The sequence below is a fragment of the Lepidochelys kempii genome, chromosome 2 (genome assembly GCF_965140265.1).
Source record: "Lepidochelys kempii isolate rLepKem1 chromosome 2, rLepKem1.hap2, whole genome shotgun sequence".
NCBI lineage: Eukaryota > Metazoa > Chordata > Testudines > Cheloniidae > Lepidochelys > Lepidochelys kempii.
This window is the reverse complement of record NC_133257.1, coordinates 99,180,284-99,324,462: the sequence shown is the minus strand read 5'-3', so window position 1 is coordinate 99,324,462 and position 144,179 is coordinate 99,180,284. Positions and strand designations below refer to the sequence as shown.

The window sequence follows — 144,179 nt, the reverse complement described above, 5'->3', positions numbered from 1 at the left end:
TGAAATAGAGCTCTATACTTTGTTTTCTTTCTTTGGGATTGTGGCTTCAGTTTTGTAACTTGTTTGTGTGTGTAACATCTCTACATTTAAATAAGTAGGCACTAGCAATTTTGTAACCACATGATTAGAATCTAGCTTAATAAATTTTGGTAACCATTTGTGCATAAGCCTGACTTGTTTTCTCTGGTTTACTGTAAAGCAGCCAACACAATTAAAGAACCTCAGCCGTTTTGGCTCTAAAGCCTGGCCATTAGGTGAGAGTACTAAGAGCCTAGCGTTGAGTTGTGCCGCCTCCATGGGGCAAACTCTTGGGGCACCTGTCAGTCAATCCTGGCTGCGAAGGAGCTCTGAGCTCTAGCAGTTAAAGTCACGGGTGTGGAGAGGCTCTTAGTGCTGCCATTGGGGCACCTATCAGTCAGTATTGACTGCCCGCTGCGAAGGAGCTCTGAGCTCTAGCAGTTAAAGTCACGGGTGGTTAGGACCTTGGGGCATCCGTCAGCCTAGCCCGGGCTGCCCGCCGCGAAGGGACAGTGCGTCCTAGCGGTTAAAGTCACGGATGGTATAAACGGGCATAGCTGGCACCTCACCAAACATCCTTGCCCGTCGGCTAACACTAAGAGGTACAAATCCAGATATAAGAGAAGAGCCCCTTAGCTAGGAAGGCTGATAGTGGGGTGGTAACATAGCACTGACCAGTAACAGTAGGTGTAGGCAGCACATCTACTTTAAATCTAAATCACTGGGTCATGAGACTCATCACTTCAGACACTACAAGAAGCAGTTGGAGAGGGACCAGGGAACCCCGGGGCAAGCTACAGTTCTGTTGGGGAAGGGAAAATGAAGGTATCATAGAGGTGACTCCGCCTGCTGTAAAGAACAGATGCTGGCAGTCAGTCTTTGGACCAGTCTACAGGACCCTGTGGGGTGGGAGGGCTCCACAGCTCTGGCTCCAGCCTGAGCCCAGACATCTACACAGGAATGAAACAGCCTCACAGCCTGAGCCCCGTGAGCCCTTGTCGGCTGGCATGGGACAGTTGTGGGGTTTTCTCTGCTGTGTAGACATATCCTTTGTGGCTGGAGGGCCAGGAATGAGTGGGATCTGTGGCATGTGAAGGGTGAGTGGTCAATATGCAGTGAGGATAGCAAGCACAATGGAATGGTCTCCCCTGTCTCACACAATTCTACATGTGCTTCAAAAATGTCCTTGACTTAGCCCAGGGCATTAAAGCAAGGTGCCTAATCACTTTGAGGCTCTGAGCCATTGAGTCTGAGCTTACCTCTTGCCAACAGGGAATCCATACACGTCTGGGTAAGACATTTGAACAGGGCAGGATCTGATCAAACCTCAGAAGTTCTCGCTCACAGGAAACAGACATTTTGAAAATCAAAATTAGGTTGAAGTGGAATGAAAAGAAATTTCCCAACTTTCCTCTGAATCAGAATTTCTGAAAGAGAAATTGATTTTGATAATAAATCATTTTGAGATACTCAATTCTTGTTTCAACATTCATTTTGTCCCCCCCCTCACATTTTATATTATTTTTTCATTATTTCATAAGATGCCAGTAATAGAGTCAGATCTACAATTACTACTGACATGTCATAATATGACCGAGTATAATAATTTAAATAGTCATTGATTTTAAACATAAAATAAACTATAAATTATAAAGGTAAGCTGCTTCTTAATACTGACTGAAACATTTGTATTGTCTTTTCTAGACCACAGTGTCTCCTGAATGTGTCAAACTGTTTTATTACAGCACAAACAGGGGCTACTTTAGCTGGAAAAAAAAGACAAAAATGTTTATCAATACTAAGTAGCAGCTGATCTTAGTTATTTTACACATAAAATAAAAATTAGATTTTCCACTACATTATGTCATGTTATAACATGCCAGTAATAGTCAAAATGAAAATGTAGAATCTCATAAAATAAAAGTTTTCTGAAAATAATTTTTGATTTGGTTGGAATTTGTCTGCTGGAATGGTCATCAAAATTGACATTTTTTATTTCAACTAACATGATAGCTGTCATCAAAAAAAGTGTTTTGAGAAAAAAAATCGGACCAACTCTAGTTAGAACTGCTACTGCATATCCTGTAACTGCTTTGTAGTGTCCAGTCTCCAGCAGTGTTAATAAGCAAAGCCTCATAAAAAATTATTTCTCCCCGGATATATTTGCTTGCTTTGATCCAGGTTGAGCGCCATTTTATTTCCTGTCTGTATTATTAACATCTGTAAGTTCCTTTATATTACTTTTTCTACTGGCATGGAAGACTGCAAAAAGGGAATTATTCCCTCTAAAATAGTCTGTTTGTTTCGTTAGATCTGGATCCTACCCATTGAAATCAGTGGGGAATTTGCCATTAATTTTAATGGCAGTAGGACCAGACCCTTAATGTGTAATTTCATCTTTCTTTCAGATAACTGATTAATATATTAACTAAAACCAGAATGAGTGCTACACCCCCAAGATTTGTATGGTTGTCATCCTTCCATCATTGCCTTTCCTTCTACCCTTCATCCAGCTTTCAGTCCCAGTAACAATGATTGCACCCAGTCCAATGAATTAATTCATTTTAAGTAAATTCTTGCTGAATATTGTTTCAATATTTTTTACTATAGTACAGATATATTAGGAATTCTCAGCATTCATTTTGTCCAATAAGGGCCTGAATCCTGAAGCCATATTCACCTGAGCAGTGCTGTTGATTTGTAAGAGAACTTGGGCTCTTATTGAATCACAGAAATGTAGGGCTGGAAGGGACCTCAAAGTGGTCATCTAGTCCAATGGTTCTCCACTAGGAGTCTGGGGTTTCCTGGGTGGGGCACAAACAAATTTCAGAGGTCTTTCAAAATAAATCAGAGAGCAGGGTGGGTGTTAGACTTACTGGGACCCAGGGCAGAAAGCTGAAGCCTGAGCCCCGCTGCCCAGGGATGAATCTAAAGCCTGAGGAACTTAGTGTTGTGGGGCCCCATGTGTCATGAGGCCCCAGGCAAGTGCCCTGCTTGCTACCTCCTAATATTGAAACTGTTTTTTTATGTACTGGATATGCAGAAAAACAGTGAGTGTGGCACAGTTGGGTTGTGGAATTTTTATAGTGTGGGGGCGCTCAGAAAGAAAAAGAATTCTTGACCTAGTCCAGCCTCCTGTGCCATGTTATTTAATATTTAGGTAAAGTAACTATGACTTTTACCATGTATGATAGACTGAAGATAGGCTAAATCTTTCAAACCCTAAGCCCATTAGCAAAAATTCTTAATGAATCTGTAAACTCAGGGGTTTTACAATATGACTGGAGAATTGCTAACATAGTTCCCATTTTTAAGAAAGGAAGAAAAAAAGTTATCCGGGTAACTACAGGCCTGTTAGTTTGACATCTGTAGTATGCAAGATCTTGGAAAAAATTTTGAAGGAGAAAGTAGTTAAGGACATTGAGGTCAATGGTAATTGGGACAAAATACAACATGGTTTTACAAAAGGTAGATTGTGTCAGACCAACCTGATCTCCTTCTTTGAGAAGGTAACAGATTTTTTAGACAAAGGGAACACAGTGGATCTAATTTACCTCCATTTCAGTAAGGCATTTGATACAGTTCCACATGGGGAATTATTAGCTAAATTGGAAAAGATGGGGGTCAATATGAAAACTGAAAGGTGGATAAGGAACTGGTTAAAAGGGAGACTACAATGGGTCATGCTGAAAGGTGAACAGTCAGGCTGGAAGGAGTTTACTAGTGGAGTTCCTCGGGGATCAGTTTTGGGACCAATCTTATTTAATCTTTTTATTACTGACCTTGGCACAAAAAGGGGGAATGTGCTAATAAAGTTTCTGGATGGCACAAAGCTGGGAGGTATTGCCAATGCAGAGAAGGACCGGGATATCATACAGGAAGATCTGGATGACCTTGTAAACTGGAGTAATAGTAATAGGATGAAATTTAATAGTGAAAAGTACAAGGTCATGCATCTAGGGATTAATAACAAGAATTTTTGTTATAAACTGGGGATGCATCACTTGGAAGTAGCAGAGGAAGAGAAGGATCTCGGAGTATTGGTTGATCACAGGATGACTATGAGCCGCCAATGTGATATGGCAGTGAAAAAAGGTAATGTGGTCTTGGGATGCATCAGGCGAGGTATTTCCAGTGGAGATAAGGAGATGTTAGTACTGTTATACAAGGCACTGGTGAGACCTCATCTGGAATATTGTGTGAAGTTCTGATCTCCCATGTTTAAGAAAGATGAATTCAAACTGGAACAAGTACAGAGAAGGGCTACTAGGATGGTCTGAGGAATGGAAAACCTGTCTTATGAAAGGAGACTCAATGAACTTGGCTTGTTTAGCCTAACTAAAAGAAGGCTGAGGAGAGAGATGATTGCTCTCTATAAATATATCAGAGAGATAAATACCACGGAGGGAGAAGAATTATTTAAGCTCAGTACCAATGTGGACACAAGAACAAATGGATATAAACTGGCCATCAAGAAGTTTAGACTTGAAATTAAATGAAGGTTTCTAACCATCAGAGGAGTAAAAAGAAAAGGAGTACTTGTGGCACCTTAGAGACTAACCAATTTATTTGAGTATAAGCTTTTGTGAGCTACAGCTCACTTCATCGGATGCATACTGTGGAAAGTGTAGAAGATCTTTTTATACACACAAAGCATGAAAAAAATACCTCCCCCCACCCCACTCTCCAGCTGGTAATAGCTTATCTAAAGTGATCACTCTCCTTACAATGTGTATGATAATCAAGTTGGGCCATTTCCAGCACAAATCCAGGTTTTCTGTTAGCTAACACGGCTGTTACTCTGAAACTCATCAGAGGAGTGAAGTTCTGGAACAGCCTTCCAAGGGAAGCAGTGGGGGCAAACAACATCTCTGGCTTCAAGACAAAACTTGATAAGTTTATGGAAAGGATTATATGATGGGCTAACCTAATTTTGGCAATTAATTGATCTTCAACTATTAGCGGTAGATATGCCCAATGGCCTGTGATGGGATGTTAGATGGGGTGGGATCTGAGTTACTACAGAGAATTTTTTCCTGGGTATCTGGCTGGTGAGTCTTGCCCACATGCTCAGGGTTTAGCTGATCGCCATATTTGGGGTCGGGAAGGAATTTTCCTCCAGGGCAGATTGGCAGAGGCCCTGGGGGGTTTTCACCTTCCTCTGCAGCGTGGGGCATGGGTCACTTGCTGGAGGATTCTCTGCACCTCAAAGTATTTAAACCATGATTTGAGGACTTCAGAGACAGGTTAGAGGTTTGTTACAGGAGTGAGTGGGTGAGATTCTGTGGCCTGCGTTGTATAGGAGGTCAGACTAGACGATCATAATGGTCCCTTCTGACTTTAAAGTCTATGATTCTATGAAATTATAGAGTGCAAATTAATGTTAACTGTCTATTTCCCCCCCCAGACAGTATTTCATTTTCTCTCAGACAAAACTTCTATTTTGCAAATGATATGATTACATTTTTGTCAACCTTGAATTTCTTTTTAAAAAAAGTTTTCAAAACGTTGTTTAATTAAACTCACTCATTTGTTTCTGAAAACCCTTCAGACCAGAGATTATTACTCCAAATTGGTGCCAGCCAAGATAAATGCATTTTGAGCCAGATTGTGGTGTTAGTAGCAACTGCTGTGGGAGACGGCACTGCACTGGGGACAATGGCTTCAGATGAAACTACAGAGGGAGAGATGCAGGAAGAATGTTGCTGTGACCTATTGGGAAGCAAATATAAGAGCATCAACTACTACATCCTGGAACTCTTATGCTCCCTCTTATGCACTAGCTCTTGATACCCTAGCCCCAGAGATGCTGGGATTCTGGTTGCCATAGGTATGTCAGTACGGGGTGTGGGTTAACCCCCTTGTAGAACAAGTGTGAATTCTTTTGAGTTTCACTTAGTCCTTATTAACTCTACAGATTTGCTCTGGTTACAGGCATTGGTGACAAAACATGGGTACAGCTGCATTGGTGCAAACTTGAGATAGGCAATGCCACTATAAACTGAGATATACACTTCTGCATAGAGCTGGGTGAATTGTTGATTTTTTAAAAAATTGATTGACCAGCAAATCCCTGCCTGCCCCCCTCCCCATCAGAAAAAAAATATTCAGTTCAGTTCAGAAAAAGTTTTGAATTTTTTGGCAAATTGGAAAAGTGTGGTTAGAGTTGGAGAAGTGTGTATTCCCATGTAACCTTTTGCCTAGATGACAGGATATTTGCCTAGCATGTGGAAGATCCAGGTCTGAATCAAGCAGGGACTGGAACTCAGCTCTCTCCCCTCTTAGGTGCATATCCTAAACCCCAGGCTACCAGGTGTTGTAGGTTCAGTTACTCTCAGTCACTTCTTTTGAAGCCAAAGCATATTTAAATATTTATACAATGTGAAAGAGAATGAGAGCATCTGTATGGACTTTGATTAAGGCACTCATCTGAAAATTGGAATTTGAATTTGAACCCTACCTCCCAGGTGAGTGCCTTAATCACCAGGCTATAACTCACTCTCATTCTCTCTCTTTGGCCTAATTAATATTACTGTACTTATGGGAAGCGGAACAGCTTCAACAGAAGAGATTAAGAGCAGAATGTTCACCGGGGTGGGGAGTTGCGGTCAAGTTCCTGCACTGGGGTGGAGATTCAACCATGTGGCTCTCTCACTTAATCACTGGGCTAAAGGTTACAAGGACTGTGTGTGTGTGTGTGTGTGTGTGTGTGTGTGTGTGTGCATGCTCATGCATACAGAGACACACACCCTTCTGAAGCTGGCCCTGAAAAACTTTTTCCCATCCAAAATTAATTGGGTTAGATTCACAAATCATGTCAAAACTTTATTTTTCAGATAACATATTTGAGTGAAAAAATTCAACCAGCTCTACTTGTGTATCTTACCCCATTTCAAGCAGGGGTGAGCTACACTTATGCAAATCATGACTTTGTCTGACTACCCTGGTGCTGAGTGACCATGACTGAAATCTAGGAACTCCTTCTTTCTTGTGCAGCCAGGTGTATTATTAGTGTAAGTAAGGACCAGCACTAAGGACCATCAGAAATCTTACTACTTTCTGCTCTAATTGCAGGTACATTTCTTCTACTTTGCCTTCTCTATCATAAATATATAGCAACAGGTGTGTGTGTGTATATATATATATATATATATAAAGACACACTACCAAAAAAGACACTCCACCCCACCGCACTGCACATGCAGCTACTTCTGTGGAGAGGATGAGAGAACAAATAACGTGACAGATATGCAATCACATTGCTGAATGCATTACTGGACGGTGCACAGATACTACTGTGAGAAGCATGGTATATTAAAACCTATATAGAACAGAATAGATCGTCAGTGGTCCCTGCACCAGGACACAGCCCGGGTACTGACTCTGCAGTTTCATTTGTTACCCCCCCCCGCCCCCCGATATTTATTCTGGACATTCCCTCATTTGAAATTTGTTTTGTAACCAGTTCTTAATCATCTACTGGTGAAGCACAGTTCAACTGCTTTTTATCTTATGTGAAATGTCTGTCACATGTATAAACGGGAAATCCAGGTTAGTGGTATTGGAACATCAATGTCACTGGAGTAATTTTTTATAGTAAATTACATAGTGTGATTTGTTTGTTAGTTTAACTCTTTTCTTGCAAATAAGTGGTGAAGTGGTTATTGTCTATTCACCTTTTGCGCATACAGACCACTGCAATTTTAACTCAAAGAACCTCAGAAAATGTAGGTTTCAGAGTAGCAGCCGTGTTAGTCTGTATTCACAAAAAGAAAAGGAGGACTTGTGGCACCTTAGAGACTAACCAATTTATTTGAGCATGAGCTTTCGTGAGCTACAGCTCACTTCATCAGACGCATTCCGATGAAGTGAGCTGTAGCTCAGGAAAGCTTATGCTCAGATAAATTGATTAGTCTCTAAGGTGCCACTAGTACTCCTTTTCTTTTTTCAGAAAATGTAAGCATTCAAATCAAATCTACCCATCTTCTGTAATAAATGTTTGAGGATATTGATGAAGAATTTCTCCTCTCATGTACTGATCCCAGAAATGGTTTTGAAACCTGATAAAATGTGACCCACAAATCTGTTGTACATCCAGCCATGTTAAATGAATTTGTCTTGCTCTGGTATGGGCAGGAAAAAACAAACAAAATGTTATGCTACCTTAGTGGTATAAACTGTAACAACATTGCATCATTTCATCCATCTACAACTCCAGGCTGTAGTATGATATATTTTCATTCCAAGAGTGAATATTAACCTATGTGATGTACATGATAGCAACACCAGTTCTTTATAAGAATGTAATTACTGAATTCTTTCAAAGTGCCTAATTGTATTGCTGTATTTGAATTTGTTGTGGCCTTGTTCATTGACCTCTCTAGGTCCTTGGGAGACACTAATTGTTGCTCTGAAAGTGTCAAGTTTATTATTAACATTGAATGTTTTAGAACTGCTGCAGCTGATACCTTGGTTTAAGTGTTAAGAATTTTGAAATTAGCCTAAAATAAGATTGAGACAGATCATCTATACTTTGCAGTTGTGGAGGCATTGGTACTTCAGTATGATCCTTCAGGGATAATGCAGTAATTAAAATTAATTATGGCATGACAAGCGTTTAAAATCCTATGCTGTTAGTTTTCTTAACCTCTGCCACACCATCTAGTTCTCAACCACAACAATGTGTATGTGAAGTCCTGCCAGCAGAACTGTTCCAGGCAGCTGACAACTTGGTAATTTTTTACTGTTTCCACTTGGAAAAAATATTGGACTATTCTGATTGGGAGAAGTTTTCTATTTATTGTGCTACATGGACAAACCTGACTGGATTAGGTCTGGACTGGCTGAATTTAAAGCAGTGTCACTCATTGAGGTTCTAGATTTCTGGGGAACCTTGTGACATGGGAATTGGAATCTTACAATTCTTGACTAGTAGAAAGAAGTGGGGTTGGTAGACGAAGGTCTCCCAATAAGCCCAATAACTCTACATTATTTTACTAGTCAAGCTAGATCAGAGGTGGGCAAACTACAGCCCGCGGGCCACATCCAGCCTGCGGGACCCTCCTGCCCGGCACCTCCCCTGCTGTTCCCTCTCCCCCCCAGACTCAGCTCACTGCATCACAGGCTCAATGCTCTGGGGGGTGAGGCTGCAAGCTCCTGGGGCAGTGCAGCTGCAGAGCCCGGCCTGACCCGGTGCCCTGTGCCGCGCAGTAAGGGGGCAGGGAGGGTTGGATAGAGGGCAGGGGAGTTCGGGGGGTTGGTCGGGGGCGGATAGGGGTTGGGGTGGTCAGAGGGTGGGGAACAGGGGGGTTGAATGGGGGCAGGGGTCCCATGGGGGCAGTCAGGAAGGAGGGGGGTTGGATGGGGTGGTGGGGGGCAGTCAGGGGCCAGGGTTCTGGGGGCAGTCAGGGACAGGGAGAAGGGGGGTTGAATGGGTGCAGGGGCCCCGGGGGCAGTAAGGAAGGAAAGGGGGGGTTGGATGGGGGCTGTAATGACAGAAAAACCTCCAGGGGTTCCGGGGGCGGAACGGGAGGGGGTTGGATGGGGCAGGAGTCCCGGGGGGGGCTTTCAGGGGGCGAGAAGCAGGGGGGCGGCAGATAGGGTTTGGGGGCTGGGCCATGCCCCCTTCCTCTAACCGGCCCTCCATACAATTTTTGAAACCAGATGTGGCCCAAAGGCCAAAAAATTTGCCCGCCCTGAGCTAGATAGTCTTCAAGCCAGCAGTTGTTACATCCTTGCTCAGTGAGCAGTTTCTTGAATCTAGTGATCTCACCAATCATTGCTATGTCCTTAATCTGTAAATTGAAAAAATCTGTAAGCAACAGCAAAACAAATTAATGGCTTTTATTCTAGCAAATATATGTGAACCCTCTATCTATTCCAGTGATCAGTATGCAAACTACATGCAGATCAGTCTTGTTTTCATCAGATCCAGATGGTGTGAGATTTTTTTTGTTTTCCCGCTGCTTTGCAAGGACTTGAATTTGGATGAGACAGAGGTGGTGAGATCTTAATCTAGACAAGAATGAGGTGATGCTGGCATGTTAAGGGAAGGGTCTTAAAATTTTTTTCGCACCCTTCATTTGTGCAGCAGTTTTGCAGTTTGGGATGGGTGTGGTATTTTCATATACTACAGGAAGCTAAAATGGCATTAGTGACCAAGAATGCCTTTTTTCATTTGCATGTGGTAAGACCATGCAAATGAGGCCATGTGTCTCTGATCTGGGCCTCAAAACAGTTATTCATGCCTATGTGGCCTGTGGATTGAATTATGTGGTATTCTCTGTGATGCTGTGTTTCAGCTGGTGCAGCATAGATCTGTTGGCCTGCTTGGATGAATTAGCCTCACCGAGCACGTTACAGCAATTTGTCACCATCTGCACTAGCATGTGTGTATGGGGGAGGGCGGGTATTTTGCTTCTGGGAGCAAGATAACTGTGTAGCCTTCATATTTTCTCTCTCTCACACACACACACACACAAAATCTATGTGAGAGAAAAACGTAGGAAAGGTATCTTGATCCAAAACCACTCCTGATTTATCCCAAGATAATCCCAAATGACAACAGATGCAAACTTTGCAATGCCACACCCTTTTGTATTGTGTGTAATAACATCATATACGTAAAAGTAATATATTAAAATGAAATCCTGCTATGAAATGACGTCTGTGTTTGCGTGTGTACATCCAGACACAATTATAGTTTGTCCATTTTAATTCCTTTTTGGAAGTTCTTAAAACAAGGTTGGGTTTTTACATTAAAAATAGTCATTTTCTTTTTTAAACAGAATGTCTCATTGTTGCATGTGGGCTTGTCACAGGGTGGCTGACCCTTTAAGGGAAGTTGGGCCTTTCCTCACCAGGGCAGATCAGCTCCTGCCCAGCTGAGACTGATTAGCTGGAGATCAGGTGATTATAAAAGCCTGAAAGTGGCTTAGTTAAAGTGGAGAGCTGCAGGAAGGAGGCTGGCTCTTTTGTCTGGCCCTAGAGCAGAGTGACTTTCAGGGAAATGGCCTATAGGAGGAATGGTGAAGAGCTGTTAGAAGCAAAGAAGTTCTGGCAGGAAGCCAGGGGAAGAAACACGGTACAAGGTGGCATTTCTTACCAGTTTTATGTTGCAGACATACAACTGAATCCCTGAGAAAAAGGGCCTCACCAGACTTTCTCACATCAATCCTTCCTGGACTCTGGAGAAAGGCTGGCAGCCTATAGCACTTCCACTTAAAAAAAGCAAAACATGGTATGTCATGGTGACTAAAATCTTAATTGCAAAGTGATTCCTAGCGCTCACTCTCTGAAGGAGAGTACATTTCTTGTCTTCTCTTTCTTTTATTCTTGAAAGGTACAGGTAAAGCATGAACTGCAGTAATGCAGTCTTTTCCACCACGGTGTCTCCATGCTGCCTAACTAAAATTTGCATAACTAAAGGATCATAGCTGCAGTTCGAGTGCTGTTCAGTCTTGGATGAGACAGTCCACACAGTTTTAGGTAAAAAAATATAAATAGATTTATTAACTACAGAAAGATAGATTTTAAGTGATTATAAGTAATAGCATACAGACCAAAGAAGATTACCTAAGAATTAAGCAAAATTACAATTTAATCTCATACACTAGATTGGATTTGAATCAAGCCATGTCTCACCTTGTTAGATAGTACAAGTAGTTTGCTGATGTTTCATACACAGGCAGGACATTCTTCTTTCCTGCCTGGGACCAGCACTTTCCCCCCGTTCAGTCTTTGTTCCTAAGGTATTTCCAGGTGTTGAGTTGTAGAGGGAGTGAGGCCCCTTGGTGATGTCACTTCCCGCTTTTATAGTTTCTTTCATAGGATGGGAACCCCTTTGTTCCAAGCTAAGTTTCCAGCCTAGTTTGTGGAAAAATACAGGTACCAAAATGGAGTTCAGTATCATGTAGTCTAGTCACATGCCTTGCATGCTCTGCTGATTTCTAGCAGGGGCCAATACCCATATTCTAGCTAGAACAGCCTCAGGAAGGTCATCAGGTGTGGATAGGCTTCTTCCATGATCCATTGGGAGGTAAGTGTTCTTTGATGGGCCATTCAACTTGAATAGTTCCTTCACAATGTGCTGGCCAGATTAGAAGTAAAGCTTTGTGGGTGTTACCCAGAGCAAGCACATTTGAAATACAGATGCATAGTCAATATTCATATACCAAATATCCAGATACCAAAATGAAACATGCATACAAATAGGATAATCATAGTCAGCAAATCATAACTTTTCCATTGACAACTTACATGACACATTTTGTATAATGTGCATCATAATTATGTCATAAGCATATAAAATTAATACCCCTATGGTGAATATGGGGTTCAGAGAGTCACGGGGTATAATAAATTCATATCCTTTGTACACTGGGCACAGAGGGGACTTTAACCCACTAGCAAGTGTGTGTTATATAAGTATGAGATCTAATATAATGCATTTACCTTCCAGAAGCCCTACTGTGTGTGTATGAGAGAGATGTATGGAAGATAAAAGATGTAACGTTCCAACCTGATTTTGCCAGGTAAATGTGTGTTTATTGAGTAGCTGTTCATGTTGAACAATCTTTTATAGTTTGATGTGAGCATGTATCAATACTTTTCATTTGTTTCTTTTCCTTGAGAGGCCCAGTGAACTTGCAGCAGGATGCAGTTAATTTTGTATATTAATTGTCAGAGCCTTAATATATAGGCATAGGTGTTTTTATTGTTGTAACTGAAAAACACATCCTTCTAGCCTGTGTATATCTTGGAAGTATTATATTATTTCATGAACCCAGGTGGCTTCTAATTAGCATCATAGTTGCTTGCGAGAACATTTTTCGTCTCTGACAAACAACTCAAGTCCTATTTGCACTTACATGGCTCTCAGAAGTACCTAACGCTGTTATAACAGAGATGAAATTCTCTACCTTTATTCTACACAACAAAAAGAAATAATAAAGTAATTACCAATTTGTCTCCCATTTAGAAAATAAATGAACATTTATCCCGATTCACATCTATATATGGCTTTATACTATACACATTAGTTATTTAATACTGTAATCTTTTTATTATTTGGTCACCACTACCATGTATTTTGATTTTCCTCCATCTTTCAAATAAACCCTTAATCTGGAGACCTGAGAACTTGTGATGATTATATCTTACATTATGCTTTTCCCAAGAGTGAGAGGTTTTTTATCCTGAATAACTTCCAAGTATTAAATCTATTGTACTGTATCTAAAAGTCTCCTTTATAGTTTCAACAGGAGAATTTATTCTTCACTTTGTTTTGCAAAACCATGGGTATAATATTGCAGAATATTACTATATTTCACCTAAAAGTTGACTGAATTTGAAGTGATCCCTTTATTGTTCAGGGTACCTCCAATGACTTGCATCTCAAGTGAATTTGGACTCAAAGGCAGCGAGTTTAGTATGTTATGCTACCTGAAATCCAAGATTGGCAAATGATATTTCTGAGGCACGATCAGTGACCCAGAAGTCTGGAATGTGAGCTACAAATGTATGATTGGGGTATTTTATACGGGTGATCACTGGTAAGCTGAAGTTTTGTATTTAGCATGGATAAGGTTGTCTCAAAGCTTCTGTTTCCAAATCTGGTAACTGCAAGTATAAATGGCTAATTAGGTGCATTTGGTATCTGGCTTGTTTATGTAATAAAGGTAATTGTGCATCAAACATGCATGAAAATTGGGCCACATATCTATAATACATGTTCAGACAGAACCCTCATACTCATTACAAATATTGTAGATTCATTCAGTCTAAATTTAACATTGCTCTATTATGACCATTTTTATTTTAGTTAATCAGTAAAACTCAAAGGATGAGTAGAACTGCAACACTTAATTGATGGTCCTCTGATCATCTTTGTTAATCATGTCAGACCATTAATTTATGTGTCAACTCCATTGCTGGCCCAATGTAATTTGCAATCACTAGTAAACTGAGATTGTCTTCGTATAGTACCATGGCTGCTTACATTTTAATCAATTGTTGCCTATATTGTGATATATACCTTACACTGAATGTCATATGAATTGTAAATTGTATAATTTATCTTGTGAAATGTACAGTCTTTTCTTCAAATTTCCCATACACAACCGGAATTTTGGCTTTAATGAAGTCAATGAGAGTTTTGCCATTAATTTCAGTAGGGCCCAGATGTCACACCTGGTGTCTAAACCAGCTGCAGGCAGCAGCATATCAATTTATATTTGCAACTTGCACAATACTGGGTCTTGGTTTGGGGGGTGGGGGTTTAAAATTCTGCTCCTCGTTCTGAGAGTAATAGATCCAAAATAAACTTTTAAATATATGGCTAAATTGTGTCCATCTGCTCAGACAGAGAGCATGGGGGAGTAGGGTGCATGAAGAGTTTTCCCACAACTACTGCAAACTTGCAGCCATTGGGCACAATATGTTTCTAGTGCTCCCCGGAATGCAGGACTTGCTCCATTCTTGTAACGCTTTGAGAGCCAGCCATCTTAAAGAGAACTGTGTGTAGACAGGGCCATAGATCCACAGCTGATAAGTATCATGTTTTCTTTACACCAGTTGAAATTTAGATCTGGTAACATCCCTTTAACTGGTAGCACTTCTCTTTTTACAGGACCATCTTAGATTGTGTTTCTTTATACAGTTCCTTAGTTATCCAGAAAATTGTTCACTATAACAAGAGCAGTGTTGTTTTTTAAATTGTGACTTCCACTCTGCTTATTAAGTTTATATTAAGTTTATAGATCCTCAGCATCAGTTAGCCAAGCTGGCCAGGCGCACAGGGAGAAGTATGTTGTGCTGGCTGGAGGGATGCCAAGAACTCCTTGAGCTGAGAGCATGTTGACTGAATGTGGAAGTTTACTTACTGAATAGGTTAATAAGATTGGTTTAGTTCCACAGAAAAATGATTACAAAAATAATAGCATGATGATTGCCTCCTGTGGTGGAGCTAATTACGTAGGTCAGCATTTGGGCCAGGTCTGTGTCATGTCCTATTTGCTCTATAAAGGATCTAGCTTGTATTTGGGTACTGTCTAAATTGCTATAGAAATAATATTTATAAAGTGAAGGTGATTGGAACCAATGAGATATTAAAGGAGGCAAATTCTTTTAAGTGGGTTTTGCTACTATTAAAAAGATAAGCAAATAAAAAATAGTTGACTGCAATTTTAAAAGCACTTCCAATAAATATAAACCAAATGACTGATTTCTGAGACAATCTTTCTCCATTAACATTATTTTTCTGGCTTTTTATTTTCTTCCTCCCTTCTGGCCATTCCTTTGCGGTCCAACATATCCTTATTATCAGCATGAATGCAATTTTGTAGGACACACCAATGTTTTTGCACTAAGCTTAGAAATATCATTTGCAGAAGGCACTTTAGGAATTAGGTTTTATGGGCCAGTCATTATTGCCCTTTGCTGTGATATCATCTCTAAATATAGTATACACTTCCCATTGCTTTTGACCCTCTTTGCCTCCCTGCACTCACTTCCTCTTCTCCGTCATAGCAAACATAAGTTACTTGTCATCGCTTTGAAGGCCCTTCACAGCCTGTCTCTCCCTATCTATCATCTCTCATTCAGTACGGAAAGGGTGACTTCCACCTTCCATCTGCCCATGATGTCACTTGTTAAACTTTCAAACAAGCACCTTTGCACAATTTTTCCCATGCCGCTCCTCACTTTTGGAGGTACACCCCTTATATATTTGCAAAACCACTTAATTGTTTTCCTTCAATTCCCTCCTTAAAACTCTCCTTTGCCAAGAAACATATAAAAAAACTTCAGAATGGTTTGGTAGCTGGTGTGCTGAGACCACTGCCTCTCATGCTGAGCAATACTGTCTCATTGTTTCCCTGTGCTTCCCTGTAGGTCTCTTTGAATCCATATGTTGTCTTTTGTCTTATACTTTGATTTTAAGCTCTTCGGGCCAGGGCCTCTCTCTTTGTTCTGTGATTACGCAGCACCTACACAACTGCATCCTGGGCCGTGACTGTGGTCCTAGGGGCTGTGATGATACATAATAACATGCTGTTTGGTTTTTTTATTTTTTTATTTTTGTTTTATTTCCAATGAACCATCATCTTCAGCACGTTAGGGAATTATATGTGCAAATGAAATGTGATGATTAACTTGTCTGATGTGGAATTTCATTTCTTTGTGAACCGAAAAATTATTTTAAATTATTATTTTTTCTAAGTCTTTTTTAATACATGTGATGCTCTCTCAGGGGACCCAGCACCATTAAGTCACTGTGTTACCCCTCTGTTTCAGCAAGAGAGAGCTCTTCTAGAGCTTCACCAGTGTCTCAGCTCCCTGTCATGACAGTCTCTCTGCCTCTGACCAGCAAACTCCTCAAGACCTCTATCCTGCTGCTTGTTCTTCAGTGTGCACGCACTGAGCCCCTTATTCACCCTCCGGTAAATTTGCTTTCTCAATTGGCTTGATCACTTTGTTTACTTTAGATGCAAACAAGGTCCCATGCTTGTAATCAAGCCATGCTGTTTTCTCCTCTCCTTCCTTTTTAGCTTAATCACCAGAGACCAGGTAAATTCATATTCCTTTGTCTATGGCAGACTTTCACTGTCCCATGCTTGTAATCAAGCCATGCTGTTTTCTCCTCTCTTTCCTTTTGAGCTTGATTGCCGGAGACCAGGTAAATTCATATTCCTTTGTCTATGGCAGACTTTTTTTATCAGCTGCCTCCAAAGCATTTTAAGAACATATTTCCAGCACACATACATAACTCTTTATACACAACCCATACATATACCACAAAATGATATCTGTGACCAGCGTGCCACCATTTAACCTGTGATACCTTACAACACAGTGTCTGGCTAAATATTCTGACAGCAGTTTCTTGGGCGTAGTGAGTTTTTCAGACTTGCTGGCATGTATTGTTACATAACAACAGTGTGCCCTTCTCCAGTTGGCATAAATGAACACTTAGGGTCACAATACAGTATAAAGAAAGAAGAATGTACCTGTTCTAAGCATTTTAAAGTTTGCTAATTCTAAGTGAAACCAGTAAAGAAAAGCTTCTGCTGTCAGATATACCTATTCATTTAAGGTATGTAAGCTTTCACATCCACTAAATGAGAATACGGATGTTATTTAACCTGAAATCTGATTTGATGGATAATCTGCTAGAACCTACACCTAAGGATCAGTTAGTGCTTTCTAATTTTTCACAATTTCATCTAATTAATGGAACAATACAGCAACCATCTTTCCCTTAATAAAGGAAGAATTATAGTTTTATGCTGAGGATATGGGGGCGGGGGGGGGACACAGAGTACGAATAGTATGCAAATCAACCAAAGAGGAGCCCACAGGCAATTCATTAATCTATTCAAGCGCCATTTACTTCTGTGAGGATTTTTTTGCACCAAAACAATTACCATTTTATTTAATTAAAAAGCATACATCTTTTGATCTTGGAATCTTGTTTGCTAAATTTACAGCTCCTAGCCAAGTTGAAATAAGTTTTCTGCTGCTTTAAATAGTCAAATGTCTCCCAGCAGAAGTTAACCATTTTTTTTTTGTGGTGGATATAGCCACAAAATACCTTAATTATTTAGAGTGTTTTTTGTCATGGTTACTTACTGCTTTAGTGAGAAACAAACATAAAACTTAACAGTTTAGTCCAGACCTGTAAATTCTGGAAAAATGGTCAAGAAAAGTTGCATATCAATATATGTAATATTTATATATTTGGGGAATGGCTCTGATTTGGCCGTATTGTCCAAAGGCAAGAGAAAATGATCAAAGATGTGCTTAATGTTAGTCAACAAAATCATCCTTGCATATAATCAAATTCTTTTAAAGGAAATGGATTGATCATGGCATTTTTGGACACTCCTGAGTAGAAGCTGGTACTTATAAGGAAACAAGATCATAAAAACATAGTGATGCTTGGACATTTTCATTCTCTTCCTAAAAGGATAGTGCTGTATTGCCAGAATTTTAGTATGGGGCTCCATACAACTTTTCTACCTTATATGGCCATACTTTCTTTTTTTGTCATCCTTCCCCAAAATCCATTAATTCCATACCTTGGTTCCCCTTAGGTTTTAAACAATGGATCGAAAAACACAGATCAAACTCACTGTGTGGTGTATGCTTTTAAACTTAATAAGCAGAGTGGAAGTCACAATTTAAAAAACAACACTGCTCTTGTTATAGTGAACAATTTTCTGGATAACTAAGGAACTGTATAAAGAAACACAATCTAAGATGGTCCTGTAAAAAGAGAAGTGCTACCAGTTAAAGGGATGTTACCAGATCTAAATTTCAACTGGTGTAAAGAAAACATGATACTTATCAGCTAAAGCACTAGACTTCCAAAGGGATGCACCTGCATGGACTCTTACACATGCATAGAGTCCAAGTGACATCAGTGGAACTCCAGGCAGATGGATTCTTTTGCAGAATTGTCAGCTGAAAACAGTTCAGTTGCCATGGCACAGTTGACTGGGTGACTGTTGAACTTAGCCTGATTGGCTTAGTTCCATAAAGCTCTACAAATAACAGCATTGCCCTGACTGGTTTCCTTTTGTTGTTGTTGTTTTTGTTTGGCTATGGCTAAAGGCTGTAATTTAATTTCAATACCTGGCAATGGCAAATTCTGGAAAAGTAGTGGCTTCTCAGTGTTCCTACTGGAATGTAATTGGCAAACAAGGTAAAATGGCAGGATTTGTGTTAAGGCCGTAGAATACAAAATATAATATCCTGGCTGCGTCATGGGTTTTCATCACTGAGTTGTCCTGTGTTTGGAAGCATGCTGTGTATTCAAGAATTACATATACCATAACAACTGCACTATGTTGAAAGCACTTTTTTCTTTGGCCTCCTTAAGTCTATTTTGTTGTAAGAATTGTTTTTGCTAGCTCTCATAATCATAAAAGGAACAAATAAATCTAAGGAGGAACTATCTAAAATCTTTTATGGTTTATTTTCTCCTCCTGTCCCTGTGTTTCTTTTAGGGATCTATAGGCTCATCTCACTTCATTGTCAATGGAACTATGCATATGTATAAAAAGATTTGAGCTCTTGGCCAGTAATGATCAAGATTTTGGAGTTCATAGCTATCAGTTATTGAAATGGCTGAAGGCAGGAACCTGAAGACGTACTACGGGAAATAAATGTAACCAAAACTTCAGAAACAAATGTCTTGGGCCATAGGTCTATTTCTGTGTAGTTTAAGATTTAGTTAGTGGGCCAAAGAGAAAAGTGGGGAGTAGGGTATAAATTAGACCACTCTGCAGAGGTATAAAAGAGGTTAACTGGGTGTAACATAATCCCCCACTTTAAAGTACACCTCTTTAAATCTCCTACCATTTGCATGATTTACACTCACATTGACAGAGAGAATCTAAGGGTAGCTGGACATAACGGGGTCTAATATAAGGGATCTAATATACATCATCTTATACAGCACTTCTAAATTACACCCAGTATCTTCAATTTCAGTTGGAATGCACTACCTCAGTAACTTCAAAGTTACTTTGTTTCTGGCAATTCTGGCAGCAATTTTGATTCTAAGCGATCTTATCCTTTGATTTATACCTATACTTGGCTTCAGGGGGGTTGCAAAGGAATAATTGAGACCATAATTTAGCCATCTGTCTTCTGATTAGGGCTGTAATGAATGGTGAATACTATAGCGCAATGAGCAAAATCCTGTGCTGGCTTATTCCTTGTGCATTTCCACTGAAATCTACACAGGGTGAAACAACAGACTATAAACTTTCTATACTTTATTATTTCAAATTATACAACAAATAAAGTATCAAGGTTCTGGGTATTTTTGATAAATGTTAAAAAATAAATAATACAAATAAACACATGCAGCTATCTTTCCCCACCTACATGATCAAAATATCATTAACAATAATTAATAAAAACATCCAACCCTCTTTATGATATTGTTCATAAGCAAGGACATTTTATAGATGATAATAGGCAAGAACAGAAGCTAGAGATTTCTCAAGAAGAAAAAACAATGAAACAAGCTCCCTAAACTATGCCTTTACTATGCAAAGACTTATGAACATGCTTAAATGTGCATACTATGAGTACTCCCATTGACTTAATCACAGGATATAAATGTAGGCATGTATCTCTGCAGGATTATGGCCTATAATAATTTAAATCCTCTTCCCTCTTGAGGACTCCTGAACAATGTAAAACAGCACAATGCATATGCTAACAAACTTAAACAAAGCCTTGTATTGTACTGTTAAAGCCATAAAGAATGAATGAATGCCCTCCCTAGCCATGTTCTACTCCTTTAAGGAGCAGAGCGCAGCGTCGCACCCCCTCTCCACACACATGTGCTTTGGCCGGCGGAGGGCGGCGGGATGGAGGAGGCTGGCCCCATGTCTTTCTGGTACCCTATATCAGCTAGAAATATCTTGCAGGTACAAGATACTAGAAGGTACCACCCTACTTGCACTCCTGTTCATGCCAGTAATTAATAGGACTAGTTGCTTGAGTAAAGTTAGGCATATGCATGAGTGTTTGCAGGACAGGTGCCTAAGTTATGAATAGTCTCAAAACAGAACAAGCCTGAAACTTTAATAAATACTTTTTTCTTCCAGAACATCTTTGTGATCAAGAAAAGATTTTAACAGCATTGCTATCTTTTCTATAGATATATACTTCAGTGATGACAATTTCATCCCTATTGTCAGATTGTGATATGCGTCACAATTCAATGCCAAAAAAACCCGACCAACCAAAAAAAAAAAATCCATCATTTTCTCTGTAAGATATTATGGTAAGGATTAAATGGGTGTGTCACTGTTTGTTTACCATAGGTAGGAAACGTGTCGCAGCTCAACGTGTGGGTCAGGAGGGTGAGCCTGCATTCCTCTGGCACGTGTTTTGTTAAAATTCTGCAGTTCTCTTATCGTTCAAGAACAGCTGGCTGTTAAAAGTTGCACATTGTGTCAATTGAGCTCATTCATATTTTGAAGTGTGTTTATATCTATCAGTATGGAGTTTTAGAACTTTCCCCTTTTGCTTTTACATCAACAGTATTAACTACAACTCATGTTGCTCATTTGCTATTAAAAGTAACAGATGGTATGTTAAGCTGTTCTTTTTCAACATAAAAATGCACTTGATTGACATTAAAGTGTGGTCTGGAAAGTGACTCTCTAAAATGCCTTTGAGTTCCATGTTTGTTGTTTCTCAATGATTTTCAGCTAAAATCTGCTCTATTTATAATTTAAAGGATGATTTTTCTAACTGCCAATGCTTGCAAACTCAGTTTGAGTTGTGGAAATCAAGCTGAGTTTTTATGGCTTCTGCATCACTAAGAATAAGGACTTTGCAATCAGAACACAATTAAAAATTCTGTTGATGTTATGTAAGCCAGATACGGAATCTAGCTCAGTCCCGAAGATGTGTGTCAGCCCTGCAGCACTAGCAAAGTTTTACAAATAAAAATAAAAAGCAAACAATTATTTTAGTCAGGAAAGTAGCAAGATGCAATTACATGCTTCACCCTTCTCCTCTAGTCTCATGAGGGCCAATCAGAGACAAGGGCAGAGAAAGAGGCAGCCTTCCCCTCCACATCCACCCATCCATTACTTATATTAGAGGATTAGTGGCCTCCACAGTCACATGCAGCTGGATCTGTGGATTTGACCACTGATGCCATTCAGTAGTAAGTTAGGAACCTATTAGATGTTTGGTGATATTTGTTTTGCGAGTAGCTGTTGTTCAGGCGGGGAGCTGTTTTCGGGTGACAGGCTTGCAACTGTGCGTCATTGGCTACTGTTATGCATGGTGTTCCAGTACCTCCCATACACTGCAGGCTATGTGGACATCTTCAGTAACCAGTTGCTGTCCTGTGCCAGGGCTAAGGCTCCTCATTCCGTTGTGTAGTTCTGTGTATTCAAGTTGTCGAAACATGTTGACATGCCTGTGAAACAGGGGTTTGGAACAAAGCTTTGCATATGCTGCAATCATGTCTTTGTGTAGGATAGTAGGGGAAGCCACTATGTTGTAGTACAAGATGAAGCATAGTAATAGTTAAAGCAGAGAGCTAGGAGTTAGGTGATCTGGATTCTGTGTTCTGCATGGTTTAAATAATTGTGTGTACCCTGAGACCATTTGGAGGATAAATGCTATAAAGAACTATATTATCATTCCTATAGTGGGAGTCACTGTCATCCAACTCGCTACGCTCAAAAAAGTGCTGCCCACCAAGGGATGCTGTGGTCACACTGATTCACAGCAGCACTGGGGTATTCTACTATGGATAGGCATCCATGTATCTATCAACTAGTAGTCGTTTTGATTAATCCTGTGATATCGCTAATCAACATGCTTCATGGCTCACACAAAGCTGAATTCTCATAAGCTCAGTACCTGCTGTCACTGAGTAGACACAAGCTCTGATTTTACCATCTTACTTCCTGGTTTGAACATACAATTTAGGCAACCATGTCCACTTTGCTGATACTACGGTGATGGCCACAATATAAGAACATAAGGTGAACAGAACAGAATGGACTACAGCTTCTGCACAAGGACCATTGAACATAGACTTACAGACTCACACAAGGATGATTATGAGCCTCCAGTGTGATGCAGCCATGAAAAAGGCTAATGCAATGCCGAGGATGCATCAGGCCAGGTATTTCCAGTAGAGCTAGAGAAGTGTTATTACCATTATACAAGGTACTGGAGATACCTCATCTGGAATACTGTTGGTATTCTGTTTAAGAAAGATTAATTCAAAAAGGTACAGAGAAGAGCTACTGGGATTAACAGAGGAATGGAGTACCTGCCCAATTAAAGGAGTCTTCAGAAGCTTGGCTTGTTTTAGCCTAACAAAATGAAGGATGAGGGGCAATATGGTTGATCTTTATATATACATCACAGGGATAAACACCAGGGAAGGACAGGAATTATTTAAGTTATGGGCCAATGTTGGCACAAGAACAAATGGATATAAATTGTCTATCAATAAATTTAGACTTGATGAAGGTTTCTAACCATCACAGGAGTCAAGTAGTCGAACAGCCTTCTATGGGGAGTAGTGGGAGCAAAACACCTAACTTGTTTTAAGACTGAGCTTGATAAGTGTATGGAGGGGATGACATGATGATGTTCATCTTTAATTAGTATGAAAAGTGAAAGTCTCAAAATATTTCTCAGAATGGGAATTCTGAAATATTTTGATTTGTGAACACTGAAATGACCTTATCAAAATATTTCATTTTGATGCTGTGGGAATATTACAATATAAAATCTTATGTATGTATAAACATAAAATATATTAACATTAATTATAAGTTACAGTAAATATTAAAAATGAGCACAAAATAAAATGAAAAAGTTGAAACTAAATACTCTATTTTGATTTCAATTCACTCTGTCCTCTGGCGAGGCTGTACAGACCCCAGACAGGAGATTAGGGAGGTGAACAGTTGTTCTGGTTCTGCTCCACAAACATGCTGCTTTTATGAGGAGGTGCATGCAATTCTTGGCCGCGACCCCAAAATGCTCCGTGGAGACCTCCCAGGAGCCCAAGGCAACCTTGCGCAACAACAAGGAGGACATTGTTGACGAGGAAGACGAGGAGGAGGAGAATGTGAGGCAGGCAAGCGGCGGATCCATTCTCCCTGACAGCCAAGGACTATTTAACCCTGGAGCCCATCCCTTCACAGGATCACTTGGCAGTGGAGTGTGATGCTGTGGAAGGCACCTCTGGTGAGTGCACATTTCCAGTCAAACATGTAGGGGTTACATGCTATTATTTTTTATGTTTTAATATGAACAAAAAAATAGGTGTAGTGGGTATTGGTGACCATTCCAGCTACAAGGAGGGTGCTCTCCGTAAAAGACTGTTTATGTGCACAGGGATGGCCCAGGAATCCTCCATGGAGATCTCTAGGAAACTTTCATGGAGGTACTCTGCAATCCTTTGCAGGAGGTTTCTGGGAAGAGCTGCCTTATTTCATCCACCAAGGTAAGATACTTTCCTGCGCCACTCCAGTATTAACTCTGCTGGCATCATTGCAGCATACAGCATTGCAGCATAAGGACCAGGTCTGTACCCAGATGCTTGCAGCATCTGCTCGCTTGCTGCCTCTGTTAACTGCTAGCCTGAACACTGGCTAATCAGAAGCCTCCCCCCTACCCCTGCTATCTGTTCAGCGGTGTTTAAATTAGTGAAAGAAAACTTACCAGTGGACAGGGTGCAAACAAATAAGATTTATTAAACAAACAGAGAACAGGTAAAATACTAAGCAAGGACACCAACCAAGATATAAACAATTACTACGGAGCTACTCGGTTGTTAACATATATAACTGTGGGCATAAAGCCCAGAGCCCCCAAACCCTTTACATACACTAAGGAAAATGGCTAAACAATAAAGGGTTATTACAGTACCATTTCTTGTAGGACGAGAAGACATAGCCACTGAAGGGAATGAGGAGCAGGACCACAGAGCGTGGGATCAGGAACACAGGACACTGGAATAGGCGAGGATGTCACACAGGTAAGTGGCCAATCTTCTTATCTTCATTCTTCAATACTTGACATGCCACATCCTGAGTGTGGTGTGTGGGCTGGTGACTGGGGGAATCACAGATGTGTGCAAGGAAGCACAAATAGGAAACCAGGTGGAATAAGATGGAATACCACGAGTTTGGATCTGACGTGAGGCTCGTATCTGTGCATATGGGCACCTGACTGTCACTCTGATGGACAGCCCTGAGGGATGGGTGAACTCCCTTTAAGTTATCTCCTGTTGCCAGGCAGATTATTGGTCACCTGACCCTCTCCTTTCCCACTCTTTGGGGGAAAAGGGTGCCAAATGCTCCATGAAGGAGGGTCCCAATATGGAGGCCAACAACAACCTAGTGAAAACAAAATGGCCAAAGGGGAGATAACATGGTAAAATAAACATCTCTGTAATAATCCTCAGGAGGGTCTGGGGCATATCTGGGGGAAACGGGAAGTTTTCAATGCTAGCCCTTAAACCGCAAACAGTTCAAAAAGTAATCCGTTCCACCATCCCCCTTTTGGGTGACATTTGGATCCCACAACCATGCTTTCCCACACATGCCGTGGTTGTGGTTGGAAGGGATCACTGTGTATTGCAAGTAGCATTAAAAAAAAAAGGACATGTGTGGTGGCTTCCTGTTTGTCTCCTTCCCCCTCTCCCCTCCCCCCCCACCCCACCCCCCTGCCAACCTGGTGTCGCTTTTGTAAAAAAGCCAGACTGTCTCGGGGGCTTTACACTGGTACCTGTCTGCAAGCACCATCCAGATTGCTAGGGGAAAGGGCTACTTGCGTGGCATCATATTGTTCCGCACTGCAGCTCCTGTATCATCTGTATAAATACTGCAGGATAAGGCGCGAGGTGTTTGTACTGCTCACAACAACAGTGTACATCTGAGCAGGGTCCATGCTTATGGTTCTATGCTGTCTGTGCAGGTAACCCAGGCTTGTGAGAAAGGCTTGGTTTGTTTGCCTTTTGATTTCAGGGAGGAAGGGAGGGAGGTAAGTGCATCATGGAAGGCTAACACCATGTTCCCATAACCACCCGCACCAATGTTTTGGTCCCATAAGGCATTGCAACCCAAAATTCCACTCAGCTAATACACTTTGGGATAGCTACCCACAGTGCAGCACTGTGTGTGTCGATGCAAGCCCTGCTAGTAAGGATGCACTCCACCTACACAATGAGCATAGTGTGGACATGCAAGATAGACTTGCTTAAATTGGAGGCTTGATGTCAACTTACATGAAGTTGACCTAACTTTGTAGTGTAGACATAGCCTGTGATAGTATGATTCTAAGAGCTCCCCTTAAAATTGCAAGAGTTCATTCCTTCAAACTACTTTTGTAAGGGAGGACAATGGCTTTAAGCAGAATTTTGTAAAAATTGAAAAATCATGTAATGACTCTGCTTTACAAAGTATAACAGAGACATCTATTGGCAAGGAATGGGAACTTTTTATAGGAAAGATCTGTAGTCCTTTGAATAAATATTCCTTTCAGAGAAATGTCAGGCTAGATGTCCTCTCATGGAGAGGATCTCATGTCAAATCCTGTTTCTGTCCGACTACCCTGTCGGAGTGTGATGTATTTGGGCGTGGAAAGGATTTGCATACCCTCATTTCCCCACCACTTGGCCAGTGTTTAGTGATAATTATTGACTGGTCTCTTTTCTTTTTCTCCTGCTCTGGCTAGCTAACATTAACTTCCCAATTGCCTTTACTCATATGTACACACATCACCACAAGAGGGCTCATATAATGTGTAACTGTGGGTGAAATAAATATCTTCTTCCCCTTTTGGACTGCTGTATCTCACATGGATTATTTCAGTATAATAAAGCCAACTATATACCCCATTAAATCAAAACCAGAATCAACATATGGCAGCATTGGATGTGAAAGTCATTGATGTGATGGGTCACTTGCTAGTTTAAACTAGTGTAAATGGTGAATTCTTTGTAAGTCTTCAAACCCTGATTTGAGGACTTAGGTAACTCAGTCAGAGGTTATGGGTCTATTACAGGAGTGGGTGGGTGAGATTCTGTGGCCTGTGGTGTGCAGGAGGCCAGACTAGATGATCACAATGATCCCTTCTGATGTTAAAATAAATAAGTCTGAGTCTATGTGGTGGTGTGCCCTGGCTTATTGTGCCGTAATGGTATTTTCCAGGAAGCATTCATCCACCTCTCTGAACAATCTCAAATGCTCTATCAAGGCTTTTGATACTGTTTAGCATGACCTTCTCATAAACAAACTAGGTAAATACAGCTTAGATGGAGCTACTGTAAGGTGAGTGCATAACTGGTTGGAAAACTATTCCCAGAGAGTAGTTATCAGTGGTTCACAGTCAAGCTGAAAGGGAAAATCAATTGGGGTCTTGCAGGGATCAGTTCTGGGTCCAGTTCTGTTCAGTATTTTCATCAATGATTTAGATAATGTCATAGAGAGTACTTTTTAAAAGTGTGTGTATGATACCAAGATGGGAGGGTTACAAGTGCTTTGGAGGATAGAATTAATATTCAAAATGATCTGGACAAACTGCAGAAATGGTCTAAAGTACATAGGATGAAATTCAATAAAGGCAAATTCAAAATACTCCACTTAGAAAGGAACAATCCGTTGCACACATACAAAATGGGAAATGACTGCCTAGGAAGGAGTATTGCAGAGAGGGATCTGGGGGTCATAGTGGATCCCAAGCCAAATATGAGTCAACAGTGTAACACTGTTGCAAGAAAAGCAAACGTCATTCTGGGATGTATTAGCAGGAGAGTTGTAAGCAGGACACGAGAAGTAATTTTTCCTCTCTACTCCACGCTGAAGTATTCTGTCCAGTTCTGGGTGCCACATTTCAGGAAAGATGTAGAAAAATTGGAGACCGTCCAGAGAAGAGCAACAAAAATGATTAAAGTTTAGAAAACATGACCTATGAGGGAAGATTGAAAAAAATTGGGCTTGTTTAGTCTGGAGAAGAGAAGACTGAGTGGGGGACATAACAATTTTCAAATACATAAAAGGTTGTTACAAGGAGGAAGGAGAAAAAAATGTTCTCATTAACCTCTGAGGATGGGACAAGAATCAATGAGCTTAAATTGTAGCAAGAGCAGTTTAGGTTGAACATTAGGAACTAATGTACTTCCTAACTATCAGAGTAGTTAAGCACTGGAATAAATTGCCCAGGGCATTGTGGAATCTCCGTCATTGGATATTTTTAAGAGCAGGTTAGACAAACATCTATCCAGGATGGTCTAGATAAAACTTTGTCCTGCCATGAATGCAGGGGACTGGACTAGATGACCTCTTGAGAAGAGAGGTAGTTCTTTGGTTGTTTGTGATAAGGTTACTTGTTCACACAGTTGTTTCTGTATGAAGGAATGGGTTTTTAATTACATTGCTTTTATTATTTATAACAGTATGTACACATTGTAATAGGTGTGGATGGTACTATAGGCAACTTAAGAGGACAGGTACTTACATCTCATTTGTATCTTAATTGCTTTCAGTGCAATTGAGATACAATGACATACAATAAACATACCTTAAAATATAGTCAAGCACTCAAAAGCACATTTTAAGATGCAATAATAGTTTATAGCAGAGATGGTACAAGTGACAACATTAGAGCAACCTAATTAAAACTTCACAAATTTCAGTATAGAGTAAGCTGGAATCCATATGAAACTTTAGATGCAAATGCAAAATTGATTTGAATCTCCAAACCTAGTTCTTCCATATCATCTTTCTCTGCAACATTTCCTCTCTTTCCTACATTTGACACTCTGCAGAAAGCCATCTTTGACAGGTGGCTGGCTTCCTACTTCTCCCAGCAGATGATTTCTTCTGGGAGCAGCAGTACATCTCTAGATGATCCTTTAGTGGAAGGTTGATCTCTGTGGAGGTCATCCTCTTCCCAGTAGGTGGTGCTCTTGATGGTGGTGGCTGGGAGGCTCACTGTTCTGCTCTAGTCATAATAGCAACAGTTAGATGGTGTTAGGATCCAGTAACCACTCTACTTGTCTTCTGCATTGTAGTTCCTTTATCAGAGTCTGCCCCAATATTTACACCCTAGATGACATTTTCCCTCTGAAACCCCAGTGGCAAATCACCTGAGCTGCCGAATTTTTGAAGCATGGTGAAAATACAGGGGCAGCCCCAGATTTCATGGAAGCATTTCACTACTCACGAGTAACGTATTGGGCAGGCAGAGTTATAGGAAAGTGATCTTTATTAAGGATCCTGAGTGACCAATGCTATACGCTGAGGTCTTTACAGTGTGAGAGGGAGAGCAGCTTGTCCTCTCCCTGCTGGCTTTCTTGAGCCCCTAGTGCCTCACTGAATGAGGTCTCTCCTGAAACCTGACCCAGTTTCTCCAATTCCACTCCTCATACTTCAGGAAGGGTGAATTTGAGTTGCAGTACTGTTGTCCAGTTGTGGGTTTACTAGGCACAGTCACTCAATTAAAACTACTTCTTCTGCCATCCTGGCTCTGGGTAGGGGAAGTGGGCTGCCTGACCTTGCCCCAAACAGGACCTCCAAGAAGAATGATTCCGAGAGGTTTGGGAATAGTCCTACCCCACTCCCCGCCTTCTTGCTCCTCCCCCCAAATCCTTTTATGAGTGGGAAATGGTTTCACTGGATACTTACCTGAGTACATGTTCATATTTGGAAAATGAGGCAAATGGTTACAGGGCTGCAGGGAAGAGAGACTTACCAAGCCTTGTACAAAGGTCTATTTCTGCTGAGGGGATGGTTCAACGTTTGTGTTTGTCCTTATTTTACCTAGATTGGTTCACTGACTCATCTCAATTTAAAATGGAGCAAATGGCTACTTTTCTTACACCCGTTTAGAAAGGATTTAGCAATTTCATACACATTGTGTGTCATATTTTGTGCATGTTATGTGTGTATATTGTAATGTAACACAGACATTAGTTCATATATGAGTCTGTCAGTAAGTACACTGTGTCTTATGCTAACAGACACATAATGGGCCATATCCTCAACTAGTGTAAATTAGCACTAGATAACGCTTTGGTTTCGATATACTGTCTCACAGTAGCTGAGACTCTGACCCATAAATTACATGCATTTTTCTTCCATGTGGTAAGAAAATAGTTTTAAATGTACAGTTGACTTGATTTATTGTCTTATGGTAGAACATCTTTCCATATCAATTTTTTATGAAACCTTAACCAAAAAAGCATTTACATTTTAAAGACCAATCACTTTATTTAGAGAGAGAGAGAGGACATGTGCTGTTAGCAAACAGTCACATGTATACTCAGAGTAGTGGCTGAGACTTTCATAACAATTTTGGACCACTGGAGGTCTCCATTGAGCTATAGCACTGTACATGGGAAAGTCTCTCAACTTGAAGAATTTTTATTTAGCTCTAAAATTAATATTACTACCAACTCCATTACAGCATTATTTTCCTACTGTTCCTGTGAGGAAATCATGTGTATTTACAGGAAAGGATGTTTCTGTTTTGTAACTGACCAGAGTATACTGTCATCCTACGTTAGAGTTCTGGTACGTGCATGGCATTGTTAGCACTACTATCAGCCGCTAACTGTATATCAGATGGTTAAATAAATCGACTCTAACAAACAGTTGTCCCCACTGTTCTCCACTTCCTTCTCCTATTGAGGAAAAAGACTGACAAGTTTTGAATTTATTTCAGCCATAAATAGAGCTTCTATATTTCTGAGCATTAGGGGTTCTCAGAAGTGAATTTCTGTAAGTAAAACTTTGGAGAGCTTTGCTGAAGGCAGACAGAGTTCAACAGAAGCCCACGCAGAGACCAAAAGTTCATGCAGCTCCAGCAGTTATTCGTATTCTATAATTATTCAAGGAAGAGAATTTTTTTTTGCTCCAGTTAAAACGATTTATGAAGCATGATCAAATGCATTTGGCAGGAAAGTAGTGATGTGATCTCATTAAAGATTGGCAAGGCTCATGCTTGCTTGTTTCTGTTCATTTGCTGGACAGGCTGCAGTTTGATTTGAATCTTCAACTTCATGTCACTTTGTGGCTGAGCAGGTGTCAAACTGCGAAGAGATGAAACCTCGAGGAAATTTACAATTGTCTTTTGCAGCAGAAAAAATAGTGTGTTAAAAGACAGTTAGGTATGACAGCCCTTCAGATCTGGGTCACATAAAGCACTTTCTCCAGGAAAGAGGATTATTGGTGATGAAAGATTAGCTGCTGTGAAATCGTTCATTTCTCCTGCAAACACACTAAGAATATATTGCTGAGTGGGGAATGATATGAAGTAAAAAGCAGGAGAGTATATAAATATCTAGAAGATAGTGATCTTCGTGCTTCCCAGATAAATACTTTATAGTAAGAGAGAGGGTCTAAAATTTGAGCAAAAAGATGGTCTTGTAGTTAAGATGCAGAATCCTGCCACAGACTTCTGATGTGACTTGGGGCAAGTCACTTCACTGCTCCATGCCTCAGTCTCCCCATCTGTGAAGCAGAGATGACAAATCCAGTAGGTGCTCACATACCATGGTGATAAGTGACTGTAAGAATCTGAATAAAGTGTTAAAAATACCAAACTGTTGCTAATACTGGACTGTTAACAGGAAAAGTAAGTACAGGACAAAGGACAAGGTAAAATATTTTTGAACAAAGAACACTGCTCCTACATTATATAATCTATCACATCCTCTTATTGGATCTCTAAATACCTTTCCAGTATTAATAAAACCAGCTAACACTGCTATAAGGTGTGCATTGAATGAACAATCACCACACCTGTATTTTACAAATATGAAATGCTGGTTGTGAAATATGCAATTCCACAAACTCAAATAATCTCTGCTTCTCCAGTCCTTGTGCTGTCAGAGTACTAGCCACGATATTCTCAATATTGCCAGTCATAAGCCTCCACTGACAAATGGAAAAGAATGAGAGCACATGTGCCCCCCCCCCCCGTCTGATAATATTTACCCTGCTGCCCTTCATAACATGACATGTGATATGTGCTGTTGTTACATGCCCTTCTTATGAGCAAGCGCTTAGGGTAGTTTATATAATCTTCTGCACGAATGGACAGGCATCAGGATTCTTTGTTCCTACATGACAATCAAGTCAAACTGATATTTGAAATAGATTATGCCTGTCATTCTAATTTTGCCTTATTATAAAACTTTATATATATAAATATTCTTAGTTTGTAATCCAGTGTATGGTCTCTGCAGAAAGAGCTGGATCGATGAGAAAACAATTCTGCCACAGTTATAGTCATAAATATCCAGCCATGCTTTTTTACCCAGGGAAAGGTGCAAATCTAGGCTGGGAGTTTTCCAAATGTCTTGTGCCCAAATACTAATATAATTTCCCTTGTGCGGACTTTCAGTGCATTGGAAGATGGGAATTTTCAATAGACAGAAGCACTTTGGCAAAAATGAGGGGGTTCTGGCATTTCTGCTTCCAAACACAAATCTGCTCCTGTGACTTTACTGTAATTTCTTTACCCCACAAAATTGCTGCTATTTCTGTCATGGTGTTTGATAGTTCTTCAGGGAGATTGCTTACCAGCAATGGTAACAATAACCCACCAGAGGGTGCCAGTTACTTTCTCAACCAGGGTCTTTAATGAAATTCTGGAGAAAAATTCTGGTTTAGTTACAGCTTGAACATTTCCAAGAGGTTATTTTGGGGCACAGTTTAATCATCAGTGATCTGAAGATGATGATTCTGATGAGCATACACCTGTACCCTTTCCAATGAACCAGAAGGGTGCAGATAATATATGGTTGCAGACAGTACAATGATAGTTCTGTGTTTCTGATTGCAGGGAGAATTTGAGCCATTTGTTTTGAATAAGTCTCTCTTTCTCTTTCTCTATGCATGTGAACCTCTATGCACGTGAGCCTCTGCACCTAAGTGTAACAGGTGAAATGATTAATGAGCTATAAAGTTGTACGACTGGGTTGGCGGTGTTCTCTCTCCGCAGTGCAGCAGTGAGATTCTCGGAGTGAATTTCTGCAGTAAAATGTGTTAGGATCCTGTTTCGCCTTAGGTCACTGCCGATCCATTGGTGAATTTTATCTCTGTACTTATTCGTTCAAAAGGGGTTTGATAGCTCAGGAGGCTTCCCTGTAGGAAGAAGAGGCAGATCAGGATTCTTTTCTTGTGCTACCTCTCTGCTTCCAGAAACCGGACTCCCTGCATATAAGAAGCCCTATGCAAACTGCCTCTCTGCTGCTACCAATCTCCAAACCAAAGATTAGGTTGAGAATGTGGAGGCAGGTTGGCTGGGAGTGTACATGTGAATTGAGGAGGGAACGGGCAGTATGCAAGAATGGGGACATAGCCAAGTTTAGTTTGGGAGCCAGCTGCAAGGACATCAGTTGCTTTATTGGGATAAGGAAGTATTCTAATGTGGAGCGGGGGTAGGGATGATGTAAAAAGGGAGGAATGGGATACATAGAAAGAGAGAGGGATAGACAGGGATTCTCAGTGGCTCGTAATATACTTGTTTCCAGAAAGAGCAATTAAGGCAGACAGTTACTTGCTCGAGGAAAATGATGGAGTCAATTTCAGAGGTGAGATTAGAACTCCAGCCTCCTTTAATGTATATCACAGTCAACAAGGCCATTGTCTCAGGAACTTACTAGTCAGTCACTATAAGGAGTCAATCTCAAACAGTACCTTAGTCTTTTATCAATGTGTATATTAATTAATTTATGCATTTTTGCCATATCCTACACCAAACAGTTGTCTGATCTGGGGTAATGTTGCTGATATCTTTTCCACTTTCCAGAAATAAAGATTTTCCCAGACATTAATAAATCAATTAATTGTCGGTGTGATTTAGTTATGCAAGTGCCAAGAGGATCTGCAAGTAAAGAAAAAAAAACATAAAATAAAAATCTGTGGAGAATAGGGAATTGAGCTCATGGTCATTGCAACTACGTGCTCCTGCACCTTTGTCCATAAGTCGATTACCCCAATATACTTGATCATAAACCGGTTCGTTTATAAGCTGACCCCCTCCAAGATGGATAAGTAAAAATGACACATTTTTTTATGACACATTCATAAGATGACCCTATAATTCAGGGGTCAGCAAACTTTGGCTCCTGGGCCATCCGGATAAGCCGCTGGCAGGCCGAAATGGTTTGTCTACCTCGAGCGTCCACAGGCATGGAGGTAAACCTAAGTAAACAAAGTGTCCCGATGCACCAGCTGCTTACCCTGACAGGCTGGGACAGCAGCTGGTGGGGACATTTTTTTGGGGGGAGAAGTTGGGGGTCAGGGGAGTAATCGCTGTGACCACCCCCCACATGACCCCACCCCTAGCCCAGGACCCCCACACTCTTCCCATCCTATCCCTTTCCACCTTAATCTGGGGAGGCCTGGCTAGAGCTAATCCAGCAGGCTGGGCAGCGCAGCCATAGCCTGCCCAGGCGGGCCAGACTGGGCAGCGCGGCCACAGCCCGCTCTGGGGGGCGGGGCCGCGCGGCACGGTTGCAGCCTGCCAGCCCCAGAGCTGCAGCTGCTTCGGAGGCTGGGGGGAGAGCAGCATGGCCAGAAGCGGAGAGACTGTGGCCCCGCCTCTTCCCTTCTGTCTGTGCTGCCTCTCCTTGCCCCCTCTGTTGAGGGGAGGGGATGTGTCCCACCTCTCCCTCTCTATACCCATTCATAAGCTGACCCATTTCTCTGATGCTTCCCATTTTTATTAAAAAAAATTAGGCTTAAGAACGAGTATATGTGGTAGTTTTCAACATCACCAAAATACACGTATTGAGAGTGTGCTGTTCATGAAGGCCCTGATCCAGCAAGGAACAGAGGAGCCTAAATTTAAGGTTATGTTTAGTATCTTTGACTACAGTGGGACTACTCACCTGCTTAAAGTTAGGCCCTTGCTTAAGTATCTTGCTGAACTGTTAGTCAAAATGAAGATCTAGAGTAGAATGTGCCACCGATTCATTTTTATTAAACTTTCCTTCCTCATTCCATTTATGAAAGGTGTTAGGGATTTCCATATAGCTGACTCCTTTCTGAATCGGTCAAGCACAGAGAAGAAATACGTTAGAAACTAATTGTCCATATGTGAGGAAATATTAACTCCTGAGCATCTTTAAAATTTTGTAAGTGTCCATTAGCGAGGAAGTGAAGGAGTCAGTTGCTCTCAGGGGAATCCATCAGCATCCAGTATAGAGCTTGTATTTTAGCAGGGCTAATCTTGTAACTTGATCCCTCCCTAAATTCTTTAAGAATCAGTAGCAGATGTGGAATTGAGATGATCAGAAATTACATGGAAATAAAGCACATTGTCAACACAAAGGGGGCGTGTTCTCCTCATGCACTGTGCCCATGTGCCTTGCATAGAACAATGCGGTACTGGTCTATGACTAGGGCTCCTAGGTACTACAATAATACAAATAATAAATAATGGGAATATTCAATAAATCCTTAATTAATGGCCTGATCTTGCATTATTCTGAATGCCTCCTGACATCATGGGGTGTTGAAGATGCACTTCACAGATTGAGCCCTAAATGGGCCACAGATTCCATGATATTTTCCTGTTAGTAGAGAGTAATTACTATTATTTATATTGTGGTAGCACTGAGAGACTTGGAGGAAAACTGCATTTTGAGGGAAGTGGAACAGGCTTTTTTGGCTTGCTCCTCTTGTGTGCCTGACTCCCTAGGCAGTTGCCTTCTGAGCCTGTCCATTCTTCAGGGAGCTAGAAGCCTGGGGAGTGAATCAGCCCCAGAAGGCAGCTGTCTATGGAGTCAGGAAACTGAGGGAGGCTGGGCTGGTAGTAAAGTTTTGACAAAATAGACACATTCCTGTGGAATGTGTCAATTCTGGTGAATCAGCATTTTTTCTTTGGAAAACTTTCAGCCAGCTCTACAGACATCATCTTTGCTTCATACAAATCTAAACATTTTTAACGATCAGTTGTGGACTCAGTAGTAGTAGTAATTTATTATTTATTTGAAAACTCAAGAATGTTCTAAAGACTTCAGAGGAAGTAGACATGAAATATCTTCAAAAGTGATTAGAGATTTTGGGTTGTCTCCATTTTTGGGTGCCCAGCTGGAAACACCATAAAGTGGCCTGGTTTACAGAAAGTACTAATTATCCACTCAGGACTCTCAAGCCCATTTCAGGTGTTTCAAGTCAGAAACCCAGAAATGGAGGTGTCCAAAATCACTAGTCACACTTAAAAGCCTTAGCTCATATGGGTTCTGCTCTGAAGAGCTTATGATTTAATTTCAAACACAACAAACAAAACAGGCAGAAGAGAAAGTAGGGTGAGGCAGGTTACAATACAATCAAACAGTAGGTTACTCTGGAAGGCATGTACAAATCATGATGGTTCTATGAACGATTTATCAACTTGCTTATTTTAGGTGATACAACAGAAGTGAGCCTTTCTGGAGGAATGAGGAGAGGGAAAATATCCTTGGCAAATTGGATTTGATAGGGTATTTCAAGCCCAAAGGCTTGACATGGGAGAAGGAATTGCAGGTGATGCTGATATTGGCATTGTTGGTGGAACAGAGGAGTTGGGCAGGGATGCAAAAAGCCATAAATACACAGACAGACTATCATACAGTACCAGTTTCAGGCTGATATTTTGCTCTTCGTAGAACTGAGATTTGTTCCCTGGCATACCTTTCTAGCATAGTGTGAGTTATTAAGAAGTTCACAGACACTTAGAAAATACTGAACAATATATACAATATGTTTTCGGTAGTTATCATGGGGCCTTAGATACACAAGGAAAGTACTGAGCTCTGTAGCTGTAAGAAGACTGGAGAGAAATATTAGTGACGAGGTATATGAGTAAACATTCATTGTTTGCTGTTATCCTTTCCTTGGAAACATCACTCAAGATGTTCAATACGTAAGCTGGTTACAATTTTTCATATCTCGAACTTTTGATGAAATTTCATTATTCACAAAAGAATTGGGAAAAATGATAATACAATTTTTGTGACTTTCTTTTTCCATTTTTCATTCAGCTAAAGAGCTCACTGCAATTTTTCAAATTTCCAAAATTCAAATTTTTGGGGAAAAAATTGTGAAATGTTATCCTTTTCCACTGACACCCAACCAGCTCTATCAATAAGTTTTAGGCAAAGAGTATATGACCAAATTTCAGGCATGATCTAACACCCTTTGAAAATCAGGGGCAGTCTTTCAGTTGATTTATTGGGCCTATGTATCAGACTCATTGTTCCATCCTGAACAAATGCCCAAGTACCTTTAATCACATGAGTAGTCGTACTAAGTGTAGTGTTTGCAGGATTAGGATTTCAATTATGTATTGTCCTGCAAATTATCTTGTGAATAGAAAAGACAATTCATAAGTTAATTGTGACAACAATTTTTTCAAATTATTTTTAAAAGGTCATCATCTATCTTTCAGCATAATATCTGAATGTCTCCCACATGAAGGTGGACTGCCTGGATTCTCTGCTCTTTTACCTTCTTTACCATGATTTAAGGATACATCATAATGTAATTAAAAACTACAACAACAACAACAACAAGCAAGAGTTTTTCTTTTTAAAAAAAATTACTTGATATGGTTTCAGATTGAGTTTGTCTCTCAAAGTCTTAATTAATGAACTGTCTAGTGGAAGAGTAGCTGAGGAACATTTACTTGAATATCATACAGTTGGCCCTTTATTTTTTTCCATTTATCTTTTAACAAAATAGTGTTGCAGATAGCTTAGCACTGAATGGGTTGCAGAGTACTGACTGGCTTTCATAGAATCATAGAATATCAAGGTTGGAAGGGACCTCAAGGAGGTCATCTAGTCCAACCCCCTGCTCAAAGCAGGACCAATTCCCAGTTAAATCATCCCAGCCAGGGCTTTGTCAAGCCTGACCTTAAAAACCTCTAAGGAAGGAGATTCTACCACCTCCCTAGGTAACGCATTCCAGTGTTTCACCACCCTCTTAGTGAAAAAGTTTTTCCTAATATCCAATCTAAACCTCCCCCACTGCAACTTGAGACCATTACTCCTCGTTCTGTCATCTGCTACCATTGAGAACAGTCTAGAGCCATCCTCTTTGGAACCCCCTTTCAGGTAGTTGAAAACAGCTATCAAATCCCCCCTCATTCTTCTCTTCTGCAGGCTAAACAATCCCAGCTCCCTCAGCCTCTCCTCATAACTCATGTGTTCCAGTCCCCTAATCATTTTTGTTGCTCTTCGCTGGACTCTCTCCAATTTATCCACATCCTTCTTGAAGTGTGGGGCCCAAAACTGGACACAGTACTCCAGATGAGGCCTCACCAATGTCGAATAGAGGGGAACGATCACGTCCCTCGATCTGCTCGCTATGCCCCTACTTATACATCCCAAAATGCCATTGGCCTTCTTGGCAACAAGGGCACACTGCTGACTCATATCCACCTTCTCGTCCACTGTCACCCCTAGGTCCTTTTCCGCAGAACTGCTGCCTAGCCATTCGGTCCCTAGTCTGTAGCTGTGCATTGGGTTCTTCCGTCCTAAGTGCAGGACCCTGCACTTATCCTTATTGAACCTCATCAGATTCCTTTTGGCCCAATCTTCCAATTGGTCTAGGTCCTTCTGTATCCTATCCCTCCCCTCCAGCATATCTACCACTCCTCCCAGTTTAGTATCATCCGCAAATTTGCTGAGAGTGCAATCCACACCATCCTCCAGATCATTTATGAAGATATTGAATAAAACCAGCCCCAGGACCGACCCTTGGGGCACTCCACTTGATACCGGCTGCCAACTAGACATGGAGCCATTGATCACTACCCTTTGAGCCTGACAATCTAGCCAGCTTTCTACCCACCTTATAGTGCATTCATCCAGCCCATACTTCCTTAACTTGCTGACAAGAATACTATGGGAGACCGTGTCAAAAGCTTTGCTAAAGTCAAGAAACAATACATCCACTGCTTTCCCTTCATCCACAGAACCAGTAATCTCATCATAAAAGGCGATTAGATTAGTCAGGCATGACCTTCCCTTGGTGAATCCATGCTGGCTGTTCCTGATCACTTTCCTCTCATGCAAGTGCTTCAGGATTGATTCTTTGAGGACCTGCTCCATGATTTTTCGAGGCACTGAGGTGAGGCTGACTGGCCTGTAGTTCCCAGGATCTTCCTTCTTCCCTTTTTTAAAGATTGGCACTACATTAGCCTTTTTCCAGTCATCCGGGACTTCCCTGGTTCGCCACGAGTTTTCAAAGATAATGGCCAGTGGCTCTGCAATCACAGCCGCCAATTCCTTCAGCACTCTCGGATGCAACTCGTCCGGCCCCATGGACTTGTGCACGTCCAGCTTTTCTAAATAGTCCCTAACCGCCTCTATCTCCACAGACGGCTGGCCATCTCTTCCGCATTTTGTGATGCCCAGCGCAGCAGTCTGGGAGCTGACCTTGTTAGTGAAAACAGAGGCAAAAAAAGCATTGAGTACATTAGCTTTTTCCACATCCTCTGTCACTAGGTTGCCTACCTCAGTCATTTCACATGCGTCTGATGAGCAAGAACTCTTTCATCTGAAAAAATAGTTTGGAACTTTGTGCCATGTTATTTTGCGGCTATTAAAATTCAAATTGTTGATAAGAAAGCAAGACATCTGTTTAAAATCTTGTTGTGTTGTGGGCTGTGCTAGGGAAGCATCGGCAATTGGGTGTATTGGCACTGATTCTACTTTCAGCAGTGCCATGACAGAAGCAAAGTTGTTTATCTTCCACACCACTGATCTTGCAGGGATGGATTTTAGGAACTTTGAATCAGGAAAGTCATCTCTGTCCTTCTGTCTGCAGCAACTCCCCTGTCCCGCCCATGTGGGTTTCATTCCCACCTCTTTCCAGCCACTAAAGTGATCACAAAATAGTTAATGATGATATTACAAAATCATTATTAGGCTTTCACTCCCTATGACAGTCTGTATCCTTAAATTCACCCTTTTTATAAGACTATGATACATTCTGTACAAAGTATTCCTTGTGAGGTATCATTTGAAAACTCATAATGTGCTGGTCTTTATTGTCCTGGTAAAATAGGTGTGGCAATATTGTATGTAAAGTTATGAGATTCTACTGTATGACTTTACTGAGGCATTCTCCAAAATTAAAAAAGAAGACAGGCTCAAACCAATTCCTCAGAGACAAAAGGCAAACTGATGCCTCAGTCAGGTGTCAACCAAATCAAATGGACTATCACCTGGTTAAGCAGCCATTCTTTGACAGGAAGAAGAGTGTGAGTAAGAAATGTACGTGTTGGCAATGGAACATCTGGAAATTCCCATGCAAACAGACTTGCTGTCACTTGAAGCCCAGCTAGAGATGATTCTCAGAAGAGGAAAATATATAAAAATGAGGAACAAAGGCCACAGATCACCTTTCTCTCTGTCTGTGACATCCACAATGCCTGAAGAACAAGGAAAGGATCATTGTACTGGGGGAGGGAAAGTAAGACTGTGAAAGAACATGTGGTGAGAGAGACCCTTTCTCTTTAACTTCAATTAGTTTCTTAAATCAGGTATTAATTTGCATTTTACCTTTTATTTCTTTGTTACCTTTTCTGAATTTTATGCCCCATTATTTGTAATCACTTAAAATCTTTCTGTAGTTTAATAAACTTGTTTTATTGTTTTATCTAAGCCAGTGTGTTTGGATTGAAGTGTTTGGGAAATTCTACTTTACATAACAAGATTTGTGTATATAATTTTCTATTAATAACATGACATACTTTATATGAGCTTGTATTGTCCAGGAGGGTATAGGACACTACAAGATGCACATTTCTGGGAGGAAAGTTTGGGACTGGGAATTTGCTGGTGTCACCCTGCAGTGTGATTCAAGGGTGGCTGGCTGGCTGGCCAGTGGAAGCACTCTTGCAGTATAGCGAGGAGTAATTTACATGCTGGAGGCTGTGTGTGAGCTGGCCTGTAGTGGTTTCTTTCACAGCACAGCAGTGTACAAGGCACCCTAGGTTGTCTGGAGACGCCATTTGGAAGGCTTTGTATGATGAGGGCTAGAAATTTGCCTTCTTAAAAACAAACAAAAATACAAAAAAACCCAAAAGAACAACAACAAAAACATAGATTTTGCAGAATATGCTATGTGTCCATATCAATACATTGAGTAAGGTAGGTATTTAGCTGCCTTGCTATACCTGTGTGAAAAGGACTGAGTAAAATTTTCAAAAGTGCCTAAGTGACTTATAAGCCAAACTCCATTTTCAGAAGTGATTTAGGCACTGAAGAGTCTAAGACAGGGGTGGGCAAACTTTTTGGCCCAAGGGACCACATCTGGGAATAGAAATTGTATGGCGGGCCGTGAATGTTCACAAAATTGGGGTTGGGATGTGGGAGGGGGGTGAGGGCTTGCGTTGGGGGTGCAGGCTCTGGGGTGGGGCCAGAAATGAGGAGTCCAGGGTGCGGGAGGGGGATCTGGGCTGCGTCGGGTGAGTGGAGTGCGAGGGGGATGAGGGCTCCAGCTGGGGGTGCGGGCTCTAGGGTGGGGCTGGGAATGAGGAGGTTGGGGTGTAGGAGGTTGCTCCAGGCTGGGACTGAGAGGTCTGGAGGGCAGGAGGGGGATTAGGGATGGGGCAGGGGATTGGGGTGCGGGGAGAGTCTCGGGGTGCAGGCTATGGGTGGCGCTTACCTCAAGTGGCTCCCGGCAGCAGTGGCTATGTTCCCCCTTCGGCTCCTACACGGAGCCGTGGCCAGGCAACTCTGCATCCTGACCCATCTGCAAGTGCTGCCCCTGCACTGTGGATGAAGGGAAAGCAGTGGATGTATTGTTTCTTGACTTTAGCAAAGCTTTTGACACGGTCTCCCATAGTATTCTTGTCAGCAAGTTAAGGAAGTATGGGCTGGATAAATGCACTATAAGGTGGGTAGAAAGCTGGCTAGATTGTCGGGCTCAACGGGTAGTGATCAATGGCTCCATGTCTAGTTGGCAGCCGGTATCAAGTGGAGTGCCCCAAGGGTCGGTCCTGGGGCTGGTTTTATTCAATATCTTCATAAATGATCTGGAGGATGGTGTGGATTGCACTCTCAGCAAATTTGCGGATGATACTAAACTGGGAGGAGTGGTAGATACGCTGGAGGGGAGGGATAGGATACAGAAGGACCTAGACCAATTGGAAGATTGGGCCAAAAGGAATCTGATGAGGTTCAATAAGGATAAGTGCAGGGTCCTGCACTTAGGACGGAAGAACCCAATGCACAGCTACAGACTAGGGACCGAATGGCTAGGCAGCAGTTCTGTGGAAAAGGACCTAGGGGTGACAGTGGACGAGAAGCTGGATATGAGTCAGCAGTGTGCCCTTGTTGCCAAGAAGGCCAATGGCATTTTGGGATGTATAAGTAGGGGCATAGCGAGCAGATCAAGGGACGTGATCGTTCCCCTCTATTCGACATTGGTGAGGCCTCATCTGGAGTACTGTGTCCAGTTTTGGGCCCCACACTTCAAGAAGGATGTGGATAAATTGGAAGGAGTCCAGCGAAGGGCAACAAAAATGATTAGGGGACTGGAACACATGAGTTATGAGGAGAGGCTGAGGGAGCTGGGATTGTTTAGCCTGCAGAAGAGAAGAATGAGGGGGGATTTGATAGCTGTTTTCAACTACCTGAAAGGGGGTTCCAAAGAGGATGGCTCTAGACTGTTCTCAATGGTAGCAGATGACAGAACGAGGAGTAATGGTCTCAAGTTGCAGTGGGGGAGGTTTAGATTGGATATTAGGAAAAACTTTTTCACTAGGAGGGTGGTGAAACACTGGAATGCGTTACCTAGGGAGGTGGTAGAATCTCCTTCCTTAGAGGTTTTTAAGGTCAGGCTTGACAAAGCCCTGTCAGGGATGATTTAACTGGGAATTGGTCCTGCTTTGAGCAGGGGGTTGGACTAGATGACCTTCTGGGGTCCCTTCCAACCCTGATATTCTATGATTCTATGATTGGCAACAGTTCCCAGCCAATGGGAGCTGCAGGGGTGGTGCTTGGGGAGGGGTAAGTGAGCGGAGACCCCTGGCTGCCCCTATGCATACGAGCCAGAGCAGGGCCATGCTGCTGCATCTGGGAGCCATGTGGAGTGGCCCCAGACCCTGCTCCCCAGCTGGAGTACCGGAGCGGGGCAAGCCCCAGACCCCACTCCCCAGCGGGAGCTCATGGGCTGGATTAAAATGGCTGTCATTCTGGATCCGGGCCATGGGCGTAGTTTGCCCATCCCTGGTCTAAGGTGTACTGAAATTCAATGAGACTTAAGCTCACGTTTGAAAATGGATTTAAAGTCATAAATATCTGAAGCATTTTTTTTAATTACCCACCATAACACTTTCTGTGTTCCTCAGGAGGTGCTAACATAGTTCTGAGTAAAACATACTGACTTGGAATTTTGGAAATTGTACCTATGTTCAGATAATTATCTAAAAAGAACATAATTGTTTTCTTTCTAAGTAGCAAGATTATATTCTATTATTTGATGTATATTTTCTGCAATATACTAAAAAAAGACTCTATTTTTATGCTTTACAATGTACATTATATTTAGAAACTATAATTTTCACGGTGACAGTTTAATTTTCATTCTCTGCAAAATAAATAAATAAATAAATAAAATGTTAATGTTCTTAAAGCATTGAGGAGGGGATATTTTAAAGAGAAACTCCAGAACCAAATTTTAAGCTACTTGTTTAAAATATAGCACAAAATGTAAATATGTTTATGTAACCCAATCATAAATTATTCAGTGTTCAGACACCAATCTAATTTTGCATTAAGGTGCATCAATGTACCGTTGCCTATATGATTCTCAAGTGTTGATTTATCTTCAGGACAATGTATACATTATGATTAGTGGTCTTACTAATTTTCACTTTTCATTTTAGGGGAACCCCAGCTTTTTGTGGACAGGTGTAGAAAAGGGGGCATGAAAAGAGAGGAAACAGGATGATATGTTTCAGGGCCAGCCCTCCAAGAATTGGGGACAGGATCAATAATTGTTCACTAGAAGTGTTTCCTTCACTTCTTTCTGCAGACGGGGACTGGGTAAAAGGCTGTTCTTACATCTCCTCAATTTGTCCATGGTTGTGTGTGACGGGGCATATAGGCTCCATACTTGCAGTGAAGTGGTTAATAAAGGCCTGAGCCCCACCTCTTGATGCCTGCAGTAGTTGTCAGGAATGGGGAGAGAGCTTAAAAGGAAGAGGACCACCTCAGTTGGGGCTGACCAGGAAAGAGAGCTGAGCTCTGCTTCTTCCTCAGTGAGGGAAGTCTAGTTTCAGCCAAGAGCCTGAAACAACTTGCTACCTGGGTGAGCCTCCCAGTGGATGGGATGACTGGGCCCAGGATGACTGATGAAAAGAACTAGCCCCACAGAGACAAAAGGTCATAGATTAGAATCAAGAGAAAGATAAAGGAAAATGTAGGTCCTCTACTTAGCAGGGAAGGAGAGCTAAGAAAGGATGACATCAAGAAGGCAGTGGTTTTTAATGCCTATTTTGCTTCAGTCTTCACTAATAAAGTAAATTGTGATCAGATACTTATCACAATTAATATTTACAAAAAGAGGGAGGGAATTCAAGCAAAAAAGGAGATTAAAGGATATTTAGGTAAGTTAGATGTATTCAAATCACCAGGGATTAATGAAATTCACTCTGGGTACTTAAGGAACTAGTTGAAGCAATCTCTGAACTGACTGAGGATAGGTGAGGTCCCAGAGGACTGGAGAAGGGCAAGTGTAGTACCTATCTTCACAAAAGAGAATAAAGAGGACCCTGGAAAATATAGGCTAGTCAGGCTAACTTTGATATATGGAATAATAGTGGAACAAATTATTAAGCATCAGTTTGAAATCATCTAGAGGATAACAGAGATATAAGGAATAGCCAACAGGGATTCGTCCAGAACAAATCATGCCATAATAAAGTAATTTCCTTCTTTGGCAGAATTACTGGCTTGGTGGATGTAGGGAGAAGCTGTAGACATGATACATCTTTATTTTAGTAAAGCTGCTGACACAGTCCTACATTACATTCTAATAAGTAACTGAGAGAAATGTGGTCTAGATGAAATTACTATAAGATGGATGCAAAGCTGGTTGACCGAAAAAATTCAAAGAGTAGTTATTAATGGCTTGCTATCAAACTGGGAGGATAATCTGGTGGGGTCCCATAGGGGTCTATTCTGAATCCTGTACTATACAATATTTTCATTAATGATTTGAATAGTTGAGTGGTGAGTGTGGCTATACAATTTGTGGATGATTCTAAGCTTGGAGAGGTTGCTAGCAATTTAAGAGGACAGGATTAAAATTCAAAGTGATTTTGACAAATTTGAGAATTGGTTCGAATTCATCGAGATGAAATTCAAAAAGACAAGTGCAAAATACTACACTTAGGATGGAAAAATGAAATTCACAGCTTCGAAATGGGGAATAAATATGCAGTAGTACTGCTAAAAAGGGTCTGGTGACTATAATGGATCACAAATTCAGTATGAGTTTTAAACTAGGAGATTTAAACTAGATATTTGGGGACACATTCTCTAACTATAAGGATAGTTAAGCACTTCTTGACCTGCTGCTTACAAACAAGAAAGAATTGGTAGGGGAAGTAAAAGTGGGTGGCAGCCTAGGCAGCAGTGACCATAACATGGTTGAGTTCAGGATCCTCACAAAAGGAAGAAAGGAGAGTAGCAAAATACGGACCCTGGACTTCAGAAAAGACTCCCTTAGGGAACTGATGGAAAGGGTCCCCCAGGAGGCTAATATAAGGGGGAAAGGAGTCCAGGGGAGTTGGCTCTATATTAAAGAAGCCTTATTGAGGGTGCAGGAACAAACCATCCCAAAGTGCAGAAAGAATAGCAAATATGGCAGGCGACCAGTTTGGGTTAACAGTGAAATCTTTGGTGAGCTTAAACTCAAAAAGGAAGCTTACAAGAAGTGGAAATTTGGACAGATGACTAGGGAGGAGTATAAAGATATTGCTAGAGCATGCAGGGGTGTAATCAGGAAGGCCAAAGCACAATTGGAGTTGCACCTAGCAAGGGATGTGAAGGGTAACAAGAAGAGTTTCTACCGGTATGTTAGCAACAAGAAGAAGGTCAGGGAAAGTGTGGGACCCTTACTGAATGAGGGAGGCAACATAGTGACAGATGAAGTGGAAAAAGCTGAAGTACTCAATGCTTTTTTTGCTTCAGTCTTCACAGACAAGGTCCGCTCCCGGACTGCTGCACTGGGCAACACAGTATGGGGAGGAGGTGAGCAGCCCTCAGCGGTGAAAGAACAGGTTAAGGACTATTTAGAAAATCTGGACATGAACAATTTCATGGGTCCAGATCTAATGCATCCAAAGGTGCTGTGGGAGTTGGCTGATGTGATTGCAGAGCCATTGGCCATTATCTTTGAAAATTCATGGTGATCAGGGGAAGTCCTGGACGATTGGAAAAAGGCAAATATAGTGCCCATATTTAAAAAAGGGAAGAAAGAGAACCTGGGGAACTACAGGTCAGCCTCACTTCAGTCCTCAGCAAAATCATGGAGCAGGTCCTCAAGGAATCTATTTTGAAGCATTTGGAGGAGAGGAAGGTGATCAGGAACAGTCAACATGGATTCACCAAGGGCAAGTCATGCCTGACCAACCTGATTGCCTTCTATGTTGAGACAACTGGCGCTGTGGATATGGGGAAAGCAGTGGATGTGATATATCTTGACTTTAGTAAGGCTTTTGATATGGTCTCCCACAGTATTCTTGCCAGCAAGTTAAAAAAGTATGGACTGGATGAATGGACTATAAGGTGGATAGAAAGCTGGCTAGATTGTCAGGCTCAATGGGTAGTGATCAACGGCTTGATGTCTAGTTGGCAGCTGGTATCAAGCAGAGTGTCCCAGGGATCCGTCCTGGGGCCGGTTTTGTTCAACATCTTTATCAGTGATCTGGATGATGGACTTCAGCAAGTTCGCGGATGACACTAAGCTCGGGAGAGAAGTAGATATGCTGGAGGTTAGGGATAGGGTCCAGAGTGACCTAGACAAATTGGAGGATTGGGCCAAAAGAAATCTGATGAAGTTCAACAAGGACAAGTGCACAGTCATGCACTTAGGAAGAAAAAAACCCATGTACCACTACAGGCTGGGGATCGACTGGATAAGCAGCAGTTCTGCAGAAAAGGACCTGAGGATTACAGTGGACGAGAAGCTGGATATGAGTCCACAGTGTTCCCTTGTTGCCAAGAAGGCTAACAGCATATTGGGCTGTATTTGAAGGAGCATTGCCAGCAGATCAAGGGAAGTGATTATTCCCCTCTATTCGGCACTGGGGAGGCCACACCTGGAGTACTGCATCCAGTTTTGGTCCCCCCACTACAGAAGAGATGTGGACAAATTGGAGAGAGTCCGGCGGAGGGCAACGAAAATGATTAGGGGGCTGGGGCACATGACTTATGAGGAGAGACTGAGGGAAACGGGGTTATTTAGTTTGTAGAAGAGTGATAGGAGATTTGTTAGCAGCCTTCAATTACCAGAAGGGGGGTTCCAAAGAGGATGGAGCTAGGTTTTTCTCCGTGGTGGCAGATGACAGAACAAGAAGCAATGGTCTCTAGTTGCAGTGGGGGAGCTCTAGGTTGGATATTAGGAAACACTATTTCACTAGGAGGGTGGTGAAGCAGTGGAATGGGTTATCTAGGGAGGCGGTGGAATCTCCATCCTTAGAGGTTTTTAAGGTCAGGCTTTACAAAGCCTTGGCTGGGATCATTTAGTTTTTGTTGATCCTGCTTTGAGCAAGGGATAGGACTGGATGACCTCCTGAGGTCTCTTCCAACACTAATATTCTATGATTCTACGATCACTGTGGAATTGCCTTCCAAGGGAGATTGTTGAATCCCCTTCACTGGAGGATTTTAAGAATAATATTTTATTATTTTATTTATTTATTTATTTAAAAATATTCTGTTTTAAGATTCTAATCATTATAGGACAAATTTATAGATGTCAAAGCTGTTCATGGAGATTTTGAAATTTGCAAAGATAGTGAACTCTTCATCAGTGGGTAGGAAAATGAACAAAATTGTTAGAATGCATGAGTTGCTTTCCACAGTCTTTTCTGCATTTTCCATGAATTATAAATACCATTTTTGTCCACTGCCTGCCTTAGGAATTAACTATTTGTATCTGGAGAGCCCATTGCTCCCACTGTATGAGCATTTAGTAAGAGACTGTGCCTGGCCCAGATACACTCCAAGCTAACTAGAGAAGAAAAACAGAGGAAGGAGAGGAAATACAGAAGTGAAGTGACTTGCCTAAAGTCACACAGTAGATAAGACACAGCGCTGGGACTAGAACTCCATTCTCCTTAGTACCACTCCAAAGTCCTCTCTACAGGACCATGCTGACTACACAGCTTGAAGCTCCTTTTTATCCTTTGTCCATTTACAGTCTTTTAGTATAGAATACAACTTGCTCACCTATTTAAATATATCAAGAAAATAATAGCCAACTCTTTGAAGGCAACATATCTCCATCTTAGTTTTCATTTGTCTGTTATTTTGGAAATTGCAGATGTTCAAATGATGAATATATATTAAATTCTGAACTTCCCAAGAAACTTGGAAATCTTTTTTTTTTTAAAATCAATGTGATGAGACAACAGAAGTAAAGATGGTAGTCCTTGGTCAGTGATTAGAGCATAAGAGAAATTCACACTGGTGAACATATGGTGAGATGTTCAAGGGCAAGTGAGGGACCCAACTCCCAGTGACTTTTAATGGGTTGTGGACGTCTATGCCTAATTTCTACTCTGTGCCTTTGAAAATTTCTCCACAAGTTAAAAAAACATAAAAAACCATCCAAAACAACCACTTCAGTTGGAATGCAAACTGTCTCATGTTGTGACAAAACATACTGCCAAATACCATCTCTGCAATAGTGAACACGGAAAAGTCAAAAAGTTCAGAAAACAACATTACTGAAGCTGTAGGAAAGTGCCTTAAAATTGTCTAACGCTGGAACAGTCTTTGTGACACCATCATTAATTCCACTCCACACAGTTCTATTTCTTAAACACATATTGTATGCTCTATAGATTTTAGTACTCATTTAAAAACATCTGGTGTCTCAGAGAAAGGAGACAGGTCATTTAAAAAGCTAGTCATAACCACCTTTCTTTAATGAACCGGGCCCCAGATTTCCTGCTGAGAACAGCCAAGTCTACCCACTCTGCCACCCTGCCATAAAGAAAAAAATAAAAAGCATTTTGACAATGGGAACTAGTTTTCTCAGCTGAAGACTGTCTGTTATTTAAAGAGCACGATCAGGGAAGCAAATGCACTCAAAGTGCTAACCAGAGTTCTCTCATTTACACTACTTTTGTCTATTCTTGTTTCCCTTAACTATGTAAAATGCTGGGCTCTGATCTTGCAATCAGATCCACTTGCATATAGAACCTTATGCCCACAAGGAGTCCGACTAAATTGTGTTGGCTCCATATGAGTGCAAGGGTATTCCTGTGAAGGTCTGTATACCGGGAAATGAGAGATCCAATGAAAGAAGCCTAAAATTTCCTCTGAGAAAATGTAGGGGGGAAAATCAATTAAATCAGAGCCATAGTTTAAGAAATATTCTGTCATATGATCCACTTCTCAAGTGCATCTTCTTCTTTCATGGCATTTGAAAAGCAGTGGGTTGAGGTTATAATTGAATCTTAAGATTCAAAAGCCATTCTAATGCTTCTGGGGTTGCTAGGTAGATGATCCTTGTACCACCACTGTAAGTATGAATGGGGCAGTTGTTCGTGATGTGTCAGATGATTTGTACTCATCACAGTCACAATTTGGTGATTTCGATTTTTTTCCATTTGAGGAGGAAATATCCACACCTTCCATGCATTGTCCGAACATGGCTGAGTGTAGTCCTCTGTCTACAGGATAGAAGAATCCGAACATTGGATGTTCAATCAAGTCTTTGTTTGAGATGTCGCAAGTGGCCCAGAATCCAGACAAGTGCTGGCGACCTTTCTGTTGGCCTGTAGTATTGATACATGGATCCAGAATGGCTTCCTGAATTTGACATGGGAGAGTGGCAATGAATTGAGATTGTGATTTATTGGCAGGTCTGGAGCAGCCAGGACCTTATTGTACTCCCAGACCACAGCAGTGTCTCACCTGATGTTGGCTGGCAAGATGCCCACCAACACTAGGAGCAATTGTATTGGTGTTGATCTGAGAGAGCTGCTAAAGTCATCTTCAGTGGATGGTTTGATTATACTGAATAAATAGAATCTGCACCTGCAGCAGCTCTTGTAAGTTTCTGAATGGTATGAATCTAATTCAGTTAGTTATAGGAACAGATATGGTAGGCATACGCAATCATGGTTTAGATTTAGACATCATGTTTTACATTTCCAATGAGACAGCAGCTTTTGGCTTTGGTGTTATATTTTCTTTTAGATTAATATCCTATGCTGAATATGGAGTTTTTTACACTCTCCAAGTTTCCTCTGTTTACTTTTGAAATTATCATTCTAAAATTCATTATCTTTTTCTTCCATCAATAATTCCGGCTTCTTTTCTAGGGCTGCAAAGGAAATTAAACGAAACATCAAAAATCAAAGTATGGCATCTGTGTGGGAACAGAAGGAGCTGACAAGAAGGGTGCAAGAGAACTGGGGAATGTATCTGGAGTCAGGGTGCACCATGAGTATGAGAGTTCTGCAGGTGCTCTTAATTGGGAATGGGAGAAAACCTGTAGAGTTTGGGATCTCTGTAGGGCTAAAGGAGTCACTGTGCCAGAGGAAGTTTGTGTCCAGCGGCCTGTGCTTGACTTTTCTAAAAGCAACTCTGCTCTACAGAGAGCACACTGAAAATCTTAAATGAACTGTAAGCACTGTAAAAGGTCCACATAGAAGTTATGATTCTCCATTTCTTCTTTGATCCTTCTAACTTACCCTTCCTCTTGTCTTGCCCACAGTGGGATCAAAGAAAGGCCACCAATATGAGAGAGTGACCACCACACACCTCTTGCATAGGTGAAGATTTTGATAGCTACTTCTATACGTGTAAGGGTGGGAAGATTCTCCCACCTAAAGGATGGTGGTGGTAATGAAGATTTTGCTTCCATGTGTTCCCCATATCCCTAACCCACAAAGCAGGGAGCAGAAGATACTACTACTTATATGGCCCCTGTGTAGGGACCGGGGCCTGGGCAGTTAGGCCTAGTGATCAGAACCAGAGTCAGAAGCAAGGAACCAAAGCCTCAGAGTCAGGATCATGCCACACATCTGGGCTGGAGTTGGAATCTGGAGTCACACCAAAAGTTCATCCAGAAACAATGTCAGGAGTCACACCAATGGTCAGGCCTGAAGTTAAAATCAGACAGAGAGTGCCAAGCGTCAAACTGGTGTCAGGAACCAGGGAACAGAACCAGGGGTCAAGCCAAAACCAGAGTCAGAAAGCAATATCCAGGATCAAACCAGAATCAGGGAACAATCCCAGGGTCAAACCAGAGTTAGGGTCCAGTAAAGCGGCAGATTAGGAGTTCACTCAGTTGCTCAGACAACTTCTTGTGCCTCATTCTAGCTTATGTAATGTCTGGGACAGCTGGTGGGATTGGATGACTGCTCCAAACAGGAGCTTCGTAGGCAGAGTTTTTGGTGGTCCAGAGTTCCACTGGCCCATTTCCAAGTTGGTTCTGCAGAACTTTTGTGGTGTGGTCACGGTCTGGCCCCCAGGGCTGGGTTTGAGACCACAATACCTCACAGGAGCAAAGATTAGGAAAGAAGTAAAGTAACATCCATGGCTAATCAGGACAAGACTGCCATCTGAAATTTTATTTACCCTTTCTCAGAATACAAAAATAAATAAATAAATAAAGTTGTCACCCAATTAAATTAATAGGCAGCAAGTTTAATACAAACAAGAAGAAATGCTTTTTCACACAACATATGGTGAACTGGTGGGACTCATTTTCATGTGATGTTGTGAAGGCCAAAACTATAACAGGGTTAAAAAAACCTAGATGAGTTCATAGAGGATACCTCCATCAATGGCTATGAGCCAAGACAGTCAGGGATGCAACCCCATGCTTGCGGCAACTCTAAACCTCTAACAACCAGAAGCCAGGAGTGGATAACTCCAACTGTCCTGTTGTGTATGCACCATCTGAAGCTCTGGTAATGGACACTATTGGAGTCCAGGATATTGGGCTAGGTGGACCTTTGGTCTGACCCAGTATGGCAGTTCTTATGTAAGACTGCTGCCTAGAGATGGATGGGAACTGGCCCTTCAAACTGAAGGGGATGGAGGTGGGGAAGAGGCTTTTCTACATTCAAATATGGCATGGGGATGGGGAGTGAAGGAGTTATTTCCTCTCTGTAATAATCTGTTGGGGAGGATCTATTCTAGTATTGCTTGCTGCTTATATTTATATATATAACTGTGGTTGCTCTCTCTAAGAAAGGTGCACTTAGTTCAAAACTCTGTATCAGAATACTGTAATTAGTTAATTTGGAGAAGACTAAAAGACATATTATATGTTTCCTAATTTAATATTATGGCTTGAACCAAATAATCTCTTAGGTAGATTCCTATTTCACTAGGAGGGTGTTAAAGCACTGGAATGGGTTACCAGGGAGGTGGTGGAATCTCCATCCTTAGAAGTTTTTAAGGCCTGGCTTGACAAAGCCTTGGCTGGGATGAGTTAGTTGGTGTTGGTCCTGCTTTGAGCAGGGGATTGGACTAGATGATCTCCTGAGGCCTCTTCCAACCCTAATATTCTATGATTCTATGATTCCTTCTGGAATAAGGATTATCTGTGGAATCAAGGAAGCTTGTTTACTAGCAATGGTGGCAGTCCATATCAGCTGGACCAGGCCATAATTTATTTTATTCCTTATAATATAGAGTTAATACATTTTCTACTTCATAGAAATCGTTAACATTCTATATTATACAGAATTACTGAACCTTGACATTTAGCGGCCTAAAGACCTATTATAGTGTATCTCATTAAAACCCTCATCTTTCATAATCAAAATGAGTGTCTCTAACATTGAAATATAAAGGAAGATTCAACACATATGAATAATGCTACTTTATAAAAAAAATCTGTTTTGTAATAAAGCTAAATATACAAGATGATATAAAATGATGTACAAAATCTTTAATTTACGCAATTACTTTGGAAGGCTGCTGGTCAGGATCAATGATTTTGGTTCTGCAGTGCTATATTCTGTTTACATCTGCAGCATCTGAGCTGCCATAACAAAGACGTATTCGAGAAACTGAGCCATTTCTGTGCTGACCTGAATTTCCCCCAGGGGGTTGGACTAGATGACCTCCTGAGGTCCCTTCCAACCCTGATATTCTATGATTCTATGAATTCAACCTCACTGGGAAGCAGACATCTCTTCCCATGTTCCATTAACCTTTTCCAGCTCTCTAGCAGGGAGATGCTGGTGGGTAAATCCCTCCATTGTCTTCCTGTGATGGAAGGAGAGGGAACAAACAACCAAAAATATTCTAAATAATATATCCTGCGTTAAGTTTGAGATGCTTAGAAGCAAACCTCTGTGAACCTTTCCTAATAAAATATGTCACTGAAACCCAAGCTTACTTTGTGTGTTTGGGTATGAAAGCAACACTTTGTGTGTAAGAGTCCAATCCAGCAACATGCAGACCATGTCTTATCGTGAGGGAAGTTGCATCCTTAACTCCCATTGGTGTCAAGTCAATCGGAATTGGATAACTCCACAAACCTGTACTGTCACTAAGATGTTATGTTGCTCCAAATACGCGTATCAACATACTGGGTTTTCTCAGTGGTTTCATCCTGACAGGGCAGTCCAACCTATTTATATTGTTCTTCTATGTGCTCTACAATGATGGTAATAATTCATAAGTTAGGGACTATGAACCCTCTGCTCTGGTTATTATTTTTTTGTGTATGAAGCATTTTAAATTAATAACATAAAAGTCGATTGATTTTATTTATGTGTTGCATTTAGTATACAGGAACATTTGTTGGTGCATTTATGGAATGGTAATATAACACACAGGGTTTGATTGTGGTTTAGAGCTTGAAGAAGGCTACTTTATAGTGTTATAGCTTAGGAACTTTGTACTCAGGGCTTGTTTACACACAGAAGTAGCTCCAGTTTAACTAAAGGTGCAATGTTTCACCTGATCAGTTAAATCAGTTCAACTTTGGCCACATCTACACTACCACTTACTTCAGCATAACTTACATCATTCAATGGTGTGAATAACGAACGACGTAAGCTACTCTGACGTAAGTGCCGGTGTGGACAGCACTAGGTCAGCAAGAGAGCTTCTCCCACTGACATAACTACAGCCTCTTTCAGAGGTGAATTTATTATGCTCTCTCTCGTCCACACAGAGCATCTTCACCAGATGCAGCTGCGCTGATGTAGTGCTTCTAGTGTTGCCTAGACATTTGTGTGTTATCATTTTCTACAATGGCTTAAACCTGGCTTACAACCTACATACTACACAGCCCGCAGTGTAGCCAATTGTTGCAATTTTACAAGACAGTGATATTAAGTGTTTTTCTTAAAGCCTGCAAAATCCCTGTCAAAAGGTGACACTGGCCCTTTAAGAGAAAAGAGGCCAGTGCACCTGTGACTGGTCAGCTGATCCCAACCGGTCTTAAAAGGTGGCACCAAGGCCCTAGAGGAGAGAGATTGGCAGGTGAGCACTGTCGGAGGTCCGTGGGGGAATTCTTGATTATGATTTCCTGGGGGAAGCTTGAAGACAGGAGAGCAGCAGCAGACCTCTCCAAGCTGAATAGCCATGGCTGGAGGAGTAAAGAGTACTGAAGGCAGGAGAACTGCAGAAGGAGTTGCCTGCTGATTACCAAAACAGAAAGCTTAAGCCGAGGCCAGAGAGGGCTGAAGGCAGGGGAGGCAATGGAGGGATTTACCCACCAGCATCTCCCTGCTAGATAGCTGGAAAAGGTTAATGGAACATGGGAAGAGATGTCTGCTTCCCAGTGAGGTTGAATTCATAGAATCATAGAATATCAGGGTTGGAAGGGACCTCAGGAGGTCATCTAGTCCAACCCCCTGCTCAAAGCAGGACCAACATCAACTAAATTCCCAGTGGAGAGTTGAGGTGGAGGGGAGGTATCCCACTGGGAATAGTGGGGTCATACTCCAGGTGGCAGGGCAGTGGTGGCTGTCCTGGCAGAAGGACAGGTGAGAACTAATGAAGAGTCCAGGTGTGGTATGAAGGGCACTGAGGGGAGAGTTGTCTTGGGATTTTAAGGACTACACTGAGTATAAGAAATGCACTATGTTTGGGACTTCTGTTGTGGATTATTTGAACTATATTTTATTAGTAATCTCGCCCAAAGGTGGATTAGTGAGTCATAGTTACTGGGGACTCTAAACAGGGGAACTGAGGTGGGCACATCTGTCATGCAGCAGTTTGCCACAGGAGGGAACCCAAGGCAGAGACCACCTTATTACATAAGGAGATAAATTCCTGGGAAGAGGGGACACTGGAGGATATAAATCGAAGCAGGGAGCTGCTTGCAAGGCTACCCTGTTGTCATGAGGGGCCACCTTCTCACAGAACCCAACTCCCATTTGCTGATGAGCCAGGCCTCACTTCCTTCTCAGGTCCATCAAAGCCTGTGTTTGTCAGCCTTTTGGACACACTGTAGATCTCTGGGGATCACACGTGGGTTTAGTAATTTTGGGTATATTTATGTTGTCACCATGTATTTCAATTGCTCTGGGGTAACTGATGGTCTGTTTAATTCTTTTAAAATAAGCAAAGAGATCTAAAGAATCGGACAAGTGCTCTTTCATTAGAGTTTGTATAAATCAAAATGAATAAAATAGGAGGAATTGTGGCTTTTTTGCCGTGATTCCCTTGGGGCCATTGCGCTGACAGCTCCGCCATCTTGGAAAAGGAGGAACCATCCACTCCCCTCCAAGGTCAGCCAGCAATGTTGACCCATGTGAAGAGAATTAAAGTAATGCCCTTATCTTGTCCCTTACTGATATAGATGATACTGGTTGTTGCCAGTGTCTGCATTACCAGCTACTTTGGGGCTGTCTCCTCTTCTGCTCCTTCATTGGCTATATCTTCACTGCAGATGTAACTCAAGTTATCTATACTTGAGTTAATTCTCTCTCAAGACAGCCTAGCTCAAGTGAGTGTGGGTACACTGCAAAATAAATCTCCAGCTACAGTGTGGTGTGTAAGTGGTGTGTAGCTGATGGATTATGCTAACTTGAATTTTAATCTGTTCCCTGACAGACCAGAAAACTTGAGTTAGAAGTGCCACCAAACTTGAGTTAAGAGGCTTTATGTGTGTGGAATGGGAGTCAGGCTATAGCTTGAATTAACTCTGCAATGAAAATGAGCCCACACATAGGGCCAGTTGTAAACTTTTGTGGTTTTGAAACAAATATATGCAATATACTCTACCGTTAATTATTATAATTAGCATCCATTTTAATGATTGTCAGTTATTCTTGATTATCTTTGATTCACCTTCTAACATGTTAGCAGATATCAAAATGCAAGTGGAAGCAGAAGTTTGTTCTCTAGATTACAGTAGATAGCATGTGTTCTTCCAGCCACTCTGTTCTTCAATCTGAATACAACCAAAGAAATGCAGTACCAAGTATTGAAAACACTTTGCTTTCAGGTACCAAGGCAGGTAGGTGTGTGTGGTTTCTATTGGACACCTTGCTTTCTCAGTTCCTGTAGTAGGAATTGGAGTGTGTACTATCTTCTGCATATCAGCTGAGATTCTCAGGCACTGAATGTCAATCTGCAGGAACTTTTACACAAATAATAGAAATACAGTGAACACAAATTCATTTGTCTTTTTCAGATTTTAAATCTGCTTGTTATTCCTTTTGCATTTCAGACTTACAGCTGTTTTTGGAGGTCCCCCCACTTCTTCTCAAACAGATTCTGAAACAATCTGCTTAGCTGAGCTGGAAAATGTAGTTCAAACATCACCATGTGTATGCTTAATATGGAACCTTTTGTGTAACAATCAGGCTCATGGATGGATACACTTAAGCTAATTCAGTGATTTCTTAAGATTCACAAGCTCAAAATCTATTTCTAATTTCCTTTCTTCTTGCTAAATCACACAAGCTTTGAAAGCCATTTGGGTCTTGCAGTGACTTAAAATATTATTCAGCAGCATCTTGCAGCACCTACAGGGAGGAAGGATAAATGATAGCTTTAAACTTGTAGCAGGCCATCAGCTCCTCACTTTTAAGCAGAGTGTATGGATTAGCCAGGAGAGAAGTTGAAATAAATTCTCTATTTCTCATCTACAACACCACATAGTCAAGGAGAGCATAATTCTGGCTTTTCCCCTTGGAGGAGTAATGTTGGTGGGTATCAGTTAAATCAATTAAAGTGGCAATTAAATATAGTTCAAGCCACTGTGATTGTTTAGGACAGAAGCAGGAAGAATGGCTTAGGCAGTAGGGGGTGGGGTGGAATTGTGTTTATCAATAGAGCTGATCAGCAGTTTTTCAATGAATTGTTTTTTTCATAGAAAAATGCAGATTCTTTGGAGCCAAAACTGTTCCCGAAACAGGGCTGGGTTTGATGAATTTCTTAACTAAAAAAATTCAAGAAAAAAAGGATCATAAATGTAGAAATAAAACATTTTGGTGGTTTCAAAATGCAAATTATGTCTTTTTCCAGTTTGACTTCGCTTTTTGTTTGAAAATTTAAGCGAATTAACTAAACTGAAAAAAGAAAAAAAAAACATTTAAAATCATCTATATGAAATATTTTGATTGACCCAAACTTTTTTTAAAAAGAATGGGTTTTTGGCTTTTGAATATTTTCAAGATTTCAACTTTTTGTCCCAATTTTGAGATGGGGGAAAAATTTTGAATTCTCCAATATTTGCAGGACAGGAAATATGTTTCCCACCCCACTCTGCTTAGCGGAAGGTAAGTACCAAGCAGCATGCACTCCCCCAGAATTGCTGTTGGATGCTAACAAGAATGCAAGAGAGTGTGAAGCTATGTCCCTGACACAGTAGGATTACTGCAGGTGCAACATCAAATGCCACCACATCCTGTTATCATTATTGGAGGTCGGATTTTTGTCTTTTTCTATGAGCACCGTGGCAGTATATAGGAGCTGTAAATGAAGCAAAACACGCCTCTGCCTAAGGAATATCCATTTTGTAAAGGGATTTCGCCCACCAGTGTAGGTCTGTTGAAGCAGACCCAGAAGTAGCCTCCTGTATTGGGACATGCCAGAGGGCAGTTCTCAATGGTACTGCCATTCTGGGCTGTGGACTAAGGCATTATAAGAACAATTGTCCCTTTAAAAAACTTTCTTTAAGTATTGGAAACTAAGTATTGGAATAGTAGGTCTATATTTCACCTTCAGCAGGGGTTGAGGGAATCTCAATATTCTAAATATCTAAATCTAAAGGCAGTCAGTTAAGCCTGGGAGCTCTCAAGGAAATACTCTGCTGACCCACCACAAAATCCTTAGAATGACCTAGTGCATAGTGGTGTGACTACTATAAAAATGAGTTAGTTATACTGGAAAGGCAGATAGGTGAAAAATAGTTTTTCAGACCCATCTCGAAGTACCAATGCTGGCTAGCTATACTTTGGATCTTGGGATCTGATTGCCTTTTGATGTACTCATCTCTCAGATGAGTTTGTCTCATCTCTCAGATAAATGCATTTTTCAGTCAAGTGGGATTTATTTCTCTTACAGAGGTTCAATGAACTACAGTGCCTTTTGTTAAATGCTCATGTGCTCTGCATTACATTTCTTATTTTATCTGTATTCCGTTCTTTTATCTCACATTTTATTCACCAGCCATCATATGTTGTTGTTATAATTATTTATATTTTGTATTGCAGTATTGCCTAGGAGCCCAAGTCATGGACCAGAACCCCATTGTATTAGGTGCTATACAAACAAGTATAGAATATAATGAGTTCTTAATGGCATATTCCAGCTTATCTGGTCTTTTCTGACTTTTTGCCATGCTAAGAGTATCTAAAAGCCAACACACAAACAATATTCCCCTCCTGATTACAATGCCCACTTCACTCACATTTCCAGGTTGAATTTATTTAGCAATTAATTTGATCTGAATTTAATTTGAACTACATTTCTCCAGGCCACACATTTATTGATTTCAGTTTGGTGTAAGAAGGTACTATGTGCCTCAATTCGGAGTGATAATGCAAAACTTCCATTATTAATATTCGTGGAGTAGAATAGTGCAGTGAAATAATAAACTAGTTGCCAATTTCCACCTTCTTTAGCCAGTTATGAAAATGTTTCTAATACACTTTGCACCTAGGAAAATTACTGAAGGATTTTGCTTCTCTGTTGACTGAAATGTGTATTGACAGCTTATTTAATTATTAGGCAGGGCAACAGCCAAAAACCATCATGGACAGAAGAAATCAAAATTCCGAGCTGTGGTATCCCTTTTGCTGTCTCAGGTGAAATGTTATCAAATAAAATACACACTATTGTCAAACAGGTAAAGAACTCCCTCAGTCTGTTAATTTAATTGGGAGGAGAAGGGAAAACCTGACCTGTACTTTTCAGCAACCTGCAGTCTCTGTGCATGTTCTTAATATTGTGTCAGACTTTGCTAATTGATCCACTGTAACAGGCTGGCAGGGTTTGCCTGAAACATCCTCCTGGCAGCAGGTGGAGAATGTTAAGTGGGTACTGGCAGTGGCTTTTTAGAAGGATAGAATCATTCAGAGTCTGGGTTGAACAATCCTGAGGTAGGAAGCCTAAGGGTAGCCAAATCTGGGGCAAAGATTTGAGCTGAACTTTGTTACATTATTGTTGATATCTTTGTTGATACAGCAAAGCTCCAGGAAGTGGGTAAATTTTTGATGCCACACAGCGTGTGGACTTTGAGTTAAAGCAGCTTAGGAAAGGTACTTGCTCACATACAGTATTTAGGTATAGCAGGAGAGCAACATTAAGGATAATGGCCTGGATGTAATCTCTCACTTGGTAGAATAGTTCTCTCTCTCTCTCTCTCAAGGGGGGCAACCCTCCTGTGTTTTAATCCTCAGTTGGAATTTGTACATGAAGCAATTGTACATGTACAAATAGCAACCAGGACAATCCAAATTTATAAGTCTCTGTGTTTGGCCAAGTTGAGTTTTGGCATTCAATACTTATTAAAAGAAAACAATAAAAGAGTACACTAACACTATATAGTAATCAAATCTGTGAGATATTACAGCAGCAGCAGCTGAGCCTGGTAATTATTTTTTTAAACTCATGGGTTATTTTTTACATAGAGAACAGTTTTTGGAAGTTGAAAATACATATCACATACATGTAATAACAAATTATATACTGAAACATTAGGGCCCAAGCAGCTGGCCAATATTTAAGGTCTTGCCAGGTTATTTAGGTTAGAAAGAGAAAATGATGATGTGAGTCAAGTATTTCTTTGGGTAGTGTTGTTTATTTACAAAAAAATATACACAACGTCCTGTTTCCCCAAACACAGTATGAATAAAACAGGAGTCAGTTTCCTTTGCCAAAATCTCCAAACCTGCCTTTTGATCCAACTCTCTGCTCAAAAGAAGGTCTCTCCTGGTTTTCTCCCAGGGTGACAAAAGTAATGCTCCTCTGGCTTTCTTCTGGCTTTTCTGGTTGCTTTCTGCTTCTGACCCACACAGGCATTCATGACTGCAATCAAATTGATGTCCCAGCTTCTATATTTACAATTAAATATTTGGTGAGCCCCTTTTATTCTCTGTTTGCTCTTGTTCAGGCCTTCCATGTTGGTAGTGGCTTCTATTGTTTTAGCTATTTTACTCCAAAAAGGAGCTTAATTGTGTCTTCTGTTTACCCAAAATGAAGGGTGGCTAGAGATGGGCAAAAAACAGAGTTTCTGTCCTGCAAGAAATTTTGAAGGGGGGGGTGGGGTATAAAAATTGTCCCAGTTTGAGATGAAAAGTACAAACATTGACATGTTTCATGGGGTGGAAACTCCCCAAAGTTCCATTTTGGCAGGAGCAGAAATTGAATTTTTTGGCTTGCCATCTGCCTGTGTGGAAGGGTCTTGTCAGTTTCACTATTGGCCTGAAGCCTTAAGTGAAATTGACAAGGGTGGTCCAGGAGGGCAGCCAGAGTGCTGTCACTTTCTTTGTTCTGACAGAGCCTTTTTTTGTAGGGGGGTAAAAAGATTCCTATGGAAAATTTAAATTTTGCAAAAGGAGAATTTTCTGTCAGAAATTCATTCCAACTGTAAATTCCTGACCAGCTGTAATAGCGAACAGCTTTAGTGAGGTCTGTGATTGCTCATAGATCTGATATGCTTGTTGGCAGCCACTAACATGCTCTAGCATAATAATACAGTTCTAAGAACCATGAAGAAAACACACACATCAGTAAGTAGTTTCTGAAAAACCTGCCATTCCCGTGGATAGATTTTTGTAACTGAATCGATTTTGATAATTCAGTAGAGCAGAAAACCTATTTAGTAACAACTCTGAAAATTGTTTCTAGTATTTATTGAAATATTTTAAATAAGCTTGACCTTGACGCACATGATTTTAAAACCTGCCATAGTATAAGAAATTGTATTATATGTTACTCCACATTATACTGTTACATTTTTATAACACAACTGAGATGACTAAATTGTATGCTGATACAAACAAACACACACACACATACAAGTGCAATTAAATGGATTAATTGAAAGAACCTTTAATTTCTCTAACTACATGATGAGATAACTGGTTCTGTGGATGAAGGGAAAGCAGTGGATGTGTTGTTCCTTGAATTTAGCAAAGCTTTTGACACGGTCTCCCACAGTATTCTTGCCAGCAAGTTAAAGAAGTATGGGCTGGATGAATGGACTATAAGGTGGATAGAAAGCTGGCTAGATTGTCGAGCTCAACAGGTAGTGATCAATGGCTCCATGTCTAGCTGGCAGCCGGTATCAAGTGGAGTGCCCCAAGGGTCGGTCCTGGGGCTGGTTTTGTTCAATATCTTCATAAATAATCTGGAGGATGGTGTGGCTTGCACCCCCAGCAAGTTTGCAGATGACACTAAACTGGGAGGAGAGGTAGATACACTAGAGGGTAGGGATAGGATACAGAGGGACCTAGACAAATTGGAGGATTGGGCCAAAAGAAATCTGATGAGGTTCAACAAGGACAAGTGCAGAGTCCTGCACTTAGGACGGAAGAATCCAATGCACCGCTACAGACTAGGGACCGAATGGCTCGGCAGCAGTTCTGCAGAAAAGGACCTAGGGGTTACCGTGGACGAGAAGCTGGATATGAGTCAACAGTGTGCCCTTGTTGCCAAGAAGGCCAATGGCATTTTGGGATGTATAGGGGGGGCATTGCCAGCAGATCAAGGGACGTGATTGTTCCCCTCTATTCGACACTGGTGAGGCCACATCTGGAGTACTGTGTCCAGTTTTGGGCCCCACACTACAAGAAGGATGTGGAAAAATTGGAAAGAGTCCAGCGGAGGGCAACAAAAATGATCAGGGGACTGGAACACATGACTTATGAGGAGAGGCTGAGGGAACTGGGGATGTTTAGTCTATGGAAGAGAAGAATGAATGGGGATTTGATAGCTGCTTTCAACTACCTGAAAGGGGATTCCAAAGAGGATGGCTCTAGACTGTTCTCAGTGGTAGCAGATGACAGAACAAGGAGTAATGGTCTCAAGTTGCAGTGGGGGAGATTTAGGTTGGATATTAGGAAAAACTTTTTCACTAGGAGGGTGGTGAAACACTGGAATGCGTTACCTAGGGAGGTGGTGGAATCTCCTTCCTTAGAAGTTTTTAAGGTCAGGCTTGACAAAGCCCTGTCAGGGATGATTTAATTGGGGATCAGTCCTGCTTTGAGCAGGGGGTTGGACTAGATGACCTCCTGAGATCCCTTCCAACCCTGATATTCTATGATTCTATGATACAGACTTTTTTGCCAAAAAAGACGATCCATTCTCAAACCGTCCATTTGCCACTTTGTGATAAATTTACATAGGAAAAAAAAGGAGGGGAACACCCTCACCCCCGAAAAGATAGCTATATGAGGGTGAAATTCATCTCTGGGTGAGAGTCTTTCTAAGGCCCATGCACTGCTTAAATCCAACTTAAATCCTACCTATTGTCCTTGGCAGTGCAGAAGTATACATAGCAGTTATTCAGTTAGGATGAAATTTCCTCCTATGCAGAGTACCAGCACAAAGGGTTATACATATTTTAAGTCTACCAAATGGAGCTCTAAGAAATATTGTATATACTTATTCTTTTCTAAAATAAATCGCTGACCCCACTAAAGTCAAAGGGAGTATTTTCATTGACCTTAATGAGGCCATAATTTGACCCTCAGATTTGAAAAATGTCGGACTTTTCAAATCTCACTGAAAACTTCTCTGCAGAATTCAAATGATTGCATTTAAACTAAAGATTTAAAGTCTTGTGCTAATGGTATTCTGTGTCAAAAAAGCTAAGCAATAAACATAATCTCAGATCTCTGTGTTTCGTGGACAAAAACATTGCTTTCAATCATCTTGTTTATTAATATTTTTGTCTAACAGACCAGAAGTTTTGCAGGAGAATTCAGGATTCAGATAGATTGAGACATAGGCTAATTTTAGTATTTTTATGTGCTTCCTGAAGCAGAAAATATTTTCAGGTTTTCAATTTATGCCTTTTCTTTGAAACCAGACCACTTGTTGACATTTATGAAGAACAGAAAGAAAAACTGGCAGAAGTAAATAAGAACAGTGTGGTGTCTTTGGGCACAGCTCTCTCTATATATTATTACATTTACCCATAAAATGTAGAAATAAAAAGATCTCACTATAATTTTTATTAGTCAAAATGCTTAAATTAATATGTTCATAAAACAAACGGACTGTAATGAATTAAAATATTTTTCAGCTGCAGTTATGCTTTTAAAAAACTTTTAGCCCACATTTGTAAGAAAATATATTTAATGCACACTTATTTTATATTTAAAAATAGAAAAAGAATTGCTTTAAAAACAGTTAAAGTTGTTAGGTGACATTGCACTTACTGTCACATCATTTACAAATCCCTAGCACTTAAAAACAAGAAAACAAATAGCTAAATTCAACCTCAACTCCTAGTATAGACCAGGGCTCTGTCTCCCACCCTTTGGGCTCCTCATCCCAGTATCAGTCTCTCTCTCCCTGAGCTCCCCACCCCAGTCTCCTGAGCTAAAATATTAGATAAATTCTTTTGATGAGACAACACCAACTAGTATGTATAAAACGAAGTAGTTTCAAATACTATGCTTGGTCTGGAATCCACTTGCCAATTTTTCTGTTTTTACAAAGATTCATTCTAGCTCTTTAAATGCTTTTTTCTTCTGTTTTGCTGTGAAAGACCCATAGAAACAGGGGAAACTGAGCATGGCTATGTCTACATTACAGCACATGTAGAGTACAGGCGCTGCATGTGTACCTACATGACACAGTGAAAGAGAGGGTGTATAGAGCCTTGTCACCCTTACGTGCAGCAGAGGGGAAAGGCTGTGACAGTGGGAGGCAATGGGGAAAGGCAGAGAGCTGCCAGAGCCTTTCCCTGTTGCCAGAGACTTTCTCCTCTGCCTCCCCACTGCCAGAGCCTTTCAGGGGCAGTGGGGAAAAACTGTGGCAACAGGGATTCAGCAAGACACTACTCTGATAAAAATAACAGTGTAGATGTGGGAGCCACTGCTTGGGCATGTAGAGAGCTATGTAAGGTATATATGCTGGGGGTTCAGATGTATAGGGTACTTGCTTAAACCGTCTCTCACCATCTACGCTGTTATTTCATCCCATGCTAGCTGAGAGTGCAGTCTTTATATGCTCCACACCACCATCAGTGTAGACATAGCTTATGTGGGTAGGAAAAACTGAAACAGACTATACAGAGTGCTGTCAAGTGCACACATTTTTTTAAAAAAAGATATATTTTCCCTCTCATCTCTTCGGTCTGCTTCTAACAATATCAGATAAAAAAAATCATGCAGAAGGGGTGGTTTTTAAATTGATAATATCCTTTTAAGTGGCATCACTACTGGTACTCTTATATTTATGGTTGTGGCAATCTCTTTTCTTTATTCAGCAGCTTCCTGACTGCCTGCTGTGTGAGTCTGCAAGTAGTTTGTCCTGATAAATGTTAATTCCACAATATTTCTGCAGAAGTGTATTTTATGATTTTTTCATGTAATTAGAGTTTGGTATAAAAATTTGCCAAACCAGATCTGACCATTAGTCATCACACGCAGGATCCTGCCTGCAGCAGTTGCAGATGCTAGGGACTTCAGAAGATGGTGTATTGAAGCAAAGGTGCAATCCTATGCATGGGGAAGTGGAAAAATCCCTTTCCAGTGTATTTATGAATCATTTCACACCCTGGAGTCTGAAATGGCTTTATAGTTTCTATAATTACAAACATTATTATTAATTATAAAAATTATTCAACCCCTTTACAAAAGAAACTGAAACCAGCCACAGCATTTGACAATATGTGCAATGGGGATGAGGGTCATTAATGACTAGAAGTCTTCATTTCATCAAGTTACCAAAATTCTCCAGCTGCTGAGTATCAAATGGAGGGGGGAGGAAATCTCAATCAATCTATGTTCCTATATACAAATGACTTTGCTTCATTCCATTAAATTAGAGCCTTGGTATTTCTTCAGCACATTAACCTATACCTGTAGCTGTACTTAGTATGTAAGTGAACTCAGTAGTTCTCACCATTTGCCCTTTTTGCATGACATTTATTGGTCTAATTTTCCTACTAGCTATAATGATCAAAAGATTTATGTTGCTCCAAAACAGCATTCGGCTTGCTCTGAGGACACCAAGCTTTTCACATATTGGAGTGATGACAGTTGCTGGGTATGATTAATGCATGAATGGAAGGGATATGTGTGTGTATGCAGTAATATAGATTCTGTCAATAGTGCTGCATTTTCTTATGAGCAGTGCATAATATTAAGCAATGCTGGATTCAGTTCTGCTTGTCACTGATGAATACCAATCTGCTCTCTCTCTACTTTTGATAAAGAAAATGTATTGTATGTGGTCAGCCTTAGCACTTAGCGGGTGTCCATCGCCAGTAATGAGTAGTCATCATTTCACTGCTGTATAACCAGATTTTATTAGCTATGCTTACAAGCCCTCAAAAATAGATTCAACCTCTTTATTAATGTATACTGCCCTATGTAACTATACCTTAAGCTTATATACCGATAATGTCTTGTCTACTTTTCTCAATTTAGTCAAGGTGGTGGTTGTCTTGCAGTCACTGCATCTTTGAAAAGAAATATCATATTCAATCATCATACTTTATTAACTATTCATTGCTGCTTTAAAAAGGGAAATGTGACCCCACCCCAACTTAATGTTGATCCATTCTCCATGCGCAGTAATTATTTAGTAAGGTGGTTGTCTTAGGGGCTTTACTTCAATGAATAGCTATTTTAATTTGGAAGGAATAACCCTCCCCTAAACAATACGTGGGAAAGGATTAGGAGGAGTCAAATATATTCCCATCATGCCAGATCAACCAGGATAAATAGTAGCAATGCTGTCTCTAGCTGAATGCGAGCCAGAGCTGCCCTAGTAATAGCATAAGTAAATGCTTATTAATCATGCTAAAAGAATTAATCATTGATGGTTTCTATCATACTGAGTTATTGGTTTTAAAATATATCGCACATTTCTTTGAAAAATATAGAGCGGTCTGAATTTCATAATGTGAAAGAAATATCAGATGTTCTTATCTCCTTTTCCTAAGATTCTGATCTTTCTATGCCAAGTTGAATCAATAGAAAATTGGTTTTAATAATGTTAATTCAGTTAGCAACTCAAAATTTGTTTCTAGATTAGTGGTTATTGCTCTTTTGATAACTCTTATATGTAACAAAGAATTACATACAGTTTGTATGTTTCCTCCAAGATTCCTTGTAGTTCTCACTATAGTAAAGGCTTCAGAATAGTTTAATATAACCTGTTGCTTCCCCATACTTATAATTTTGTAAAATATCATGGGTGGAATTTTTTCACAAAGGCTGGTCAAAAAATTTAAACCTTTGAAATGTTGATGGAAAAGTTTCATTTAATTTTTTAGTTTTTTATGAAAAAGGGGTAAAAATTATGTCATGAAAGTATTTGCAAAAATCTTGCCCCATCTTCCAGCCAGTTATAAAGATGGTTGAAAAAATTCAAAATTATGAAATTTCAACTGGAAATTTGAAAATAAAGGGGGAGGGGGTCAACTTTTTTCCAAAAGAAATGTTGATTTTAGTATTTTTGTTTTAACCACTTCTATTTACTATATTTCATCTCTGCAAGATGGTGATTTTATACTTTTATTTCATGAAAGTTTCAGCAAAATTATCCATCATCTTTGATTTTCATAGGAACAAGAAAATAGTACACTTTTCTTTATAATACAGATTGAAAAATCTGTTTGTAAAATGGAACTTCATCCTGTGGGAAGTTTTACCTTTTCCAAATTAGAGTAAATTCAGAATCAGAATGGAAAGTTGAAATATCAAAAACTTTCACAGAACGAAAAGTGTGAAAGGTTTTGAGTCAGGAATGTTGAAAAAAAAAGTTCAACTTTGTTGACTGAAACAAAATGAAAATTTTGAATCAACATTTTAACATGAAATGTTGTTTCATATCAGTTTTTTTCTGTAGAAAATGAATTAAAATTGTCATTTCATTTTAAAGTGCTAGTTTGAAACAAACAAGAAGAGCCTAGGGACTCTGTTAATGCAAATTGCACAGGACAGACTGAAATTTGGAATGTTCAGAAGTGCTCACTGTTGACCTAAGTCTGCTCTGATTGAAGTGCTTTTGAATTCTTGTGCCCGCCCCCAAAAAGTTTAATTGAAACACACACAAAAAAATCCTCAACATCATTGCAAAAATCCTGCCTTAATACTAAAGACAAGAGAAAACCACACGGGAAAAAATCAAGGGAAAACTCCTTTGTAATTTTTCCTACTTTGTAAATATTCTGAACATTTTAAGATTTAAGATTTCTTTCTGTGCTTCTAATTTTGCCACACTGGAGCAGAAATAGCTGCAACAAAGCAAAGGCCACAACTTGATATGTAATGCCTTGCTGATTGGTACAAACGTTTACAGTGGCATGATGTTTCTCACCTTTAATGGGAGTGCAGTGGTGAAACCCTGTGCAATTATCTAAAAAGTTTAACACAAAGAATAGCCTGCTCCTAAATATCTGCATGATATAGGCCTTTAAGACCCTAGTTTTGCAAGGGATTTGTTCCCAGGGCAGCTTTCTGGAATGGGTGTGCACTGTATACAACTGCTTCTTGACACTGTAGTCAATTTTTCCCCAAGGCAGCATGATTACAAAGTTTCTCTAAATATACCAGGTGTCCTTGCAAACCTTCACACAAACTGTAACTCATTTGTTCTGTGAATAGCTGCATCCACTGTTGCATTGGGAAATGAATGCACTAATATTATGCTAAGTCTTTCATGCCAATGCAAAACTTATTGCTCTTCATATGGACAGGAAAACTGCAAGTGAGCCAAACAGTTTAAGCCTCTTTCAGTGTTGTTAGTGCAAGGGAATAGAAGAGTGCCTGTTAAAAAATTCTGATCTGAAATAGATTGCTGAGAAGGTACCGTACACAGTGGTGGTGTTATGCTAATCTTCAGTTTACTGTTGTCTGCCAGTTGCAAAATTACTTCTGATATACCGTAAGTTAATAAATAATGTATGTGCTGTTAATAGAGCCAAAATCTGAAGTTCCTGTTGTAGAACTCCATTGTGCCAAATCATCAGAGAAGTGCTATATTAAAAAAAAATGATGCTAAGTTAAAGTGCTTTGTGTTGTTTACTCAAAGCATCCTTGGGCAGGACAGTTCAGGAGTTCAATTCTTGGTGAAGCCCATAGTTTCACAGTCACTTCAGATATGACTATCCGTACATAGCACCATTTCACAAAATGCTTTCCCATATTTCTCAGACTTACTGACAAAAGATATTTTACGTTATATATGCATTATATCATGCATGAGGAGAACAGTCTGGCACAGTTTCTCAGATGTGTAAATTGCCATAACTCCACTTCAATGATGATAGTTTACACCAGGTGAGGATCTCCTCCTTTGTAGTTAACTTTAAGTGCCAATTTCCATTTTAATTCCACTTTTTCAATTTTCCATAACTTTTTCAAGCAAATTGCTTTTGAACTGAAATTTCTATGCTTTACAGGTTGCAGAGACACTACCTGAATGTCCCGATATACCAAATTACAATCCTCCTTAAACAGAAGGCATTTAGGAACCAATTCAGCAAGGTTCTTAAGTATCTGCCTAACTTTACTATGGGACAATGGGATGACTCATGTAATATAAGTTAGGCGTGTGTTTAAGTGCGTTGCTGAACCCTATTAAAGAAAACAGCTATAGCTACAAACTAAAACAGTCATCTACACAGCTTGAGTTCCAGCTCTGTCTTTCATTTATTATGGACCACACTATGTCCATACCCATGCAGCACGGTGTGTCTACACTAGAACTCGAAAATGTACATTCCAGCTCAAGGAAACATACCCACGCTAGGTCTCATCAATCTAGTACACTAACAGTAGAAGTGCAGCCATGGTGGTGCAAGCATGGAACAGGCTAGCTGCCCCAAGTATATACCTATGGTTTGGGATGGGATTGTACTCAGGGCAGCTGATCTCTCTCAGCATTCGCACCACTGTGGCTATGCTTCTATTTTTAGCACGCTAGCTCCATCATGCTACCTGGTGTCTCCTTGAGCTGAAATTTACAACTTCCAGCTCCAGTGTGTTGACATACCCTGAGTAATATAACTGCAAATAAACATATCATTACACTGACTAGCTGCAGTCAGGGAGTTAACGTCTTGGAAAAACTCCCTTTCCCAACATTGTTTTGCAGGTATTTTGTGGAGTGGAGTCAGATGCAAAGTTAGGAGGTGGGAAGGAATAATATTAAGAAGTATGTCCTCTCCACCCAGAAGAACTGGACACTTTTTGCAATAATACATGAGGAACTGGATGAAGAAGGATAAAGTTGGAATTTTCAAAGGAGACTAAAGGAGGTAGGCACCCAACTGACATTTAATTTCAATGGGATATGGGTATCTAACTTCTTTAGACACTTTTGAAAATCCCAGCATAAAGTCAAATTACTAATATACAATTCATACGATGGCTGGAGGGCTAAAATACCTTCCTGTTTTAATCTCAATATTTCCTAGATAGAGAGAAAAATACCTTTGATCCAGCATGTACATGAAAAATTAACAAATGTGACCTAATAATCTGCACCAAGTGACTGTCTTTTAGCTCAAGTTTGCTACATAAATCATAGATCTTGGCTTCTTTCCTCTAGCCACTCTCCAATTCACTGTGTTATTCCTCCTGTAACCCCAAGAGACTTTATTTTCAAAATAGCTTTTATTTGTGATGCCATGTGAAATGTGCTTTAGAAATCTAAACAAAATAATGTCAACTGCATCCCTTTGTCACTCCACTCTATTATCCTCAAAAAAGTCAAATAGATTTGTTAAACCAGAGCTGCCATTCCTGAATCCTTGCTGAGCTCATTTAATGAAATTTGCTCCCAGAGAATAACTTCCCTAGCATAGAAGTAAAACTACATTATGGTCCACTTAGTTTTATCTCATCCAGCTATCCATCTCAATTTCATAAACAAAGAGAATGTTATGTGCTCTCTAGTCATGCTCTCTAAATTAAACTATTAAAAACAGTCACTCAAATGTCATTTTTTTTCTTTTTTGAATGATAAGAATGAAGTTTGTTCACTAACTTCTGGGGTAGGATTTCTTTCCACTTTAGACTACCCTGTTCATTAGTTATCTGTCAAGTGCCAAATCCTTGCTTTCTGATCCTTTGGTAAAAATTACCATCTGGAAGGAAAATAGAACACAATCCTGTAGTTCTTATTCAAATTCCCACTGAAGTCAATGGCAGTTGTGCTTCAGCAAGGATTTCAGGATTCTATTAAAAATATATACAGGTCAGAAAAAAACACATTTAAAAAGACCGCAGCTAAACTCTGGCAAACTGCTTGATATGTTTCCATTCACCTCAATATACTGTCATTTTTAATCAGCCAGGCGGGGCTTGTAGGGTCCCAAACAAGGTTGAAGCTCAGATATGCCAAACGATTGACCAATGAGTTGCCTCCTTCTCTGGTAATATTGGTAGGAGGTCTGGCAGTACTGTATATAGATTACTTTGCATCTAATGCCTCTGCAGGGGAGGAAGGTAGGACTGGCTTGTGAGTCGTAGGGTCCATAGGCATGTTGGGCTCAAAAGAGTGGGTTATTTGCTTTGTTTGCATTTTAATTCTGGTCCAGCTAATCAACAGTTATGGAAAAGGGACTATTTAAAAGTTACTGAGATTTTCATGTGATTTTTAGAAAAAAAAATGTTCTATTTTCTGCAGAAAAGGACCTGAGGATTACAGTGGATGAGAAGCTGGATATGAGTCAACGGTGTGCCAAGAAGGCTAACAGCATATTGGGCTGCATTAGTAGGAGCATTGCCAGCAGATTGAGGGAAGTGATTATTCCCCTCTATTCAGCACTGGCGAGGCCACATCTGGAGTATTGCATCCAGTTTTGAACCACCCCCCTCCCCCCCACTACAGAAAGGATGTGGACAAATTGGAGAGAGTCCAGTGGAGGGCAATGAACATGATTAGGGGGCTGGGGGGCACATGACTTATGGGGAGAGGCTGAGAGAACTGGGCTTGTTTAGTCTGCAGAAGAGAAGAGTGAGGGGGGATTTGATAGCAGCCTTCAACAACCTGAAGGGGTGTTCCAAAGAGGATGGAGCTTGGCTGTTCAGTGGTCGCAGATGACAGAACAAGGAGCAATGGTCTCAAGTTGCAGTGGGGGAGGTCTAAATTGGGTATTAGGAAACACTATTTCATTAGGAGGGTAGCGAAGCACTGGAATGGGTTACCGAGGGTGGTGGTGGAATCTCCATCCTTAGAGGTTTTTAAGGCCCGGATTGACAAAGCCCTGTCTGGGATGATTTAGTTGGGATTGGTCCCGCTGTGAGCAGGGGCTTGGACTAGATGACCTCCTGAGGTCTCTTCCAACCCTAATCTTCTATGATTCTTCTATGATTCTATTGTTTTAAATAGATACCAATATGGACTGGAGCTGTTTGACAAGTGTCAAAACTCAACATTCCAATGATGGTTTTCACTGTAATTTTGAATTTTAATAAAAATGAAGGGTTATAATGTTCACAAACATTTTGTCCTGTTTTTTGGAGTAGCTCTAGCTTAAATCTATGCATGTGTTTAGGTTTTGAAATGAAATATTAGTTATTTATACAGCTCCACAGGTGTGTATGACACTTATTATTGATGCTAGTCTCAGAAGGGAGGTTGAGCTATGGAAATGGAGCTAATCTTCACTTTGTATTTCTTCATACAATGAGCTTGGTTCTTCTGAAATTAAAAATGCCACCCAAGAAAAAGTTTATTACTATTAATTTATGGGTAAGATCCTCACCTGATGTAAATCAACCTAGCTCAATTTAATGTGAATGGAGTTATGCTGATTTACACCAGCTGAGATTGTGTCCCAATAATAATAAATACACCACAAGTATGTGGCTCTGTTCTCATTTATACCGTTTAACACCATTATTTTCAATAGCCTTATTCCTGATTTACACCAGCGTAGTGAGTGCAGAATCGGATCCCAGTCAGCTTATTTTACTCCTAGAGTTGTGGCCTGCTCAGAACAGGCTCAGGGCATGTTGGTGAGGCACTGTGCTGCTTATAATGCACATTGTTCCTTGTGTAAACAGAGGATTTATGTTTTCAGCCCCTAGGACTGTTATCCTGGCACTTTTTACAAGCATGAAATTCACTTACAAATTTAAAGTCATAGACTGCCCTCCATTCACAGGAGAATTCGTGTTGATGTCCATGAAAGATGAAAGCACAGAGTGGGAGCAGAATCTAGCTCATAGAAAAGAAAAGTGCAGGGAAGAGGGAAAGAACAATTCCCAATCTGGCATTTGAAAGGCTTATTTCTTTCACATATCTACCAGGACTGGAACTGAGAGATGTGTTTTCCCTGGACCAGGTAATGAGATCACTAACACCTAAAGAAGTGCAGAGAGTGTCTCAACACAGCCTAGTGAAAAGAACATATCTATGTAACAAACAAAACAACTCAGTCCTTTGAAGGATTTGATCCTGAATTCTTGTGTACCAGAAACTCCCATTAACTTCAATGGGAGTTTTGGATATCAAGAAATATGGGACCAGGTTCTGATAGCACTAGTACAGTGGATCTGCAAAAGGTCCTATGGATCTTTTAAACTCCAATTCAGCTCTGTTTTAAGGACCTTAAGTGGTACATAAAACTGTGTTCAGAACTACTCCCACCACAAAATGAATATCTGCTAAAGAAATACACTAATTAAAAACAAAAACATTGAAAGTCAGCATGATTTTTCATATTGCTCATCTTTGTACTTTTGGACGTTGAGAGCCCTAAGTATGCTAGTGTTACTTCTCCTCTAGCATGTCAGGGCTGATGGGGAGAACAACAATAAAATAAAAATACAGTTCACTGCAATGAAGTTAGTGGGCCAAAGGATCTACTGTTAAAGGACCTTTTTTATTTATCTGCAGCTCTAACTCATTTTAACTGCAGAACTTTGCTGCTTAAAGAAATACACTTAAGTATTAAATACTTTGTAATAATCCCTTGCAGTGGATTCTCTTTGGGGGGAACAAATTGTGCTTTATGGTTCATTGGAGCCAAGTCTTTATGAATATAACTTCCAAAAAAGGAAAAGTGCCTGTTATAGCAGTGTGGCTGGACTTGATCACTAGGAGGTTCCTTCCAGTCCTATGTAAAAGTGTCTACGTGAAGAGAATATACTCAGGGACAAACACTACCACTGCACACAGACTAGATAGCTGGACTGTGTCTAAGGGGCCAGCATGGAGAGAACTTGGATTCTTCCCTCATCAGGCACTCTTTTGCCACAGTTGCAGTCTCAGAATTCCTCCACATGGATAAGGATAATGATTATAGGATCCATGTGGTGGTGGTGGATCCAGCTACCAGCACCCCAGCCCACATAGAGAAGCGGTTTGTGTGAGGGTACATAGGAACTGGGCTCTGAAGCTCACAGGAGTCCTTGACACCTGCAGAAGTTCTGGGATATGGAGTTAGTCTCTCTCTCTCTCTCTGGACCAACCTATATATTAAGATTCCAGAATGTTACACTGAGGCCTATTTGTGTGAAGCAATGGAAGCTACTACATACATGGTTGAGGGCTTTTTTTGTTCATAATATCACCAGACTGAATCATCAATGGATTTCATGTTTTGTTATCATACTGTGACGGGTTTGGTCACAGAGACCCCCTTGGGATTGTCACCTGATGTACTGAAACTGCTTCTGAGCCCATTTTCCCTGCCAGCTTGGGACTCCAGAACCCTGTCTTGTTGAGCCAGACATGCTACTCCACTGCAACACAGACCCAGGGTCTGACCCACGCCCTCAAAGCTGCAGACTTAACTGAAAACGGCTTAGCAAGTGCTCCTATCTCTAGCACCCAGATACTCAGCTCCCAATGGGATCCAAAGCCCAAATAAATCTGTTTTACTCTGTATAAAGCTTACACAGGGTAAACTCATATACAAGGTAAACTCATAAATTGTCCACCCTCTGTAACACTGATAGAGAGATATGCACAGCTGTTTGATCTCCCAGGTATGAATTACTTACTCTGGGTTAGTTAATAAGCACAAGTGATTTTATTAAGTATAAAAAATAGGATCTAAGTGGTTCCAAGTAATAACAGACAGAACAAAGTAAGTTACCAACCAAAATAAAACAAAACATGAAAGTCTGAACCTAATACAGTAGGAATCTGAATACAGGTAAATCTCATCCTCAGAGATGTTCCAATAAGCTTCTTTCACAGACTAGACTAACTTCCTAGTCTGGGCCCAATCCTTTCCAGACCAATTTTGTGGCTTATGGCCTGGGTCCAGCAATCACTCACACCCCCATAGTCACAATCCTTTGTTCCAGTTTCTTTCAGGAATCTCTTTGGGGTGGAGAGGCCATCTCTTAAGCCAGATGAAGACAAAATGGAGAGGCTTCCAGGGCCTTTTATATTCTCTCTCTTGTGGGTGGAAACCCCTTTGTTCTTCTGTGGAAAGTCACAGCAACAAGATGGAGTTTGTAGCCAGCTGGGCAGGTCACATATCCATTAATGATTCAGCTTTTTGCAGGCCAATGCCATTGTTTACATGTTAGTTTGAATGTTCCCAGGAAAGCTCAGATGTGGATTGGCGTCTTTGAAAGTCCATTGTCAGTTATGTGTTTCTTGATTGGGCACTTATTGAGAATAGTCCTTCCTCAAGAAACTGACCAAATGTTTCAGTGATGGAAGCTACTTAGAATCGAACACATTGAGATACAATACATAGCCAATATTCATAACTTCAAATACAAACATGATACACACATACAGACAACATAATCATAACCAGCAAATTACAACCTTTCTATAGACACCTTACTTGACCTTCTTTGTACAAGATTTGGTGCAACTATAGGACCTTGGTTGAAACAATGATCTATACGGTCACAGTTCATTTCAATAACATCACACATACAATTCTTAAAGTCCTTAGTCATTTTGACTTCACAAATTATACCCATATGACAGCAAGACTTATATCTATGCCATGCCAAGAGTCTGACATAGACCATTGTGATATCAGAGTGTGACGGGGTATACCAGCTACTCCAGAAGGCCCGGAGGTCCTACCATACCCTGCCCCAGAAAAAAGGCAGTAGAGTGGGGTCCTCTAACCAACCTAGAGAGTCTGTAGGAGAGGCAACCAATCAGAGCCAACAGGCTCATATAAAAGGAGTTGCAGGACCTGGGCAGTTCAGTTGCTGGCTGGAGCCAGCGGACACTGTTCCTGGCTGGCTGAGGAAGCTGCAGCAGCTGGACAGAGGAGCCACTTGTTGGGACCAGAAGCTGTGGAAGTTGAGAGAATCCACAGGTACAGAGACTGGGAGAAACCCTGTCTAAGCAAGGATAGGACTGTAAAGCTCTCCAGGCACAGAGGCTTGGGAGAGAAAGCCTTGACAAAAAGGGCCAGAGACTGTTATCAGCTCTCTAAATAAAGGGGCCTGTGAGAAAGAACCCTGAGAGGACAGGGCAGACTGTTACAGACTCTCTAGGCAAGGAGGCTTGGGAGAGACCCTGCTTAAACAGGGGACAGCCTGAGGACCTCAGAAGCTGATGGGGACAGAGTGGAAAACAGCCCAGGGAATGCAGCAATAGATGCTAGTGAAAGAAGCATCAGGTGGCTGCTAGTCGTAGGCAGCCTGGGTTGGGACCCAGAGTAGTGTGTGGGCCTGCCCCCACCCTCACTGACTACAGGCAGAGTGGCCAAGGGCTGAGGAGGCAACAGATTTTGTCTGGAGCCTGAGAAGGGAACAAGTGTTTAAACAGGCCCAGAGATGAGACTGAGGACCTCAAGGCAAGGCCAATGGTTCGTTGGACTGTGTTACCTGAGAAGGAGTTTGTTTTCTATTTGTTTCACGTACAGACTGAAAACCCAGCTGAAAAGAGAAACTGCTGGCAAAGAGCACCATAGAAGCAGAGAGTGCAGGCACACACCCAGCAGGAGGCACTAGAAAGAGGGGAGTGGCTACACCCTTACACAGAGCTAATCCATCACCACCCTTGCTCTACAGCTAATTTGTATGCAACAATTGTCCTGGCTGTATGAGAGAGGTCGGACAGATGATGCATTATTTGGTTGAACCACAGCACCTATGCATCCAAGTACCACACAAATCAACAGAAATCTCCCAGCACAACCCTCTCAGACACAAATCAATACAATCATCCACACAACAATGCAGCCAGCATGTGCTGTAACCCCAAACACGCACAGCCCCCATTACAGCATGCATCCCTCATTCACCATCCATACAAATCTCCCCGACTCTCCCAGCACTACACACACAAACTAACACAGCAACACAGCCAGCACACGCAATAACCCTAAACATCACTCTGAAGCACAGAATGTCTCTTGAATCTGTGTAAAGTGATGGAAACAGCTACAAGCATGGTTGAGAGTTTAGAATATCACCAAGTTCTATCATCACTAGGATTTGTGGTCTATTACTGTCTGGTTTTTAAGTTCTCAGCTATTTTGACTTTCTGAATTACACACATGCAACAGCATTCAGCTGCTAGTTAATATTTATACACAGTAGAATAGCTCCACCAGGAGAGCTTGAGAGAGAGAGTCCAATCGGTGGAAGAGCTGAATGCTTGACTCCAATGGAGTTACTGTTCCTGTTAGCAATAAATTTGGTTCGGTGTTCTAAATGCAGAAAGATACAATTAATAAAGAAAAATGTGTGTGTTGACTTCTGCTTGCAATAGTCAGTCTTTAGTTAGGCCAAATGCCCACTGAATTTGATGGGAGTTTTGTAGGACTAAGGAATGGATGTTTTGTCTTATGATAGGCTCAGTCCTTTAGTTTCCTTCTAAAAGGACATTCCATACACCATAATGGAGTTATGGCCTTTAAAACATTCTAAACTTCACCAAGTTCACTTCCGTAAGAATATTTCAAATCTCCTATGAAAGTTTCCAACAGGAACATTTAATATCAGTGAAAATAGTTACCTTTTATTCTCTGTACCTCATGAATCACTCTTCTTTTTTTATAACATAGCAAATAGGAACTAGTGAATGAATAGCGAGTCAGTTCATTAATACTAAAGCTTTAAGCCTCGCTCTATTTCTAGACATGAGCATGACTGAGAAAATTTCAGAACTCTTCTGTTCACCCTTTCCTTTTTTCTTTCACACATACCTCTTCAAACTTGGCTTACAGAAAGGATTGAAACCAGAAGCAGAAGTACCTGATCTACTGTGAGAGAGCTGCTCTCATGTTATTTTTTGCCTGAATCTCCAGCAGCATGTACTGGAAAGAAAATTCTCCCTGTGTAAGATCTAAAAGCAAAATATTGCAAGCTCAGGAAGTTTGGATATTTCAGTTAAACATCACAATTTTTACCTTTTTTTTTTCTGCACAGAACTTTGCCATCATGAATAAGAACATAAATATTACTAAGAGACCATAACATTTTGTTCAATGGGACAGATTATTAGCCTCATTGCTGCTGCCCTGTTGTGCCACTCTGGTGATGTAAAAGGTCCATAAAGCTGGCTTAATCATCCTCCTAAAGATTTCCCCAACACACAGGGAATTCCAAGGTAGCATGGAGGCAGAATAGACGTTGCTCTGTGGACTTCCCTGACCACTGGGACATCTCCAGTATCAAGGAGCCACTAATATGGCCTAAAGTCATCTTTGTCAAGTGAAGCTCATCCAGTTTCCAGCCCAAAATCTTTACTATGATTTTATCATGCCAAAGCTTACTTATAAATAACCGGAACAGAGTTAATTTCAAATTGGATGCATCTGATAAAACCAAGCAGAATAATAAAGGAGCATGAATGAACACAGCAAGAAAAAATGGTTCAGTGGTTTTTAAAGAATTCAGTATTTCCCATTGTATTAAATGGCCTTTTAAATATTAAAAATGTATAAAGATCGAGACATATTGTACCCTGGGTGAGTCTTCACAAATAGACTGCAATACTGAAGTACAAGTGGTGCACAAAATATTTCTGTTCATGTATAAAACCTCTTTCTGGCTCCCCACACTCAAGGAGGCAGAGGGAAATGAAGGGGCAGTCAGGCACAACAGACCATGCCAATAGTACCAGGGTTAAAGCCCCTACTACTACCTATCGTCACTCTTGCTGGTGCAACAGTCCTCATAGTCTATGGGCATTTTATGATGATGATTGATTGACGATACATAGACAATGGCCATACTGTAGAAATATCGATTTTCCCAGTGGTTCTTGACCACATCAACAGTTGTTAAGATGCTTTGAAAGGAGACTGAGGGCAAAATTCTGCTTTGACCTTATGGAATTGTGCAGGACAAAGGAGGGGAATGGTGCTGGCCGTCTGTCCCACAAGAGAGCGCTTGCAGGGTACAAGGCTCATGAACTTCCATATTAGCTCATGTTTTTGAGTGCAGTGTGGGTGTCAGCGGACTGGATGGTTAGATGTAGCTCTGAGCCAGTAGGGACCTGATCCAGCAAAGCACTTAAGCGGAAGTAAAACTTTAAGCAAGTCATCCCTATTTAACTGCACATGCGCTAGTGTTTAGCTTTAAGCTTATAATAAAGGCCAATGGGACTTAAATAATTAATGTTAAGCATGTGCTTAAGTTCTTTGCTGAACTGGGGCCTAGATCATGTTCTTTGCATCCATTATGTTAGGGCTGGGCATTCTTCCCAGTGTGTTCTAACATACAGAAGAAGCTTCACCCTGCTGCTTCTGCGGGGGCAAACAGGCACACTCTTACAATCTCTCTCCCAACACCACCACCACCACCGCCCTGGCCAACACATTGGAAGCACAGATAACAGGATCTAGTTCTAAATTAATTCCATAAGGTTGTTAATTAAAGGATACATAGGCCACTGTAAGTCAAAAATGACTCTGTTTAGCCTCAAAGTAATTTTGAATGCAGTTGTGTGTACATTTGATCACTTTTAAAAAAAGGCAGCATAACTGGCTTTGCTATTAACATCACTTTTCACAGTGAGAAAAAAAAATTAAGAACTGCAGCTCTGGGATATTTTAAATGACATTTAAGGGTATCCACGGTAACTCACTAGGATGTGAATGAATCTTTAAAATGAGGAGGATGGAACCTGTCAGAATGGGACAGCTGGAGGTGAAATGCAGCTGGCGATGATTGTCTTTCGCATAAAGATGAGTATATAATAGAAAAAAGTTTCCACAAATATTTGTTCATATTTCAAAATGAATTTTCATTTGGCTATATTTTTTATGATTCTATATTTACTTTCCCATGAACATCTGATTCCTGAAGGATATTTTTAGTCCCAAATGTTTGTTGGAATTTTAAATTTTTCTTTGATTTTGGAATTTGCAGTTCATGCTGTTTATAATTCAACCAGCATGAACAGAAAGGAATAACCATGTTGTGTATTTAATAGACATCAGCTTGAATTGTGAGTGCTCACAATACGCAGTTCATGAATGTTCTGTAGATCAAGAACTATTTGCTGAAAAATTGAGGCATAATTTTGAATAACCAATGTGTCAGGTTGTTTTTGTTGGTTTCCAATCAGTTTCCAGACAATTTTTTTCAATAAAAGAGAGGCAAAAAATAACATCTGTTATTTGTTGCAAATTGTTTGTTGAGCTCTTGTTTTGTCCTTGCACGCTCTGTGAGTCCAGTTTAAAGGAGGAAACTGGAGACTTGGAAATCCCAACATTCTGCACAGCAATGCTGAAGTGATAGTCACCAAAGAGATGGCCTGGAGGTAAGACCTCAAAAGCAGGTTAGAAACAGATAAGTGGGTAAGTAACTGAGATAAACAAATTACCTAAAACACTCTGTACTTGGAATATATTATTATTGTTATTAGATAAATAACTGGTTCAATAAAAGATATTACCTCACCCACATTGCCTCTCTAATATTCTGGGGCCAACATGGCAGCAGTGCTGAGGAAGCTGATTGTCTCTGTGCTGAGACATTGGCGTATCAAGAGTTCTTTACAGCACTAATGCCACAGTACCCTGGAGCTGAGGCAGGAGTGCTAGGGCAGCTCTTCAAGTGCTGATACCTCTTGGAGGGATCCCAGTGCTTCTTCAAACCCCAGGTCCACCTGCACATATTCTCAACTTTCCTCCCTCAGCTTTCCTTTCCCCCCTCTCCAAACACTTTCTGTTTTGCATTACCATGGTGCAGAGTTTAGAGAGAGAGAGAGAGAAGGTATAAAAGGGGATCAGTAGCTTAAATGTATCCACCTTTGACTCATGCTACCTTTAAACAGAGGCACAAAAGGAATCAAAGAATTCTACTGTCTTGCAAAGTGACAATGAAAAAGAAGAATGCTGGCTGCTTGATGGTCATTACAAAACCCCTCTACAGAATGCCTTCTCACAGATGGCTCGGACACCAGTGGGTTATGTCTATGACATAAAATAAATCTCCACAGACGAGCACTGAAATCTTTGTAATCACAGTCACTGAGAGTAACAAAGCAATAATGACACCAGTTCAATAGTGTTGTGTCTGGAAATTCATGAAAGAAGTGGTGCTGCATGCTTTCAGTTCTATTTTTCAGAGTAAGGTCCCAATCCAGCAAAGATTTAGGCATTTGCTTCATTTTAAGCACATGGGTGGTTCCACTGAACTCAGTGAGACTACTTACATGCTTAAAGTTCATTACATGAGTGTAAGACCTCAGGGCCTTACAACTCATTTGTTTCAGTATATCTCTTCTTAAAATATATATCAATTGTCCAGTTTAAAGATGGTTGACCTGCAAAATACTGTCTGTTTTATCTAAACACACAATCTTTGTTCCTGAGTTTAGCAAAATGTATATCAGAAGTGTGACCTTTGCATCCTTCAACTTGAAGTTGCTGAACATTTAGTAAGCAAAAGTTTTGGGGAAGGAAGGAATCAGTCATGTTGTCATCTTTTATTCAGTAACTAGTTTTAACCCAATGAGACTCATTTTGAAAAGCCACAGATATGACCCTCCCCTCAAATCAGGTTAGTTTTAGTAATGGAAGCTCTAACTCCAACTTAAAGCACTACTCCTTATTATAAAAGCCTGTAACACTATAGCAGGCTTCTTGCACTGAGTGTTTTGACAATTCCGTAGAGAATAAGCTTCAATTTGATAGAATTTCTGGTAAGCTGCCATCCCTATCTCCCCTTGTCTCTCTGGCTGCCACAATCTTAACTATGCAGTCACATGCATCACCTGTGATAGGCCTGCAATATTTGGGGTGAGGACAAATCGGTATATGTGATCCACCCTCCACATAGAAGACATTGCATGTATTGCTCTGCAATGAGAATTTTGCCTGAGTCACCAGAGCAGGATCGAAATGCCAAGTAATTACACAATAATCATAGATTCTAAGGCCAGAGAAGTCCATTGTAACCATCCAGTCTGACCTCCTGTGTAACATAGGCCATAGAACTTCCCCAAAATAATTCCTGGAGCATAGCTTTTAGAAAAACATTCAAGTTTGATTACAAAATTGTCAGTGATGGAGAATCCATCATGACCTTCCGTAAATTGTTCTAATGGTTAATTATTCTCACCATTAAAAATGTACACCTTTATTTCCAGTCTGAATTTGTCTAAATTCAATTTCCAGCCTTTTTGGAACATGTTACACCTTTGTCTGCTAGATTGAAAGCCCCTTATTAAATATTTGTTTCCCATGCAGGTACTTGTAGATTGTAATCAAGCCACCCCCTTTACCTTCTCTTTGAGCTTCTTGAGTCTATCGCTATAAGGCAGGTTTTCTAATCCTTTAATTATTCTTGGGGCTCTTCTTTGAACCCTCTACAATTTATCAACAGCCTTCTTTAACTGTGGGCACCAGAACTGGCACCATACACCAGCTGCAGTCACACTAGTGCCAAATACAGAGGTAAAACAATCTCTCTACTCCCACTCAAGCTTCCCTTGTTTAGGCATCCTAGGATCACATTACCTCTTTTAGTTCTTATACATAAAAGGATCCAGAGGTTGTACAGTAAAAAGTACAAAACCAGATTTTAAAACCCTGAAAAAGTGACAAAGAAAAAATTTCCAAAGACACTTTTCATCTTTACATGTACTTCATACTTGCTTGAAGTGAATAGGAAATGTATAGAAAAAGAGAAAAAAAAACAAATATCCAACAATAGTTCAGTTCAGGACAGAAGTGTCATTTCCTATTCTATCTCCAAGTGCTTTTCCTCTCAACAAGCTACTCTCAGTAGATTGTGCAGATATGATCATGTATGCTTTCTGGGCTCCTGGGCATGGCTGCCCCTCACTGGAGTCCAAATACACCCATGGGCTCTTCAGAGTTCCCTGTGCTTGACTTTCCTTAGGTGATGCTCATATGCCCCATTGGGCTTCCTGAGTTTGGCTTCCCTTTGAGGGTCCTCATATTCCCCATCTGTTCTTCCAGGCTACTTGGGTTTGAGTCCTTGATTGGTGGGTGGGGAAAAGTGGCAGTATTTCCCACGTGCACTCATGCACAGTGCGAAAACAGAGTTGTTGCTAACTGTAGATTGTGCAGATGTTCATAATATAATCCTCTCCTTTCTTAAGCTTTGGTGAACAGTGATCTGGCATCTGTGCCACATATTTTATTTCTATAGGCCATTTTCAGAGATGTCAGATTATTGCACACTAGTTAATACTAAATGTCAACATTGTTTCCACTGGGTATCTGACTTAGCACTCATCGAGATGAATAGGGCAGGGCACATTTCTCAGAGCTATTGTTTAAGGTCTGCGGACAGATGTCACTGCAAGGTTTGTGGGTTTGAGGCTATCTCAGCATGTCAGAAGGTTGTGGTTTTTTTTATTAAAGCTTAGATTCTGGAGAATAAGAAGGCAGTATGAAAGGGATTCTATATTGGTCCACAACAACTGAATCTGAGCCTTCGGTGTAGGTGCTTTCCAAGGGGGAAAAGATTATTATTCAGAAGCATCTGTAATAAGCCAAGAACAAGAGCCTTCACAGGTTTGGCAGTGATAAGTGAGGATTCAGTCCTATAGCAGGTAGCGGAGCTGGCTTTCCAGCAGGGCCTGACCAGACCAGCAGAAGCATAGAGCTGACTTCACAGTGAGGCCTAACTAGGCCCGTGTCGATAGCCTCCCAGAGCTGACTTCGCAGCACCCCAGCAGGTGGTGGCAGTGCAGAGCTGAGTTTGTCACTGAGGATTGACCAGATAGGGTAAACAGGTGTCTGGTTATCGACCGGACCACCCAGTCGAAAAAGGATCCTGGCAGCTTCGGTCAGCACCGCTGACTGGATCATTGACTGTTCGGCTGGCAGCGCCATGCAGCAGAGATGGCAGGCTCCTTGCTAGCCTCCACACCGCAGGGCTCCTGGGAAGCAGTCTGCATGTCCCCCCTCCAGCTCCTATGCCAGGGGGCTCTGCATGCTTCCCCCTCCCCAAGCGCCACCCCCACAGCTCCCATTGGCTGGGAATTGCAGCCAATGGAAGCTGCAGGGCTGGGGCTTGTGGACGGAGCAGCACGCAGAGATGCCTGGCAGCGCCTCCACGTAGGAGCTGGATGGGGGACATGCTGCTGCTTCTGGGAGCTGCTTGAGGTATGCACTGCCCAGAGCCTGCACCCCTGACCCTCTCCTGGGCCCCAACCCTGGGCCCCAGCTCTGACCCCCTCCTGCCCACCGAACCCCTCAGTCCCAGCCCGGAGCCCCCTCCTGCACCCCAAACTCCTCATCCCCTGCCCCAGCCCAGAATCTGCACCCCCAGCCAGGGCCCTCACACACCCTGCACCGCAACCCGCTGCCCCAGCCCAGAGCCCCCTCCTGCACCCCAAATCCCTCATCCCCAGCCCCACATTAGAGTCCACACCCTGAGCCAGACCCCAACCCCCAGCCTCAGCCTGGAGACCCCTACCGCACCCTGAACCCCTCATTTCTGGCCCCACCCAGAACCTGCACCCCCAGCTCAGAGCCCATACCTCCTTCCACACCCCAACCACCTGCCTCAGCCCACAGCCCCCTCCCATATTCTGAACCCCTTGGCTCCATCCCCCAGCCCAGATCCCCCTCCTGTTCACCAAAGCCTTCATATCTGGCCCTACTCCAGAGCCCACAGCCTCAGCCGGAGCCCTCACCCCCTCTCACTTCCCAACCCACTGCCTCAGCCTGGAGCCCCCTCCTGCACTCTGAATGCCTCATTTCTGGCCCCACCCAGAGCCCACACCCCTAGCCAGAGCCCTCACTCCCTCCCACACCCCAGCCCCCTGAGCCAATGAGTGAGTGAGTGAGGATGGGGAGAGTGAGTGACAGTGGGAGGGGGGATGAAGTGAGCAGGGGTGGGGCCTCAGAGAAGGGGGTGGGACATAGGTGCAGTCTTGGAGGCGGGGTGGGGCAGGGCAAGGGTGTTTGGTTTTGTGTGAGTAGAAAGTTGCAACCCTATGACCAGATCAGGGGCAGTATAGCTGATGTCAAAGAACTGGACCAGGAAGCTGAGCAGAACCTGATGATGCAAACATCACTTGACTGTTTCAGACAGGTGGAAGACAGCCAGCCCCTGATATGCACTGACTACTGAGTCTAATTGAACCTTGTGACATTTTGAGGTTAAATCTAGACCAGTAAATGTTGTGTCATTGCCTGCCCTGCAGCTCTGAGTGCCTTAAATGCTGTGCTGCGGTGAATCACAGTCCCGACACCAACAGCCAGCAGACAAAAATGCCGGTCACACCGTGACTTCCACCACCCAGTCACTTTTTGAAAAGTGACCCCTCAACTTCCCCAGTCCTGAATTTCCCCCAAATCATCTCTCTGCAGTGTCCAACGCTCTCACTGAACACTTACCGAAGTTATTGTCTGTTGCCCCTTTGAAGAGATGATATCCTGCAACTCATTTGACAAACACTCTTATTTCAATTGCAGCACCACATTGGTAGTAAAAGTAAAACAAGTTTATTTAATAAAAGGACATAGGTTTAAGTGATACCAAGTATAAGGAATAAAGATTGACAAGGTTACAAGCAAACAAAAGTAAAAATACATTTTTAAGACTAAAACTTAATTTCAGCAAATTACTATCTTTGCCTAAACAGCTTTGTCACCTAAACCTAATTCCCAGAGTTCAATCTCCTGGGCTGAAAGATCCAATGTTCTTTGATTTCAAGAGCTCTGACCCCTTGAATCCCCCAAATGATGGTTTCCAAAATGGCTTTCTGTTTCTGCTTATACCACCAAAGTTCATTGGCACTGTTACAAGAGGGAGGAAGGCTTCCTGCTATTCTTCCCTTCCCTCTGCTGATTTGCATGTGCATAGGGCTTCCATGTTTTGATTCTATAATGCGTAAGTTACATTGGAGATGGGGAGGTAGCTACCTTTCCCCCTGCCTGGGAGAAAACCTGTTTCTCCCTGTGTTCACAGACTTTAAAGAATAATATCCATGAGTATCATAATTACTCATACAGTATTAATGCATACATTTCAAAATACTATCAATCACCAGTGTGTCACAGGATTGAAACACTTTTATAATGCAGTAATATTATATACAATCAGTTGACTCAATTGCTTATCATTTGAGGTTCAGATCCCCTGTCTTTACAGCCCAGTAAACCTTTGAAATGTATTCTTCTGAAGTGTATCTCCAGCTAAAGTTTCTCTCTTCTGCTAGGGTGTAGATGCCATGCTGTCTTCTCCTCTGCTTGTTAACTTGAGAGCTTTATTTACCTTTTATGTAAATAGATCTTTATTGTCTCTGCCTGACAGCCAGACTGGTCAGACAAGCAAATACACATTTCTTTGTTGAAGTCAGACTGTTTATGTATTGCTTGCCAAACGCATTTTAATAACATAATTCTAGCACATATTTATAACTCTTTGTAAACTCCATACATACATCACACAAGAATATTAATGCTCAGTGAATTATTATTTTTCCAGTGACATATTACATACCATCTTTTGGGTATATATCATGATAACAGTTTGTTAGGTGTAGTGAGTTTGTGAGGCCTGACAAGTTGCTGATGCAGACCAGTGAACCACCAATAGTCCTGTGACACAGACCTGTCTCGGGTGTCCTGGAGTCTCGGGGGGGTAGGACTGTTGTGGGACTAAGAGTGCTGGACTTTAATAAACTGAACAGTTAATACATTGGAACTGAAGGGTTGGACACACAGATTGGGTTTAGCTCACTTTGTTGTATATAATTATATATATGGTAATTAAATTTCCTTTCTTTCATTTTTTTTCCTCCCCAAGTAAAATGTATTTGTGGTTCCACATTCCCAAAGAGTCTGAGTGCTTGAGAGTGGGGAAGAACCACCTGCAAAGGTGGCCAGAGAACTTGTAATTTAATTTTCCAGAGCCAGAAATAGGAATGTGGCTCTGAGGGCCATAGTTTCTTTCATTTTAGAAAAGGATGCTGAAGCAGATTGAACCCAGCTCTTGTTGCCTGTAATTGATGGCTGGCAGATAGGTTACAGTTATGTACAATGCGACGAAGGTTTTCAGAAATGACTAGTACTTTTCTATGCCTGTTTTTGGGTACTCAACCTGAGACAACTGAAAGGAGCCTGATTTCTGGAAAGTACTGAATACCTGACTCTGAAAAACATGCCCCTTTTAAGGTGTTACAGGTCGGGCACCCAAAAACCAAAGCAACAAAGCTTATACATATTACATATTAGTATTGAATATACCTGAAAACAGTGAATCTTCTACTCCATTCATTTACAATTCAGGTCAGAGTTACAAGTTTCTGAAATGCTGAACATAAAACTGACAAACTGAAGTGTTAAGAATGTGACCTGGCATCTGTGACCTCTATTTGTATTTCTGTAGGTCATTTTCAAAGAGGTCAGATTCTTACAGGCTAACAAAGGCTCCATAGCGTTTAAAAAAAAATAGGTACAACACTGTCTTCTGGTCAGGGCTCAGGATAAAAAAAGATGTGGAGTTTCACTTTAAAGTTCTTATTTTCTTTCAAACATAAATTCTTTGGTGCAGCTGCTGGATACTGGTGCTGTTGTAAACACACTGTAAGGGATGGTGACATTAGCAGGCTCACTATCGGATTTGACTGAACAAGCTGGAGAAGCCTGGCAATAAGAATGAGGGCTGTGTCCTCTTTCTACCGTATTTCAAGATCCAATTTTAAGATTCTGTCTTAAAAAATAAACTCCCTGCCCCCCTCCACACATATTCAGGTTTTAGTTCAAAATTAATATAACATTACATAGCAAAATCCCATTGCTAACAAGCTAAGCAAACTAACAAAATCCAACCCACTCATTCATTGTGGCTCTGATATAAAAATACAACCTACCATTTGTATAATTAGAGCCCTACCAAATATGCAGCCATGAAAAACACATCATGGAATGTGAAATCTGATCTTCTGTGTGCTTTTACTCTATCCTATACAGATTTCATAGGGGATACCAGGGTTTCTCAAATTGGGGGTCCTGACCCAAAAGTGAGTTGGGGGGGTGAAGGGTTCGCGGTATTGCCACCCTGATTTCTGCTCTGCCTTCAAAGCTGAGCGGCCGGAGAGTGGCAGCTGCTGACTGAGGGCCCAGCTCTGCAGGAAGGTTGGACATATGACCAGGGAAGAGTGTAAAAATATTGCTCGGGCATGTAGGAATGAAATCAGGAGGGCCAAATCACACCTGGAGCTGCAGCTAGTGAGAGATGTCAAGAGTAACACGAAGGGTTTCTTCAGGTAGGTTGGCAACAAGAAGAAAGCCAAGGAAAGTGTGGCCCCTTAATGAATGAGGGAGGCAACCTAGTGACAGAGGATGTGGAAAAAGCTAATGTACTCAATACTTTTTTTGCCTTTGTCTTCACGAACAAGGTCAGCTCCCAGACTGCTGCGCTGGGCATCACAACATGGGGAATAGATGGCCAGCCCTCTGTGGAGAAAGAGGTGGTTAGGCACTATTTAGAAAAGCTGGACATGCACAAGTCCATGGGGCCGGAGGAGTTGCATCCGAGAGTGCTAAAGGAATTGGCGGCTGTGATTGCAGAGCCATTGGCCATTATCTTTGAAAACTCGTGGCGAACGGGAGAAGTCCCGGATGACTGGAAAAAGGCTAATGTAGTGCCAGTCTTTAAAAAAGGGAAGAAGGAGGATCCTGGGAACTACAGGCCAGTCAGCCTCACCTCAGTCCCCGGAAAAATCATGGAGCAGGTCCTCAAAGAATCAATCCTGAAGCACTTACATGAGAGGAAAGTGATCAGGAACAGTCAGCATGGATTCACCAAGGGAAGGTCATGCCTGACTAATCTAATCGCCTTCTATGATGAGATTACTGGTTCTGTGGATGAAGGGAAAGCAGTGGATGTATTGTTTCTTGAGTTTAGCAAAGCTTTTGACACAGTCTCCCACAGTATTCTTGTCAGCAAGTTAAAGAAGTATGGGCTGGATGAATGCACTATAAGGTGGGTAGAAAGTTGGCTAGAATGTCGGGCTCAACGGGTAGTGATCAATGGCTCCATGTCTAGTTGGCAGCCGGTGTCAAGTGGAGTGCTCCAGGGGTCGGTCCTGGGGCTGGTTTTGTTCAATATCTTCATAAATGATCTGGAGGACAGTGTGGATTGCACTCTCAGCAAATTTGCGGATGATACTAAACTGGGAGGAGTGGTAGATATGCTGGAGGGCAGGGATAGGATACAGAGGGACCTAGACAAATTAGAGGACTGGGCCAAAAGAAATCTGAAGAGGTTCAATAAGGATAAGTGCAGAGTCCTGCACTTAGGACGGAAGAACCCAATTCACAGCTACAGACTAGGGACCGAATGGCTAGGCAGCAGTTCTGCGGAAAAGGACCTAGGGGTGACAGTGGACGAGAAGCTGGATATGAGTCAGCAGTGTGCCCTTGTTGCCAAGAAGGCCAATGGCATTTTGGGATGTATAAGTAGGGGCATAGCGAGCAGATCGAGGGACGTGATCGTCCCCCTCTATTCGACATTGGTGAGGCCTCATCTGGAGTACTGTGTCCAGTTTTGGGCCCCACACTACAAGAAGTATGTGGATAAATTGGAGAGAGTCCAGGGAAGGGCAACAAAAATGATTAGGGATCTGGAACACATGAGTTATGAGGAGAGGCTGAGGGAACTGGGATTGTTTAGCCTGCAGAAGAGAAGAATGAGGGGGGATTTGCTAGCTGCTTTCAACTACCTGAGAGGTGGTTCCAGAGAGGATGGTTCTAGACTATTCTCAGTGGTGGAAGAGGACAGAACAAGGAGTAATGGTCTCAAGTTGCAGTGGGGGAGGTTTAGGTTGGATATTAGGAAAAACTTTTTCACTAGGAGGGTGGTGAAACACTGGAATGCGTTACCTAGGGAGGTGGTAGAATCTCCTTCCTTAGAAGTTTTTAAGGTCAGGCTTGACAAAGCCCTGGCTGGGATGATTTAATTGGGGATTGGTCCTGCTTTGAGCAGGGGGTTGGACTAGATGACCTCCTGAGGTCCCTTCCAACCCTGATATTCTATGATTCAATTACAACACTGTGAAATTTCAGATTTAAATAGCTGAAATTGTGACATATACAATTTTTAAAATCCTATGACCTTGAAATTGACCAAAATGGGCCGTGAATTTGATAGGGGCCTATATATAATGCATCTATAAAGGACTTTGCAAACATTGGCCCTGATCCTGAAAAAAAAAACCACTTACAACCTTGCTTAGCTTTATGCATGTGAATAGTCACACTAGGGTAACTCATTGATGATATAATTATATATGTCATTTAATTACCCCGATCAAGAGAGAATTCAATGGGACAATACACATGCCTAAGCTTTTGCAGGATCAGGACCTTTCACTGAGGTATTTAATTATGTTATTAGAGTTATATTTCAGTTGTGATGTTATATCTGTGGAAAAATAATGGTTTGAAGTGAGATGAAGTTGGTGATAGTTGAAAGTGTGGAGGTATAACATATTTAACCTGTGAACATGGACAATATTGGGCATTGGGTACAAATTATAGGAAGCAGTACTTATGCTGTTATGGCAGGCATCACTGGGTGGCACTGTTATACATTAGTCTTCCAGTCTTTTTGTTAGTGTGCAAGCAAATATTCAGTCATTATAAAACTTACTGTCTTGTTAGTTTTTGTTTTTGTTTATATGAGGTTCTGTTTAGCGGCAGCTGTTTTGTGAAAAGGGAACAGTAGCAGGAGATTTTGCATTCTGCATTGGTCTCTGATTTGAGTCAGTTCTTGAGACAGGGTTGCTATTTGGGAATTGGTTTTGGGTGTTGGGCAGAGATTCCTAAAATAAGGGATTTCCTGCATGCTGTTTGACTATCTCTGTTCCAGGATTGGGGTTTATGTATAAATAGAAGAAATTGGAATATACCGAGAGTCTGTGTCATTGATTTCTCTTCCAATGGAAAGCTGCTCTGCCAGGCCTTGGACAGCTGTTCCTCAGACGAGGGATGCTGCTGCTATGAGAATGGGATATTTGTGTTGGCAGGGGCAAAAAATACGGTACCTTACATTTTTAAAATGCTTTACAAATTTTAATTTAATTAACTGATTTTCAAAAACAGTCCCGTAAGGATAAGGAAATTCCATCCTATTTTGGCAGATAAGGAAACTGAGGCCAAACAGTTGACATTTGGCCAAGGCTTCATAAGGAGTCAATATTAGACCCAGGATTAGAACACAGGAGTTCTTTATTCCCAGTCCTTGCTCCCAGTTCCATGTTGCAATCAAAGAGTATACAATATCTGATTCAATGGTAGGCAAGGCCTACCCTGTCTACCCAGGATCCTCCACAGAAAAGAAGTCAAGACAATCATTTAAACTCCACACAGGCCTTTCAGCTAATAAAGGCAGCTATATTGATGACTTCGCTGAGCTAGCTCTCATAACAACCCTATAACCAAAATGAGCTCACTGTAACTGATCATGTTGTCAGTAGGAAAAAAGAAAACAAAAACCTCCACACAACTACACTAAAAAGTATTAATCCTGTATTTTCTTTTTCTCTAATTAAGTGCATCTTTTGTGGGAAAATGTGCATGACTGTTTAATTACTATTTTAAATAAAATCAAAAAACGACTTTCTTTTCCTATTAAAGTCTGGAAGTACTTAAAATGTAAATAATACATCACAGGAAAATGATGAATGAGGACATACATACATTTTCTCAAGCTTTGCTCTCAGTTACCATGATATACATCTAGCTGTTGCAGTATAATGTGCCACTGTAATAGTCTTAGGCCTGGTCTACACTACGAGTTTGTCGGATTTAGCAGCATTAAATTGAATTAACCCTGCACCCGTCCACACAATGAAGCCATTTTTTTCGACATAAAGATCTCTTAAAACCGATTTCTGTACTCCTCCCCAACGAGGGGATTAGCACTGAAATCGATATAGCCATTTCAAATTAGGGTTAGTATGGACGCAATTCGAAGGTATTGGCCTCTGGGAGTTATCCCACAATGCAGCATTGTGACCGCTCTGGACAGCACTCTGAACTCGGATGCACTAGCCAGGTGTACAGGAAAAGCCCCGGGAACTTTTGAATCTCATTTCCTGTTTGGCCAGGCAAGCTCATCAGCACAGGTGACCATGCAGAGCTCATCAGCAGAGGTAACCATGCAGTCCCAGAATTGAAAAAGAGCTCTGGAATGGACCGAATGGGAGGTACTGGATCTGATTGCTGTATGAGGAGAGGAATCCGTGCTATCAGAACTACGTTCCAAAAGAAGAAATGCCAAAACATTTCAAAAAATCTCCAAGGCCATGAGGGACAGAGGCTACAGCAGGGGTGCAACACAGTGCCATGTGAAACTTAAGGAGCTCAGACAAGCGTACCAGAAAACCAAAGAATCAAATGGATGCTCTGGGACAGAGCCCCAGACATGCTGCTTCTATGCTGAGTTGCATGCAATTCTAGGGGGGGCCACCACCACTACCCCACCCCTGTCCGTGGACTCCGATGATGGGGTACTCTCCGCCATGCTTGAGAATTTTGTGGACGGGGAAGATGAGGAGGAGGAGGAGGACGAGCTTGAGGACAGCACACAGCACATCTTTTTATCACCCTGACTGAAAGACCCTCCCAACCCAACGAAGCCGGAGAAGGGACCTCTGGTGAGTGTACCTTTTTAAGATATAATACATGTTATAAAAGCAAGCATTTTTTAATGATTAAGTAGCCCTGAGGACTTGGGATGCATTCGTGGTCAGTACTGCTACTGGAAAAGTCTGTTAACGTGTCTGGGGATGTAGCAGAAATCCTTCAGGGACATCTCCATGAAGCTTTCCTGGAGGTACTCTAAAAGCCTTTGCAGGAGGTTTCTGGGGAGAGCAGCCTTATTTTGTCCTCCATGGTAGGACACTTTACCACGCCATGCTAGTAGCAAGTAATCTGGTATCATTGCATGACAAAACCTGGCAGCGTATGGTCCTGGTATTTGCTAACATTCAAGCAACGTCCGTTCTTTATCTCTCTGTGTTATCCTCAGGAGAGTGATATCATTCATGGTAACCCAGTTAAAATAGGGGAATTTAATTAAGGGGATGTTCAGAGGTGGCCGTTCCTACTAAGGTGTTTGCCTGTGGCTGAAAATAAATCCTCCCTGCGGTTAGCCACGTGGTGGGGGGCGGGGAGGCATTGGCACTGAGCTGTTCACATTTGGCTAGCAGAGATCTTTCCTGATACCAGCCACGTGGTGGGGTGAGGGGTAAAGCAATCATCCCAGAGAATTAGATGTTGGGGGAGGGGGGTTAGTTTGGTTTCTGCTGCTGCACATTAACAGGAAAACCGCAGCACTAAATGGCCAACTCAACATGCTTTGCTTGGTATGGGAGAGGAAGGCGCTGCTGTTATGAAGGTTGCAGAAGCTGAAAGACTATGGCTTACCATGGCTGCCCACAAGCTGAATTCTGTTGCCCGGCACTGCGTGATCCCTAACACCGAAGCTGCAGCCACTCAATATAAGATGCAAAATGAGACCTTGTACCAAAATCACATGTGCTATGTAATGTGAATAGTGTTGTTCACCGTGAAAGAGTATAGCCATTGTTCTGTAAATGTATCTTTTTAAATAATTCACTCCCTTTTTTTCCTCCAGCAGCTGCAAATGTTTCAAGCCTCTCTCCTCCATCCCAAAGGCTATCTCAGATAAGGCGGCAAAAAAAATGCACTTTCAATGAAAATGTTCTCTGAGCTCATGCAGTCGTCTGTCACTGACAGAGCTCAGCAGAATGTGTGGAGGGACACAATAGCAGAGTACAGGAAAGTGGCTGATGAACGTGAGGAGAGGTGGTGGCAGGAAGATCAGAGGAGACATGAGGTAACGCTGGGGTTACTGCGAGATCAAATGGATGTGCTCCAGCGTCTGATGGAGTTTCATGAATGGCAGCAGGTTCACAGACTGCCGCTGCAGCCCCTGTTTAACTGCCCTCCCTCCTCCCCAAGTTCCATAGCCTCCTCACCCAGATGCCCAAGAACACGGGGGTGGGAGGGTCCAGGCACCCAACAACTCCACCCCAGTGGACAGCCCAAGCAACAGAAGGCTGTCATTCAACAAATTTTAAAGTGGCCTTTTCCTTCCCTCTTATCCTCCTCCCACACCCCACCCAAACTACCTTGTGAGTTATCTCCCTATTTTTATAATCAATTAATAAAGAACACATGTTTTTTTAAATGATAGTGACTTTATTTCCTTTGCAAGCAAGCTGTGATCGAAGTGGGGAGGGCGGGTGGCTTACAGGGAATTTAGAGTCAACCAAGGGGGTGGGTTTTCATCAAGGAGAAACAAACAGAAGTGCCACACAGTACCCTGGCCAGTCATGAAACTGGTTTTTAAAGCTTCTCTAATGCGCAGCACTTCCTGCTGTGCTCTTCTAACTGCCCTGGTGTCTGGCTGCACTTATTCAGTGGCCAGGCGATTTGTCTCAACCTCCCACCCCACCATAAACGTCTACCCCTTACTCTCACAGAGATTGTGGAGCACACAGCAAGCAGCAATAACAATGGGAATATTGGTTTTTCTGAGGTCTGAGCGAGTCAGTAAACTGCACCAGCGACCCTTTGCACAGTCTACCACCATTCTGCACTTGCTCAGCCTATAGTTGAACAGCTCCTTACTACTGTCCAGGGTGCCTGTGTATGGCTTCATGAGCCAGGGCATTAAGGGGTAGGCTGGGTCCCCAATGATAACTATAGGCATTTCAACATCCCCAACAGTTATTTTCTGGTCTGGGAAGTAAATCCCTTCCTGCAGCCATTTAAACAGACCAGAGTTCCTGAAGACGTGAGCGTCATGAACCTTTCCTAGCCATCCCATGTTGATGTTGGTGAAACGTCCCTTGTGATCCCACCAGTGCTTGCAGCACCATTGAAAAGTACCCCTTGTGGTTTATGTACTGGCTTCCCTGGTGGTCCGGTCCCAAGATAGGGATATAGGTTCCGTCTATAGCCCCACCACAGTTAGGGAATCCCATTGCAGCAAAGCCATCTAGTATGATCTGCACGTATCCCAGAGTCACTACCTTTGATAGCAGCAGCTCAATGATTGCATTGGCTACTTGCATCACAGCAACCCTCACAGGAGATTTGCCACTCCAAATTGATTCCAGACTGACCGGTAGCTGTCTGGCATTGCAAGCTTCCACAGGGCTATTGCCACTCACTTGTGAACTGGGGGGCTGCTCTCATCTTGGTATTCTTGCGCTTCAGGGCAGGGGGAAGCAAGTCACAAAGTTCCATGAAAGTGCCCTTACTCATGCGAAAGTTGCGGAGCCACTGGGAATCATCTCAAACCTGCAACACTATGTGGTTCCACCACTCTGTGCTTGTTTCCCAGGCCCAGAATTGGTGTTCCATGGCATGAGCCTGTCCCAGTAACACCATGATCCCCAAATTGCTGGGGACCGCTGTTTTAGAGAAATCTGTGTTCATGTCCTCATCACTGCGCTGCCGTTGCCTGGTCTTTCAGGTGCTGGTTCTGCTTAAATTACACGATAATGCGTGAGGTGTTTACAATGGTCATAACTGCTGCGGTGAGCTAAACAGGCTCCGTGCTTGCCATGCTATGGCGTCTGCTCGGGCAATCCAGGGAAAAGGGCGCGAAATGACTGTCTGCTGTTGCTTTCACAGAGGGAAGGAGGGTTGACTGATGACATTTACCCATAACCACCCGTGACAAATTTTTGGCCCCATCGGGCATTGGGAGCTCAGCCCAGAATTCCAATGGGCAGCAGGGACTGCGGGAACTGTGGGATACCTACCCACAGTGCACTGCTCGGAATGTCGACGCTTGCCACAGTACTGAATTAATGTGCTTAGTGTGGACACATGCACTCGACTTTATACAATCTGTTCCCAAAATCGATTTCTGTAAAATCGGAGTACTTTCGTAGTGTAGACACGGCCTGTATATTAAATCCCCTCACAGCTCATCCTCAGCACTAATGCCTATACTGTAGCAGAATATGGTGGTATCCCTTTGAAGTGATAACGAGTACATTATAGTTGCAATTTGTTCAAGGTATCAGTTACAGTATGTGAGGGAGTAGCATAATAGTTAACTTCTGTAATAAGAATTCATTCAAATATCACAAAAACCCCATATTTCATAGCAATGCTATCATTAGAGGGTTGTGCAGAATTTCACCTCTGTGGAATTTGAATGATGAAATGTACAAGAACAACTGAAAGCACATTTTATAGCATTTGAACAAAAGAATTACCATAGGTAAGTTAACTAAAGGTAGGCTTGTCAGAATTTGATTTTTTAATATAATTTTGATGGATAATATCTATGTTTATTTTTAAGTATTTTTTTCTATTTGTAATCAATTTAAGCTTCTTCGTTGAATAAGATTATGGGTGTTAAGCTTTTATATTTTTATCTATTTAACATTTCACAGCTGCAGGAAATTATGGGAGGGAGGCATCACACAGTAGACCTTCAGATTCACAAAGTTAGAGCTTTGTAACCATCAAACCACAAATTGTTGACATCGCATGTCAAAATATCGAGTTAGTATTCTTAAATCAAACACTAATAAGTTCTCACGCAGCATTTTTTTTTATATTGCCTATCTGTAAATTTCTATGATCAACCATGGAAATATTTTTTCATCAGTTTGTGTGTGTACAGAGAAGTTGACCTTTGCTGATATTTACCAATAAAAATATAATCCTTCCTATAATCCTTCCAAGCCTAACTAAAGGCAATTGTCCTGTTGAGGGCCTCTGTAACAGTTTCACTACCCTGCAATGAGCTCATATATACATAAGAAAGTTGGTCTTATTCAAGTACTTGTGAAGGTTAAGAGTCAAGACTATATATAATGTTGATATCAAGGAATTCTGATGTTGTAACAGTAACCAAAAATGCCATTAAAATAGGTCATCAGGTGCCTGAGATGTTTACATAGCCTTATCATAGTTTTCCACTCTTGTTTTCTTTAAAGAAGGGTCCAAATGATGACCTCAGATTCATTAATTCACAATTGTATGGTGTATTTTTATTAATTACTTCCATTTAGGAGAGCATTCGAGACTTTTTGGATTAAAAAACACTTTCAAGCTTCAAAACTGACCACCATCTTGGATTTGTATTGCAATTCGAAAAGAAGTCTCCCGATGAAGATTTTTAAAAAGGTTTCTTTTGATCAGTAAAAATCTTTCTTAGGCATTTTTTTTTTAAATGATCAAGTGTGATTTTTTCCATGTGAAGACAAACCTTGAAATGATTTCATAAATGGGCATAACTTCTCAAGGAGGAAGTTAAAATTAAACTTCAGGTTTGAAGCTTCAGAAATAGCCATGATGATGTCCTCCACCTCAGAAGGAAATACAACATGCAAAGACTGCTGTGTAGGGCACTGGGAGTCAGGAAGCTAAATAAAGTGAGTGTTTTCTAACAGTAATTTATCTGGAAAAAATGTTTATTTACATGTTGAAAAAAATATAGATATTACTTTTATCAGGGAACTACATATTTGCTTCTTATAAATATATACCTTTCCTATTATGAACTACCATAGATACGATGCAGGCTGTTTATCCTACCTGGCAGTGATTTTGTTTTGTTTCTTTGCTGTAACTACTAACCTCCCCTGATGGATAGATATTGCCATTCTTAGGCTTGAGCCTGGTATCTTTTACTTACACGAATAGCCTTTGTGAAGTTAATGGCTATTCACGTGTAAAGTGTTGGGGTGGGGGAGGAGATTTAAGTGCGGCTCAGGGAAGATGAATTTCTCTTTAGAGATAATAGTGACATCACCATGCTTCCTTTATAAATACCAACAGATTGGATTTCAGTGTTGTGCTTCTAAAGAGAAAGGGGTCAATTCTGATGTTAGTGTAACTCCTTTTGCTCCTGAATTACACCAGTGTGACCAGATTCAGGCTTGAATGCCCCTCAAAAGTCTATGTAATTAAGTTTCTGTATGTAGCAATCTAACAATTAGCCAGTTTAACAAAGAATACGACAGTCTTCCACACCATGGACAATCAGAAAAGTGTTTCTGTGTCCTTGCCAAAAGCTTCTTCCCGAGTTTGGGGAGAGAGATTCACCTGAAAGGGACTTTTTAAAAAAAAAATATTTTCCTGTGGTTGCTGTGTCTGTCCCACTCTGTAACACCAAAACTTTACATTAAAATTACTAAAATAATTTCAAAAAATTATATTTTCTGTTGGCAGATAGTGGCACATTTTGTTATGAGTTAATGCAAGGGAAACACTTTAGAGTTATTGATCAAGAACTCTTACAACTTGAAGATTATATGATTCAGCAGATAAGGTGAGAAGCCTTTTACCTTTAGATCACTGGTTTAAATCTGACCCAGGTTGGTACTGACTTAAAAAAAATGACCCCAAAGAAATGAGCTGGTGGTCTCAGTTCAATTTCTAATAGACCTCATAAAAACCACCACCACATCCGGAACTGACTGCTTTGCTGGAACTCTTAGCAGAATGGCCAATGAGTTAAGAGCAGGTATTAACTCTGTTCTCCTTAAAGGGGCCCTCCAGACCAGGGAAGAGACATGTTGACAGAAAAGGTGTGAGGGAATTTACACGGCTGCTGTCAGTACTCTACCTGTTCTGTGCATAGGAAGAGGGCTTGCGTTTCTAGGCTTGTCAATTTGGCACCTTTCATGAGCAACAAATTAACAAAAGGGGGGGGGGGGAGGGCTGGGCTGAGAGTCCTAAAATTAAACGTATCTGTTTTATTTTGTATTTATTTATTTTAAAGAACATTTTCTGCAGTCACCCCATAAGTCAGTTAACTACATTTACTTGTTATATTTACATTTCATTTCAAAATTTAAAAGTTCAGCATTACCACCTAAAAAGAAAGAAATTGGAAAAGTGCTGATGTCAGCCATTGATCTCCATGCTGACTGCATGTTCATCTGTGTCAAGATAACATTGTGGTATTGGGAGCCCTGTTTCCTAATGATTACCTCCATAATTATATAATTAAATATCTGGCCCAAAAGAAAACATGGTTTTATTCTCCTATTCTTCATTCACTTTGATGCTGGGAGAGCGTCTACTGGTGATGTTATAACTAGAGATGGTTAATGGTACTAACCTGCTTTGTAAAACATTTTGAAATCTGCTGATTAAATGTGCTATGTAAGAGCTAGGTATTATTATTAACTATTTTAAAAATGAGGGAATTCAGCTAGAAATCACAGGGCCCACACAAGGACAGCTACAGTGGAAAAAAGAGGGCATCAGGAGTCTCTGGCCCTTATGCCCACATGCCATGGATGGCTGCAGGAGTGTGTGTGTGTGTGTGGGGGGGGAGCTGCAAGGACAGTGATGCGGAACTGATCCTCAATTTAGGATGTAATCAACATAGATTGTGAAGTCCTTGGAACAGAGATTGTCTTTTGGTTCTGTGTTTGTACAGTGTACAAGGAAGTTCTGGTCTATGAGGGGCCTGAGGCACTATCACTATATACATACTAGCTGCCCGCCAGAACTAGGCCAACATGTGGTGAGTAGGGGTGATTTAGGAGGGCATCCCTGTAAGAATTTCAGTGGCCTGGCCCTTCCCACACTCTCCTACAACATTGGATAATTCTTTAAGGCCACAATCTGGCCCTTGCTTTGGGTTTCTGATATTTGCTAATGCTGTATATTTTCAGCTTCCTAGTTTCATTGCCACCACCCACAAGAGGACGACTATCCAATAACATAATTTTATGCTGCATCTGAAATTAAATGTTCCTTTGTAATAACAATCTATATGTTTGGAATTCCTGGCACATTACTTAGCTGTGATTTTTAGGGCACAGTTAATTTCTGGAAGCAAAACATCACATAGACACCCATAAAAGCTCCCTACATGTGGTTAAACCAGAACATTGAAGCTGAATACTTACTTCCTATTCATTTCTCAGAAAATTTTGCCATTGATATATAACTGTAAATTTTGTCCTACTAGGGAGCATTAGACAGTTAGCAGTTATTAATTAGTGACTTATGTAAAGTTTTCTGATATTTATTTTCCTATGCTGAAATCTAAGTAGTGGGATCTTAAAAAAATGTCAAAAAAAACCCGATTTTTTTCAAAGTATTTTTAAATGCTGCTTTAGCAAGAGGGCTCATCTTTAAAGCTTTCCTTTGCTCTGCCTATTTTCAGCAATAACCACTTAGCAGCAGCACTGAGATGTGGGAATATTTTGCAGCCAGTAATCACTGATGCTAACTTTGACTGTAACACACATCACCATGGCAGTTTTCAGAGTAGCAGCCATGTTAGTCTGTATCCGCAAAGAGAAAGGAGGACTTGTGGCACCTTAGAGACTAACCAATTTATTTGCGCATAAGCTTTTGTGAGCTACAGCTCACTTCATTGGATGCATTCAGTGAAAAATACAGTGGGGAGATTCTGGTGGCTTTGTAAAGCAGTAGGGCACTGGAAGCCTCCCAGATCGCACTGTGGGGAAAAAGGGAGGAGAAAACTTAGTTTAAGGGATAGAGCTCTGCCCTGTTTTTCTCTCCCCCCTCCCCCGGAATTCCCGAGCTGCTGCTGCTCTTTCTAAGGCAAAAGGCCCCCTCCCCTCCTGATACCCACAGGGACGCATCCCATCGCCAAGGCGACGCTAGGTGGCACTCTGCAACCGCGGTTGGCATGCGAGGCAGCCTATTTCCAGAGACAGCTTCACGGTGTGTGTGTGTGTGTGTGTGTGTGAGTGTCCCTGGGATGCCAGGGCGCAGGAATAAACGCTGCAATAAATGAGGAGCTAGTGCCTAAGCGAAGAGCGGGCTTTAAAGGGACAGAGACAGGAACGCGGGGGGCTCGCCCTCCTTTAGGCTGCGCCCAGGGCTGAAACTGAAGTGCTCTCTCCGCAGTGTGATTTGCACTAGGAATGGATTTCACGGTGGGGGTTGCCCCCGCATCTTGCAGTTACAACTGAACCGGGTCGCGGGCTCTAAAAGCAAATAAGGAATCGTCGGGACGCCCCTGTCTGTCTCTAGGGGCGCGCCTTTCCACGCGTGCAGCTGGTTTCTCCTGCGGGAGAGTTTCTCCCGTTTTGTGTTTTCCCCTCTGGGGGGTGGCTCTGGTGTAAACGCGGCTCGCTGCCGCTGCAGAGCGTTAGCCGCCCGCTCTGACCCTTGCCAGGACCCTCCAGCTAGGACGATCTACTCCGGGCAGGGCTGGGAGGTGTGAGCCTGCGAGGGTGGGGTGTCTTACCGGCGTGGTCTCCATCCCCTATGCCCGGCGTGTGAGGCAGTGACGGGTGTCAGTGTGCGTGTGAAAGAGGGAGGGAGGAAAGGGGGGGTTGCTGGCAATGGGCGGGAGAGAATGAGGCGAGCCCTGCTTCCTTTTCTTTCTGCCAGCACCATCTCAGCTCATTGTCTCTAAGCCATGCAACTTCGCGGACAGCTACCTAGCCAGTCCTACGCTCCCAGCATGGACCTACCAGGTAACCAACAACATCCCGACGCTAGCTGGTCCACTTAAAATAACGCCTCGACCATGGGGAGGAGGGGATGGGGTAGATTCTCGGGAGAGGGGGATACATCACTGCGATTTTAATTCGTGTGGAAGAGGGAGGGTAACTGAGATGCAACTTCTCCGAAAGAATCGAAATGCCATTTGGTTTCCTAGGCTGGGGGTGGGGGTGGGGGGTGGGGATTTCTTAGCCTTTCTTTCCCCTCCCGAGAGTCTAATGAACCGCTACATTTCAAACGGGCACCCTACCGATCACAGCTCAGCTGGCCTGTGGAATCGATTAAAAGTAGAAATTGGTGCCCTTGCCTAAAGTCTCCGTAATTCAGAAGAAAGTGTTTGCCGCAAACGGGGGTTTGGAAAGAGAGCTCAGCAACGTCGGGAATATACCAGCGCTCGGCTTCGCAGTAGGAAGGGGGTTTGTTTGATTGTAGTGTTTATTAGTGCCTGTGAAATCCTGTGGCTAACACAAGCGAAGCAGCCGAAAGGGCGCAGGGCGCCTTGGCTGTGAAGCTCCTCGGGCTCCCGGCGCTTTGCGAGACCGGGGGGAGAACCTGCGGCGATCGCACCTTAGCGGCTGTGACACAAAGTCAGGCTGTGGGCGCTTCAGTGGTGGTTTAAACACCCGCCTTCCGCAAGGGGGATCAAAGGCGAGTTGGGGATCGGTCGACAGGGTTGAGCTGCCTTGATTTCGAGGGGAGTGAGCAAAAATAAATAAATACAACCACCGTGCGCTTTACCTTCCCATCTCAAACTGCGGTGGGACTACGGCAGCAGCCGCCTCCCCGGGGCTGGGGGGTGGGGGTGGGGGAGACATCTGGCCTGGCACTTAGGCATCTCCTGGACCTGTTGTGCCCACTTAGTGACACCCTGCAAGGGAGGGAGGTGGGCGCGCGCTCGCCGGACGGTGCTGGGCTCGCCGGGCGGTGCTGGGCTCGCCGGGGGCTAGTGCTGTGTGCGCCTGTCCCTGTTCTCCCGGGAGCGGGGGCTGATTGCTCTCTTTGCCGTTGCCAGGCTGTGTGCCGCCCGCCCTGTGAGGACGCCTCATTGCCCTGCCCGGAGGAGGAGGAGGACTCGGATCCTGTCCCCCAGCCAGCTGCCCCGGAGAGAGAACAGGGGAGGAAATAGGCGCAGCTCCCCCTCCCCCCCACCCCTTGCGCCCTGATGCCGGCGCCTAGCCGGAGCGGGAGCAGCTGCTGGCCCCTGCCGAAGATGCCGGGGCTCGGGCGGCGGGGGGCGCTGCCGGAGCCCGCGGGCTGCTGCTCCTGCCTGGCGGCGGCGCTGGCCCTGCTGCTGCTGCTGCCCGCCGGCTGCCCGGTGCGTGCGCAGAACGACACGGAGCCCATCGTGCTGGAGGGCAAGTGCCTGGTGGTTTGCGACTCCAGCCCCTCGGCGGACGGGGCCATCACCTCCTCCTTGGGGATCTCGGTGCGCTCGGGCAGCGCCAAGGTGGCCTTCTCGGCCACCCGGAGCACCAACCACGAGCCGTCGGAGATGAGCAACCGCACCATGACCATCTACTTCGACCAGGTCAGCCAGCTCCTGCTGTAGCCGGCCCCCTCCCCTGGGGCTGCTGCACCTCCACCCCGCCATCGCTAGCCGCCCAGACCCTCCCCACTTACTCCCCCCCCCCCCCCCAACACACTCCTGCTGCGGTCCCCTCGCCTGCATCCCAGCCACTGCATGGAGTTTGCAGACAGCATCCCCCCGGCTGAGCAACTTCATCCTCCCGAGGAAGGGTTTGCATTTTCATTATTCCTGCTACATAATATAGGCTTCTGCTTCGCATTTCTATGGCGCCTCCCAGGCAAGGATCCCAAAGCTCCCAGAAAACCTTTTCTGATGGGAGATAAAGGGGGCGAGGGCGCGCACGTTCCAGACCTCAGGCCAGCCGGGCGTTCAAGGTAGCAACCCCCGTGCTCACGGCGAGTCAGGGAATCTGCCCATTCCGAGTGGATTTGGCAGAGTTACCGCGTCTCCCTTGGGTGAAGGGTGTTTCCTGTCCTGTGGTGTCAAAGTAGTCAAGCGATGCGTAGCGAAGGAGTAGGATAATGTTGCAGGATTTATATACAGTGCAGAATGGCGGTACTGTCTCAGAAGGCACCCTGAGCTCATTCTGTTCCCATCGTATCTTTCCTGTGTGGCTCCCCCCTACCGTTTCGCAGGATTTCCCGATTTTTAATGCTGCCACGGGAATTGTTGCGTGTTCGGATTAACGAACGTGTTGAACATCTGCACCTTTATTTATTCTGTTGCATATGGATCTAGAACTCGTTAGTATCTTAAACAAACACACACACACACACACCCCGCAAAAAAAACCCTCTCTCTCTCTAAATCTTAATCAGTTACAAGTTTAACTGAGGAGTCTCGACCATGCCCTTTGATATCAGAGAGAGATTTCTGTACGTCGTTGATTGTATATGTTTGGCTATCATCAGTTTGTTCCTGTAACTTCATCTCCATTTTTCCACAGTAATGAAACTATTTTCTTTTTCCTGGTGGTGTTCATTTTTTTCTTTAGTTCGTTAGGGCAAATGGTGGGGGTTAAGGTTTTGATTTTTTTTAGGGGTGTTGCTTTTTAATTTTATCCATAATTTCAGTTCAGGGGGGGAAAAGGCAAAACAAGGATTGCAGCCTGTAAATCTAATAGTCTGATAGAAAATACTGAAAAGGGAGAGAACTGATGTTTGATATGCCTACTGGCTAGACCCTTCTTCCCTCTCCCCTTCATCGTCTCAACCCCTCAAATATAAAACACTCCCGACTGGGATCACCAATCATCGTAGCAGTAGGTTGAGAAATAAAGGGAAATGGGGAGAAAGGAAGGAAGGGCTTAATAGGACTCTGACTTGTTTTTTCCCGTCTTTCCTCCTTTTAATGACTCTCTTATCTTAACAAGCACAGGGAATGGTAATCCATAGAATATTGAGAGATTGGATAGAGCCAGGGTGGGGATGAAAAACAGGAAAGACATTCGGAAACCCCTTTTGAAACATTCAGCCAGGTTCACAGTTGTGTTTTGCTTTGAGTTGTCTAATCTGCCTGGGTTTTATTGTTTTTTTAAACAGCTTTTCTCAACTGAATTTGGAAAGACTGAAATTTACTACTTGCCTAGTATTAGATAATGAAACATAGGCACATTCACTATACAGTGTGGGTTTTATCCGTGCCCAGTTAAAACACCCAAACAGTTTGTAGGTAGATTTCCGAGAGAGGAGATTGGGCAGAAGAATTGGGGGCCTGATCTTGATCCTATTGACTTCAATGCAAGTTTCATAATTAACTTTAGTGGAAGCAGGAGTGGGCCTCTCTTGCAATGACTGTGTAGATGTTGGTATTTTGTGAATGTGATTTCCTCTTAATTGTAAATATGGCAAATTGGGAGCATTGGGTGGGGGGGAATGGGGATGGATGGACAGTAACAAACCCCGAACAGTTTCTTCCCATAAATTCTCTCCTGCCCCTTTCCACTTGGTAAAATGGTTTGGCTGATTAACTTGGCGTAGAAGGTCACCTTACCTCATTCTAATTGTAGGAGTGCACTCCCTTGCAACAGTCTTCACTATTCCTTATGCCAGGTTCTGAGGCAGCCAGAGCTTCTTCCTGTGGATATAATGCATCCCACTTATTTATTCAAGTCAGTTATAATTGGTACCAACCCTCCAGAGGAAGAGAAAGAGAGGAGTGAATTGGCAGAAATGATATATAATTCCTCCATCCCTCCACTCAGCTGCAACATGTTCAAGTCCCATTTTGTTATGTATTTGTTTAACAGGTTAAACTTAGGGAATAATTAGTTCCAAAAGTGCCATATAAAAATCCATTGCACATTTACTTGACTGTTACTATTCCCTTCTCTGTCTGTCAGTTATAATATGCCTTCCCCTCCTTTACTTTACTGAGGGTGTGGTGTTTTCACTCAGTTTAACAGGGTCTGGGTTCATCACTATGTTAATAAATCACTTTATGAACTACAATACTTTTTAAATGCCTTGGAAATTGACTCCTTCCCCCTGCAGTATGGTTTAATTGTATTGCAATTACCATTTCCAATAGGCTTTATATAGGTCATGGAGCTGATGCAGATTTTTTTTGGCACTTAATTGATTTGTTTTTGTTTGTTTGCTTTCCAGGTATTAGTTAATATTGGCAACCATTTTGATCTTGCTTCCAGTATATTTGTAGCACCAAGAAAAGGGATTTATAGTTTCAGTTTCCACGTGGTCAAGGTCTATAACAGACAAACTATCCAGGTGGGTAGTAATTTAAACACTCCATAGAAGATTCTTCATTCCTGTACTCTCTTTGCTTTAAAATTTGGACCTATAAACACTAGTTAGTATGTAAAAAAACACAATCAGTGAAGAATTTATACATTTACTGTTTATTAAAGTGAACATTTTGTCTGCTGTATAAAATGATGGAATGAAATAAGAATAATCATTGATTACTTTTTGATTAACTCAAACCTGTTGCTTTTGAGTGTGAAAGGTTAATGAAGTGCATAAACAAAAATTACTTAATATTGAGAAAACTCAGATTTTGTCTCTTTGCATTTTAGGTAAGTTTAATGCAAAACGGCTACCCAGTGATTTCAGCTTTTGCAGGGGATCAAGACGTCACCAGAGAAGCAGCCAGCAATGGAGTCTTGCTCCACATGGAGAGAGAAGACAAAGTGCATCTCAAACTGGAAAGGGGTAACCTCATGGGAGGGTGGAAATACTCAACCTTTTCTGGCTTCTTAGTCTTTCCACTATAAAGAAAGACCAAATAGGAGCCAAATTCTTGAGGTAGAACAAGGATTGAGTCTTTAATGACACCCTGAACTTGGCAGAACATGATGATATTTCCAACCACGCAGTCAGACTGTCATGGTAGAAGAATGATAACCTTCTAAACTCCAATATTTGCTTTGAATATTGACAATTCCTCGGGAAACCTGCGCCTCTAATTAGTTTTAGACGACAGTGATCTTTAGGAGAAATGAAATTATCGACCTGAGCAATTTGTACCTGTGATTGTAAAGTCAATTTTGGATTTTATTGTTGGGATCATTGACTTTTTTTCTTTCTTTCTGTTGTTGTTGTTGTCCTGATGAGACAAGTAACTCGGACCACACAATCACTTGTCAAAGGCTCACTCCAGAGCCAGAAGAATCCACCACCTGATGAAGTGTTCTTTCAATGATTTTTTTCTTTGTGTTGTATAGCCTTAAGAAAAAAAAAGAAAAAGAAAAAATGGCTTCAGTCTCAGTCCTGCATTTTCTGGGGGAGGGGGAATTCTGGACGTTATTGTGTCAAGAAGTGCTTTATCCAGTGAAGCAAAATTTGCACGATTGGAACCTATTTTGTTTTGTGTTGTTCATATTTTTCATCAACAACTTATTTTTGTTTTCTGATTTTTTGTGCTAAAAATTGTAAGCTAGATTGATCGATAAGACAAAACAAAGCACATATATACTTTGTAGCTTCAAGTAAAACTAACCAATGAACAATTCTATCTGCACTTTTCAAATGATCTTTACAGATGCATTTAGAGAGGGAGCTATGTGATCCTTGAGTTATAACCTCAAATCCATAAAGAAACTGACATTTCTGAATTATCCTGACATTTCTAGAAGCAACAGTAGGGGCTTTGAATATCTTATCTGACCACACCCTAAAATATATTATTTCTTTGCATTACTGAGTGTATTTTGGTGCTTTTATCTGATACATATTTATTATATGTGTTCATTAATGCTTGAGTACAGTTTGTGGGAGCACAAAAGATGACAGACCAAACTCCTTCCTCTCCAAGTTAAATAAAATAAGATCCCTGTTTTCCCCCACTAGGATCAAGTATATCACCAGTTACCACTGGTATTTTTGACAGCATATGGGAATAGGATGTCAGAGGCCTGAGGCTGTGAAACTGGTTGAAGGTTTATATAGCAGCAGTGAATGCACCACACATTATACCATTTTTTTTTATTTATTTATTGTCTGTATATGCTTCTCCTCTTAGCACATGGAGTCCAAAGAGATCTGGGTGCAGACTCCATCAGGTACAGTATGCCAGGAAAAGTCATTGATTCCAAATGATAAAAGACGAAACCTCAGGTTGAATTCAAATTCATCCTTTTCCCGTCAATGTAACCAAAATGCTGGCTAACTTAAGATTCAGAATAAATGGGTTTGATGTCCATCTTGCTTCTTCACTTCTATATATAAGGGTCAGAGTATTACATTGTGTACTTAGGAAATACTGCAGTTCTTGCTCATTTTGCTCATTGGAGGGATTTTATTTTATTTATCTTGCTATTAAGTCTGTAAGTAATTCAAGTATTTAATTTTTATATTTTGTCAGGTTCGCCCCCCACTGCAAACATAATGCAAAGACATTTGCAGCATGTTAATGGCAGACATAGTGCATTTCAAAATTATGATGGCCCTGTTGTTTTCATTGTAAATTTATCATTAAAGGACACTGCCCATTTTAAAAAAATCATATTCTTTAAAAAACAAACCAACCTTACCTGTGTTTGCTCTAATACCTCAGATTATTAAAACTGAAATAACTTGAAAAAGCTACTGTATTTTCACCATCTGTGCTGTTTGTTTACTTTCGGCACTTCACCTAGCTTGGCTAAGGAAAAAAAGACTGGTCAGTGTAGTTTTTGTTTTTAGTCAGTTACACTGCTGCAATTATTTGGTTACAAACTCTTCAGGGGAATGTTTAAATCAAGGGGAGAACTATTTCAATTAGAATAAAAAGAAATAATGAAAACAATTTTATAAAAATTAGATAGTGCAAACCCACTTGTTTCTTTTATCTAATTTTTGGGTATAAAAGACCTGACAGACTCCTTTGAACAAGCAGACACTAAAATGGGAGCAAGTTACTGAGCTTAGAGTTTCTAAGATATCCTCTCAGATTTGTTTCCAAATTCTGTTTACCATAATCAAGTGTACAGTCCCATTGACTTCAGTGTGGTTATTCATGTAAGTAGTGTGAGCATGATCAAGCCCTGAGTCTTGCCTCAGCCAAGAGATTCCAATTAAGAGGAGGACCCCTTCCCAAAACTAGAGATATTCTGGCAAGTTACTTAGGCCACTGTGCGTGCAGAATATGCAGTAGAAGCTCCTTTTTCCTTTCAAGTGCATCACATCTACCTTGTCCATTTATTTAAAAATAATGGATAGATCATGCTTTCAATCTGTCTCTGAGGTGGAGGAAGGGCTCTGGTTTATTATTCATTTCCCTATTGTTTCATTCCAAGTCTTGTGTCCTGGTACGAAGGGATGGAGTTAGGAAACCTATATAAAATGCTAAATTAAAGGCAAACTGAATAGCATGTTCTTATTCTGCACTAACTATACTGAGAACAGTTTTTCTCTTCCCAGAGAATTCTCTGTAATTGTTAGCTTTCTCCCCCCTCTGTTTCACTAAAAATAGTTTCTAAGTCTGTAGAGGGCCCAGTCTGGCTTTCATTGAAGTCATTGGGTGCATCAGTGGTAAAGGGAATATCTCAATATCTGTATCAGAGAGATGAGACAAACATTGTGGAACTCAACAAAAAAAATAAACTAAACTTGCTAAAGAGACCCTAATACAGTAGTCATGGACAGTAAATTTAATTTAATAGTGATTGATGAAAATAACTTTATTTCATATTGGATGCAATTTAAGGTTGGCCTAAATGACGTTGTAAATGTCATGTTGGTAAGCAGTGTGAGAGTTAGTAAGTGTAAACATACTCCTTAAGGGAGCAGAATAATGGGATCATAACAGGAATAGTGACCAACAGGAGTAATTAAGAAAGGTGAGACCAGGCAGGCCTCCTGCAGCTCTAGTAGAAAAGCTTTAGCTCCCTGTTTTTCTTCAGTGGTGCCCGTTGGACGGTGGAAACAGGAGCTGCATTAGGAAAAGAGAACTATTGTCAGTGTACCTTGTTCAGTTCCTCTAGCACTGTGACAAGTACAAGCCGAGTCTGAACTTGGCCCTTCAACATGCTGTGTGCCCTCAACTTCTATTGAAAGCAGAGGGAGTAAAGAGTCTCTCAGAAGTGGTCAGCACCTTGCAGCATTGACCTGGTTATGCAGAAACCATCCTCCCAACCAACCAATCAAAAAAACACATCAAGGAAATGCTCATGAGTTACATTGTGTTTGTCTGTTTTATCTTTTCTGCCTTTAAACAGGAATATCCAGTTTCTATTGGAGAAGCTTCTATTTATACTTGACCAAATTGACAAAGTATATGATAGACTTAAAAAACTCAGCATCATTAATGAGCTAGTTATATCATTTTCATGGGTAATGATTTGTCAGTGTAAAGTTTCTGAAAATAATATTTACTATAAATATGTTAAAAGTACAGTGCATGTCCATGGGAAATTTGCATTTCTAGGCAGTGGGACCACTTGCCAACCTAGCATAAAGTAGTGTGACTCCCCCATTGGCTCTAGTGTTGTATTTGGCCTAATACAATATCAGGGTTAGAAGGGACCTCAGGAGGTCATCTAGTCCAACCCCCTCCTCAAAGCAGGACCAACCCCCAATTTTTGCCCCACATTCCTAAATGGCCCCCTAAAGGATTGAACTCACAACCCTGGGTTTAGCAGGCCAATGCTCAAACCACTGAGCTATCCCTCCCACACCTAATTTTGATAGACCAGACTCTTACTTTGGTTATGCAGTTTCATGAATCAAAATGATTGAAATATTACTTTATGATCAGTGATTACCTGTTAAAAAGATAAGGGTACATTGTTATAACCTCTTGGGGTTAAGGTGAGTGAGGTAATATCTTTTATTGGACCAGCTTCTGTTGGTGAGAGAGACAAGTACATCACAACCACAATTATATACAGAAAGGCTGGTTGGACTTAACACAGCACTTAACATTTGATTTAATGTTTTTATAATCAAGGATCAGCAAAATGAAAGTCTGCTTTCTTAGCAAAATGAATAAATTATTTTCTGAATGAAAAGGCCAGTCTTGCTTTCCTTTCTCATAAGAGTAATTCTGTTGATATAAATGGGACTATTTGCTTGAATAAGGTGGGCAAGATTTGGCCTGAATTGGGGAAGTGTAGACTTTTGTCAGAGTCTGATTCTGCTTACTTTTAAAATAAGTGGCAATAATTCTTTTGACTTCAGTGGGAACCCTACCTGCTGCAATTTAAAAGTGTTACGGTATTGATCATAATCCTGCCAAAGCAACCCAAGTACTGGAGAAACTCCTTTAACTCATTGTGTTATAAATCCATCTTCAAAACAAGCACCTTTCTGGTTTTATACAACTTTATAAGCCATATAGCTGCTTTTTTTTCCCTGTTAGCCCTTATTGGTGCCACCCAAAATGAAGCTGTTATGTTTATATCATGCTTTGCTGAACTTTACCATGAAAATATGTGGCATATGTGGAGTTCACATAACATTTCATACTTCTCCCCCTGACAAAATAAATCAAATTAATTCAATGAATTCCAAGCACTCTTCAGTAGTAAAATAATAAAGATGACAGACTCATGTGTCTAAGTTAACCCTAAATGTATTCTCTTTCATTACGCTGATTTTCTTCTAATTTCAAATATGTAAGAAATAGTAATTGGCTCATAATTAATATTTACATTACATATTTTAATTTTCTAACAAATCTACATATCAAATGCTGCAGATAATGTAAATAGTAGCCTAGTGAGATACTGCAATATAATTCATATGAATTCCAAATACAATAAATAGAAAAATCTGCATCAATAGAAAGGTGGCAGAGTTAAGCACTAACAGAAAATGCCAAAATTAAGGTAGCAACCTTGATGACAGTGATTGCTGCCACTTCCACTATAATAATGATCAATGTAATCTTTAAATATGGATGTTCAAGAAGTTACACTGAAATATCTTGTGATGTGGTCTTTATTGAAAGGATCTCATTCAGTGTGCCTGTTACAACGACTTTGCAGAAATAGAACCTCTCCTGTATATAACTGCGATCACTACACTGGGCATAATGGAGTTGACTGTCATTATTGCTAATGGATCCTTTTGGGCTGTGTGTGTGTGTGTGTGTGTGTGTGTGTGTGTAAAGTATATTGAGAGAGAGAGAGAGAGAGAGAGAGACTGGTGGGGGGGGGAAGTTGTACAAATAGATAGCATTTGCTTATGTGTCTTGTCCTTCATTTCGCCTAAGCATTCACCTAAAAAGATGTTCTCCCATTTTAGCGATAGGTACTGTATATTAATGTCTATATCTGAAGGTACATGGAGAAATATCATTGCAAAGAATTTTATAAATGTAAGTTCAGAGAGCTGCCGCTATTTAGGTAGCGTTTAAGATGAAGTGAAGCACAGAGTTAATAATAAAAGGCTCCTGTGGTTTCAAGAAGCTCCAGTTCTGTTAAAGCTGTTGTGATGTATGAACTCCTCTGTGCTGTGTAATGCATCCTGAGAAGTGCTGTAAAACACCAGACAGTGGAGCTATCACAAATTGGCAATTCTTTCTGTCCTTAATCGATTGGTGTTGGTTGGAAAGTAGGTGGTACACATCAATGTTAAAACTGTAAGGGAAAATTCATCCCTCTTGTTTAGCAGCTGCAATATTCCCCTGCTATCTTCCTTTTTTCCCCCTGTACATTTTCTACATAGCTATGCACCTTGAATGTCACATGTCCAAAACAAGACTATAGAATCCTATGTGCATTCATGGGGGACAGGACGAGAGGGATAACCCATTCTCTCACCCCTTCTCTCCCCATCCCCCTCCATACACACACTCTTGATTTTTATCTTCACGAGGAAAAGGGTCAACAATGCAACATTAATTTCTAAGCACATGCGTTAAGTATAGGATTTGGTGCATGACAAGCTATATGAGAGAGAATCTTTCTACTCCCTAGCAAATTATTTATTCTTAAGTGCAGAGCTTTATTAGATTTTTTGGCAGGTTTTTTTTTAGGGTGATTTCTAACACATCTGCCTGGGAACCGCCAGCAAGAAATGGCCAGCAAGAAACAGTTTCTCTGTCCCTTCTCCTCTAATCTGACCTTGCTGGAGATTCTTGTGTTATCATTGATCATCATAATCTTGCTGTACCCTTTATCTTGACTACTTAGTAAATAAATAATAACTGTACCCTTTATCTTGACTATCTAGTAAATATGAGCTTCCATAATAACTTTATTTTGATATAAAAACATAGATTTTCCTTCTTCGTTCCAAAGGTTTCCTCTACTTCCTAGCTCTGTAACACAGCATTAAATTAACACCATTCTCTTACTAAGAACTTCTCATCACTGAGACCTGTTGCCTCTCACTGTATCATTTGGAGGGAAATTCCTAATTTGGAATTCATTTTAAGGCAGGCTTTATAAAATATCTTATTCTTGTGATGGGGCATTTTTCATAATGTTTTCCAGTGAAACATTTTTTGAAATCTTGTCCATTCAAATGATCATAGCTCCAGAGTCCTATCCATTAGATACATGAGCCTGCAGTTCTGCACCCAAAGCACCCATTGAACTGAGCCCTAACTGGTTAATAAGGAACAGAAAACAAAGGCAATTAAAATAGAATGTACATTGTCAAGGTTCCTCCCCCACTCTGAACTCTAGGGTACAGATGTGGGGACCTGCATGAAAAACCTCCTAAGCTTATCTTTACCAGCTTAGGTCAAAACTTCCCCAAGGTACAAAATATTACACCCGTTGTCCTTGGACTGGCCGCTACCACCACCAAACTAATACTGGTTACTGGGGAAGAGCTGTTTGGACGCGTCCTTCCCCCCAAAATACTTCCCAAAACCTTGCACCCCACTTCCTGGACAAGGTTTGGTAAAAGCCTCACCAATTTGCCTAGGTGACTACAGACCCAGACCCTTGGATCTTAAGAACAATGAACAATCCTCCCAACACTTGCACCCCCCTTTTCCTGGGAAAGGTTGGATAAAAAGCCTCACCAATTTGCATAGGTGACCACAGACCCAAACCCTTGGATCTGAGAACAATGAAAAAGCATGCAGTGTTTTACAAGAAGACTTTTAATAAAAAATAGAAGTAAATAGAAATAAAGAAATCCCCCCTGTAAAATCAGGATGGTAGATATCTTACAGGGTAATTAGATTCAAAAACATAGAGAACCCCTCTAGGCAAAACCTTAAGTTACAAAAAAGATACACAGACAGAAATAGTTATTCTATTCAGCACAATTCTTTTCTCAGCCATTTAAAGAAATCATAATCTAACACATACCTAGCTAGATTACTTACTAAAAGTTCTAAGGCTCCATTCCTGGTCTATCCCTGGCAGAAACCAGCATACAGACAGACACAGACCCTTTGTTTCTCTCCCTCCTCCCAGCTTTTGAAAGTATCTTGTCTCCTCATTGGTCATTTTGGTCAGGTGCCAGCGAGGTTACCTTTAGCTTCTTAACCCTTTACAGGTGAGAGGAGCTTTCCCCTGGCCAGGAGGGATTTCAAAGGGGTTTACCCTTCCCTTTATATTTATGACATACATGAATCAGTGAGTTCTGATAAATATTTTGATCCCGTTAAATCTATTTCCCAGAGGGGAGAGTTTGCATATTAGAGGTGACCCTACAGCCCTTGATCTTGTTAGTCCTTTTAAAACATCCTATGGCCAGAGGTACTAGAAAACTTTCTGCATTGTCATAGAACCTTTTCAGGTAATATAAACCTTGGAGTGCAAGTGTTAAGAGGCAGGAAAAGAAAAGGAGAATGCGAAAGACAGGTCTTTGAGCAGCTGCAGCTATGTATTCCATTTAGGTGTGCAAATGAAGCTGCAGAACTTTGCTTAGCAGTACCCGTTGGGGCCACGCTTGCACCCTGTGGCCCTAGCCTCTTCCCTGGCTATATAAAAGTGTCACCAACCCAACCCCTCTCAGTTCCTTCTTGCCACCTGCGGCTAGAGTTGTCGCTTGGCATGGGCAGCATGTGACTTCCACATTTGGGGAGACTGGGTGTGGGCACCAGAAGCCTCCTCCCCCAAGGCCTGCCCACGCTCCACCCCAGGCCCAGTCTGGGGTTCGGGGGAGGGGATGGAGAGGCACCCGTGGTGGGTGGGCGGCTCCGCAGGGAAAGAAGCGGAGTGGGGACAGGAAGAGAACCAGCACTGGTGGGGCCAAGGGGAAGAGGACGAGTGGGAGTAGGGCCTCAGGGCAGAGTGCAGGCGGGGCTACGGCCTTTGGGCAGCGGCACTCCAAAGACAGTGGGCTGGCACACTTCCAGAGAGATTTGCACCAAATCCTGTTTGGAGTGGCTTAGCCTCTCCTGGCCTCTTATACCCGCTGCCCATGGAGCTTGGTGTGGTGTTTTCACCTCACATTTTCACTCTGTTTTCGGAGTCCTTTTTTCCTTTTTGTTTTCCTCTATATAGTAGTTAGTTAGTAGTACCTTAGGTTTAGTTTAGTGTTAGAATAGTTGGCTGCCCTGTGTGATGTTCACACCAGGGTTCAAGCATTGTTCACTGTGTGGGGTGCCACCCCTAATAGTGATCCCCATATGCAGTGCTTGTTGTGTTTTGGTGAGTGACACATTCTGTAAGTAATTCAAGTAACTCAATCTGTAAGTAATTCAAGAAGAGGACTAAGCACCTTCTGCAGCAGGCCATGAGGCCTACTTCTGCACCAAAGCCCTCATCTGATGGCAATCACCTTTGAATACCGCTCCACATTCAGACCCTACTGATTCTCCCAAGAGGAAGAAGAGTAATTTTCCCTCCTCTGGTGTGGCAAGGAAGAGGTCCCATAAGATTAATCAGGACTACTCCAGAGGTCGAGGAAACTCTCCCTCATAAGATAAATGCTGACCACCACCATACGACTTGTGGCATGCAGGATGGAGCAGGTCTCTCTAACTGATCCCCAGTATGGTGCGGCGATCCGCGAGATCTGTACCATTAACTCCAGTCCCAGCCATGGGGCATCTGCTGAGTTTGATACTGATGATGTTGGTATCAGTGCCTATGGTCTCCATGCAGGTAGCACATCAGGCAGCTTCAGATCTGATTTGCCTCTCTGTGCCTGATTCTAGTTCAGGAGTTTTCCAGTGCCATAGTTTCTACCGCTTCATCCTCTGTCGTACCCTTAGCACCTTCTGGCTGTGTCGCAGAGTTGCCAAGTTCATCAGTATCCCAGCTTGCACTGCCGATATCCCAGGGTATGGAATTGAGTCTGATGCCATCCCTGACACTGAAGGCCCATTTGGTGCCGCTTCACCCCTCAGCTTCCTCACTGCAATGGTAGCAGATCCCATCAATAATCTTGGTACAATCCTTGGCCTTAGAGCTGGCGCCTTCTATGGTACTGGGTGGAAGTGTGTCTCACATGGAACTGCCTGTGCCAATACCCTATTCCCCTTGTGCACCCATTCTACCCCTGTCCAGATGTTTGGATGAGTCCGAACGTTTGTTCACCCTGGAAGGGCTGGCTCCCCAACTGTCACTAAAGAATCTCTGGGACACATCAAGATCCAGGTTGGGGTCATCCTACCCTTTGCCTTTTCCCGATAGGCACCAGAGATCTTCAGATCAACATTGGTACCAAAATCAGCACTTTCCTACGGTCAGGACATGGGCTCTTGTCTCAGTGTTTACTGGATCTTGTGGTTCAAGAACAGGATCCATTATTGGCACAGCAAACTGCTTCTTTGTACTCTCTGGATGACTCTTGTGGGCTGGGCTTCTCCTGTCCCATGCCTGAGGACTTCAAGGCATGTGATGTGTGATCAGGACATCCTTACACATATGGCCACTACATTAGGCCTCCAGGCTGAATTTCTGAAGGAGAATATGCATAAACTGCTAGATATTCTCCACCCATCAGCCCTCCATCTCCTCTCTATCAGAGTCTCTACTCTTGAAGTTCAATGCGAAAGAACTGAGAGGGATAGGAGCGGTGCAGCCATTATATAGCCAGTGGAGGAGTGTGGTGGGGCAGCTTCCCCACTCCCATGAAAGAGTGGACCAGGGCAGGCCAGTGCAGCTGTGCAGTCTGGCAGCCAGTAGGGAAAGGCCTGCCTGGAGCCAATCAGGGCTGAGCTTTAGGAGGCCAATCAGGGCCAGGCTCAGCCCTATCTAAAGGCTGCCCAGGAAGGGAGTGGTTGGTCTGTCCCAGATCTTTGTGGGGGAAGGTCTGTTTCTTGAGCAGGAGACCAGCACCTAGGACAGTGCTGGGCAGGCTTGGGGAAGCAGCGGAGAGCTCTAGCCTGATACCTGCCAGACTGCCAGCCCTGAGTAGAAGGGCCTAGAGGGTGCAGTGGGGTCAGAGGGGAAGTGACCTGGGGAAGACTGAAGGCAAGGAGAAAGAAGGAGGGCAGGGAGGCTGCTGTTAGAGGGTCCCTGGGTTGGGACCCACAGTAGTGGGTGAGCCTGGGTCCCATCCTCCCCTTCCCCCCTTGTGCTGCACTGAGCCGTGGAGCAGTGGCTGAGTCAGGCTGCAACTTGCCCCCTGACATAAGAGGGGCTAGACTTGGGGGTTGTGGCAGGCCACTGAGGCAGGTACAAAGACTCCTGATTAAACCCCCCTGCCCCTGGAAGGGGGCGAGTGTGGACTTGGGGGCACTGCCGGAGGGCAGTGTTCTGAAGAGGATGCCGTAAGCTGGAAACAACATGGGTCAAAATGCCAACCAAGGGCGAGAGATGGATGGGACACCACTGGCAGAGGGCGTTCTACATGAACAGAACTAATTCCCTGACCAAACAGCAGGAGGCGCTGCGGTGGGTCACAAGGGGCTAGGGCCACAGGGTTTTCAAACAACTGAGTGATCCTTCATCATGAACAGTAGTGAGGTAAAGAGGCTAGAATGTAGGAACAGCAGGTGGGTTCCCCAAAAAGCAGGAAGGTCACATGTCTGTTCTTTGCACCTGTGTCAACCCCTGAATATATACATTATGGTTGTACATGTATCCAGAACTCTAAGATAGAGCCCTGACACTATGTCAGTTGCCACAATAACATGGAAATGGGATCAAGCATGTACACATGCTTAGCAACTGTACTGAATGTTTGGTAAAGGATCGTGGATTGAATACAAGTACCTGTCAGGTAAGCAAAACAGTGTTGTTTCCATCAAATGTGGGAATACATTGTAGCAAAGCCCTGCTACGTACACAATGAAAGAAGCCAGACAAAGATCAGGCTTCAGGCTACATAATTGGACCACTAGTTTTAACATCCAATAAGAGAAAACTGAATGTAAAATCATCTAGCCAACCAATCGGTTTGGGTTGTGGTTTTTCTCTTCCCCTCAGTCAGGAAGGAACTTAGTTATTTTAAAATTGGGGGTCCAGATATACTATGCAGCAAGATCTAGTCTTTTTTTCTTGTGTAAAAGAAGCCTGCTTGTCTCCCTCCATGTCCAGACCCAGACAGGCATGATGGCCAGGAGTATGGGCTTTACCTGTATGATGCAGTTATTTAAATTCTCCTAGAGGTCTGTGGTAAAAGCCTCGTAATCTCTAGGGTGATTTCTTTCTGACTGGCTGGTCTCCCATTCTCCCATCTCCTGGAGAGTGCAGTCAATCAAAGCTTGCTGTGCTCAGTGAGGGAGAAGTCTCCTACCTCACTGAATGTAGCAGCCAGCATTACCCTCCCCTTTCCAATCCTTCCTGTTGTATAAACAAAGAGCTGGGAGTAGATTGCTGCTTTTGCAGGCCCTGGGATATCAGGGTACTGGTTATGCACTCCCCCAGCTTTGAGAGGGACTTATCTACAACTATTCTGTTCGGGAGTGAGAATGCTGCCAGAAGTCTCCTCAAATCTCCAAGGAAGATAGAGCTGAGGAGATGCCTCTAAATATGTGCTGAGGAAGACAGAGGGTAAAATGCCAGGGTGAGGGGTTCAGGTACATAGAATGAAATACTGGGAAAGCAAGACCGAATGAAATGGGAGCAAAGTGTGAAAGGGGTAAAGTGACAAACAAATAAGGGCTCAGGGACTGAATGAAATGCTGCCATGGCAGGAAAGAGACCATTATGTGATGAGGCTGGGACAGAGGACACAACATAGGAGTGGGGCTAAAGGGACAGAGAATGAAATATTTTAGGTAAGAAAGAGGGAATTTAAGAATGAGTGGCTTTGGGGCAAGAGACGGAATGAAGCTGAGAGGGGGGGGGGGAAACAAAGGCAAATATGGAATCAGTGGGGCTGGTGAAGGAAGGTGCCAAAGACATAACTGGGGAGTGGGGAGCTATTATGAAATTAGTCAGGCTGGATGAGGGAGGGAAGAGAGGTAAAATGTGAAACCAGCCGGTGGGGGGGGGGGGGGGTGGGAGGGGTAGAGATTGATTTGGAGGGTGAGGGAGAAGAGTGTTGGAAGTGATGAGTATATTTGCAGAGGGGAGGGTTTTTTTTGGGGGGAGGAATAGGGTGAGGAATAGGGAATGATTTTTTGTAGCAAACAAGAGATGAGACAGCATTTGGAAACAGTCTCAAAGTTTCTGAGTGAGGGAAGAGGAAGAAATTCATTCATAAAGAACTTCAGAAGAGCAGTTCTGTGGGATTTGGTCATTTGTTTTTTTGGTTTTAGAATGCACCAGTAGTAGGAATTTACACTCTGTTGTAACCCACTCCCTTCCTTCTGTTCCCTTCAAGGGTCTTATTCCTTCTCTTCTACAAACACTCCCCCTACATTGACTCACTTCAGTGTCTGCAAATTATTCATCAGCCCTGCCAAATGTTGAGTACATGGAGAGCTTGAGTGTCATTAACTCCTATTAAGCTCCTTGGGAACTGAGAGGCTTTCATCTCCTTGTAGGACAGGACCTTGTTCTGTGGCCTGGTCAAAAGAGATTGCGTGGGTTGTTTTGCACCTGCAGGTATGACCCTTGTCATTTGTATCCCTGAAAGTGTTTCCTATCCTCTTTGTGAGTTTCATTGTGCCTGTATACACAGGTTCGGTAAGACAATAAATGAACAATAAGGCTAGTTGCAGTACTTGGAATTTCAAAATGGCGATGAAAAATAGGGAGGGGTATGGGAAGAAAAGATAATCAACAAATGTATCGAATGGCTGTTGCAGTTGCCATTTTTAGAATTGGCCGAAATATTTCAAACTTAGAAATTTTGACTAAAAAAGTAGAATTTTTTTCAAAAGAAAATGTCATGCATGAGAGCTTTTCAATTAGCTCTCATGACCAGTAATTATAGCATGTGATTTAAGTGACCAACCATATACCTTGTACAGCGATTTACAAATATTGTATGTTCAAAGGGTTCATTATGATCAGTTCACAAACATCTGGCCCCAAATGTTTGTAAAAGCTACTTGTTGAACTGTTATGAATAATGCGCACACTTCTAAAGATCATGATTTGTTCATGGACAGTTCAGAACCAGAAAAAAGGCCACATTCACTAAATAAATTGGTCATATAATGAATATTTCAACCAGTTCTACTGTATCATCTTCTCCCCTTCACCACTCAACTCTTGGTCTACTCTTCATATTTTATTTCTTCTATCCCACTGCAGGCAATTTTTTCCAGAGCAAAGAAATCAAAGCTTGTGTCCCTGAGAGGGAGTTTGAAAAATGTTGTGAATAATTAGATCATCTGGTGCTGTAAATCCAACAGAAAGATGTGATCAGTGGATCATGGCCTAATCTGTTCTACAACTACGGCATTGGAGTTACTTCAGCACAAAAGAATTACAAGGGAATGTGATACCATGGAACCATCACATATCCCTGCTCATCAGTAGGCACAAGGCATAAACAAAATTGGCAGTTATCCGAGAGGCAGTATCATATCATGATCAGCCTTTTTCAGTTGCTCTATTTAGAATTTTTTTATCTAGGAATAAATGGATTCTATCCGCTCGCGTGATATCAGTTTTTCTTTTGCAGTTCACATGGATTCATTTACAGTTTATACAGATTGAACTACAGTATTTGAAGGCTTTGCTTAAACCAATGATTGGTTAGTACTTGTGCCTACCTGTTCGATTTTGAGACCAATCCTGCTCTCATTTAAGTTAACTGGATGCAGGATCAGGTGCTGTGTAGCAGTGAATACACATTGATGCATACTCTTTAAATAATAGGAACAAAATACCATTTCTATTAATAGATTAATAGTTTTTAAAGTCACAATGGACCATTAGATCATCTCATCTGACCCCCTGTACAACACAGAGTATGGTATTTCACCTAGTTACCCCTGTGTTGAGCCTAGTAACTTGTGTTTGACTAAAGCATATCTTCCAGAAATGCCTATTATAGTGATCTTTTCAATAGATGGCACTGCTGGGACTAAAACTGTTGCTTGACTAAGATGCAAATTAGCATTTGAAAAGGACTGCTGGGATTTAGACAGAGAGAATGGCTTTACAGGGTGGGGGGGATTATTGTCTTTAAACAGGGGGTTCTGATTTGTTTGTAATTTTGAAATTGTGGGAAGGACTGTTTGTGTTACCTCTGAGGGTGCTGAAAGGTGGGTCAAGTACCACAGTTACAGTCAGATCGTTTGCTCAGGAGAGTGATGCAGGTATGAACAAGCTATTGCTGCAGCAAATGAATATTAAAGAGCCAAAGGTAATTGTGCAATAAAAGTCTGACTGTGTCTGACTGAATCCACCTCAGTTTATTCTCTTTAACTATAGCTACTCCATGGGCTGGGCTAGGTTACAAGTGCAAAACCTCCCTGGGGAAGTGTTTGTAAATTTTTAGTAATTTAATTTCATCAGAATCCTTGAGATATTGTTATATCATAAAGAACTTCTCTCAGTATGGCACCATGATGAACTCTGCTACTGGGGACTTGTGATTTCATGATCTATTCCTTAAGTTAGGAGAAGGAGCATGTCTCCCTGAGGATCTAACACACAAGACAGGAAGCTCCGCACCCTGAAAAGAGCTAGCATGGGTTCATGTCCCTATGTGTATTTTCTACAGAGTTGATGGCAGAGTATCATTAGTTAGGTGAATGTCACAGAGACGCACTCCAGGTTACTGAATAAACAGAAATATTCTGCCCCATCCTGAGGGTTTGAGATAGAATGAGGGGCTCTCCGGGAACTGCACTGTACATGTGTATGTAACAAACTACAAAGGATAATTTATTATGGCAATTAAAATATATGGCTAGAGGGATGGCACTGTCCATCTCCTTTGTATGGTGGGCTGGGCAGAAATTTCACATCAGCATTCAGTTCAGTCCCAGTTACTGGATTCTAACTCATAGGAATGCTGATAATTAATAATAACTCTTAGGACCTTACAGTTGTCACTATGCTGCACACCATATTGGCACAGAACTTAATACAGGCAGTGGGGACAGAACTTAGATATTCTTCTCCTGAAGCACAGTCTCCTTTTCCTTTCAGATAAAGAAGAATATTGTGTTGCTTATTAGTAGTTCAGGGTCTATAAGAAATGTGTAGTTTATGTGCCATCAAGTAGTACACATTACAGCTGATAAAATAGTAGAAAAACTAATTTTCTAATATTTTTGTAAATAAGAGTTCTCTAAGTTCAGCATTCTAAGATTCCTGGGGGTCATATAGCTCATGATAACAGTTCATAGAACATAGGAGTTTTTTCATGAAAATGTGCCTTTTTTTCCATTGGAAAAAAATGAAATGCAAACAGCTCTGTTAGTGAGTCTTGTTACAACCAGCAGAGTTTGTAAAAATGTTTGGAACTCCCAAAGTCGAACATATTTCAGCAAAACATATTATTCAACAAAATATTTCAACCAGGATATCAACTGAGAGCGGAATGTCACTCTTTACCTAGTTTGTATTGAAGGGCGAAAGTTCACATCACCATACAATTCAGTCCAAGTTACTGTATTCTAACTCTCACAATAATGCTAATAATTAATAATAAATCCATGGACTCGTGGGACATCAGAGTTATCACGATGATGCACTCCATGTTGACTCAATTTCATGGAGGCAATGGGGATAATCCTAGTCCATGACTGGGGCTCCTAGGCACAACCACAATACAAATAAATAATAATTATTATGTATTAATTATTAAATAAAATTATTTATTATTCTTCCATTTAAAATGTTCCAGTCTTCCAACCAGGCATCAAAAACAATACTGTGTGACTTTGGTGACTTACTGCACGACGGAAATAATGAACGATAAGGAGATAAAGTGAAGAGCTCACAAACTACCCATGGTCTGAGATTTATTTATCAAAATTATTCAGTAAATATTTTTACTAATGAATACGTTTTGCAGAAGTTGGTTTGTGAATGTTTTGGACAAAAACTGGTGCTACATTTGTAAGGAATATTACTGGTACCGAATATTGGTACCAACCAGCTCTACGATACAAATATCTTAGCCAGTTCTTTACAACATTCATTCTTACTAGTGGGCTAGACTCTGAGCTGCTCTAAGCTAGTATAGTTCAGTTTCAATTGATTTACTCTAGTTCAGAATCTGCCCCACTGTATAAAGACCAAGACTTAAAATTTCTTAATTTAACTTCCCAACGACCCTGTGGGTAAGAACTACTGCATGCATTTCACAATTAGTAAATTGAGGTACAGAAAGTTTATGTGATTTTTCCAGGGTCACAAAGTAGCAGAAAGTAATAGAACCCAGGAGTCCTCTACGCTTAGGGCTTGTCCACATGGGGAACTAGCCCAGAATAGCTATTGCTATTCTTAATTGCTGGATTAAGTTAACACTTGACTGCATTCCCTCCTTATGTGACAATCAGTATTTAGCTAACTAAAAAGAATTCCTGAATGTTGTAATATAATATCATAACTAAGCTCAATAGAGGGAGACTGATCCTCCACTCTTTTTGCACCATGTATAGTCACATAAGCAGTCAGAATGGTAGCACTTCACACTGGAGGATTGCTTTTCTCCTTATAAAGCATGCACCATCTTTATTAATTATTAATATTTAATGTTTTTAAGACACAAGAGATTTCATTGTTTGAAGTTGAGAAGTGTCACTTCAATAAAAGTATCTTTTGGAGACTGGAAAAATAGTCTCCGAATCCTGTTTGCAAAATCAAGGGGAGTTTGGGGGGGGGGGGGGGGAGAATCTATGTAGCTCAAATAATTTCCTTCAGCTGGAATAAGGGTCTTGTTCTTCTTGGTATTTACAATTATCTCGGATCTGTGGGACAAGAGCCATCTGCCTATTGCTGCAGCAGCAAATCTGAAATTTTGTTAAAAGTGGGACAAATCCTACAGCCTCACCTGTGGCAAAACCTAGTGGTCTTGAAGATGCAAAATATTTAACTGCACCATACAGTCAATGGGTAATGTTTGCCGACTGGCAAACTTGGTGGGGAGTATGGACCTCTTAATTAATGATTGTCCTGAGGTTTGCATCAGGAACCATCTTTTGACTGTCTGGCAGTACAGATTCTCTGCAGCACTCCCTAAATATAAGTCCCCTGTGGCAGCTCTGTGCCCTCAGAAACCATTTTCTCATAATCTTCCTGCTCCAAGCCCCTTCCTAGGGTTGTATTTGAGACATGGAACAGGAGTCTGTGTAAGTTTATGCTGACAGTGTCAGCATTAATTTACTTGTAAATTCCTGTGGATTTCCAGGGGTGATGATTATCATTAATTATGATTCCATGCTATTATTTATGTATATAGCAATAAACACATAAGGGCCCCATTCTGAAGAGCTTACAATTTGAACAGAAAAAAATGACCGTCATAAGAAAGGATGCAACATAAAAGCAAATTGATCAAGCAATACTTTTTGTTTATGCTGTTTATAATCTTTTCATTCTTCATAAGCTTATCCCACTGGGAAGATGTTAAAGGTTGGTGAGATTGGTAAAGCATTATAATGCAAGTGTAAGGGGGATAATGCTGCATAAGGTACTCCAGGTGTCCCATCCTTCTTCCAGACCCTAGGAGTTCCAGTCTAGTTGATTTTGGGGCAGAGGTGCTTTTGCAGGGTTGTGGTGTGCGGGGATAGAATATAGCATACCATGGAAATGGGCTGACATGGGGAGAGGGACACAGGGAGTATTGCGGAGGCACTGGGATTCTGTGAAGATGCACCGGCCCACTACACATGCCCACAGATCTTCAGAATGTCCCAGTGTGTTTTGTGGGATTGGGATGTGGGTTCTCTGGGTTTTTCATCTTTCCAAGGGCTAACCGCCAGTGTCTGTTGGAATGATCTGACTTCTTCAGTTGAACATGGGATGGAAGCAAGTGAGCGATGATATCACAAGGTTGCTGTTTCCCTTCTCCACAAAGCCTCTGCCTCATTTGTACAGAATTTAAGTGTACAATGTGGACAAAAATTACATAGATCACTACACTAAAAAAAATTGATATTTGTTTCTGTGTTAATTTCAAATACATTCTAAAATAAGAAAAACAACATATATACCCCCCTCTATTTGGGAGCGCCTCGGAGTAGAGACCCTCTGGATCAAGAGTAGCCAGTTGACGTGGTTCAGGCATTTGATAAAGATGCACCCTGAGAGGCTTACATTGGAACCATCCTGGGCATGTCCCACTGGGTGGCGGCCATGATGCTGATTCAGGACACACTGGTGGAATTATGTCTCCCAAATGACCTGGTAAAGTTGGGGAATCCCCCAAGAGGAGCTGGAACCTGTTGCAGCGGAAAAGGGGGTCTGGTCCTCCCTACTCTCCATGCTGCCGCCACGGCCCTGACCAGGAAAAGCGGCAAAAAGGAAGAAGAAGAAGAAGACATAGTTACTTCCTGATACTTGATTTGGTATATCCACAGGGCACAATTGTATTGTGGCAGAGAGTCTTTTACTGCCAACTGACCATATTCTTTTTCAGGCTTTTCAATCAATTTACATTTTATAAAATGATTTGAAAACATCATGCACAGCCAAAATGTTGAATGTGGGAGCAAGGAGTTGTGCTAGGTGGTGAAGCCTGTCGGCTAGATAACAGAGTATAATTCAAGGGTAGGGAAAATAGGAGACTGCTTAATCTCAGTGTTTTCACTGATGAAACATCTTAAATGAACAAACATCATCTGCTTTGAATTGTTCATTTTAAAGTATTATCTACAACAGGTGAATCTGGTTGCATCTCCTACAACTAAACAACCACATAGAGCTAAAACATAGCATTGAATCTGCTTCAGTGAAATATTAATCTGCCTTATCAAAGATAATTTTCATGCCCGAGATGCTTATTTGTGGTGGTGGTTTCTGTAGTTAGTGCTGGAATTTAGGAAAATATATGTGAGATATTTGTAAAATGGGTATATATTTTCCTGTGAAATTTTAAGCCTATAGTAAATACTACAAAAGGCAATTGAAGCATAATTTACATGAAGACTTGGAAGTAAACAAAACAGAACAGAACAGCTTTAAGTTTTCTAGGTGATATATATGACTATTTATAAGAACAAACTGTTGAGTTTTTGTGACATATAGTAAAATGAATAAATCAGAGAGCTTACTCCCCTTCATTGTGTAATATATAAGCTTCTCAAAGTCTGTTATGCAAATAGTTGGTGGTAGACTAGATGCTAGTACAAGGAGCCTAATTTCCGAAATGAATCACACAGATGTTTAGGGAGAAAATACATAAATGGTATCTTGTAAAAACTAATAGTTAACCATAGTGGTACAAAAAGCTCCAGGACAGAGTGGTTAAAACGGTGAAAGAAAATGTTCCATTTTCTGACTGGCTGCCTACAATAATTTCGAAGTATCACATATGAACGATGGATGGACACTTTATGAATCTCTTATTATTATTATTTTATGATGTTAACACCTGGGAGTGCTAGTAATGGACCCCATTGTGCAAAGTGCTGTACAGATAGTTAAGTAACATACTCAAAGTACATGACAATGATTTTCTGGCAGTTCTGCTCATCTATAATTGGGATTCCTGTTAGTCTTTGCAGGTATTAGTGGAAAAATAAAAATATAGCTATGGAGCAACTATTGCTTCTACTTTACTTATTTTTTTTCTTGAGGAAGCAAGAAAATTAAGAGGAAAATGCTAAGGCCAACATTTTCATTTCTGGGTTCCTAAAATATGAAGCCTTTGTGCATAGGGTACCACCGAGCCCAGCTTAGCATCTTTCAGTATAAAAAATGCCTAGTCATTTGACATTGTATCGGAAAAAATTAACTTTGGAGCATCTTGATTTTGCCTATGTGCACTTGTTATTACTTTATTTTCTTGTGTTATAGTGTGTAGGTGTCAAAACAAGTTCACATTAAAATCAAAGCCATGTTATTAGAGTTGGGTATATGCATCAAAATGTAGTTTTACAAGGGTGCTGTTTTACCACATGCTAGAATCTGCTTATATTTCCCTGCATATTGCCTGTGCTTCAGAAGGCCATTAAAATGCTCTCTACTCAAATCAAGAAGTTTTAATAATAAAATAAAGTGTTGTCAGCAGCGATAGCTTTTTTTCCCATTTGATTGATATACACTATGTAGCACATGTCCCTGGTGTGACTTTTATGTACAGCCCAGGCATCCTAATACAAAATACCTGGGGTTGTTACTAAAAATAACTGCACAGTCTCAAGACTGGCTACATGCATTTATTATGATAGTATTCAAATAGCTCCCCTGAGCACCAGCAGGCTAAGAGTTAAATCCATACTCAACTACCCTCCGGGTGTAAAGGGGAGGTAATGAAGCTGAAGACCCAATTAGGAAGTCAGAAGACAGCTGGGGAACACTATAAAAATGGTTCCCTGGGAGCCAGTAGGAGAGGACCGATTGCTGGTAAAGCCTTGGGAGAAAGCTGTTTAGGGAAGTGTTATTGTAATAATATCATTCAGTAGTCCTCTCCCCAGTGCTGTGATTATGATTAGATGTCATGGAAGGCACAAGTGTTGTTGAAGGTAGGACTTACAGAATTTTTAATGGTAGATTTTAACTGGAGTGCTGTTTATCCTGTCTATTTTACTATCTGGATAATTCAAATCTTAAAAAGGGGAGAGTAGGTATACATCATAATATTCCAGTTAGGCATTTCTGCCTGCTTTTGTCTTCTAGAATAGCTAAAGTACACTAAAATAACTAGTTAGGCTCCAAAAAATCATAAGGTGTGTTTTTTTTGTTTTTTTAAATTTCCTTCTAGTTTTGAATCTTTAGGGTTAATATTTTCAAGCCTTTTTTTTTCTTCTCTCTAGCCATGAGGGTTAGAAACTTACTCTAACAATAATAGAAATAATGAAAGAAAGCTGAGCTTCCTTACTTACATATATGATTCTGGGGCCTCAACAAAAACACCAAATATTACAAGACTCTTAATTGTGAAAAAGATGTTAAGTGTTAATTTGTCAAGTCTAACTCTAAGCCCCCCTCTCTTTGGAGGTAGGAGTAGCTAGCACATGTTTGAAATACAGCCTGTTCAGTCTACATTAAAGTGTAATATATATTTACTTTAAAACATGCTAGCACGTGTTATAAACACAATTTTTATCTTATTCCAGACAAGGTCCAGATGGTTCTGTGGAACCCTAGGAGATGTCTGGTGCAACATAATCCACATGCTGGGACAGCCTATCGCTTCCCACGTCTGCAGAGTTTTCCCATAGTTCTTACAAACCTGCCATACAACAGATACATATTTGCACGTCTGGTTACCTTTAGGGATAAGGGAGTATTATCAGGGCTTATGGCCCTGGGTGTAACTTTTTTCCCTACTCTGGCAGTAAGCCCTGGGCTTTTCAGAAAGTGTAGTATCAGCCCCATGCATGTAAAAGTAGTTTAGAGCAGAAAAGGAATAATAAAGGCAATAAATGCCTAAGAAAGGGATTAAGGGCTATTGCTAATATTCTATCCTTGCTAGTGGGAGAAACTAATAGTAATATGGATCAACACAGAAATCAAAGGTGGGCTGATTATTGTTGGGACTTGCTATAGACTAATGGATCAGATTCCGCAGGAAGTCACTTTGAGTATTCTAACTTCACTGTGTATGCTGTGAATATAAGTTTGCATCTTCCTTGTACACAGTCAAACAGGTTTAGTCCTTTGCTCAGGTTCCGGTAGCCCTGCTGCAATGACATGCAGAGATACAGAATAGTCCCAGTGAGAATCTGCTTCAGGGCAGATGGGACTGTGGCCAGATCTGCCACTCCCTCCTCTGGCCTGCTAATAGTCTACCCCAGACTTCTTCTGATATAAGCAGTTGATGTTTCTAACATAAAATCAAATATTTTACAGCTAAATGTGTTTGCCCAGTAAGGCCAGTAATTCCAGCTCAGATAAGCTGTGCCCCACAGTGCCATCCTCAATGAACCTGTGAAGGAAAGTTGCATAAGAATAGTTAGTGCATGTAGTCATGAAACATGCTTTTTTTGCATATTGTACCTCTGTATTCTCATGCGCAGAATTTAGGGCGCAGTTTGTTCTGTGTGTTGCTGCAGCCTATAACAGGCGGCAAACACAGTGCTCTCCCATGGGCACTTTATTTTTATTCCCATTTTCTTAAACTAAAATTTACCTCAGGCTGAAGTACTACAGTTGGTAGATAAGATGATAAATTTTAGGTCATTCTCTACCCTTTAAGAGATTCAAGTTGACCCTGTTACAGGAATGTCTAACTATTCCACTTCTCTTGGGCTTCCTAAGAATCCAACTGGAGCATGCAAGTGTAGGATTTTGCAGTTGTAATGAGACTACATGCACTGAGTGTGACTTATCTTTTTTTATGAGAATTTTTGAGCATTTGGCCCTAAGTAATCCTTAGTTCAAAGCACCTACCATCTACCTCAAAACATAACTGAAGGTACATAATTAACTCGGAAAACTCCCTATCTAGGGCTCCTCTATGTGTTTGGTGGTATAGCTGGACTGACAGCTCTTCACACAGACTGCAGGCAGAGGCAGTTACTAGAAAATATTTACTTACAGGCATTCAGAAGTTAGAATAGATTTTTTATAATGCTAGTAATGCATTGTTTATTTTAAGAAAATACACTGGGTCCAGGACTATCATTTACTATATATTTGTATGGCATCTAGCACAATGAGATCCAACCACCTTACCTGGAACACAGAAAGAGTTCAAGTGACTATATTTAAATGTCCCAAAAGTTCATGCCTCTCCACACAATGTGTTAAGTGGGTTTCCTGGGGAGTGATTCCATAGCCCCTGCTAGGCAAATGACCAGCCTTTTGAAGCTACACACTGAAAAGGCCATTGACTTCCCAGAGATGGGCTATCAAAGGACTGAGCTGTATAAAGAAACAGCTGCACTGTCCAGTCGGGGTTCTGGTTCCTGATCCAAATATTGACATGAACTTGCAACCACAGGGGTAAATTCAGTTGAGGGATTGGAAAGGCTGACACCCACTAGAGCCCCGTTTTCACATTGGGGGTGACCTCTGGTAAACTTTTAGCTTGTGTGTAGATCCTCTTATTGTTTGATATGCTTTCTCTGTGATGGTTCTTACCTTAAGAATAAATGTGCTTCTTTTTAGAAAAAAACTGAACGTTTTAGAACTGCTGGCAACATACAGTTCACAACCCTCAAAGAAAGCAAAGCACAGATGTTGTCCTTTAGGTAAACTGGCTTGCTGAGGATATCCATGAAAGTCAGGGAGCTGTGCAACCTTGTCCCACTCCCTTCTTGCCTTGTGGGGAAGAGGGCTAAAGCTCTCCTATCCCAGTGGCTCTCAACCTTTCCAGACTACTGCACCCCTTTCAGGAGTCTGATTTGTCTTGCATACCCCCAAGTTACACCTCACTTAAACAACTTGCTTACAAAATCACACAAAAGTACAAGTGTCACAGCACATTTATTGAAAAATTGCTTCCTTTCTCATTTTTGCCATATAATTAAATCAATTGGAATATAAACATTGTACTTACATTTCAGTGTATAGTATATAGAGTAGTATAAACAAGTCACTATCTATATGAAATTTTAGTTTGTACAGACTTTGCTAATGCTTTTTCTGTAGGCTGTTATAAAACTAGGCAAATATCTAGAGGAGTTGACGTACCCCCCTGAAAGATGTCTGCAGACGCCCGGTTAAGAACAACTGCTACCCAGAGACAGGGCAGGATAACAAGACCTGACTGGGAACTCCTGGAGTGGATCAGGGCAGGGATTACAGGTGTAGTTAACCTGAAACTGTGATGGCACCAAGTGCAATGAGGCCTCTCAGTGCTACCACAATATATATGCCTCAAATACGCCTTCATAATTTTTTCAAAAGTGCATTGAAATGGAAAATGGCTTAATCTACAGCTAAAATAGATTTAGGAATATTAGAAAAGCAAGCTATAAATTCTTCACTTTATGAGAATTACAAAGTACTTCACATTTGAAACTTAACTCTTGAGGGGAAAAAATCTTGCTAGTCAAGACTTTTGTGCTTTAATGGAACATCTATGGTAAAAATATGTCATGTGTGCAGGATTTTGATGTACTGGAGAGTTTCCCATCCTTTTAATTCTGTTCCCAAGCCAATATCTGAGTGCTACATATGTAATAATGTCCTGAGACATCAGATAGTAGTAATATTTTTACTCTTCATATATTCTATGTCAAACATTTGGTCATCATCAGTCCTGCCGGAACACAAAGGTACATATTTCAACAAGGCAGAAGGTGTAATAGAAAGCACTAAAGATAAATATGAATTGTCAAGCAAAGTTTTGCAGTTGAGATAGCATTTTCATTTATTTGGGGTGGGGGACAGGAATGCATAAGTCCCAAGTAAAAAGTAATGTTTATATTTTCTTGATCTGTATGAAATACCCTGAATCAAAAATGCTGCATCCATGACTACCACTCCTGTACATATTTGATTACTTTGTATAGAAATTTACAACACAAAAGTGCAAAGCCCCCCTGCAGGGTCTGAATTAGAATTTAGCAGGTTTATAGCTTTGTTTGGCCCTAGGCACAAGTAATAAAATCCTAGCTTCAAGTTCCATTGGGGTTTATGGTATGAAGACATCTGCATTATTATATTAAAATGTTCCTTGGTGTAATAAATAAACTGACAGTACTGCATGACTTTCTTTATGAAAAATACATTGATAGCCATATAGTCTTTAAATACTGAAGAAACTGACAATTAACATTTTATGTTTCCAGTTACCAGCTAAATGCTGAACAGATGTCCATATTACCCATTTACTGCTGGGTTTACCTAATAAAACTCTTAGTTAAAATGAAATTTAAAAGTACTGATGAAAAGACAGTATTAACCTTCCACTAATATTAATAATGTTGCTGAACATTTAATATTCTAATTCTGCAATAAGATATTTATTGTCTCTTAGGGCCTACATTGGATATAAATTCTGTTCTTTGCTTTCTCCGTTAAGATCATAGAGCACACTGGATTTTCAGGCTGGTGATCAAATGCAAGCTGAAACCATACAAAAGCATTTGTCATCTTTCAGAAATCAATGAAGTATTTTATATGGACCAGATGGATTATATTACTGATCTATTCACTCTACCTCCATTTACTTTCTGCCAGTTACATATTATTCAGATTATTCAAATGTACTTATTCACACCTTATCCAAAACAAGCTAAAACTTTTCCAAAACTACTGTTTTTCTTCTAAACCTGATTTAGCTGCTAATGATTGGCTTGGAAAATAATCAATTTGATCTCAGCAAGAGAGCTCATTCTACTTGGATATCAAGATTTCCAACTTCATTGCACAGAATTTTTTTTAAATTGTTCATCCTTTCTAATCAATTTTTTCATTGATAACACTTTCCAACAGTGTTAAATTTGCACCACTAACACTGGTATTGTTCAGCATATTCTTACTCATTGTTGTCAAATGTCAAAATATAGACAAAATTATAACTTTGGGAGAAAAATCAGAAAAATAGTCAACATGGCTTGAAATTTTTATCCCACTCTCAGGCCAATAATACAGCTGGTTGAATTTTTTTTAACTTTGAAATTTCAATTTCAAACTTATTTTTTTCCAAATTTAGTATTAAAAATTAAGGCAGAAAAGAAACTTGTGCAATTCTTTTCTACCATTTCTAATGCCTCATCTTCGTTAGATCATCCCCCCGCACACACACACACACTTTGTGTTAACTAACACAAGGGAATTACAGTAAAAATCTTGGTAAAGACAAAGTAGTTTAGTTTTGACACATGTTAAAAATGGTCAAGATAAGTAGTAGAGGGGAACTGAAGATTTATGTAGACCTGCTAAGACATGTGAAAGCAAGAACCTGCTGTGCCTTCAATAGGATTTATCATGTTTTAGCTAAAATTCTGCTCACAAGAATGTTCAAATAGCATTCACAACCCATTTTATTTTTGTGAAGTGAATTTGAAACTTCTTTGACCACCAGTGAATTATTCTACAAGATTAGCCCAGTTTACTCTCCAGCCAGGTTTTCTGACTTCCTAACCAGAATTAATTGGCTATCCAGCAGCTCTTTTCTCTCTCCTGTTTTTCTCCCTATGTGCCTGTTTGTCCTTGTACTGCTCTTCTCCTTCCCTACTTGGCCCATCTTCATTTCACTCCACCTATCCATTCACATTCTTCTCTCACTTCACCTGTCCCCCTCTCTAGTTTTCATCCCTCTTTCTCAGCTCTTTTTCCTGTCTTCCTTTATTTCCTAGATCCTTTACTAGCTCCACTGCCTCCAGTGTGCACACGCACACACACACACAGCCTCCCTTAAGCGATGCTGACCAGCAGGTTCTCCTTTGACAGAATGACACAGATTAGCACTTGGCTCATTACTCTTCACAAGACAAAGCAATGAAAAGCAGACCAGCTGGATGTGCAAAATACGTATTCAAATAAAATAGAAGTTCTACATCTATTGCTAAAAAAAGTGACAAAAAAGCAGGCAGTTTTCTTAGATTTAGCAGATGTATAGCCAGACTAGGATGTCCTCAAATCCTGACTTTCTGCATCAGATATCCAAATGCTTTCTGTGTGATGGGACAATCATGATAGATTCATGGCACAATCAAGGTTACTCCCTGAAACCTTGAGGGTCCTTTAAAATAAACTCTTCAAAAGTGATGCTTTAAAAGAATGTTTGAGTAATACTTTGCCTTTTTACAACACCCTTTATTAAAGAATATCAAAATGTATTACAACCATTAAAAATAAGTCCCAGCATGCCCTTATGGTACCTATTAGTACTGACATTTTTAAGATGGAACTGAAGGAAGTAGTGGCTAAATGATTTTCCCAAGGTCATGCAGCAGGTGGGTGGCAGAGCTGGAAGTAGAATTCAGCCGTTCCAAACAATTATCTCTAATCAGTAGACTCCCTTCCTCAAGTATGAGAAGTTATTGTTTACAGTTCAAAGGTTATTATTAGGCAACCAGTGAAAAAAGGCAGTTTAAATTTCATGATCAGATACTAAGAAAATTCTATAGTGCCTTTCATTAGATAATTTCATGAAAGATTAATGAAAGAATAAAATGAACTGCCCTAACTCTCTTGGCTCTAAATTTACTGACGTCTCGGAATAATGGTACCAGATGTAGTGGTTCAGGACCCACACAGCTAGGGATGAAAATATTCAACACTGATTAAAGATTCCAACCAATCAAATACTCTGGCAGCCATTGAGATTTCCTGGTGCCAACGAAGCATTATCAGTAGTTGCCAAAGCCTCCGATCCTCTTCAGGAGAGGAGGGGGAGGCATTAAGGAGGGGGAGGCATTGGTAAAAGACGGTCGCAGAAACAAAGATAGTTTGGACAGGAGAGCTAGTGGCACAGAGGGAAACAGAGCCCCACTAGATTTTTCCCTTTGTTGTAAAGAATAAAGGGAATAAATCTTTTTACATGGATACACACTGCATAAGAAGCAACCTGAGGCTGAGCTGCTGAGACTAGAAACATGTGGGTATGCGTAGAGTTTGTGCTCTACTCAGTCAGGCATTTCTGTGTTCCTCCTCAGTGTTGTTTTTCAGCACCTCCAGAGTACATACAGATTTATCCTCTCCACATCGTTGTTAGACAGGGAAGTGTTGTTATCCCAGATTTATAGGTGGGGAATGGAGTGCCTAACTTTAAGAAGTGATCCGCACACATAACTGTAAATGAAGTCAATGGGAGCTGTTTTCTCAGCACTGCTGATAATCAGACCCCGCCTAAGTGATGTGTCCAAAATCACAGAAGTCTGTTCTAGAGCCAGTCATTGAACACATCTCTCTTGCCTACAGTGCCTGTCTCACAATACCACCTTCCTCCCTGGTGAATATGGTGACCATGGTTCATCAGCTACAGGAATGCAACTTTCAGGGGAAAAAACATCCAAAAGAAAACTTAAGGTTTCCTCTACCAAAAGCAAGTAAATATGGTCATCTGAAGTATTAGTGTGATAAATCTGTAAACTAATTTTAACCATTAAAGTATGAAATAGGAATTTTAACCTTGCTTTATGTGCAAATCTCATTGCAAAGACAGTTCTCTCCAAAATAAACAAATACTTCTTTGTCTTCAAATAGCAGTTTAAAGAAAAAAAATCTCCTGGGTACATGGCAGTGCTGCCCCCAATATACTTTATGCCATGTATTGTAACTTGTATCTGTTTACCCTTAATCCCATATTTTATTTATCTTGTAGGCCTTTATCATTTCCGATATGAGCTCACCCAGGATTTAGCCTATCAATACCACTTAAGTAAGCTTTTTTTCTAAGTTGCTAAAAGTTTGGTATGGACTCTCCCACAGCAATGGGGATTTCTCATGTTGCTATATCCTGCATTATTGAGTCCATCCAGGAACAGGTGTTCATAGTGAAGTCCTTAACATTCAAATTGTTTGGGTAAACTTTTTGTGTTGCCTCTTGTAATTCAAATTACTTGATCCTGCCTAAACACATGATCTCCCACCTACGTAAAGGTCTTTAGAAACCAAGTATCAGTACTTAATCTTCAAGACCTGCTGCTTTAAACCAACAGTCAAAAAAGAGAGAAATTTTTCAAGATGTATAACAAGATGTATTTACCTTCGGGTAAATATGGGCCACATTCATCCCCGTTGTTCCTCTAATGAAGTAACCAGGGAGGAATCTGGTCCCATGTGTCCTAACATGATTAGTGAACTTCAGAGAATTTGGTTCAGATCCCACCCTTCTCCTAAAATTCAGTTGTTTTAAATCATCTGAATTTTTTCCCCTCACCTCTCTACTTTAGCCACCCAGATGTCAGCCTTTTCCCAAATAAGCCAATTCTCTTTTTCTCTTTTGTGACAGTCTTTGCCTTTGCCCTAGTTCCATCTGCCTGACCTTTGAGTATCTCCAGTCACTTGCCCAGAATATCAGTTATTTTTCTAGCTGGTTATATGTGCCTGAAACCAGTGGCTTCCATTCCCTCTACATCTAATACACTTTTCCTAGAATTTTCTGGGGGGGGTGTTCTGCCCTCAACAACTTCACACCACACTCCTTCTTTGGCTATCTCCCAAGCATATGATGGATCTATATTGCATACAGCACTTTCTAATGGGCATGCTGCTGTCTTCAAACCTTGTGTGATGCTTCTTCAAGATAGAGGTGCAGTGAATGCTTTGTTCCCCCCGTCCCCCCAAGGAATCCCAGATCATGAAATATGTCAAGAGTGCATTCAGACCAGCAAAACTGTAACATTTATTAAGAAGCAATGATAGATTTTGTAAGATATTGCCATAATATGGCTGGATCCTTTTCATGATAGAAGACTTTGGATCAGGTTAAGGGATCTGTAGTCAAACCAAACTTCCTAAAGTTTCAGTCCAGTATTTGGGTTGAAGTTTACTTGGTTCTTAACTTCCCAAGTGGTGAACCTACCCCACCTAAAAATAAATTATTTATATCTTCTTAATAATCATTTGACTCAGATCTAAAGTGTCAATAAATGAGGCATACTGCAAAAACAAAATAACTTTAAGAACTGACTTTCAATTCAGTATGAAAGACAAGGTGCCATGAATTACCATTAATTTTATGGAATGCAGGACTTTGCATTATATGCGGGTGTACAGAAGTGGGGGTGGGGTGGATTCTGAGAATGTATGTGTCAGTATATATACAAAAAATAGTAAGATAAACAATGTTAGCAGAAGTTTGTTATAAGCTCCTACCTTGTTAATGTTTCAACTGGGAGCTATTTGCTGCTGAATTTCTCAGTTACTGCATGCAATAACTAGTGCACTTTGACATATTGGTCACTTTGTGCTCAATTTACAAAAAGCTATGCACCACTTATGCAAGTTATTTTTTTTAAAGCCTTTCTTTCTGAGTAAGGTATTTTAGAAGAAAAGTATGAAACTACAGGAGAATGAGAAAAAGTAGCCAACTCCACTGCATGATCAAGGGGTTGCAGGATGAAATGGGAATTTGCTATGACCCTACACAAAGTGCATCTATTGATTTGAGAAACAAACAAGTTGGCAGACAAGGTAGATGGTAAAAATAAATTGCCTAGTGGACATCTCCACTTCTGTATGTCATTTGACTAATGTATTTCTCAGTAGGGAAAAAAAACTCCTGAAAGCAGGCACCATCTTATGTTGTATTTGTACAGTGCCTAGCAAAAAGGGGTCTAGTCTGGGGTGTTTGGGCACCACCACAATACTAATAATGCTGCTGCAGTCTTACACCACGTCTTGAGTATTCGAAATATGTTACAAGTGCATAGGTCCCGATCCAGCAAAGCACTTGAGTGTGTGTTTAATTTAGACCTTATCTGCACTACAGAGTTTTGTCGACACTCAAAAGGCGCTATCATAAAAATCAGTATTGCATGTTCACACTCACTCCCTCTGTCTGCAGAGCGTATCCACAGTTAGGGCACTATCATCAACAGTCTGAGCAATGCACTGTGGGTACCTATCCCACAGTACAGCTTGACACCTTTTGTCTCTGGGTCTTGTGGGAAGGTGGAGTGCATTGCGGCACATCTTAGGACAGGGCTCAATGTCCCATGATGCATCATTTTCTCTCCCAGCATTCCATGGGCTTCCAGCTTTCTTTCATGGCATTTTTCAATGGCCTTTGTTTGCGGTGCACCCTGGCATCTTTTGAAGAAGGGATGGATCCTGCACTGCTTTCCTATGCTCTGACAACTGTCATTAAGACATCACAGATAGCAGTGCAGTTAATCATGAAGTTCCTAACTGAAGAAGACTCCCAGTTGCCTGACATGTTGTGTGATATGGATAGGATCAACTTTAGATTCCTTTTGGCATTCAAGGAACAGCTGCAGATGGTGGACCATCACTTTTGGGCTCAGGAAACAGGCACTGAATGGTGGGATCATATCATCATGCAGGTATGGGATGACAAGCAGTGGCTACAGAACTTTTGGATCACAGAATCATAGAAGATTAGGGTTGCAAGAGACCTCAGAAGGTCAACTAGTCCCTGCTCAAAAGCAGGACCAACCCCAACTAAATCAGGAAAGCTACCTCCCTGGAACTGTGTGTGGAGCCCCAGACCTGTGGTGCAAAGACACATGAATGAGAGCTGCACTATCAGTAGAGAAGTGCGTGGCAATTGCTGTGTGGAAGCTGGTTATTCCAGACTACCATATCAGGAAGTCAACCATTGCATACTGCTATGAAGGACCATGGCATTGGGAAATATTTCGTGGATGGCTTTTGCAGAAATGGATTTCCCTAACTGTGGAGGGGTGATAGATGCCTCACACATTCCAGTTTTGGCGCCAGACCACCTTGTGACAGAATACATCAATAGGAAGGGGTAATTCTCCATAGTGTTGCAGGTGCTTGTCAGTGAAATGTCCACGGTGATTCGGAAAGGTGCATGATGCATGCATCTTAAGGAACATCAGCCTGTATAGAAAGCTACAAGCAGGGACTTTTTTTCCAGACTAGAATGTTAGTCTGAGATGTTGAAATGCCCATAGTGATCCTGGGAGACCAGGCATACTCCTTACAGCCATGGCTCATGACACCTTACACAGGAAATCTGGACAGCAGTAAGAAGCAGTTCAACAACATGCTAAGTAAGTGCGGGATGATGGTGGAATGTGCCTTTTGCAGATTAAAGGTACACTGGTAATGCCTTTATTGTAGGTTAGACCTCAATAAGGATAATAGTCATATGGTCACAGCTGCATGTTGTACATTGCATAATGTTTGTGAAGCTAAAGGTGAAAGTTTTGTTCAGGGATGGAGTGTTGAGGCACTTGGCTGCATATTTTGAGCAGCCAGATACCAGAACTATGAGAGGGGCCCAGAGGGGGGCAATTCAAATCAGGGAGGCTTTGAGGTAACACTTTGAAAATGAGAACCAGTAATGTATATGTCTGTGATTGGTGCTGCAATGTTATATTACATGTAGTTTTCCTAGGAAGAAATGGTGAAGTTTGGGGCCTTACATTCCCCTACTCAAATGATCAAACTGCCTGTGTATGTATTAGTAATGCCTGCTATCTTTGTTTCCTACAAACTGAGATGAGTTACTGTTCAAAAAATTTGATTTTATTGCACAAGAAACAAAACACACACACACACACAAAGATGCTTGGTGGGAAAGGAGGTACTAGGGGAAGGGCAGACTTTCAGAGCTGTGTGTAGGTCCAGCTATTATGAAAGTTTTCTGAGGGGGGTGGAGTGAAGGGGAAACCAAGAAGTCCCGGAAAGTGGAAAGGACTGTGCGGGCAGAGTTGGGGGTGTGTGTGTGGTAAAGAGTTCTGAATGTGCTGCAGGGGAGGGTAGGCATGTATCTTCTCAGTCTGAAGCATTATTAAGGACTTCAGCATCTGAATTTGCTCCTCCATTACTTTAAACATCTGCTCAGTAGGTCCTTAACAAACTCCTGATTTTCTTTTCTGTCCTGCCTTTTGGCTTCCCTCCACTCCTTGTATTCCCTTTCTCTGCATTGGAGAAGTGCAGTACCTCCCAGAACATGTCTTCTTTGCTCGGTCTTGAATGCTCTCTTGTCTGGCTCAAACACTCAGCTGGTGTGTGGTGGGTGTTCCTCAAGGCCACATCTGCCAAAGCACAAGGAACAATTCACAGAAGCATGATTGTTAAGTTCACACACAGTATTGAAACCTTTCAGTGAAATACTCCTCTGGTAACATAATAATCACTTTCTCACTGACCCTTGGCAAGCACAGATCGCGGCGAACACCCAAAGCATGTTGGCTCGGGTGAGAGGCGCTCTACATGGGGCGGGGGGGGGGAGCGCTCTGCAAGGATTGCAGTGCAGACAACTAGGCAAATAAATCTAAAATTCTCGCACACTTTTCCACAGGCGGGGGTCATTGTAGCAGATATCTCACTGATGAGGGTAAGCAGGGATGTGCACAAGTGATTGCCAATGGCACGGGAAAGTTTCCTACAATGGGGGAAGGAACAAAGCAGCTCTGCCAAGGAACCTGCAGCTCAGGATTTCCAAGTACCTCCAGGAAACTTTCCTAGAGATCTCTCTGGAGGATTCCTGTGAGATTTCGGCATGCATCAACACCCTGTTCTGCCATACTGAATAGCTGCACAGGGAAATGTCCAGCACACAGAAACACAGCCAGCCTGCTACATTTCTATACCCTGAACCCACCTCCACACTACACAAGCCACAACCACTTCCCAGGAGTCTCCTCTTCTGCTTTTTGCTTGTCGGAGAGCAACTAGTGAGACTGGCTAGGCACCTCCAGAGTGGGGAACAGTTCCTGGCTGCCTGTCCCACTAGGCAACCCCGCTAGGAGCTCCACATCTTCATCACTGACTTCATCCTCCAGGTTAGGTCCCCTTCCGATGGTTCTGTTCCCTCTGAAGTATCCATGGGGCTCTTGGCAGTCACCAAGTGGGGTTGCCACTGAGGATAGTGTCCAGCTCCTTATAGAATGGGCAGGTCTTATATGCAGCACCAGAGCAATGGTTTGCCTTCCTCACCTGCTGGTACGCCTGCCTCAGCTCCTTTATCTTCGCTCTGCACTGCAGCATATCCCGATCATAGCCCTTTTCGCTCAAGCCTCGAAAAATCTGCCTGTAGGTATTAAAATTCCTACAGCTCAAGTGCAGGTGGGACTGCACAGCCTCCTCTCCCCATATTCTGAGCAAATCCAGCAGCTCCACAGTGGTCCAAGTGGGAGAGTGTTTGCTATGATAAGATGCTATGGTCACCTGGGAAGATGCAATGAGACCTCTCCATGTTGAGCCAACAGGAAATGGAATTTCAAAAATTCCCAGGGCTTTTAAGGTGGAGGGGCGGATGGTTGCTTACCTGGCTGCAGAGCAGTGGAGTTCAAACTGATGACCAGAGCAGTCAGGATGGGCATCGTGGGACACCACCTGGAGGCCAATTAAAGTGATTAAATCAAGCATGGTGTTTACACTGGCACTTTGGAGACACAAAATGTGTGCAAAAAAAGCCTTATGTCTCTCGTCGGGGTGGTTTTATTTTGTCACCAAAACAGGGCATTTTTTCCAGAAAAAGTTGCACTGCAGTGTGTACACATGCACTGTTTTGTTGACAAACGCTGCCTTTTGTCAACAAAACTCTGTAGTGTAGACAAGACCTTAAAGTATGTGATTAGTCCCACTGCAGTCCAATTAGGTGTAGCTAGTTAAGTATATGCTTAAGTATGTTGTTGGTTCAGGGTGTTCACTTTGTTCATTAAGATGAGTAAGTATTATCCCTATTTTCTAGATGGAGAAGGTGAGGCACCAAGTCATAAGCAAGTCAGGGAAGAGAAACAAGGGCTCTGATTCACGGAGGCTTTCCAGCCCATTTATGCTGCTCCTGAGGCATAAAGGAGCTGGAATTTCCTCACCTAGTAATTCCCCAGATCCAATGTGGTTTCCTAGGCAGTGCAAAGCTGACATAGGCTCACACCTGGCCTTCCCCTATTCCAAGGGCTTCTCTTATGTGCAGGAAGGGGCATGCTGGAGTCCTTCAAGCCCATTATAGCCCAGGTATAAATTGGAGATGCTCCTGGGACTATTCTAGTTTATGTTTAACTGTCTCCAGCAGTTCCACAATCTCAGAGGTGCAAAGGGGGCATAAAGCCACTTTTGTTCCTTCTCTTTCTGGAGTGTGTCTCCAGAAAGGCAGAGCTCAGAATTGGAATCCAGGTCTCCTAGTGCCCAGTTCACTCTTTAAATGCTTATGTGGCATTACTGATTCCAAGTACTGCTGTTAACCCACAAATAGTGCTGATTTACATATGTTCATAATGTTTCCAAAGAGAAGTCTGTTCCACAGGGCAGTACTTTCTCAGAATACTCAGTTTTCATTTACATAAAGCATACATGTTCTGTAACAGTTTTTATAAAACTACTTTTAGCAGACTAAAAGGGAAATGGTTATACTCAGTAGAAAAGCAATGTTTGTTAATAACTGGAGTGTACTTAATAAATGTAATTCCTCCTCCATTCCAATCCACCATTTTGCTTAACAGCAATCCTGCTACTAGTTTTGAATTGAATGGAGCAATCATTTTCTGTAGAGTGATCTTTGCACATTCAAGCCTCCTCCTTGTAGGGCGGACACAATATTAAAGGAGAATTCTCCTCCTAAATTGCTGTAGCAAACTCATGATCATTAGTTTATCTCAACAAGATGAATTACACAGATGATGGAAGAAGAAAATATTAAGCTTTTTTTTTAAATGTTTGATGTACAGGGATCAGCATGTACATGCATAACCACTATCACTGTTTAACTGTCTTGTATGTTTACCAAGGGTGAATTAACTGTAAACTATGAAGATCGGTCATCAGCCTGGCTTATTAACAGCATAGCTACGTATTTCAGGTTTATCACTGATCAAGTAACTATTCACAAATGTGGATGAAAGGGAGATGGGTTCTTGCTATTTAGGCACATGGACATGGCACATAGAATCTATTCAACTCTTTCACACATGGACAGAAACCTACAAACACTTCCTACCAAGTAGTGTTTGCCTCCCTGAATTAATCTCACAGGATTCACTAGGTCTTGGAGTAAGCGTTTGCAAGTTTAGGCCCTGTACACAGTACTGAAAAAAAAATAAAAGAAAAAGAAAAACATTGCTAGTTCCTACTTTCCACTGAATGCAATCCTCACCACTGAAAAATGTTTGTAATGCGTTACTTTATATTTTCATTTCCACACTGATGAGCTTCTTTGTTGCCAGAGCATCCCACACTTTTACAAACATTTAATTGATGGGGATCAAACATTAACTTGATCATTTTAACTTTATCCTCTTGATCATTTTAACTTGATCCTCTTAACTTTACTTACCCATTCTATGAACTGTGACCAACACTTGAATTTTACCTTTATTGCTCCCTTGCTGAGAACATAATCTGGAAATGTGCAAATTCTAAGATTATATTGGAATATTTTGCACACAGTTAGGCAGGCCCAGGTTGTGATTTAAAGACAGTGTTGGGGGGTGACAGTTAAGGAGGAGAGGCATTGCTGCAGCAGTATCCCCTGGGAAATCCACGGTGGCTCAATCAGCTTCTTTCTGGGATATTCTGCTACATTTTGGGAGGGTTCAGTGTACACTCTGCTACTACCCGCCCCCCAACTTCTTTGGCTGGTTGGAGGGGGGAAAACTATGGCCCTAACCTTTCTTTGTAACTCCTGAATCAATAAGTGCAAGACCAAGCCCCAGTACAGCTGTTATTAGTTAAGTATCAGGTATCTTAGGGCTAAGTACCAAATACCCAAATAGAGCTGGTCAGAATTTTTGAAATAAAACCTTTTTCTCAGCTGAAGAAAAGCCACTTTGTTTAAATGAAAATTTGCACAAAAACTCAGTGATTTTTACATTTTTAAAATGAAAATGTTATTGAAAAAGCTAATTAAATGGTACTGAATTTTTTTTTTTTGATTAATGGAAAAATTGACAATATTTTTGATAAAATGGGTCCATTTCCAACCCTGCAAGATGGAAAGGACTTCACTGTTTTCTCGCAAATTATTTTTCTTTCAAACTTTTTCAAGCTTAATATCAGTCTGGCATGATAGTCATCAATTTCACTGCAATACTGTGACCCGAGTGCAAAATATAGGTTCTTGTGGCTGGTTAGAAATGGATCATATAATGGGCCCTTTCAAGGTAGGGAGGGAAATAGCTTTATATTTAAGTAAATGGTTAGATCTAGATTCTGCTACTCTTCAGTTCTTCTTGCTCATGCAAGTGTTCCATTTAGACGATGGAACTATGCACATGAATACACCATATGATGTGTGATAAGTCGCTTCCAAATAAAACTACTTCTATTTCATTAGGAGAAGTACGTAGAAAATTGGGCGTAAAAATATCCCTCATATAACTCCATTGAAACTAATGGAGTAATACTAGTAGAAATTTGGCCCATCATATTTTATTTTGAACTTTGTACATAATATACCCTTAAACAGAGGGCCTGATCAGATCTTCTAAACTAGCATGCAGGGGGCACTCTATACAAACATCTTCCCCTTTTTCTCTTGGAAATGGGATCTGCCATCTCCCCAGATATATCCTTCCTCTGGATCTTGCATAGGACACCACATGGGTTCTGTGATACCACATGGAGAGTAGCGTGATTCACGTGGAGAAAGAGTACATATTGTCACCCTACTGACCCTCCACAGTTCAAGTCAGAGAGAAAACAGCCTTAAGCTTTATTTTCCTGCCACATAGTCTGTGGTAGGGATCCCTGATAATGGAAGCTTCCCAGAGCAGCTGCCAACTGTTGGACTTCCATCTGTGACAACACATTGAAAGCATACTGATAGGGCACAGATGATCCAGGGCCATTGCAGGAGCATCTCACCTCTATATCTGTGCCTCTGGCCTCATTCTGGTATCTGGGGATCCATGTGGATGATCTCAGCCTCCTCTCAGCAGGAGAATTAAGACAATTCAGAAGAGAAATTTGAAGAGATTTTTCCCTCCTGTGGGAGGGATGAATTAGACCGGAGACATTCAAAATGGTGTCATTTACTGAAGGTGTTGCAATGTTCACTTCTGTATTGCAAAATGAGTAATCACTTTCAAGAAATGCAAGAGTAAATTAGCACAGAATATGGACAAGGGATAAATATAATATAATAACCCCCTCAAGTGTTCTG

The 144,179-nt window shown here is 41.5% G+C and overlaps 1 protein-coding gene across 3 annotated transcripts; it reads left to right on the top strand.

The window, feature by feature from the left end:
- Positions 1-23,377: 23,377 nt before the first annotated feature.
- On the top strand, positions 23,378-107,715 carry CBLN2 (cerebellin 2 precursor). Of its 3 annotated transcripts, XM_073331755.1 has the most exons (6): positions 23,378-23,769; positions 23,920-24,028; positions 24,466-24,562; positions 102,241-102,756; positions 105,363-105,482; positions 105,791-107,715. In XM_073331755.1, the coding sequence occupies exons 4-6, from the start codon at positions 102,391-102,393 to the stop codon at positions 105,986-105,988; spliced, it is 684 nt and encodes a 227-aa protein (XP_073187856.1). In that variant the 5' UTR covers positions 23,378-23,769; positions 23,920-24,028; positions 24,466-24,562; positions 102,241-102,390; the 3' UTR covers positions 105,989-107,715. The 3 variants fall into 3 exon arrangements, with proteins under 3 accessions (XP_073187856.1, XP_073187857.1, XP_073187855.1); XM_073331756.1 differs by lacking the exon at positions 23,920-24,028 and having other exon boundaries at positions 23,456-23,769; XM_073331754.1 differs by lacking the exons at positions 23,378-23,769; positions 23,920-24,028; positions 24,466-24,562 and adding an exon at positions 101,055-101,200.
- Positions 107,716-144,179: the final 36,464 nt, after the last annotated feature.

What these genes read in the sequence shown, in the direction of transcription:
- CBLN2 (XM_073331755.1), top strand. Translation starts at nt 102,391, where the DNA reads ATGCCGGCGCCTAGCCGGAGCGGGAGCAGCTGCTGGCCCCTGCCGAAG. An exon ending in TGACCATCTACTTCGACCAG is followed by an intron (nt 102,757 to 105,362) that starts GTCAGCCAGCTC and finishes TTTGCTTTCCAG; the next exon opens with GTATTAGTTAATATTGGCAA. An exon ending in ATAACAGACAAACTATCCAG is followed by an intron (nt 105,483 to 105,790) that starts GTGGGTAGTAAT and finishes TTTGCATTTTAG; the next exon opens with GTAAGTTTAATGCAAAACGG.